This window comes from Delphinapterus leucas, chromosome 9, assembly GCF_059928025.1.
Source record: "Delphinapterus leucas isolate spDelLeu-1000000601 "Yukka" chromosome 9, BTC_Dleu_Yukka2, whole genome shotgun sequence".
In the NCBI taxonomy this organism is placed as follows: domain Eukaryota; kingdom Metazoa; phylum Chordata; class Mammalia; order Artiodactyla; family Monodontidae; genus Delphinapterus; species Delphinapterus leucas.
In genome coordinates, this window is record NC_143137.1 from 53701859 (window position 1) to 53846037 (window position 144179).

A 144179-nucleotide genomic window follows, 5' to 3' on the forward strand; every position below is an offset into this window, starting at 1 on the left:
CCTTGCTGCTTCCTAAAAAGCACACTCCCACATAAGGGCTTTTGTACTGTTGTTTAGTCTGTTTAGAATGCTCTTCCCACACACATCCATGTAATTCATTCCTTCAACTCATCCTTGTTAAAAATGTCACCTTTTCTTATGAAGAACCTAGAGGCAGGACAGGAATAAAGACGCAGATGTAGAGAATGGACTTGAGGACACGGGGAGGGGGAAGGGTAAGATGGGACGAAGTGAGAGAGTGGCATGGACATATATACACTACCAAATATAAAATAGAGAGCTAGTGGGAAGCAACCACATAGCACAGGGAGATCAGCTCGGTGCTTTGTGACCACCTAGAGGCGTGGGATAGGGAGGGTGGGAGGGAGACGCAAGAGGGAGGAGATATGGGGATATAAGTATATGTATAGCTGATTCACTTTGTTACAAAGCAGAAACTAACACACCATTGTAAAGCAATTATACTCCAATAAAGATGTTAAAAAATAAGTTACCTTTTCAACTTGCTGTTTCAAACTGCAACCCACCACCCTTCTAGCAATCTCAATCAATTCTACTCTTCTTTATTTTTTCCACAGAACTTATTGTCACCTAACATACTATACAACTTAGTCGTTATCTTTATTGTTTACTGTCTTTCTCTACTTGCTAGAATATAAGCCTCATTATAGAAGGGCAATATATTTGTTTATTAATGTATTACAGGTACATAATAATTTTTTTAAATAACTACATGTGCCTGGTACACAGGGGGCACTCAATAAATATTTTCTGAAAGAATAAATGAATGAGAAGGCTGGGCTGTATCTAAAAAAAGGAACAATCAGAGTAAGAAAGATTTCTGTAAAAATAAAAATATGATAGCAGAAATGAAAAAAAATCAACAGAAGAAAAATTGGAGGAAAGCAAAAAGACCAAGAGATAAAAAATAGCAGAGGAGGGGCTTCCCTGGTGGCGCAGTGGTTGAGAGTCCGCCTGCCGATGCAGGGGACACAGGTTCATGCCCTGGTCCGGGAAGATCCCACATGCCGCGGAGTGGCTGGGCCCATGAGCCATGGCCACTGAGCCTGCGCGTCTGGAGCCTGCGCTCCACAACGGGAGAGGCCACGACAGTGAGAGGCCCACGTACCGCAAAAAAAAATATATATATATATATAGCAGAGGAAAAAAAAAAGATTATTAAAGGTGTGGTCCAGAAACTTAACATCAAATGAAAGGAGTTCCAGAACGAAAGAATAGAAAAGACAAAAGGAAAGGATTAAAGGAATAATTCAGGAACTGGAAATAATTCTGAGAATGGGAAAAAGAGTAAGTTTCTATTTTGAAAAGGCCCATCAACCTCCCTAGTACAATGGATGAAAATAGACTCACACAAGTTGGGGCATATCACCAGGCAATTTCCTGAACACTATGCATAAAGAGAAGATACTAAAAGTGTCCAGAGGAAAAATAGAACAGCTCTCATACAAAAGATCAAGAGTCAGAATGGCCTTGGATTTTTCAAAGCAACACTGAAATCTGGAAGGCAATGAAGACATGCTCCCAAACTAAGGAAAAATTATTTTTAACCCAGAATACCTTAACAGATAAACAATAATTCAAGCAGAAGAATAAAGACCCTTTAAGATATGGAAAATCTCAAAAACATCCATTGATCCCTTTCTTAGGAATCTAATGGAGGATACATTCTACAAATATCAGGGATATGCTAAGAAAGGGGAAGACACGGGATCCATGAAACTAGGGCTTCAATTCAAGAGAGGCAAAAGGATATCCTAGGAAAATGGTATTATGAGTTGAATTGTGTCCCCCTCAAAACATATGTTGAAGTCCTAATCACCAGAACCTCTAAATATGACCTTATTTGGAAATGGAGCCTTTGCAGATGCAATCAAGTTAAGATGAGGTCATATTGAATTAGGGTGGACCCTAAGTTTTATATGCATCATGTCTTTATAATAAGGGGGAATTACGAACACAAAGAGGTACAGAGACTGCCATATGAAGATGAAGGCAGAGACTGAAGTGATGCATTTACAAACCAAAGAACACCAAGGATTGCCTGCATCCTCCAGAAACTAGGAGAGGGGCATGGAACAAATTCTTCATTTGTGAGTCTCCTGCCAACACACTGATCTTGAACTTCTAGCCTGCAGAACTGTGAAAGAATAAATTTCTGTTTTTAAAGGCATCAAGCTTGTGTTACTTTGTTATAGCATCCCTAGGAAGCTAATACAAGTGGTGAGGAGAGATTTTAGGACAGTTTAGAAAACACTCAGTCCAGATGGAGGTTGATCAGAGAGCTTTGGGAGAAGGGCATGAGGAGATGAAATTGACAGAATATCTGATATGTTTTTAATGTATTGAGAGGAAAAGTAGACAACTATGTAGGGCTTGGGACACAAAGAAAGCAAAGTGAGTGGGGGAAAAGACAGATACCAATTCAGGGAAAACAGAGCGTGTGCATAAAAGTGAAAGAAATTATATTCTGCCTTACGGCTCACCTGTGAAAAGGGTTTTCTCAGTAATTGTAACGTAAATACGGAACTAATCAAAATTATAATGACACAGAGATATGGGTGACAAGAAGTGAGCATGTATGTGGTAGGGGTTGGTGTGGTAATGAAAGAGAGCTAAATCTTCATCTTCAAAGGTATAGATAATGGGAAAACATCAAGAAATAAAACTATAGGCATGTTTTCAAAAATAGGAATATTACCTAAGAAAGCCAGAGCTCAAAAATCTCTGTGCTAGGAAAAGCCACCTTTAACCATGCTTCCTTTTAAAACAATTAACAGATGAGTATTAAGATCAAATTCCATACAAAGTTGATATAAGATGAAACAGAATACAAAGCAGATTAATGTCTCAACCAACAATGAAAAGATACCACAAAGAGATTCCCACAGAACAGATAAAAAGTATAATCTTCTATTTCAGAGTAAACTATAGTATTAAAATTATATGACACAAGAAAACAACAAAAATTTGAACTACAGTAATTCAGAAGTGAACTGACAGAATGTAGAAAAAAACAATAAAGAAAAAAATTAAATTTAGGAAATGAAAACCAAACTAGAAGAAACATAACAGTATAGAATACAATAGATAATGTCTTAAGAGAAACATGAGAGAAAAGTTTTATAAATCAAAAATAAGGGAAAAAATAATTCAATAAAATGTGAGAAATACTGACAACAGGCAAAGAAAATCCTACGTATAGATAATGAGTTCCCAAAGAAGAAAAGCAAAACAAAGAAGTGAAACAAATACTAAAAACTGTAACTCAGAAAGCTTACCCACAATAAATAAAAATTTGAAATTATATGTGAAAATGTTGCCCTCTAATGGCTAACACGAAGACATAGTCCAGTAATATCACTGCACTCTAAAGAAATAGAAAAAATTATTTAGGCACTTGACTTATAAGGGAAATAAGATTAGATTAGACTTTAAGGCAGTCATGCTTTAAGATAGGAGAAGATGGAATAATATTTAAGATACTCAAGGAAAGAAAAAGTGAGCCAAAGATTTTACAAATGAAAAACTGGCTTTGGAGTATAAATACCACAGACAACCTCTTATCAGGATGCAAGAACCATACTGGTCTCATGAACTCCTCCTGAGGAATCTACTAGAGAAAAAGCTTCAGACACCAAAGCATCTAGAGAAGCATCAACATAAAACCTGAGAGTGAGCCTTAAACACATAATAAATTGCAAACCTAAGACTAACTTCGTGCCAAACAGAAGAGAGTACAGTATGAAATGGCTATATGCTCACAGAATGTAGACGTAGTATAATCATTAAAAAATGTGGGGGAAGAATGGGAAGAACATATTAAAAATGATCAGTAATTTTTTTGGAAGTATTATCATTGTTGTTGAGACTGTTGTATGTTTGTTGTGGATTAAAGTAAATTATGGTATATACCATCATCCTTCTTGGTCCTTGAGACTCAAGATTCTCAGCGTAGAAGAAAGTGGATACAAATGTAATACAGAATAGGGTCAATAAATAACTCTGTAGTTCTGATTTTGACTTGGAAATATCAGTAAGAACTCATAAATATTTCATCTTTAAAATATTATATATTAATATATAGCTCTGTCCACTAATGAGGCTTAGAAACAATGACCAGCCTAAGAGCAAAGACATCCCTTTAATCCAGAATCTGTTCTTGAGATACCATTTCCAATTAAAGGAAACCAAAAAATGTAAAAGATGAATGTGTAAGAATTTTATCATATGTATAATAGCAAAAAAGCTATCAGAAACATAGAAGGTCATGTCAATGTAGTCAGAAGTTCACTTTATGAGGTTTCTACTGGCCAAAAATGGGACAATTTCAACTTTTAAAAGACTAATAATTGCAATGGGTTGAAATCTATTAAATATACGTAACTCTATGAATTCATTATGACACCAAAACAGTGAAACTAATTTACCTCTTTGGAGAATGATAGCAAAGCAATTCAATATCTTGAAAACTAGTAAATAAAGGGAAAGAATCAAACATATTTTGCCTTTACTATCTAAATGTAAAACTGGGTAACTAAATAGTATACGAGGATAAATATCATAAAACTATTTCAAAATAAGTAAAAAAGAAATAATAAACATAGAATATCATCATTTTATATTCCCCAATAAATTAATGTGTCTAGGCTCTGAGCACCAACAGCTGTTTATATCTTAAACAGAGACAAAACCAGGCATTATATGCTTCCTGATGAAATAACACAATAACTTGTAGTTGTGCTTAAAGAATAAAACATAGTCTGAACCAGCCTCTGGATCCAGCTGCAAATTTGTGAAAAATTCAGATAGAGAAACACGTTGAGCCCTTACATGAGTATGCAACTTTAAAACTCCAATCCATGGGAAATTCTATAGGTCCAACACCAAGATTCTTCAAATACAGCTAACCTTTGAACAACATGGGTTTGAACTGCGCAGGTCCACTTATACACAGATTTCTTCCACTAACTACTACTAGTACTACATGACCTGTGGTTGGTTTAATCCAAACCACAGATACAGATGGCCAATGGTAGGTAAAGTTACGGTCGCATTTTCAACGGTGCAGAGGGTCAGCACTCCTAACCCCATATTGTTCAAGGGTCAACTGTAAATTGTAAGGAAAATAAAGGATGAAGGGAAAACATGTAATTTAATAGGAAACTTAAAGAAATCTTACATTTTTATAAAAACAGGCAAAACTAAATTATTCTGTCTAGAATCCACAATTGGATGATTAAAACCAAAAAGGAACCTCCCCCAAAATGATTACTATGAAAATCAGGATTGTTATTTTGAGTGGGAGGAAGAAGACTGCAATTAGGCAAGGACATACAGAGAGGCTTCTGGGGGGATTTGGAAATTTTCTATTTCTTGACCCTAATGGCAGTTATAAGGCCTTTCAATAACTCATTAAGCTAAAATTTTTTGTGTGTGGTTTTCTGAATCTTTATTTTATTTCTACAATAAAAATCTTTCAAATGCCCACATTAAAAAAAAGTATAAAGAAAAAAATAGCTAAGAAAATTTCCTAGAACAATAAAGAAGATGGATTTAACCTACCAGCTATTAACAATCATTATATAAAATTGTGATTTTAATACCATAAAGAAATAGAACACTGAACAGAAAGCCAAGAGACATACACACACATGGGCACACACATACACAGAGAAACTTAATATCACAGAGGTAGAATCAGAAAAGAAAAGATTCTGATTCTAAGTACTTAATACTTAGAACTACTTAATACAATATATGGTCTTGGGACAACTGCCTATCCATATAGAAAGTTGAACTCCAAATAGATACGCAAAAGTTCTAAAAACTATAAACAAAATGTATTTCAAATATATAAATACCTAAATGTAAGTTTTTTTAAGTTTATCATGCTTTGAAAAAAAGTATGATAGAGTATTAGGAAAAGATTTCTGCATAATATGGAGACAGTAACTTTTTCCTTAAAAAGCCACTCAGGACTTCCCTGGTGGCCCAGCGGTTAAGAATCCACCTGCCAATGCAGGGGACATGGGTTCGATCCCTGCTCCGGAAAGATCCCACGTGCCATGGAGTAACTAAGCCCCTGCGCCACAACTACTGAGCCTGCACTCCAGAGCCTACAAGTCACAACTACTGAGCCCGCATGTCACAACTACTGAAGTCTGCATGCCTAGAACCCGTGCTCTGCAACAAGAGAAGCCACCACAATGAGAAGCCTGTACACCGAAACGAAGAGGAGCCCCTGCTCGCACAACTAGAGAAAGCCCATGCACAGCAACAAAAACCCATCGCAGCCAAAAATAAATAAACAAATGAATAAATTTATTTAAAAAAAAAAAGCCACTCAAAGAATATAGATGATAAAAGTTGGCCATACCAAAGTTAAATACTTTTCTCAGCAAAATACATCATATAATAAATAAAGTTCATTAACAAGCTAAAGACAGAGAAAAGATTTGCAGTATGTAAAAGCTTAGTACGCATCATATAAAATGAATAACTATAACGCAGTATTTTTTTAAAAACAGAAAAGAGGGCAGAGGCTACAAAGGGACAATTCACAGAATAATCCACAATGGCAAGTAAGCATATGAAAAGATGCTTACCAGCACTACTAATCCGTGAGATTATATCCACGTAATCTTCCATATTCATCAGATTGGGAAAAACAAAATTTTGACAATATATGTCTTGGCAGGGATGTGCTAACATAAGAACTTCCAGAGAGAAAGTAAATTGGGACCACCACTTTGTAAATTAACCAATTATCTAGCAATATCTAACAAAAGCTTAAAATATTCATGCCCTCTAACTCAGTTATTTCCCTTCGAAGGATATTCCCTAAATACAGCTAATACAGGTGCATGTGGAGGGAATCAAAAATTATTCACTAATGTATTTTTTATAAGCATAAAAAAACATTATTGGGACTTCCCTGGTGGTCCATTGGCAAAGAATCTGCCTTACCACACAGGGGATGCAGGTTTGATCCCTGGTCAGGGAACTAAGATCCCACGTGCCACGGGGCAACTAAGCCTGTGCACCAAAACTACTGAGTTCGCGCACCTCAACTAGAGAGCCTGCGAGCCACAAATTACAGAGCCCACGTGCCCTGGAGCCTGCGCACCACAACTAGACAAGAGAAAACCTGCACGCCACAACTCGAGAGAAGCCTGCGCGCTGGAACGAAAGATCCACATGCCTCAGTGAAGATCCCGCATGCCTCAATGAAGATCCCACATGCCTGAATGAAGTCCCGACACAGCCAAAAAGAAATAAAAATAAATACATAAAAATAAATGTTAAAAAATATTAGTCTGTGAATAGAGATTAAATCAATAAAGTAATTGTGTTTGACTCAAACAATATAATGTTACTTACCAGGAAAATGAAGAAACTATATCTATATGTATTTTTGGTAATCTTAAATATATAAGTGATTGCCAAAGGAAAGCTGAAACGCTTACATATAATATGACAGCATTTATGTACATTTTAAGACACACAAAACAATAAGAACACAAAGTAGTAAATGTACTTAAATACGGCAGGAAGAGAACTATGGAATTGGACTGGTATAACAGGATGTTCACCAGTATCTATACTTTCTAGGGGAAACAAAATGCTCTGAAGCAAGTGTTACACAATTGTAAAATAAAATATGTTCATGTACCATTTGTTACTTTCCCTATTTTTATAAAAATTTCATTCCACTTAATAAAAAACAGAAAAACACTCGATAAAGTATTAATTCAGATTCAATATATTAACATTCATAAATGTATATAGCCTTTGATTAATGTTTCATATACAGAAAAATTAAGGTAGTCCTTTCATTTTTTAAGTTCAATTATTCACTCCACATGCCACTTTAGTTCTCAAAAAGACATCTCATGTACTCCATTTAAATTCACTTTCTGAGAGAACGTACAGCTATATTTCCAATAAATATGTAGTCCTTAAGTATATGTCAGAAGTATTCAAAAGAATATGGAAGAGTAAGGATGGATTTGCTATTTCAAACCAACTTTCCCACAGAGAACAACAATCTGAAGGTGTCAAAGATCTAATAAAAAAGCAAAGAGTTCTAGGCCAGAAATCATGGGAGAATGGAGGCTCAAGAAGTTAAACACTGGCATATGCATGGAGTGTCTCTTTCCAAGTTGCATCTGTCAATTCCTGACTGAGCAACTGAAAGGCAAAGAGATTTTAAAAAGCTTGGAGAAAATTGATGGGATAAGAAGAGAAAGCCAGACTTAGCAATTCAGGGGAGCCTTGAAGAAACGCTCTCACTTTAGTTTGGGTTCCCAAGATCTGCACCCCAGAGGTGAGGATAAACCATAAACGAAGATCCTCACAGGGATTTAAGCTCAGCTTCAAATCTCAATCTTGAAATCAGTTTGAAGTGATCTCTGACAGAAATTCTGAAGTAAGACCACTGGGTCTTAAACCTTTCTTAAAAATAATTTTCAAATACAATGTCTTATACATAATTAAAAATCAGTACAGCCAAAAAGACATGAGAAAAGAAAAACAGGCTAAACAGCACATTTTGCAGGAGATGACCCAACGAAGACTCAGTTAACCTAAAGACAGATCAGTAGAGATTATATAATCTGGAAAACAAGGAACAAAAATACTTTTAAACTATAAAGAGAATCTAATGGAGAATCTGTGGGAAAATAACAAAAAGTCTAACATACACGAAATTGGAAACAGAGAAGGAAAAGAGAGGAGAAAGGGAACGGATGTGAAAAAACACTTGAAGAAATAGTGGCTGAACATTTCCCAAACTCAGTGAGAAACATAAATTCACTGATTCAAGATGCACATCAAACCACTTGCAGAAAAATACAAAGAAAACCATACATGGAAACACTAATTCAAATGACTGCTGAATTCTCGTAAGAAATAATGGCCACAGAGGACAGTGGAACAACATGTTTAGAGTGCTTTAAAAAAAAAAAAGTCAACTCAGAGTTCCATATCTAGCACAAATATCCTATAAGAATGAAGGCAAAACAGACATTTTTAGATGAAAAAAACTGAGGAAAATTTTTGCCAGTACATCTACATTATAGGAAATTTTAAATTATATTCTACAGGCTGAATGAAAATAAAACCAAATTGAAACCCAGATTTTCAGAAAAACATCAGAATATTATAAACATGTGCATAAATATAAATTTATTTCTTCTTAATTCCTTTAAATACATATGACAGTTTAAAAAAATTATAACACTGTGGTGCAGATTTTATAAAATACATAGATGACATATATATAACAACAACAATGTAAAGATCAGGCAAGGAAGTAAATGATCCTATATGTTTCCAAGGTTTCTGCATTTTACCTGAAGTGGTGCAATATTACCTGTAAGTAGATTATGAAAAAAAGTTAAGTGTGTACACTGAATTCTCTAGAGTAACTGCTAAAGAAATCCAAAAAATAAATAAAGGATATATTAAAACAATTTTTTAAATTCCTATTTATATTTTTTTAAAAAGACAATAAAGAGGAAAGGAAACCACCAGAAGGGACAAACAGGACATAAATATTAAAAATTTTAAAGTCTATTTAAATCACATCACATCCATAAGTACATTAAATGTTAATGGATATAAAACCATAATAAAAGGAAGAGATGTTAGAATGAATTTTTTAAAACAAGGCCCAACTATAAGCTGTTTACAAAATGCTTTAAATATAAAGATACAGTGAAAACCATAATTCAAAGAGTCATGTACCAGAATGTTCATTGCAGCTCTATTTACAATAGCCAGGACATGGAAGCAACCTAAGTGTCCATCGACAGATAAATGGATAAAGAAGATGTGGCACATGTATACAATGGAATATTACTCAGCCATAATAAGAAACAAAATTGAGTTATTTGTAGACAGGTGGATAGACCTAGAGTCTGTCATACAGAGTGAAGTAAGTCAGAAAGAGGAAAACAAATACCATATGCTAACACATATATATGGAATCTGAAAAGAAAAAATAGATTCTGAAGGACCTAGGGGCAGGTCAGGAATAAAGACACAGACGTAGAGAATGGACTTGAGGACACGGGGAGGGGGAAGGGTAAGCTGGGACAAAGTGAGAGAGTGGCATGGACTTATATATACTACCAAATGTAAAGTAGATAGTGGGAAGCAGCCGCATACAGGGAGGTCAGCTCAGTGCTTTGTGACCACCTAGAGGGGTGGGATAGGGAGGGTGGGAGGGAGACACAAGAGGGAGGAGATATGGGGATATATGTATATGTATAGCTGATTCACTTTGTTATACAGCAGAAACTAACACACCACTGTAAAGCAATTATACTCCAATAAAGATGTTTAAAAAAAAAGAAATATAAATAGATGAAAAAGATATAAAAATTAGAATAAGAAAGTTGGAACCGAATATATTATACCAAAAAAAGTAGAACTTAAGACTAAGAAAGTTACCAAAAATAAAGACAGCATTTCATAAAAATAATAGTTGATTCTTTAGAAAGCCATAACAATAAGAATAATCATCTAATAATGAAACTTTAAAATATATAAAACAACAATTAACAGAAAAAAATAGAGATATTAACATCTCTATATCGGCAAATGGTTAAAATACTAGACAAAAAAATTCACTAAAAACAAAAGATTTAAACAATCTTATCAATTACTTTGACCTAATTGATATTTATGCAGCACTATACACAGCAACTGCAAAATACACATTTTCTTCAAATACATGTGGTATGTTAACCAAGACAGACCATATGCTGCATCACATTTTTAAATTCCAATAAATTAAAGGACTGACTCATGAAGAATATATTCTCTGACCCCCATGAAATTAAATTAGAAAAATAACAGTACTTACTATGTTCAAAGAGATGTAAGATAACTTTGAGCATTTTGGCACTAGCAACAATTTTCCTCTAACAAACCAAATGAAATTTTAGATCTGAAAAATTCAATAATGCATATTACGAACTCAGTGGATAAAACAGAGCTGAAGAGAATATGTGAAATTAAAGAGGTCAGATGAAAATGTCAAGCATGAATTACAAAAGATGAAAGACATAGAAAATAAAAATGACATGAAAGAGCATATAATGAAGAGTGCTACATGGATGCACTAGAAGTTCCAGAAAAGACAAAAGAAATAAAGGGGTAGAAACAATATTTGAAGAGGTCATAGCTGAGGATTTTCCATTACTGATATTTTTTATAAAACAAGTCACAGAGTCAAAAGCACTATAAATCACAGTAGGATAAGAAAATAAAAACACATCTAGGTATTAAAAAATAAACTGATGAATCAAAGACAGAGAAAAATGTTAAAAGCAGCCAGAGAATAAAGAACATATTACCTTCAAAAAAGCAAAAACATTAATGATGGCAGACTTTTCAATAGAAAAAACTAAAAGAAGGGGACAATGAAATTATATTCTATTTAATATTAGATTTACTGTTTTTGAAAAGTGCTAATATTTCTTAATTTTTTAACTTAGAATTTTACACCCACAGATGATATTACTCAAACATAAGATAAAATACAGACATTTTTGAGAAAAACAAAAACTGATTGTTCATTAGAAGACTTGCACAAAAGGAAATAACAACTGAAGTTCTTCAGAAAATAATTCCAGATGAAACTGAGAGAAGCAGGAAGAAATAAAAAGTATATACTATATATATATATATATATATATAGTATATATATAATATATATCTTCATCTTATATATATTCTCATATTATATGTATTCATTTCATACATATAGGTTAATATATACTGTCATAGGCTCTCTATACATATAAATATGAAGGTATAGTAACTGTATAATAACTGTAAAAATAATACATATATGAATAGAAATAAAATATGTGACAACATAATTGGGAATTATACAAGCAGATGTAAAGGAAGGGTTTTCTAGGAAGGGGGGAAAAATGCCAAATAATATCAGACATTGGTAAGTGAATGGTGCCTGTGCAATTTCTCAGGAAAATACTAAAAGAATAGCAAAAGACGGTTTAATTCCCAGCCAGCAGAAGGAAATAAATCAAATAATAAAAACATTTAATCAACCAAAAACATGTAAGAATAGAGAGAAGAATATTAAACAGCATGGTCACATAAAACATTCAGTAAATCAATAGATTTCAATAAAATTGTCAGTAATTACATTAAATGTCAATGGGATGACGGTTCCTATTAAAAAACATAAGACTGGGAAAACGCAGCACCCACAACTGGGGCGCCTCCTGGCTGCTCATGGAAGACTCTGATGTCCAAGGAGATAGGAGGAACCCCAAAGTGAACCAACGGCGTGCAGAATTTTGGTTCCCAAGCCCAGGGGCAGGGCGAAGCTCCTGCAGTGGGAGCTCTAAGTCCGATCCACTGGACTAACTGAGAACCTCAGACCCTGGGGAATATGCATCAGAGTAAGGTCTCACAGAGGTCCTCATCTGAGCACCAAGACCAAGCTCTACCCAACAGCCTATAAACTCCAGTGTTGGAAGCCTCAGGCCAAACAACAAGCAAGAAAGGAACACAACCCCACTCATTAAAAAAAAAAAAAAAAATGAGACAGAAAAAAAATATGTCACAGATGAGGGAGCAAGGTAAAAACCTCCAAGACCAAATAAATGAAGAGGAAATACACAATCTACCTGAAAAAGAATTCAGAGTAATTATAGTAAAGATGATCCAGATTCTCAGAAATAGAATGGAGGCATGAATTGAGAAAATAAAAGAAATGTTCAACAAAGATCTAGAAGAACTAAAGAACAAACAAACAGAGATGAACAACACAATAACTGAAGTGAAAAATACACTAGAAGGAATCAATAACAGAATAACTGAGGCAGAAGAACAAATAAGTGACTTGGAAGACAAAATGGTAGAAGTAACTGCCAAGGAGCAGAATAAAGAAAAAAGAATGAAAAGAATTGAACACAATCCCAGAGACCTCTGGGACAACACTAAACAAATGAACATTTGAATTATTATAGGAGTCCCAGAAGAAGAGAAAAAGAAATGGTCTGAGAAAATATTTGAAGAGATTATAGTCGAAAACTTCCCTAACATGGGAAAGGAAATAGTCACCCAAGTCCAGGAAGCACAGAGACTCCCATACAGGACAAACCCTAGGAAAATCACACTAAGACATATATTAATCAAACTAACAAAAATTAAATTCAAAGAAAATATATTAAAAGCAGCAAGGGAAAAACAAAAAATAACATACAAAGGAATCTCCATAAGGTCATCAGCTAATTTTTGAGTGGAAACTCTACAGGCAAGAAGGGAGTAGCAGGATATACTTAAAGTGATGAAAGAGAAAAACCTACAACCAAGATTACTCTACCCAGCAAGGATCTCATCCACATTTGATGGAGAAGTCAAAACCATTTCAGACAAGCAAAAGTTAAGAGAATTCTGCACCACCAAACCAGCTTTACAACAAATGCTAAAGAAAATCCTCTAGGCAGGAAACACAAAAGAAGAAAAAGACCCACAACAACAAACCCAAAATAATTAAGCAAATGGTAACAGGAACATACATATTGATAATAACCTTGAATGTAAATGGGTTAAATGCCCCAACCAAAAGACATAGGCTTGCTGAATGGATACAAAAACAAGACCCATATATATGCTGTCTACAAGGGACCCACTTCAGATGTAGGGACACATACAGAGTGAAAGTGAAAGGATGGGGAAAGATATTTCATGCACATGGAAATCAAAAGAAAGCTGGAGTACCAATACTTGTATAAGATAATATAGACTTTAAAATAAAGACTGTTACAAGAGATAAGGAGGGACACTACATAATGATCAAAGGATCAATCCAAGAAGAAGATATAACAATTATAAATGTTTATGCACCCAACAGAGGAACACCTAAACACATAAGGCAAATGCCAAAAACCATGAAAGGAGAAATTGACAGTAACACAATAATAGTAGGGTACCCCACTTAACTAATGGACAGATCATCCAAACAGAAAATAAATAAGGAAACACAAGCTTTAATGACACAATAGACCAGATAGATCTAATTGACATTTATAGAACATTCCACCCAAAAGTGGCAGAATACACTTTCTTCCCAAGTGCACATGGAACATTCCCCAGGACAGATCACACCTTGGGTCACAAATCAAGCCTCGGAAAATTTAAGAAAATTGAAATTGTATCAAGCATCTTTTCTGACCACAACGATGTGAGATTGGAAATCAGTTACAGGAAAAAAACTGTAAAAAAACACAAATACATGGAGGCTAAGCAGTGTCCTACTAAATAACCAAGACATCACTAAAGAAATCAAAGAAGAAATTTAAAAAATATATAGAAACAAATGACAATGAAAACACGAAGACCCAAAATCTATGGGATGCAGCAAAAGCATTTCTACATGGGAAGTTTATAGCAATTCAATCTCACCTCAAGAAACAAGAAAAATCTCAATAAACAATCTAACCCTACACTTAAAACAACTAGAGAAAGAAGAACAAAGAAAATCCAAAGCCAGTAGAAGGAAAGAAATCATAAAGATCAGAGTAAAATAAATGAAATACAAACAAAGAAAACAGTGGCAAAGATCAATAAAACTAAAAGCTGGTTCTATGAGAAGATAAACAAAATTGATAAACCATTAGCCAGACATCAAGAAACAAAGGGAGAGGATGCAAATCAATAAAATTAGAAATGAAAAAGGAGAAATCACAACTGACATGACAGAAATGCAAAGGCTTATAAGAGACTACTACAAACAACTATATGCCAATAAAATGGACAACCACAAAGAAAAGGAAATATTCTTGGAAAGATACAAATTTCCAAGACTGAACCAGGAAGAATTAGAAAATATAAACAGACATATCACAAGTAATGAAATTGAAACTGTAATTAAAAATCTTCTAACAAACAAAAATCCAGGACCAGATGGCTTTACAGGCAAATTCTATCAAACATTAAGAGAAGAGCTAACATCTATCCTTCTCAAACTCTTCCAAAAAACTGCAGAGGGAAAAACTCTCCCAAATTCATTCTAAGAAGCCACCATCACCCTGATATCAAAACCAGAAAAAGATATCACAAAAAAAGATTATAGACCAATATCACTGATGAACACAGATGCAAAAATCATGAACAAAATACTAGCAAACAGAATCAAACAGCACATTGAAAGGATCATAAACCATGATCAAGTGGGATTTATCCCAGGGATGCAAGGATTCTTCAATATATGCAAATCAATCAATCACCACATTAAAAAATTAAGGAATAAAAACCATATGATCATCACAATAGATGCAGTAAATCTTTGACAAAATTCAACACCAATTTATGATAAAAACTCTCCAGAAAATGGGAATAGAGGGAACCTACCTCAACATAATAAAGGCCATATATGACAATCCCACAGCAAGCATCATACTCAATGGTGAAAAACTGAAAGCATTTCCACGAAGATCAGGAACAAGACAAGGATGTCCACTCTTGCCACTCTTATTCAACATAGTTTTGGAAGTCCTAGCCACAGCAATCAGAGAAGAAAAAGAAAAGGAATACAAATTGGAAAACAGGAAGTAAAACTGTCACTGTTTGCTGATGACATGATACTACACATAGAAAATCCTAAAGATGCCACAGAAAATACGAGAGCTAATCAATGAATTTGGGAAGGTTGCAGGATACAAAATTAATGCACAGAAATCTCTGGCATTCCTATACACCAACAACGAAAAATCAGAAAGAGAAATTAAGGGAACACTCCCTTTACCCACTGCAATAAAAAGAATAAAATACCTAGGAATAAATCTGCCTACGGAGGCAAAAGACTTGTACTCAGAAAACTATAAAACACTGATGAAAGAAATCAAAGATGACAGAAACAGGTGGAGAAATATACCATGTTTTTGAACTGGAAAAATCAACATTGTGAAAATGACTATATTACCCAAAGCAATCTACAGATTCAATGCAATCCCTATCAAACTACCTATCAATGGTATTTTTCACAGAACTAGATCAAAAAATTTCACAATTTGTATGGAAACACAAAGACCCCGAATAGCCAAAGCAATCTTGAGAAAGAAAAACAGAGCTGGAGGAATCAGACTCCCTGATTTCAGACTATACTATAAATCTACAGTAATCAAGACAGTATGCTACTGGCACAAAAACAGAAATATAGATCAATGGAACAGTATAGAAAGCCCAGAGATAAACCCACACACACATGGTCACCTTATTTTTGATAAAGGAGGCGAGAATATACAATGGAGAAAAGACAGCTTCTTCAATAAGTGGTGCTGGGAAAACTGGACAGCTATATGTAAAAGAATGAAATTAGAGCACTCCCTAACACCATACACAAAAATAAACACAAAATGGATTAAAGACCTAAATGTAAGACCAGACACTATAAAACTCTTAGAGGAAAACATAGGCAGAACACTCTGACATAAATCACAGCAAGATCCTTTTTGACCCACCTCCTAGAGAAAGGGAAATAAAAACAAAAATAAACAAATGGGACCTAATGAAACTTCAAAGCTTTTGCACAGCAAAGGAAACCATAAACAAGATGAAAAGACAACCCTCAGAATGGGAGAAAATATTTGCAAATGAAGCAACTGACAAAGGATTAATCTCCAAAATTTAGAAGCAGCTCATGCAGCTCAATATCAGAAAATCAAACAACCCAATCCAAAAATGGGCAGAAGACCTAACTAGACATTTCTCCAAAGTAGATATACAGATTGCCAACAAACACATGAAAGGATGCTCAACATCACTAATCATTAGAGAAATGCAAATCAAAACTACAATGAGGTATCATGTCATACCGGTCAGAATGGCCATCATCAAAAAATCTACAAACAGTAAGTGCTGGAGAGGGTGTTGGGAAAAGGGAACCCTCTTGCACTGCTGGTGGGAATGTAAATTGATACAGCCACTATGGAGAAGAGTATGGAGGTTCCTTAAAAAATGAAAAACAGAACTACCATACGACCTAGCAATCCCACTACTGGGCATATACCCTGAGAAAACCATAATTCAAAAGGAGTCATGTACCACAATGTTCACTGCAGCTCTATTTACAATAGCCAGGACATGGAAGCCACCTAAGTGTCCATCGACAGATAAATGGATAAAGATGTGGCACGTATATACAATGGAATATTACTCAGCCATAAAAAGAAGTGAAATTGAGTTATTTGTAGTGAAGTGGATGGACCCTGAGTCTCTCATTCAGAGTGAAGGAAGTCAGAAAGAGAAAAACAAATACTGTATGCTAACACATATATATGGAATCAAAAAAAAAAAAAAATGGTTCTGAAGAACCTAGGGGCAGGACAGGAATAAAGACGCAGACGTAGACAATGGACTTGAGGGCACGGGGAGGGGGAAGGGTAAGCTGGGACGAAGTGAGAGAGTGGCATGGACATATATACGCTGCCAAATGCAAAGTAGATAGTTAGTGGAAGCAGCCGCATACAGGGAGATCAGCTCAGTGCTTTGTGACCACCTAGAGGGGTGGGATAGGGAGGGTGGGAGGGAGACGCAAGAGGGAGGAGATATGGGGATATATGTATACGTATAGCTGATTCACTTTGTTATAAAGCAGAAACTAACACACCATTGTAAAGCAATTATACTCCAATAACGATGTTAAAATTATATATATAAAAAATAAATAAAAGGAAGAAAATGACTCGAGGACATGGGCTGGGAGGGCGAATCTGGGGTGAAGTGAGAGTAGCATTGACACATATACACTACCGAATGTAAAATAGTTGGCTGGTGGGAAGCAGCAGCATAGCACAGGGAGATCAGCTCAGGACTTTGCGATAACCTAGAGGGGTGGAATAGGGAGGATGGGAGGGAGGTTCAAGTGGGAAGGACATGTGTATGCATATGGCTGATTCACTTTGTTTTGCAACAGAAACTAAGACAGTATTGTGAAGCAATTACACTCCAGTAAAGTTCTATTAAAAAAATTTTTAATTAAGAATATAAATACATAATAAATAAATAAATAAAACAGACAGAGCGGATTCGATAAAAACAAAATTCAAATTTAAATATTTATCAGCACAACACGGGTTATTCATTTAGGACTGGATTTTCTTATTTATAGTCTATCATATCTTTCACTTTTTATATATGACGACAAACTCTTTTCCAAGAAGTTGTACCAATTTATATTCCCATCAGCAATATATGAGAATGCATATTTTTTCATATCCTTGCAATCTTTTAATTTTGCCCATTCTGATGAGTGTATAGTTGCATATCATTGTGCTTTTAACTTGGATCTCCCTGGTGACTAATAAGTTTATGGGTCAATTCTTGTGAAGTGTTTGTTCAAATCTCTTTACCACTTTCATTTGGTTGACTGTCTTGAAAAACTGACTTTTAAGGGTTCTTTATACATATTCTGGATATGGGTCCTCTATTGGATTTACATGCTGCAAATATTTTCTGCTTATGCCTGCTTTTTTACTCTGATAATGGTATCTTTCGATGGACAGAAGCTTTAAATTTCAATGTAGTCCAATTTATCAGCCTTTTCCTTTATTGCTAATGCTTTTTCTGTCTTTTTAAAGAAGCCCTTCCCTACTCTGAGGTCATGATGATATTCTCTTATGTTACTAGCTAGGAGCTATAGTGTTGCTTTTCACATGAGATATACAACTTACTTAAATTTTCTTTTTTCATTTGTTTGCTTTATGTTTAACACAAGGGTCTAATATCAATTTTTCCATTTGTGTATACAATTGTATAGACATCATTAATTTAAAAGATTGTTCTTTACTCACCTTTACAACAAAGATACAACCTTTGTTGTAACACAGGTATCCACATATGTGTGGGTCTATTTTTGGACTATCTATTCAATTGATCTATTTCATTTATCTATTTGTCTTTCCTTGAGGCAGTGCCACATTGTCTTAATTACTGTTGCTTAATGATGTCTTAAAGTCCAGTAAACAAATCCTCTCATCTTGTCTGATTGCTGCAGATAGCACTTCCAATATTATGTTAAATAGAAGTAGGAAGAGTGGGCATCCTTGTCTTGTTCCTGACCTCTTAATAAATTTCCAAATTACAAACTTCCTATTTGTCTTACTTTATGCAATCTGTTATAATACAGATGGATGAACATAAAGCTGATATATTCTGTATCTGCTTTTCATATCCTTCATTTTAAAAGGTCTCTTGATTTTAGATATTCTTATTTAAAACTTTTTGAAAATTTTCTGCTAACTCAAAGTTAGATGTTAATGATTATGGCAAAAGAATTGCTTAAATTTTTTACCAACTAGTTTCTCTTGACCTAAAGGAAAAGCACGATTTTACTGAATGGTGTGGGCATTTTCTAGTTGCCTAAGTATGTACGGTCTCCATTTCCTCTCTGTTTTCAACTCTTTCTTCTATTCCCTATCGGTGTCATCTTCCTTGAAGAATTTGGACTGACAGGAGCTGAAGGAGGGAACAGAACTTCGCCCTCACTTGAGTTTCACAAACCGTCTCCTGAACACGGTGAGAAGTAACTCTGATGGTCGATGTTCAAGTGGAAGTTCAGTGCAGTTGTAGTGAACAAGGACTCAAAGGAATAAAATCATCATTGCCTCCATCAGTCTTTGATGTTCCCCACTATACTATGTTGATGAATGCCATGTGACTCCCAAATTTGCCCTAACACCCTCACTGCCCTTTCTGTTTCTAATGGTATTGTGACACTCTTTAGGGGATCTTGACTTCATGCTTCTGTCAGACTGACCCTTTTCATAAATCCATGTTCATGCATATGACAGTACAATAGGCACTGTTAAATAGCTCAGATGACATATCAGAGAGATATTTTAAAAGGATTGTTAAAGGTAAGAAATATTATTATACACATAAGAGAGAATTCTACTGATCCACAGGACAGAAGTCCTAAAGGAAGCCAACCAAATCATGAATGCATTCTAACATTTAAAACTCAAAAGCTAATCCCATGAAAAATTTTAAATATGAGAAACTGTGATGGGAAGATTGAGAGGGCCTACTTTCATAGACAATAGTACATGTATGAACCAGACTACACAATATAAGGGGTGAACACACACACAGGCACACACATACCTCGTGCTCCTCGCTTTCTACAAATTAGATTTTGAAAAGCAATTCACCAATAAATCCATTGTTTGTTAGGTACAAAGTAACAACAGTGTGCAAGAGACTTTTGAAAATATTAGCAAGAAGATTTGGCATAAGAATAGTGAAAAGACCCTAACCATGAGCTTCTATTACACCACCACACACCATAGTAATTCAGGCTAGATGATGATTTTCTACTTGTGCCCTTTAGGTGATTCCTGATCTGCCACTTGTCCATCATACTATTCAAATACTGCACATTCCTTCAGGGCTAGGATGGTCCTACCCTCCTGTCAGGCTCCACTGCCAGCAGACTAATACCCTTGGCTCTTGACAAAGCAAAAGACAATCATTTAAAGGTATTTAGTCTCGTGGGGAGTCATGAAATGCAGCCAACACACAACCATATATACAGTCCATTAAAAACAGAACAAATGGGCAACCGCTCAGAGCCTCACCTACGCAAAGCCATGAGTGACAGGTGAAGTCAAATATAATTTTGGAGAATGGATTTCAGGAGAATATATACTTTTAAAGGAATATTCTTCAAGAATTCTAAACATGAAAGAAAATGGGAAAAGAAACACAAGAAAAACATTGAATAATATATAGCAGATTCTAAGGACCCTAAATAATACTGTCATTTGGGTTGTCACATATTCTACAGACATTGCTAATTAAAAGCATTTTTTCATTAGAAGTACCCAGGAAATTACCACACACAATATTTAACATTTCCTTGTTGCAAATTTTGAAACTCTTGGAAAAGAATATGTTTCTTAACATAAAGTTGTAAAATTTTAAATATTTACACCAAGGATATTTGCTTTTTTGTTGTTGTTTCTTTTAGTTTAGTTTAAAACTAAAAATAATATACACATTCACATGATTTTTTTAAAAGCAAATTGTTAAATATTATCAGTGGCATAATTCTGATTTGTAAAAATTTTTAAATAATATACAAATAATATGTTCTGCAAGGCTACAAAAGAAACTGCCAATAGTACTGCTCTCACAGTGGCCATTAAGCAGGATTTAATTACTAAAGAAGACACACAAGACCCAGAATAACAATGCTTAAAATTTTGTGGGGTTTTCGCAAGAAAAGGGTATAATAGAGGCTCCACATCATATGTCATCAGGGAAATGCAACTTAAAACAGTGAGATACCAGTACACGCCTATTAGAATGGCCAAAATCCAGAACACTGACACCACCAAAGGCTGGTGAGGATGTGGAGCAACAGGAACTCTCATTTATTGCTGGTGGGAATGCAAAATGGTACAGCCTCTTGGGCAGACAGTTTGGTGGTTTCTTACAAGACTTTCTTAACAAGACTCTTACCATACTCTTGTGCTCCTCAGTATTTACCTAAAAGAGTTAAAAAACTTATGTGCACACAGAAACCTGCACATGGATATTTATAGCAGCTTTGTTCATAATTGCCGAAACTTGGAAGCAATCAAGATGTCTTCCAGTAGCTGAATGGATAAACCACAGTACATTTAGATAATGGGATATTATCCAGCATTAAAAAGAAGTGAACTATCAAGCCATGAAAAGACATGGAGGAAACTTAAATACATATTACCAAGTGAAAGGAGCCAATCTGAAAAGGCTACATACTGTATGATTCCAATTACATGACGTTCTAGAAAATGCAAAACTATGGAGACAGTAAAAAGATCAGAGGTTGCCATGGGTTGAGAGGGAAAGAAGGATGAATAGGCATAGCACAGAGGACTTTTACGGCAGTGAAAATACTCTGTATGATACTATAATGGTAGATACATGTCATTATACATTTGTCAAACCCATAGAGTGTACAACACCAAGAATGAACCCTAAGGTAAACCACATACTTTTGGTGATCATGGTGTGTCAATGTAGGCTCATCAACTGTAACAAATGTACCACGCTGGTGGGCAATGTTGATAATGGTGAGGCTAAGCATGTGTGGGGCTGGAGAATATGGGACATAACTGTTCCTTCGATTTTTCTGTGAGTCTGAAACTGCTCTTAAAAATGTCTTCGTTTTTAAAAAATTGGGAGTCAAAAGTTAAAAAAAATCAAGTAGAACCAGTCTACATGTCTACAAAATTCTGATATTCTTTGAATAAATGTACAATGCCAGGAATTTTTTTAAGTACAATACAGAAACAAAATTAAGTAAGGATATGCATCTCAGCAAAAGCTGCCTTGCAGCAAGGAATCCAGAGAGGCTAGATGTGGGTTCCTTTGCCCTCCCTCTCTAAGGACGCACCTTCTCGCTTGGATCAGGGACCATCAATATCTGCACAGAACACTTTGGAACCAAAAAGCCTAACACGGAGTCTTACCCAGGTGTTTCGGGTTTTTATGGTTATTCGTTTGTTTGTTTAATTTTGCAGATCATGTAGGCATAAACCTAGTATGTAATCAGCCTTAACAGTGGAGCCCTCCCCGGGTCTCACTGAAACCAGGTACAAATCATCAGTCTCGCTGTTATTCACAAATAATGCTCACAAGCTGATACAAACCACTCCAAAACTCACTGGTCTATGTTCACAAAGCAACACTCTTCATCAGCGTGCTTCATGCCTTGACCGGGAGTCAGTGTAGCGCAGGAACATTTCTTGTTTCAGTAGGATACGTCATGCTAATTGCAGACCTACTGATTTAGCCTTCACAGTACAAGTAGTCTCTTTGCTGATGAACAAATCAAGTGAGTTGACCAGTGGAGTGATTTTGCTTTTCTTTTTATACTTTGTTGTTGCTTAGAGCTTGAGCCCTCTAAGGAAGTATCTCCCTTTACAGAGACTGTCGGCACGTGCATTAGCAGATATCATCCACTCTAAGTGAAACTGAAAATTAATTGTGGTGAATAAAATTTACACACAATTGTTAAGAAAAATCTTGCCAGTAGAAGGCCAGACTCCTCTGTGACTTACTGACCTCAAGAATAATTAAAAACAAGGGAGAACCAAATTCCACTTTATCAACATTTAACTCCAGTCTTCTCTTTAAGAAAAATCATTCTCAGCACATCAGTAGAGCTTAGAAGCACCTTATAGCAGAACTTTTAACCCAGAATGCAATGAGGCTTCTCTAAAAAAGCTAATTATTTGCTCTGAATACTAACTACTGAACATAAGAACAATGAAGGCCCACTCGAAACTCTGACCCTGCCATCTCTCAATTCTTCCTTCATCCATAAACTGAAGCTCAACTTTAAAGTTGTAAATTCTAAACATATACACACTACTAAATATGAAATGGATAACCAACAAGGACTTACTGTATAGCACAGGAAACTATACTCAATATTTTGTAATAACCTAAATGGGAAAGGAATTCAAAAAAGAATATACATGTATATGTATACTGAATCACTTTGCTATACACCTGAAACTAACACGACATTGTAAATGAACTACACTTCAATTTTTTTAAAAGAGTTGTAAATCTTATTATTAATAATAATGCTGCATTAGTGAGGAGAATTACATGTCCCACTCTACCTCAGGGATAGTGGGGAGTTCAGAAGGAAGAGAGGTTAAAGATGAGAAGAGATAATAATTAAAAGGGGTACATAAAGGCCACCCTAATGTTTACCTGCTGAATTCCACATTCTATTTATAGCTGAGAGGTGGTCATGAATTCAGCCAACTATAACAGACTGGATTTTTTTGAATCACTTGGGCAATTTTTGAGCATGTAATAAATGCCCAGCACTATCTTATCGTTGACCCTCAAGGAGCTTACAAACAAGCAGTGTCATCCAGGATCTTCAACATGTCCTATGCTTGTCTTGCACTCCAAACATCATGAGTTTGTGTTACTGTTAAAACACTGATTTCAACCTGGGTCTTGGATCCTGGTTCAGTGTACAGAATATTTTGATCGTCTACTGTAGTTGTTTCAGAAAACTGAGAGCCAATTTCTGATTTATTTTTGTCCCTTAGTTTGTTTACTTTTTAATTACTATGATTTGTAGCTGAGTAAAAACTAATGGCAGTTTAATGAGTTTAAGTTTCAGCTATTATTTTCCAGTTTGGGGTTCACAGTTTGGCTCTAAGTCTTTCTTAATCACTACATTATTTTAAATTATCAAGGTACAATATTCACACACAAACAAAAAAAACTTTTTTGCAATATACACCTAATGACATCACTTGTTTAAAGCAAATTAGTCTTCTTGGAATGTCTATAAATGCCTTAAGAAGAAAATAAAATTCTGAAACTACCTGCTTGGTGAAAAGAAGGAATTTTCTACATCTAATGAGAAGTTGGGGAGAGCATTAAATGGCTTGGCAAAACGATTATGAAAACTTTTCTCCAGTTGTAACAATTATTCCCACGCAGGACATAACGCTCTACTCTTACGGCGATAGCTTTCAATTCACCTCTTTATTTCACACTAAAGAAAGTATACCAGAATACTAGTGAATAAGTGCCATAACTAGGGACATTAATTATATAAGTAAATCTGTTACAAATTTTAACACAACAACAACTAAGAGTAACAATTATTTGCAACACAACTTGCATCGTGTCAAGACACCACGGATGAGAAGTGCAGAAGACACAGTATTATCCAGGGCTGAACATGCCATAGACTTAAGCGGATATAAGAATGCCTCTAGGAGGCATTTGGAGGGAGTGTTAGTGTTATGTTTAAGGTATAGGGTGATGATGGGTATGAACCAGTAGAGTAAAAGGAATCGAGGACAAAAGGGAAAGGAGGGAGAACCACAGAGGCAAAGTTTACACAACATGAAAAGAAATGGGACCCTCCAGGGCACAAGGGCGTGGTGGGCTTGACTTTGGTAGGAGCATGGACACTCTAGGTAACAGCAAAGCAAAAAACAAGGTGCCAATAATGCAGGGGAGTGGACAGAGTTGGTGATGGGATTACAAAAAAGTTCCAGTCTGATCACTCCGCTTCTCTTGTCGAAGTACCAGAGGCAACTGCATCAGCACAGAATGAGAAAGGAAGAGGTAGACAGCAAATATACAAGGGGGATGTGGAAGGATTAGGCAGCACTGAGTACCCATTTGAGACTTGAGTCCCCTACTCTCTGTTCAGAGGGACTTGCCCATAGGTTGATATGTCATTGGATGGTCCCCAATTGATGGAGGCCTGGCAATGAGTCCTTTGAAATCATTTCCCTGCCCATTAGAATGGAGAGCTTTGTTACCTCCTGTTCCTCCACTTCTTCCTTTCTATCCTAGTTCTCCTGTCTCCCCTCCCCAACCTCTAGCCCCAGCATTTTAAACTCTTTGAAAGAAGAAAACAAAAAAGCACCCCCTAGGGCTTCCCTGGTGGCGCAGTGGTTGAGAGTCCACCTGCCGATGCGGGGGACACGGGTTCGTGCCCCGGTCCGGGAAGATCCCACATGCTGCGGAATGGCTGGGCCCGTGAGCCATGGCCGCTGAGCCTGTGCATCCGGAGCCTGTGCTCTGCAACGGGAGAGGCCACAGCAGTGAGAGGCCCGTGTACCGAAAAAAATAAAAAAGCACCCCCAGTATACACATAATAAAAATGTTCTGATTCAGTTTTTCTTCTTCCCCCTATTCTTCTTCCTTTCCTTTCCATTTCATGCTACTCTTTTCCTTTCCTAAAAATTCAATAAGGAAACAATTAGGTGGCACAGAGCAAGAAGGACATCGAAGCGCTAGACATCAACAGGAGAGGAAATCATGGTGGCCTAGAGAAGAGTGGCAAAGCCTAAGCAGGGTGAGAAGGGCATTCACGTGTGGGTCGTGGGTACACATTTTCTGGGAAATTTACATTTCGAATAAATTTAACATTTTCAGATACAGTGGGGTGAACGTGAAAGGAAAGAAGAAGACAAAATCACCACAGAAAACACAAATTCTAATGGAGAGCCTAAATAGCCTAACGATAGAGAGTACCTTTGGGAAAAATGATGCTAAGACTTGCTAACATGTAGCCAGAGATCCACACCTTCTCGAGCACCCCAGCAGGTGTTGGGAAGCCAGGCTCCTCAGGCACCTTGATAGATCCCAAAAGAGCCAGAGGTTGTACATTAGTTTTCCACCCACTTGGAGATGATGCGAGGCAATTTCAGTGGTGCTACAGCCTGCACCTTCCTAACTAAATGTACTTGGAGCAAGAGGCAAATGGTCTAGGTCAAGATACCCCACTAACACAAAAGCGATGTTCTGAGACTATATGCTGAAAAGTTAAAGCATGCTGGACTTCTTGTGCAAAGGGAAGGGGCAGTGTGGGAGGGCAAGAAAGCATCTATCCTCAGACATGTCAACAACAAACGTTTTTTGCTAAAAGAAGTCTCCATTCAAGATGAAACATAACTAAAAAACATCAAACTGCCCTCTGATTCCAGTATAATAGCTTGCCAGGAGCACAGTTTTCTCAAATTGTATCCATTTTTGTGACTAAGTAGGGCAATTGGCAGCAGTTCTAAATGATTCCCAAGACTAAGCATAGTGGCTGTTCCTTCTGTGCAAAAGCATCTTCCTTTAATGAAGCCACCACCATATTCTTATAACTTTATGGCATCCCTCCATCCAACTTTACCCCCCACCAAGAGGCCCTGAAGGCCCCAGGAAAGCTGCTACCTCATTCTGGAAATGTTAGTTCTCTACCTCAATGGCCCAGCAACTGAGTCACATGAGCAGTTACACTGACTGTCTGCTCTCCTCTCAATAAACAATCAGCATCCATTAGCAAGCAGCCTGGCTTTCACTCACTCCAAATGAGTTAAATGATGCTGCAGAACTTAGGAAATAAAACAAGACTCAGTGTTTCACAGTCAAAATAACTTAGGGGATCTCATTAGTTCTCATCTATATAGAATGCATCCAGATCTCAGATGGTGACTCTCAGCTCCAAACCTACCCCTCTACACTCAGCTTTGTGGTGCTGGGGCTAGGACTCTGCAAACCATCTTTCACGTCTGCCAGCTGGGTCTCTGGATGCTGTGAGTAATGGGTACTAGAGAGAGACTAAAGGCTGGAGGAGAGAGAGACTTGCTTCCCTACGTTTGCTCACTGTTCTGTTGAGGTCATCCAGCATGAATGCATCATTCCAACAGCAGCAGTTAGCTTCAGTAAGAGCTGATTCCAGTTTCCATTTTTTCCACACTCCAGGAACCAACCACCTTGTGCCACCTCAGAGGACCAGGACCAGATCCACAGTGTCCTTCCTCTGAGCTTCTCTGTTCCAATAGCCTCAACCTCTGCTCCCTGCTCCCTGAGCTCCAGCAGCAAGAGCTGCTTCCTTCAGTTACTATCTCTGCATTGCCTCAACGTTCCCTTTTTTCTTTGCAGTCCTCTACTACCTGCTTATATTTTATATCCTTCTATTAAATTACTTCTGTGAAAATAACTATTTTAGAATATAGAGTGCCTATTCTCCTCACCAAACCCGCCTGATACAGTATGTGAGCTAATTTTTCTGCCCTGTAATTTGTCTACACACACACACAAAAAAGGAAAGAAAGCAAAATTTGACACCTAGTGGAGCTTCACTAGCAGATGACTGTTTAATTTTTCAACAAACTAGCAAATACACTCTCCCCCTTGTTGACAATGGCAGACACCACATGGCAGATATCATGGCTAGATTTTCAATTGTTCTTTTCCTTGTTGTTGCCTGTTAATGTTTTGGAGTTAAACTATAATGCTGAAAATTTTACTAGTCAAAGTTATTTATTTCACATAAAGGAAAAGTAATTCCATCTTGAGCAAGAAAACAGAGCTGTGGAAACTTCAAATGTTCCTGTATTCATCTCCTGTGGCTGCTGTAACAAATTACAACAAACTTGGGGGCTTAAAACAATAAAAATGTATCCTCTCACGGATCCAGATGCCAGAGGTCTGGAATCAAGGTGTCAGCAGGAATGTGCTACCTCTGAAGGCTCTATGGGAGAACCCGCTCTTTGCCTCTTCCAGTTTCTGCTGGCTATTGTCGTCCTTGGCATTCCTTGCCTTGTGCCTGCATCACTTCAATCTCTCTGCCTCTGGGATCACAGTGGCTCCCCCTCTTTGTGTGTCTTCTCTGTGCGTCTGTCTCAGAACTCCTCTGCCTGTCTCTTATAAGGATACGCACGATTACACTTAGAGCCCACCGAACAATCTATTGTACAGATAGCCCCTTCTTTCAAGTTCCTTAATTAATCAGTTATTTTACTATATAAGGTAATATTCACAGAATCTGGGAATTAGAATATGGACATATCTTTTGAGGGGGTCACCATGTAGCCCACTCTAGTCAACCCTCGGTGACCCCTTTCTTCCTTTTATTGTCTTACTTTTGAAATGGGAATACCTATAGTTATTATACTATGTCTATCCCACCATTGTATTTCGGAAATAGATAACTTGTTTTCTAGTTTCACAGGTCTACATATGGAAAGAAATGTTGCTCCAAGGTGGATCATACCCAGAGTCTCACCTCTACCTTATTTAGATTACGTAGATTATTAGATCTGGAACTTTTCTAGCAATGATGTTTAAGTTAAATTTTTGGACTTGGAGTTGATGCTGAAATGGGTTGAAACTTCTGGGGATTTGGGGATGAGGTGAACACATTTTGCCTATGGGATGAACATGATTTGGTGGCAAACCACAGGACAGAATACAGTCAGCTAAATTGGTCCCCAAAAAGATACATGTCAACGTCCTAATCCCCAAAACCTGTGAATATTGCCTTAAATAGCAGAAGATGTGATTAATGATCTTGAGAGAAGGAGTTTATTCCAGATTATCCAAGTGGATCCTAAATGGAATCACATCTATTCTTATAGGAAAAAGGCTGAGGTTTTGACTCAGACACATAGAGAAGCTACACAAAGAGGAGAAGCAACATGATCATGGAGGCTCAGACTGGACTGATGCAGCTACAAGGCAAGGAACATCAGGGAATGTCAACAGCCACCAAAAGCTGGAAGAGGCAAGGAATGGATTCTCCCCTAGAGTGTTCAGAGACAGAACACCCCTGCCAGCAACTTGATTTCAGACTTCTGGTCTCCAAAACTGTGAAAGAATACATTTTTATCATTTTTAGACAACCAGTTTGTGGTAATTAGTTAGAGCAGCTCCCGGAAATAATACAGTTCCCAAAAGATAACAAAGTAACAAAATGCAAAAAACTCTTCTGATAACATCCTTAAACTAAATCCAGATTTGGAGAAAAAAAATTAACAGCCAAAGGACTTGTAGTTCTGCCTCCGTGGTGGGGGAGGGGAGAAAGTAAGTACAGAATCATTTGTCCTAGTTCAAACAGTTTTTTAAGTACAAAAGTTATTGCTGTTTAGTTGGATTTCTTTTTAATTGTTGAAGTTAAATGAGAGTTTAAAGAATCAAAAAGTGCTTTAAAAATTAGTACATCATTAAATTTATGGAGCTAGTCAATTCCTCTTAATAATGACTCAGATTTTCCCCCCAAAGGACAACGTGTAGCTACAGTGACATTCACTTGGGTGATGTGTTTCTAAATATTATAGAATGCCAGGCTCTAGCAATTCAAATCATCCCAACGGTGTTTTCTGTTCACTACTATAGATTTTCAACCTGAAATCTTTCCAATCAGACAGTGCTTTTGCAAAATAAGTGAAAGAAACTGTAATATGGCTGTCTCCTTCATAAAAGAGAGGGGGAAAATTTTCCAGCATTTATCTTAATGTGTTCAACAGTTTAAAATCCTCTAAAACTGTTTTTCTTTCATTCATCAAGCTCATGAGAAAAGTAATTTTCCAAAAGGCAAGAAAAACTGTAAAAGAAGTAACAATTCACTTTACAGCCTCTTTCAACTTATGATACCTGTGTGTTTCAAAACTTTTTAAAGGATCTAGATATTATCATCCTGGGTTAGATCTAGAGATCATCTAACAACCAACCCAGTTTCCTGCCTTTCATAGGTTTCAAGGAAAGTGCTTGCTAACCACAACTTTAAAGCATTCTAACATGTCAGAAATATCTTTGTTTCCCTAACTCATTAGATCTGTCAACTGGAGAAGTAAATAGCCTAATTTTGCTTCCATTTTTTTTTAATGCTGAGTGCTTCAAATATGGTATCAGGTAGGAAGGAGTTAATTTAATATCGAGAAAAATATTTTCATGAAATGACAAATTATACTCTAAGAGTACCAGAGGTCATCAGCTTCCAAGGTCAATAGTAAGTAGAAGCTCTGAAAGACCTTCTTGTTCTGTTACCACCTACCTCAGGCATATAGCACACTGGTCTTACAGGGAGTAGAAAAGCTTTCAAGGTCCCCTCCCCCACCAACACATAAACAAACAGACAGACAACCAGACTTTAGCTTTAGACAATGGGAAGGGGATAGTTAGGAGCCTAGAGGTCTAAGCAAAACTGCCGAGGGCCATGGATGGAAATACCTGGGGGCAGCTGGCAGAGGTGCGGAGTTGGTACCTGAGCTGCTGGGTGTGTCAGTAAATAGGCACCAGCATGACCACAGCCAGCTTGGACCAGCAGACTAGGAAAGGGCAAAGTCACCCAGAGTAACCACAAGCCCCATGATGTGGCTGCACGTTAATTCTTGAACAGAGTAAGCTGAACCTGAGACTTATTCCAGTATCAAACACTTAACAAGGAGTAGGATATTTGCATGGTCTTAATGTCTCCTCACAGACTGTTTATTGGTTGCAGGGGCTGGGCGGAGTGTAATTATACTGCAGATAAATCAAGTGATCAAAATTATCATCACCTATGAGGGATAAAAGGATATGTGCAACCTCTGTATGTGAGACCCTAAGAAGGATGTATCACCTATCCAGGATCATAGAAAAGAATTAGAAATGTTTCTAAGGCAGTATTTAAAATAGCACCAAAAGCTATAAAATACATTACAAATGACGGGTTATAAAACTTCAGTGAAAACACTGAAGTAGACCTAAATAAATGGATATCTATCTCAGGTTTGCAGAGGTATCATATAAATGTCACTTTCTATATCATAAAAATGTCAAGTTTTTATATCATAAAAATGTCAGTTTTCCCCAAACTGATTTATAAATTTAATCCATCTCCAATCAAAATTCCAATGGGGCTTTTCACAGAATCAGGAAAATTGGTCATAAAATTTCTCTGGAAGGTCAAAAAGCCAAGAATAATACTTTAAAAGAAAAGGAAGGAGATTCGCCCCACCATATATATAGACTCATTATAATGCTATACTAAAAAGGCAATATGGCATTAGCATAAGGAAAGAAAAACTGACCAATGGAAAAGAATAGAAACCAAAAATAAGCCCACACCATATATTGAATTTTGATGGGCAGTAGAGGTAACATGGCCAATCAGTGGAGAAAGAAAAAACTAGGCAACAAAAGAAGCTAAAAAAAAATGGTTATTCATATAAAAAATTTAAAAGAGATCTTTACCTCATCCCAAACATAAAAGTCATATAACATTAATGTTGAAAGCAAAACTTTGAAACTAGAAGATAATAAAAGTTAGTAACTTTCTGCCCTTGAGGTATGGAAGGACAGCTTCAACAAGACAGAAAATTCCCAAGTTGTAAAAGAAAAAAAACTGATAAACTTGATTATATTAATATTAGATCTTCTATTCATAAAAGAAGGCTTAATAAAAGAAAAAGTCAAGCTAAAACCTCGAAAAAAATGTTAACAACACATAAAACTGACAAAGGATTAGTATTAAAATATATAAAGGATCTCTAGAAACCAATAAGGAAAAACACAAAACATATAAATAAGCAAAAGAGGGACTTCCCTGCTGGTACAGTGGTTAAGAATCCACCTGCCAATGCAGGGGACACGGGTTCAATCCCTGTTCCGGGAAGATCCCACATGCCACAGAGCAACTAAGCCTGCGAGCCACAACTACTGAGCTCACGTGCCACAACTACTGAAGTCTGCACGTCTAGAGCCTGTGCTCCACAACAAGAGAAGCCACCGCAATGAGAAGCCCGTGCACCACAACGAATAGTAGACCCTGCTCGCCACAACTAGAGAAAGCCCGTGTGCAGCAATGAAGGCCCAACGCAGCCAAAAAAAAATTAAATTAAAAAAAATATTTTTAAATAAGCAAAAGATATAAACAGATGTTTATAGAAGAAACACCTATTGAGAATAAACATACGCATAATGAAACATCTTTTTAAACACATTTGACTGGAGAAAAAACAAAACAAATCGGACAATATGAAATATTGTAAACAATGGAGATAGGTGTGATTTCTTTATATTTCTGGAGGTACAGCAACTTTGAAAAACAATTTGCATTATCTTATAAAGTCACATATAATGATACTCTGTAACCCAGTAATTTTCACAAGAGAGAGGTGGGCTAATAGGCATAGACGTAGTGTTCATAATGTTAAAATACTGGAAAAACATGTAAAATACCCATTAATAAACAAATAGGTAAATAAACTGTGGTACATATCATAATATAATGTTATACAAAAGTAAGAATGAATAAAATACAACTACAGGCAACAACATGAATGAATGACAAAGTAGAGGGTCAAAATGGCATGTCCCAGAAAGCAATGTAGAATGGTAAAGTTATTACAGCTTCTATTATTACTCTGTTATTAAAGTAAACTGAACAATATATTGCTTAGGCATATAAATATATGGGGTAAATACATTTCATGAAAAGCAAAAGATAACAAAATTTAGGATAGCATGCATGTCTGTGGAAATGCAACTGGAGTAGCACACAGAAATAAATGTAAGTTATTGATAAATTTCTAGTTCTTCATTAGCAGTGATTTTCAGGATAGGGGGCGAGAGAGTGTCATACATAGACTAATGATGATAATGTGTCACCAACCAATCACTGTTATAATTAATAAAATTTTGTTCACCTGAGATTTTTTTTTTAAGTCCTATAAAATTCTCACAACATTCAGGGTACTCTATTCAACTCTTCAAGATGAATTGTTTTAAAAGAGTCATTTGCTTTTTCCCTATTTCTTTTAGAATTCATATTGTTATTTATTGGTAAGGGGAAGAAGAAAGAGAATAGAGAGTGAATGGGCAAATAAAGAGATATCTCCAAGTCTTCCCCGATGCTTCTGTTGCTGAGAGAATATAGTAGTCACTGGAAACTAGGCATTTTCATATATTACACTCATAACTACATCTATTTGAGAACAAGCTAGAGAAGGTTCACATGTTGTCATAACCCATAATTTTGCTCAGATGTAAATGTGAATAATATGTATAGTACTTCTCAAATTGTAGTGTGCATGAGAATCACTCAAAGTGTTTGGAAAAAATGCAGAGACTCTGAATCAGTAGAACTGATGTGGGGTCAGGGAAACTACGCTTTTCACCAGCCTTCAGGTGATTCTGTACATTTTGAGAAACACTATGATAAAGAGCTAGTGAGCCCAGAGGTAAATGCCTCTCAACATAGCTGTGTAGTCTTTTCTTCATCAACGAATTCCACAGCTATATTATTAGTTCGGAATTTGAACTTTTCAAATAGTCCTACAACATCCCGGTGACTGTCAAGAGATGACTGTAAATCTAAATCTAAAAGTCTGCATCTCACTCGTACCCAATTATACCTCAACCAAACATGGGCAACTTAGGAATCATTTTAAGCTGATTACAAAGCATAAAGAAGCAATGCAGAAAAGTGGCAAATCTCACTGAATACAGAGTGAGGAACACTTTCTGTTTCTGCGATTTAATTTCCTTCCCCATTCCTCCAGTGGGGCAGCCTGGAGCCATCTTGGTAACTACTGAGATTTCCCCACCGTTCACAGCAGCAGGGCTGCCTGGACCTTGTACACTCTTATCCCCACCACATGCAGATTTGAAGGTCTTGGCCAAACACAATATACACTGTCAGACTCTGTTAAATTCCATCTGGCAGTGACACCATCCAAGCAGTCCCAGCACTACCCTAGGCCATGGCTCCCAGCTTTGCATTTCAAGGTCAGGTTAGGCACCCATCTCTATACCACCAAAACTCCTAAGAAGCAAGCCTTCCTGGCCATTTCTTGCAAAAACACACCAAGGTATTGTTTTCAGGGAATAAACAAGGTCTGATGCATTGCACTTTTGATAAATGGAAAAGTACTCCATGCTTTCTACATCTTTAACTGTGTGTTTCTAATATCTTACATTCCTCATTGACTACAATTGGTTCTTTTCTTCCTTTAATCAGGCATATTCTAAAAATTAAACTGTCTTGAAGCATTTGGCTCAGAGTATCTATACACTTACTGGTATAATTTTTCATAAATAAAATGTACCAGAATACATGTGGTTGGGGCATCATCGATGACTGTCCTACATTATGGGTTCCAAATTTGTTTATTAGGCTCCCTCAATACGCATGTAGAGGGCTCTCACCCATCACCTTCCCATTGGGTATTTTTTCTTAGGTTTACATGGGCCCTAAGGCTAAGAGGAGATGTACACATGGGATAAATTATATGGAAACTGAGCAAGTCTTAGGCAATGACAGAGGTTGCTCCTGTTGAGGGGGTACCAAAGGAGGTACTGGCTTCCAACAAAGTGAAAGCTTCACCATCTACTATCTAAAAGAACTGTTGTCGTTCATATGTGTAGGCGAAGGTGGGCTGCCTCTGAGGAAATCTGGGAAATCAGTTGACCCAGTTCCCACATAGATCCTGGATGTGCAAACATGCCCCTCCTTGCACGTTATGGACTGAATCTGTTTCCCAAAATTTGTATGTTGAAGTTCTGAGGTACCCCCTAATACCTCAGAATGTGACTATATTTAGAGATAGGGTCTTTAAAGAGGTAATTAAGGTAAAATGAGGTCATATGGGTGGGCCTTAATACAATCTGACTGGTATCCTTACCAAAAGAAAAGCTTTGGACACTGACATGTACATGCACAAGGACCATGTGAGGACACAGTAAGAAGGCAGCCACCTGTAAGCCAAGGAAAGACCACATAAGAAACTAAACCTGTCAACACCTTGATGTTGGACTACCAACCTCCAGAACTTCTGTTATTTAAGCCACCCAGACTGTGCTATTTTGTTATGGCAGCCCCAGGAGACTAATACAATGTCCAGTAAACCCTTGGGCTCTTCTGGGTAGCAGCTACTTTCTCTTTTTGGGGCAACTTCTCCAACATCAGCTCCTTACTCCTACCCCGCTACATGCATCTTGTAATCTCCTTTCATCAACTTCTTCACTCTTTCCTCACTACTTGTATTACTTTCTTAGAGTTGCCATTAATAAAATAATACAAACTGGGTGGCTTAAAACAGGGACATTTATTCTCTCACAGTCCTGGAAGCTAGAAGTTCAAAATCAAGGTGTCATCAGGGTGATGCTCCCTTTGAGACTCTGGGTAAATACTGCCTTGCCTCTTCTGAGCTTTTGGAGGCAGCTGCTGCTAACCTGACATTTCTCCAGCAAAGATGGGTCTGTTTAAGATCAGCAGAGAATGGCAATCTGCAGTCTGCAACCATGGTGAGCCCTGCATGGCAAGGGAAGGGGAACGCTTTTATAGAGGAAAAGGAACTTGGGAGGGCTGTAGTAAACAAAGAGTCCATGGCTTTTCATTGGCTGAGTCCTTCCAAGGAAGAAGAGGAGTCTTCCTGTGGGGCTCTGCTATCATCGCAGGGTGAGAGAGCTCCCCCTGCTGGTCTCCCAACTCTAATTGAGGTTTCTGTAATTTTTTTTTTTTTTTTTGCGGTACGTGGGCCTCTCACTGTTGTGGCCTCTCCCGTTGCAGAGCACAGGCTCCGGACGCACAGGCTCAGCAGCCATGGCTCACAGGCCCAGCCGCCCCGTGGCACGTGGAATCCTTACAGACCAGGTCATGAACCCATGTCCCCTGCATCGGCAGGCGGACTCTCAACCACTGCGCCACCAGGGAAGCCCTATTTCTGTAATTTTTTTACACTGGCAATCCTTGGCACTTCGTGGCTTGCAGCTGCATCGCTCCAATCTTTGCTGCTGTCGTCACGTGGAGTTCCCCTGTGTTTCTCTGTCTTCTTGTGGTATTTTCCTCCTCTTGTCAGAACATCAGTCATATTGGATTTAGGACTCACCCTAATAGCCTCATTTTAATTTGATTACATCTGGAAAGACCCTGTTTCCAAACAAGATCATGTTCACACATACCAGAGTTTAGGACTTCGACATACCTTTTTGGAGGACACAATTCAACCCACACCACCACTCAACTCGGGAAAAATTTAGATTTTCAGTCTCAAAACCCCCATCTCCTTTCATGTTTCTGATCAAAATGCTTTGTGCCATGAATTCCCTTCCTTCCACCTCCTCTGCAATAGCCCCTACGTTTTTCTAATACTTTCAGGACTTCTAAAAAATAGTAACCCCCACCAACTCTACCAGAGCTGGGTTTCTTTGTTTGTTTTCATCTCTTTTGTTCAGTGCTATATCCCCAGCACCCAGATCAGTGCTTGGCACTTAAAAGGGTCCATAAACATCTCTTGAATAAACAAATGGCTACAAACACCTGTCAAACACTTCACTTTCTGACTTGCCTCATACCTGCTCTTGGGCAAAAAGCCCAGTGCCAGCTAATTCCTTAAATATGAGGATGGGAAAGTAGAAAATATTAGAAGAAGAAAATCTTAATAACTAAAAAAATTATCGAGCTACATGCTATGATAGCCAAAGGATAGATTTCCAAAATAAACCAAAATCACGTATCAACAGACAACTCAAATGATTTACTAATGTGTTAAAACAAGTTATAGTCATTTTTCTTAGATGTGAGACAGGAATTTTAAATATGTGCTGTCTCATTTAATATTAAGACTTAGAGGCTTTTCAGAAAGTCATTAGAGAAATCATTAACTAGATACCTCTGAATAGCTAAAGTTGGTCTCCTGAAACATGTCAGCCTACAATAAAGATATACTTGATGCTGGAATAATCTGACTCAGTGGTTGAATTCTGTGCAACATGTATTATAGCTTAAAACTGAGAAAAAGAGTATAATCTTATTTTCAAAAATCACTTTAGCAGGCATAATGTCAAATTAAAGACACAGGGGTAAGTGTTAACAAAAAATACAGAGAAATCTTCAGCTATAAGGAACAAATAAACAAACACAGCCTGCCAGATCTCTTCCTTCAATAGCTGAGCACACTGGCAAGTCAACACCTTCCCCCAACGGGCGAAGCCCTCCTTCCCAAGGTATTCTGCCGCACCCAGGTTCCTCACTGCTACCACCTCCATTAGTTATCAGTACTAGAAATTATCCTATTCTATGTATTACTTTATGCATTCTCTATGTATTCATCTGTCTCATCTGGAGATGAGGTACTGTCTTTTTCACTGCTGAATGTCTAATGCTTTAAATCATACCTAACACATAGTAGTTGCTCAGTAAATCTTTGTCAACAGATTGACTAAAATATTCAGTAGAATGTTTCTTAACATGGAAATCATGGAGGCAAAAGAGATTAATAGAAGAGTTTTAAGAATATCCCATCCAGGAGAAGATGGTGGAAGAGTAAGACACGGAGATCACTTTCCTCCCCACATATACATCAGAAATACATCTACACGTGGAACAACTCCTACAGAACACCTACTGAATGCTGGCAGAAGACCTCAGACTTCCCAAAAGGCAAGTCCCCACGTACCTGGGTAGGGCAAAAGAAAAAAGAAAAAATAGAGACAAAAGAATAGTGACGGACCTGCACCAGTGGGAGGGAGCTGTGAAGGTGGAAAGGTTTCCACACACTAGGAAGCCCCTTCGCCGGCAGAGGCTATGGGTGGCGGAAGGAGGAAGCTTCGGAGCCACGGTGGAGAGCGCAGCAACAGGGGTGCGGAGGGCAAAGCGGAGAGATTCCCGCACAGAGGATCGGCGCTGACCAGCACTCACCAGCCCAAGAGGCTTCTCTGCTCACCCACTGGGGCGGGTAGGGGCTGGGAGCTGAGGCTCGGGCTTTGGAGGTCAGATCCCAGGGAGAGGACTGGGGTTGGCGGCGTGAGCACAGCCTGAAGGGGGCTAGTGCACCACGGCTGGCCGGGAGGGAGTCCGAGAAAAAGTCTGGACCTGGCAAAGGCGCAGGAGACTTTTTCATCCCTCTTTGTTTCCTGGTGCACAAGGAGAGGGGATTAAGAGCACTGCTTAAAGGAACTCCAGAGACGGGTGCGAGCCGCGGCTATCAGCGCGGACCCCAGAGCCGGGCATGAGATGCTAAGGCCGCTGCTGCCGCCACCAAGAAGCCTGTGTGCGAGCACAGGTCACTATCCACACCTCCCTCCCGGGAGCCTGTGCAGCCCGCCACTGCCAGGGTCCCATGATCCAGGGACAACTTCCCCAGGAGAACGCACGGCGCACCTCAGGCTGGTGCAACGTCACGACGGCCTCTGCCGCCGCAGGCTCGCCCTGCACTCCGTGCCCCTCCCTCGCCCCTGGCCTGAGTGAGCCAGAGCAGCCAAATCAGCTGCTCCTTTAACCCTGTCCTGTCTGAGCGAAGAACAGACGCCCTCCGGAGACGTACACGCACAGGCAGGGCCAAATCCAAAGCTGAACCCCCAGAGCTGTGAGAACAAAGAAGAGAAAGGGAAATCTCTCCCAGCAGCCTCAGGAGCAGTGGACTAAATCTCCATAATCAACTTGATGTACCCTGCATCTGTGGAATATCTGAATAGACGACGAATCATGCCAAATTGAGGAGGTGGACTTTGGGAGCAAGATATATTATTTTTTCCCCTTTTCCTCTTTTTCTGAGTGTGTATGTGTATGCTTCTATGTGAGATTTTGTCTGTATAGGTTTGCTTTCACCATTTGTCCTAGGGTTCGGTCCGTCCGTTTTTGTTTTGTTTTGTTTTGTTTTACTTTTTAAAATTTTTTTCATAATAATTATTTTTTATTTTAATAACTTTATTTTATTTTATCTTTATATTACTTTATTTTGTCCTCTTTCTTTCTTTCTTTCTGTTTTTTCTCCCTTTTATTCTCAGCCATGTGGATGAAAGGCTCTTGGTGCTGCAGCCAGGAGTCAATGCTGTGCCTCTGAGGTGAGAGGGCCAACTTCAGTACACTGGTCCACAAGAGACCTCCCAGCTCCACGTAATATCAAATGGCGAAAATCTCCCAGAGATCTACATCTCAACACCAAGACCCAGCTTCACTCAACAACCAGCAAGCTACAGTGCTGGACACCCTATGTCAAACAACTAGCAAAACAGGAACACAGCCCCATCCATTAGCAGAGAGGCTGCCTAAAATCATAATAAGCCCACAGACACCCCAAAAGACACCTGCCCACCAGAAAGACAAGATCCAGCCTCATCCACCAGAACACAGGCACTAGTCCCCTCCACCAGGAAGCCTACACAGCGCACTGAACCAACCTTAGCCATTGGGGACAGGCACCAAAAACAACGGGAACTATGAACCTGCAGCCTGTGAAAAGGAGACCCCAAACACAGTAAGATAAGCAAAATGAGAAGACAGAAGAACACACAGCAGATGAAGGAGCAAGGGAAAAACCCACCAGACCTAACAAATGAAGAGGAAATAGGCAGTCTACCTGAAAAAGAATTCAGAATAATGATAGTAACGATGATCCAAAATCTTGGAAATAGAATACAGAAAATGCAAGAAATATTTAACAAGGACCTAGAAGAACTGAAGAGGAAACAAGCAATGATGAACAACACAATAAATGAAATTAAAAATACTCTAGAAGGGATCAATAGCAGAATAACTGAGGCACAAGAACAGATAAGTGACCTGGAAGATAAAATAGTGGACATAACTACTGCAGCGCAGAATAAAGAAAAAAGAATGAAAAGAACTGAGGACAGCCTCAGAGACCTCTGGGACAACATTCAACGCACCAACATTCGAATTATAGGGGTCCCAGAAGAAAAAAAGAAAGTGACTGAGAAAATATTTGAAGAGATTATAGCTGAAAACTTCACTAATATGGGAAAGGAAATAGTTAATCAAGTCCAGGAAGCACAGAGGGTCCCATACAGGATGAATCCAAGGAGAAACAGCCAAGACACATATTAATCAAACTATCAAAAATTAAATACAAAGAAAACATTGAAAGCAGCAAGGGAAAAACAACAAATAACACACAAGGGAATCCCCATAAGGTTAACAGCTGATCTTTCAGCAGAAACTCTGCAAGCCAGAAAGGAGTGGCATGGCAGGACATAGTTAAAACGATGAAGGAGAAAAACTTACAACCAAGATTGCTCTACCCAGCAAGGATCTCATTCAGATTTGATAGAGAAATTAAAACCTTTACAGACAAGCAAAAGCTGAGAGTTCAGCACCACCAAACCAGCTTTACAACAAATGCTAAAGGAACTTCTCTAGGCAAGAAACACAAGAGAAGGAAAAGACCTACAATAACAAACCCAAAACAATTAAGAAAATGGGAAGAGGAACATACATATCAATAATTACCTGAAATGTAAATGGATTAAATGCTCCCACCGAAAGACACAGACTGGCTGAATGGATACTAAAACAAGATCCATATATATGCTCTCTCCAAGAGACCCACTTCAGAACTAGGGACACATACAGACTGAAAGTGAGGGGATGGAAAAAGATATTCCATGCAAATGGAAATCAAAAGAAAGCTGCAGTAGCAATTCTCATATCAGACAAAATAGACTTTAAAATAAAGACTATTACAAGAGACAAAGAAGGACACTACATAAGGATCAAGAGATCGATCCAAGAAGAAGATATAAAAATTGTAAATACTTATGCACCCAACATAGGAGCACCTCAATACATAAGGCAAACACTAACAGCCATAAAGGGGAAATCGACAGTAACACAATCATAGTAGGGGACTTTAACACACCACTTTCACCAATGGACAGATCATCCCAAACGAATATAAATAAGGAAACACAACATTTAAATGATACATTAAACAAGATGGACCTAATTAATATGTATAGCACATTCCATCCAAAAACAACAGAATACACATTTTCTCAAGTGCTTATGGAACATTCTCCAGGACAGATCATATCTTGGGTCACAAATCAAGCCTTGGGAAATTTAAGAAAACTGAAATCGTATCAAGTATCTTTTCTGACCACAATGCTATGAGACTAGATATCAATTACAGGAAAAGATCTGTAAAAAATACAAACACATGGAGGCGAAACAATACACTACTTAATAACCAAGTGATCACTGAAGAAATCAAAGAGGAAATCAAAAAATACCTAGAAACAAATGAAAATGCAGACAGGACGGCCCAAAACCTATGGGATACAGCAAAAGCAGTTCTAAGAGGGAAATTTATAGCAATAAAATCCTACCTTAAGAAACAGGAAACATCTGAAATATACAACCTAACCTTGAACCTAAAGCAATTAGAGAAAGTAGAACAAAAAAACCCCAAAGTTAACAGAAGGAAAGAAATCATAAAGATCAGATCAGAAATAAATAAATGAAAAAGAAATGAAGGAAACGATAGCAAAGATCAATAAAACTAAAAGCTGGTTCTTTGAGAAGATAAACAAAATGGATAAACCGTTAGCCAGACTCATCAAGAAAAAAAGGGAGAAGACTCAAATCAAAAGAAATAGAAATGAAAAAGAAGTAACACCTGACACTGCAGAAATACAAAGGATTAAAGGGATGACTACAAGCAAATCTATGCCAATAAAATGGACAACAAGGAAGAAATGGAAAAATTCTTAGCAATGCACAACCTGCTGAGACTGAACCAGGAAGAAATAGAAAATATGAACAGACCAATCACAGTCACTGAAATTGAAACTGTGACTAAAAATCTTCCAACAAACAAAAGCCCAGGACCAGATGGCTTCACAGGGGAATTCTATCAAACATTTAGAGAAGAGCTAACACCTATCCTTCTCAAATTCTTCCAAAATATAGCAGAGGATGGAACACTCCCAAACTCATTCTACAAAGCCACGCATCACCCTGATACCAAAACCAGACAAAGATGTCACAAAGAAAGAAAACTACAGGCCAATATCACTGATGAACATACATGCAAAAATCCTCAATAAAATACTAGCAAACAGAATCAAACAGCACATTAAAAGGATCATACACCATGATCAAGTGGGGTTTATCCCAGGGATAAAAGGATTCTTCAATATACGCAAATCAATCAACGTGATAAACCATATTAACAAATTGAAGGAGAAAAACCATATGATCATCTCAATAGATGCAGAGAAAGCTCTCGACAAAATTCAATACCCATTTATGATAAAAACCCTCCAGAAAGTAGGCATAGAGGGAACTTACCTCAACATAATAAAGGCCATATATGACAAACCCACAGCCAACATCATCTTCAATGGTGAAAAACTGAAACCATCTCCACTAAGATCAGGAACAAGACAAGGTTGCCCACTCTCACCACTACTATTCAACATAGTTTTGGAAGTTTTAGCCACAGCAATCAGAGAAGAAAAAGAAATAAAAGGAATCCAAATCGGAAAAGAAGAAGTAAAGGTGTCACTGTTTGCAGATGACATGATACTATACATAGAGAATCCTAAAGATGCCACCAGAAAACTACTAGAGCTAATCAATGAATTTGGTAAAGTAGCAGGATACAAAATTAATGCACAGAAATCTGTGGCATTCCTATACACTAATGATGAACAATCTGAAAGTGAAATTAAGAAAACACTCCCATTTACCACTGCAACAAAAAGAATAAAATATCTAGGAATAAACCTACCTAAGGAGACAAAAGACCTGTATGCAGAAAATTATAAGACACTGATGAAAGGGCTTCCCTGGTGGCGCAGTAGTTGAGAGTCCGCCTGCCGATGCAGGGGACGCGGGTTCGTGCCCCGGTCTGGGAGGATCCCACATGCCGCAGAGCGGCTGGGCCCGTGGGCCATGGCCGCTGAGCGTGCGCGTCCGGAGCCTGTGCTCTGCAGTGGGAGAGGCCACAACAGTGAGAGGCTCGCGTACCGCAAAAAAAAAAAAAAAAAAAAAGACCTCATATTTGCATATAACCTACCCACATCCTCCCTTACAGTTTAAAACAACTCTAGATTACTCATAATACCTAATACAATGTAAACGCTGTATAAAAACAATGTAGATGCTATGTAAATAGTTGCCTGCACACAAATTCAAGTTTTCCTTTTTGAAACTTTCTGGAATTTTTTTTCCAAATATTCCACAGATGCAGAACCTGTGGATATGGAGGGCTACCGTAGTCTGATTCATGAAGCACCAGCTACAGGACAACAAGTCAGGATTCCGAAGCTTCACAACCTAATGACATAAGCCAAATATGAAGGGCTGTCAACTCCCCATATAGTTTACTTTGACCAAGAAGAGACTGGAGATGGCAGGGAACCACTAGACAAATTTGCTTTGCATTTCCCCCTACAGAGGACCATTTGGGGATACAGTGCTTCTAAACATCCTGCCAGGAGACCTCTTGTGTGGCTGGAAGACCACCTGTGTCCCTTTGTGAAACAAAAGATAAACTCAGTAATGCACCACCTTATGTTTGCTTTCTTCCTTCTTTACCTAACTTCCCCTTTTTCTCACTCTCACGGCCCTGGGATTGGATTACCAATGAAGCTTTAACACCTAAGCTTTGCCCCAGGCTCTGTTTTCCCCGAGGACTCTAAAAACAGTCCAATGTACTATTTGAAAGTTGTCGATGCACAAGGTATAAAACTGGGTTTATAATGAGCCTTCTAATTAGGAGAAAAGATAAATACGTGATAAACAGGGATCATGCTGCTTATTCATAAAGCCCAGCACACTTTTTGTGCTCAATACATAAGTCAACTACAAATACCCATCAACATTAGCATTTTAGTAGCATACCATGGGGGGGAAAAGTATGTTTACATGAGGCTATTTTTCCCATCTTTGAAAAAAGAGAACATAATTACAAGTCCAATTTACACCAACAGCATTTTTTCTTATGAGGAAAAGTAATGCAACCAATTATCCAAGGTACCTATCTAAAATTTAATCACCATTTTCAAGTAAAATCTAGAAAAATAATGTTACACATCCCTTAAAATCCAATAGCGCCCGGCAAACCCTGGACTTCATCCAGCTGCCTCCTGTTGTCTAGTCACCAACCTTTAAACTGAGAATAACCAGCTGAATTTCAAAACTGAATTATGCAAGTTTGATTTCCTCCGCTTGGCTCTCAGGAAAGAACATAAGAGTGGAAATGGCCTGGTAGAGATGGTAGGAACAGTCAGGTGAATGCAGCATACTGCCATCAATCTCATTGTTTCAGGAGGCAATGGGCATGGTGGGCACAATCAGGCTTAACAGAGAAGAAAAATGATTTCAGCTGTGGCCACCAAGGAATGAGGCAGCAATTTTGCACAAGGAAGTGAATGTACTTTTTTGGGGGGCCGCGCTGTTCCCTGACCAGGGATCAAACTTGGGCCCCCAGGCATTAGAAGCTCAGAGTCCTAACCACTGGACTGCCAGGGAATTCCCTGAATGTACTTTCTTGATAAAAAATCTCCAAGGAAATCGGAAATTATAAGTAAAGAGATTAAAAGAGATGCTAAGAGAAACTCTTGACTTTTCTCTAACCACCATGAATTTCACCAGGACAAACTCTTCAAGCCATGAGGGTTACAGTGAGGATGGCCAGGTATAGAGCCATTTCAATAAGAGGTTTACTGATGATCTGGAAGATTTTTAAAGACAAGAAAATGAAAACAATTGCTCCTGTGGTACAAACTGTTTGTTGAGCTTTAAAGTCTTCCTCTTTGATGCATTTTGGCCAGTAGCAATTAAAACCAAATGTGGGTTAACAGCACAAGAGAAATAAGTGTATGTCCTGAAAAAATAGAAGACATAGTCAGTACTTATCCCTGGATTTGTCTCGGAAAGCTAAAAGGCAGAATCCTTCCTATTGAGAGAGTCTTAGCATCATTAATACAAGGTAAGACTAATATAAATCAATTCCCTCCCCCCCCAAAAAAGGCAGTTCAGTAACTATGCAATTCCATTTACTTTTGTTGGTATTTGAAAGCTACAGTCTCTTTAATTCTATGTCAGACATCCCATTCTTGATTTGGAAAAAAAAAATTTATTATTTTATTTTATTTATTTTCTTTTTGGCTGTGTTGGGTCTTTGTTGCTGCGCGTGGGCTTTTCTCTAGCTGCCGCGAGCAGGGGCTACTCTTCGTTGTGGTGTGAGGGCTTCTCTCTGAGGTGGCTTCTCTTGTTGTGGAGCACAGGCTCTAGACGCGTGGGCTTCTGTAGTTGTGGCACACGGGCTCAGTAGTTGTAGCTCGTGGGCTCTAGAGTGTAGGCTCAGTAGTTGTGGCGCACGGACTTAGTTGCTCCGCGACATGTGGGATCTTCCTGGAACAGGGCTTGAATCTGTACCCCCTGCACTGGCAGGCAGATTCTTAGCCACTGCGCCACCAGGGAAGCCCCAGAAGATTCTTTATCTTCCTTCAATGTCACATCTACTATGCTCTAGCCACACATCCTATCTGTGGTCATCTCTCCTAGGATAAACTTATTCTTAATAAGCTGCACCTATTCCTACCTTCTTCTCATGGTAACATTAGCAATGGGATGTATGCCAAGATCTGTTAAGGATTTCCAACCATCAAGGAGAGATGATCTTTTAAAGATAGTGCCATTCCCAGACCTTTCTCTTGCTTCATCAGAACTGAAATATTTTGTTTCCTTTTTCTTTGAGGTCTTGCCTCATTTCCAGTTACAGTGGGTTATGATAGATGAGATGAATTTTTGTCTAATTCTAGCTAATATATTATCCTTCCTAGAGAAACTAATAGTCTAACCATTTTAAAGACAAATATTTTCATCACTATGGAATGCAGACAGGAGGACATTTTTGGTCAAGGGCCCTTTCTGTTCATCTCCAAATTATAAAACATGGAACATGATCCAGCTGACCTACTCACAGTGACAGTCCTAGGTTAGAGAAACAACTTAATTAATAGCCTCAGCAAATAAAAAAGCAATTTAAACAGCCATGTAATGGATTTCTAGGGTCAGACTCTGGAACTCAAGTATCCGCCCAGTTATAAAAGCAAATGACTGTACAGTTACAGCATAGCTGCTTTTACTGCCAAGGTTGTTATACATAAACAGAATCCAATACATATTTTGTCCCCCTCGAACTGCCATCACATTGCTAAAGAGCAAGAACATTCAGACCAGAAAACTGAGTTATTTTTTACAAGTAAAGTTAAGTAGACAGCAGCTGCAGGATTAATACATTCCCTTGATTTATTTTTTATTTACAGATGCACATTTTCATTAGCTGGGATTTGAACAGAATGGATTTTTATAACAAAAAGCAGTCCAATTCTGACTTTTATACACAGATGGGTTTCTCGCCGTCTCCTTGGACAGTTTTGAGTGTATCTTCTTCCAGCACAACCCAGATGCATCTATTTGTAATGTTCGGCTTGCAGCCTAGAGGCAGAATACTTAATTTCCCTCCCTAATCTGCAGAGCAAATCTCAGATGCAATGTGTTTTCTGTGTAGATGCAAGGAAGTCCCAGAGAGTTGGGCTGGAAATGCAAACAGAAGTTTTTTTCCCCCTTCCTCCTATGAAAATTAAGGCATTTCATACCTCTGTGATGATTTCTTTAGTTATCTATCTATATTTGCTACAATGATTTCCTAAATGGCTTTAGGCTGTATTACTTCCCCTTGCCTTAGAAAACAATCAAATTTGTGTTGCAAGTATCCCAGGCTGACTGTTCTGTTTGATCACAGTTATTAGACTACCCTCTAATGCTCTGAAATGGTTACTGTTTTAGACTTTCAACTGCAATAGTTATAAATAACCACAGATTCTCAAAATTCCTTATGTGTGGTACACATGCTCACTGACCAGTCTTATTTGTGTTGGTGCCCAAGAAATGTTTGCTTACTGAATAAAGGCACTGTAGATGTGGCAGAGAACTTGACTGTCTCTCATTGCACAGCCCTGCCGTGGCTTTAGGAATGGTGCTGCTAGGACACCTTCAGGGGCTCTGGTTTAGAATGTTACTCAATTTTCTAACTGTGTTAGAGTAGCAATACAGTATCCCATACTGTTAAGAAACATCGGATGTGGTGCTACTGAGCTAGCCAAGGCAGTAAAGAGGCATCAAAACAATGGATGGTGGATATCCGGAGTGCTGGATGGAGACAACAGCACCCAAAGTCTTTGCGACTACAGGACTACAGATCGCAGAGGGCATCAGAACCCTGACCCCAAGATGCGTGCTCCCCCTTTTTCCTCATGCTTATTCCCTACTAGGCTGTCAGAGAGACCAAAGGAAGTGAAAGAACTGGAATGGCAGGTTAAGACTTGCCCACTCCATACTTTTATCCATATCTCTGTGCCTAAAAAATCAGGGAACTTCGTTGAAAAGAAAGACAAGAACTACACTATTAGCCAAGCGACCAGGAGATTACATTTGCAAGCCTCCTAGCCCATTCTCTCAGGCACAGCTTGTCACTTTCCCCTGCCACACGCCTGTCCACATGTATGGATGAGTGGATTATCACTAGGCAAAGACAAATTAGTTTCAAATCTGAAACTATAAAACGTTTGTTTGCTGGATTACATTCCCCTGTTGTTTTACCAGCAGGGTGACTTGGAAAAGTAAACTAGCATCGGCCCTTTCTATGCCAAATGCAGGAAAAGCGTTAAAATGATGCTTACCAACACTGATGGGGGTCCTTACTCCAACAAACCTGAGTGAGCAATACACTGTTTAAACTACAGTGGTGAGAAAGAAAACTCAGTTCCCTATCCAAAGTGTATTGCACTGCTAGAAGTCCCACCACCTCAAGTTTTACACATGCTTCCAGGTAAAGATGGTTGCACCCAATTTCCACCCAGAGTGTACTTGCTAACAGTTCATCTGATTTCTTGAAACCTTAAGTATCATGATATCAGTCTCAGTTTCAAGAACCTGAGAGGCTACGTTACAATGTAAAGGTCCCTTCTTATCAAATCCTGTGGAAATCATCCTCTCTGAACTTTACCTTTATTTTAGATGCAGTATTTGTTGTGTGGAATTTATAGTCAGTGTTCGGTGCCCACGTTTTATTTGTCCAATTTTTTAACTTAGCATGAGTTCTTCTGAGATTCACCTCTGCTTAGCTAAGGCAATCATAGAATAAAAACAAATATATAAACAAAAAGGACTTTTTTTCATAGAAATACTGACACAACCTTAACTGGAACGGAGAGAGTCATGCAGCCATAAGAATAAAAGTAGCAAACGTCAGCAATCTGCTTCATAGCAGGAAATAAAATGTATTTTAGTAAAAACATGAGCACTGCTCCAACTGTAATTTTTCACACAGCTGTGATAAAAGAACAATAAAAAATGATAAAGCATAACAATTCCTGAGTAAACACACATATAAAATAAAGTGGAAGCTCAGATCTAAAGTGTTTTGTTTTACCTGTAGACGCTAAAGATACCATGGCTGATGCTTTAATTTTTTTTTAACACCTATCGATTTTGTTCACTTATACAATGTAATGGATGCTAGAGGCTTCCAATAAATATGTTGCATTAAGAAATATTCTCCCTCAGCCTGTGCATTTGACATCTTGTCACTTTGTAACACTACATACTTTTGAATAGGTATCATATCTATTGCCTCTTAATAAGAAAAAAATAGCAAAAGCAGTACCAATGAATATTTTGTATAGAAAACATTTTTTTTCATTCCCTTAGAACTTATGTAATGCTGTCCCTGCCTCTTAAAAATCTGAGTCTTTCCCAAGGTAAGAGAACACTTCTTTAATCATTAGAACAAATGGATGTTTGCCCAACAATGAGAACAGTTATTTTCTAAAATAGAAACATTCCTTCTAGAATGTTCTTCGGGCAAATAAATGATGTGTAAAACACGTAAACAACAAAATGTACTCAGAACAAGAAAGATGACAATATCTTCCTAAGTATTCATCACAACGTCTATAAAATACTCTATGGCCTTTGGATCAAGGCATGATTAAAGAACAGAGACAAGTCCCAAACTGGTTATTTCTCCCTTTGAATAAATAGCTGCTCTCCCACTGACATTAAGTCTGTGAACTCATACACCCAGTAGCCATAAAACACGTGCAAACCTGTGGCTCTCACCTAATTTCCTTTACCCTAGACCTAGCACACAGTATTTATTCATTCTTTCTTTTTTTTTTTTAACAAACATATATCAAAGCACCTCCAATGGGCAAAGCACTGTAGAGACCTATGACCACCCATATTGTTGTGGCAGAGCTACCTGTTCAACAAAGATCTGGGTTCCTATCCCATAGTGTCTAGGGAAGCATCTTCTAGCCAGACGCTAAATTTCCTGGGCTTTCTTTGCATCTGGCCATGGCCAGGTGACTACAGAGTATAAACAGAAGAGAAGTATAAACTCTTTGGGACCAACCTGGTTAAGAAGCAAACATCCTCTCTCTAGTCTCTCTTGGCCTTACTTGGCATCCTTGGAAGCCACATGTTGAAGAGGGCAGTGCCTGAGATGGAAAGAGCCTGGTTGCTACATCACCACACAGAAGACTGCCTGCCAGAGACCACACTGAAATTTTATAAGAGTAAGAATAAACTTCAGCTGTGTTAAACTATTTTGATTTGGGAATTATCTGTTATGATAATCAACACAATCATATATAAAAATCTTTTTCTCAAGAACTTACCTTTAATAAGAGAGATGACTACTTCTAATCTTTTTGGAGAAAAAAATCAGACACATTTATGTAAGATAATAAGGGTGATAAGGCAAGTAACCCCCAATTATATTTTAGAATATCATCAGCATAGTGAGAAAGAGATCTGGGTTTCAAAAAACAGCAGGATCAGTTAAATCTATAGTTACTGGAAAAGGCCTCATGGAGAAAGGGGCCTTTTAACTTCATTTCAAAGGATGGATAGCAGTGTGACAAGTAAGAAACGAAGTTGAAAGGCATTTCAGGCTGAGGGAACTGTGTGATCAAGCAAGGAGGAAATACAGTGCAACGATTTGGGAATACCAAGTGTCTGCATAAAGGATTATAGCCTGCCCCAAAGCAACCATGAAATGGTTAAACAGAACCTCCCAAGTTGCTATAGTTCAGAACTTACTGATAACTTGAGATGTGAATTATAAAACCATGGCTTTGGCACTGTGGAGGGATCAACACGTATTGGAGGAGGGTCATTTCATCTTAAAAGTTTTTCTCTCCTTTCCAAAAATCCAGGTGCTAGAATGTCTCTATTACCATTGTAGACAATGAGAGAGTGATACAAGGATTTCAAAGATCTGAGAGGTCACAGAACAGAGAGGGACAAAAAGCACATACCCAGTGAGCACCAATGTAAAAATGGAAATAATTGCTCCAGAAATTGACATTTCTCAAGAAGCAAGATGAGACAGAAATCCTCCAATCCCCAAAATGCGGGCATCTGTAGTGCTGTCAGCAATAATTGGACAAATAATGCTATATTGATTAATTACAAAGCTTTCTTCAACTTTATGAATGAGATTAAAAACTCTGATTTTAAAATTCAAAGAACTGATAAATAAGCATTCTTTCCGAGACTGACATAGTTCACAAAGAGTGACTAGAAAACCTAGATGATGAGAGAAGGGAATAATTATGGCTAAGGAGCTCCCCAACCTTATTTTGAAGGGATTGAAAATTAAGATCAGGAAAAGAATTTGGAAGATGGCAGAGGACTAAGACGTGGAGATCACCTTCCTCCCCACAAATACATCAAAAATATATCTACATGTGGAAAAACTCCTACAGAACACCTACTGAATGCTGGCAGAAGACCTCAGACTTCCCAAAAGGCAAGAAAATCCCCACATATCTGGGTAGGGCAAAAGAAAAAAGGAAAAACAGAAATAAAAGAATAGGGACGGGACCCGCACCTCTGGGAGGGAGCTATGAAGGAGGAAAAGTTTCCACACACTAGAAAGCCCCTTCACTGGTGGAGATGGGGGGTGGGCCGGGGGGAAGCTTCAGAGCCACAAAGGAGAGTGCAGCAACAGGGGGTGAGGAGGGCAAAGCGGAGAGATTCCCACACAGAGGATCGGTGCTGAGCACTCACCAGCCCGAGAGGCTTGTCTGCTCACCCACTAGGGCGGGTAGGGGCTGGGAGCTGAGGCTCGGGCTTTGGAGGTCAGATCCCAGGGAGAGGACTGGGGTTGGCTGCATGAACACAGCCTGAAGGGGGCTAGTGTGCCACAGCTAGCCTGGAGGGAGTCCGGGAAAAATTCTGGACCTTACTAAAAGGCAAGAGACCATTGTTTCAGAGTGCACAAGGAGAGGAGAATTCCTTCCCCGCCTGCCAACAGAAGGCAAAGCACTGCCTAAACGAGCTCCAGAGATGGGCACGAGATGCGGCTGTCACCTTGGACACCAGAGACGGGCATGGAACGCTAATGCTACTGCTACAGCCACCAAGAATCCTGTGTGCAAGCACAGGTCACTACCCACTGTGACCTGTGATAGGGGATTTTCACTATCCTGGGAGCCTGCCAGGGTCCCGTGATCCAGGGACAACTTCCCCAGGAGAACACACAGAGCACCTCAGGCTGTTGCAACATCACTCCAGCCTCTGCCACGACAGGATCGCCCTGCACTCCAATTATAACTACCATACCCCTCCCTCACCCCAGCATGAGTGAGCCAGAGCCCCCTAATAAGCCGATGCTTCAACCCCACACTGATGGGTGGGAACAAAAGCTGAGGACAACCTACACGCAGAGGTGGGGCCAAAACCAAAGCTGAACCCCAGAAGCTGTGTGAACAAAGAAGAGAAAGGGAAATTCCTCCATGCAGCCTCAGGAGCAGCAGAATAAATCAACTTGAGGTACCCTGCATCTGTGGAATACCTGAATAGACAATAAATCAACCCAAAATTGGGGCAGTGGACTTTGGGAGCAACTGTATATTTGGAGTTTGCTGTCTGCAACTGACTTGTTTCTGATTTTTATTTTAGTAGTTATTAGCACTTGTTATCACTGGTGGATTTGTTTATCGGTTTGGTTATTCTCTTCTTTTTTATTATTTTGTATTTTTTTATTTTAATAACTTTTTTATTTTTTTATTTTAATTATTTTATTTCATTTTATTTATTATTTTTTTCCTTTCTTTTTTACTCCCTTTTCTTCTGAGCCGTGTGGCTGACAGAGTCTTGGAACTCCGGCCTGGTGTCAGGCCTGAGCCTCTGAGGTGGGAGAGCTGAATTCAGGACATTGGACCACCAGAGACCTCCTGGCCCCATGTAATATCAGTCGGCAAGAGCTCTCCCAGAGATCTCTCTCTCTCAACGCTAAGACCCAGCTCCACTCAATGACCAGAAAGCTCCAGTGCTGGACACCCCATGCCAAACAACTAGCAACACAGGAACACAGCCCTACCCATTAGCAGAGAGGCTGCCTAAAATCATACTAAGTTCACAGACATCACAAAACACACCACTGGATGTGGTCCAGCCCACCACAGAGACAAGATCCACCCTCAGGCACCAGAACACAGGCACCAGTCCCCTGAACCAGGAAGCCTAAACAAGCCACTGTACCAACCTTACCCACTGGGGACAGACACAAAAAACAACAGAAACTACGAACCTGCAGCCAGAGAAAAGGAGACCCCAAACACAGTAAGTTAAGCAAAAGGAGAACACAGAGAAATACGCAGCAGATGAAGGAGCAAGGTAAAAAACCACCAGACCAAACAAATGAAGAGGAAATAGGCAGTCTACCTGAAAAAGAATTCAGAGTAATGTTAGTAAAGACATCCAAAATCTTGGAAATAGAATCTAGAAAATACAAGAAAAGTTTAACAAGGACCTAGAAGAACTAAGGAGCAAACAAACAATGATGAACAACACAATAAATGCAATTAAAAATTCTCTAGAAGGAATCAATAGCAGAATAACTGAGGCTGAAGAATGGATAACTGACCTGGAAGATAAAATAGTGGAAATGACTACCACAGAGCAGAATAAAGAAAAAAGAATGAAAAGAATTGAGGACAGTCTCAAAGACCTCTTGGAAAATATTAAACGCACCAACATTCAAATTATAGGGGTCCCAGAAGAAGAAGAGAAAAAGAAAGGGTCTGAGAAAATATTTGAAGAGATTATAGTTAAAAACTTCCCTAATATGGGAAAGGAAATAGTCAATCAGGACCAGGAAGCGCAGAAAGTCCCATACAGGATAAACCCAAGGAGAAACACTACAAGACACATACTAATCAAACTATCAAAAATTAAATACAAAGAAAAAATTAAAATCAGCAAGGGAAAAGCAAAAAATAACATACAAGAGAATCCCCATAAGGTTAACAGCTGATCTTTCAGCAGAAACTCTGCAAACCAGAAGGGAGAGGCAGGACATATTTAGAGTGATGAAAGGGAAAAACCTACAACCAAGATTACTCTAGCTGGCAAGGATTTCAATCAGATTAAATGGAGAAATTAAAACCTTTACAGACAATCAAAAGTTAAGAGAATTCAGCACCACAAAACCAGCTTTACAACAAATGCTAAAGGAACTTCTCTAGGCAGGAAACACAAGAGAAGAAAAAGACCTACAAAAACAAACCCAAAACAATTAAGAAAACGGTAATAGGAACATACATATCAATAATTACCTTAAATGAAAATGGGTTAAATGCTCCAACCAAAAGACATACACTGGCTGAACGGATACAAAAACAAGCGTATATATGCTCTCTAGAAGAGACCCACTTCAGACCTACGGACACATACAAACTGAAAGTGAGGGGACAGAAAAAGATATTCCATGCAAATGGAAATCAAAAGAAAGCTGGAGTAGCAATTCTCATATCAGACAAAATAGACTTTAAAACAAAGACTATTACAAGAGACAAGGAAGGACACTATATAATGATCAAGAGATCAATCCAAGAAGAAGATATAACAATTGTAAATATTTATGCATCCAACATAGGAGCACCTCAATACAGAAGGCAAGTGCTAACAGCCATAGAAGGGGAAATTGACAGTAACACAATCATAGTAGGGGACTTTAACACCCCACTTTCACCAACTGACAGATCATCCAAAATGAAAATAAATAAGGAAACACAAGCTTTAAATGATACATTAAATAAGATGGGTTTAATTGATATTTATAGGACATTCCATCCAAAAACAACACAATACACCTTCTTCTCAAGTGCTCATGAAACATTCTCCAGGCTAGATCATATCTTGGGTCACAAATCAAGCCTTGGTTATTTAAGATAATTGAAATTGTATCAAGGAATCTTTTCTGGCCACAACACTCTGAAATTAGAAATCAGTTACAGGAAAAAAACTGTAAAAAAAAAAAAAATATGGAGGCTAAACAATATGCTACTAAATAACCAAGAGCTCACTGAAGAAATCAAAGAGAAAGTCAAAAATACCTAGAAACAAATGACAATGAAAACACAATGACCCAAAACCTACAGGATACAGCAAAAGCATTTCTAAGAGGGAAGTTTATAGCAAATCAATCCTACCTCAAGAAACAAGAAAAATCTCAAATAAACAACCTAACCTTTCACCTAAAGCAATTAGAGAAAGAACATAAAAACCCCAAAGTTAGTAGAAGGAAAGATGTCAAAAATATCAGATCAGAAATAAGTGAAAAAGAAATGAAGGAAATGATAGCAAAGATCAATAAAACTAAAAGCTGGTTCTTTGAGAAGATAAACAAAATTGATAAACCACTAGCCAGACTCATCAAGAAAAAAGGGAGAAGACTCAAAACAACAGAATTAGAAATGAAAAAGAAGAAATAACAACTGATACCTCAGAAATACAAAGAATCACGAGGGATTACTACAAGCAACTCTATGCCAATAAAATGGACAAGAAGAAAGAAATAGACAAATTCTTAGAAAAGCACAACCTTCTGAAACTGAACCAGGAAGAAATAGAAAACATAAACAGACCAATCACTAGCAATGAAATTGAAAGTGTGATTAAAAATATTCCAACAAACAAAAGCCCAGGACCAGATGGCTTCACAGGCGAATTCTATCAAACATTTAGGGAAGAGCTACCACCTATCCTTCTCAAAGTTTTCCAAGATATAGCAGAGGGAGGAACACTCCCAAACTCATACTACAAGGCGACTAGTACCCTGATACCAAAACCAGGCAAAGATGTCACAAAAAAAAGAAATCTACAGGGCTTCCCTGGTGGCACAGTGGTTGAGAGTCTGCCTGCCAATGCAGGGGACACAGGTTCATGCCCCGGTCCGGGAAGATCCCACATGCCATGGAGCGGCTGGGCCCATTAGCCATGACTGCTGAGCCTGTGTGTCCGGAGCCTGTGCTCCGCAATGGGAGAGGCCACAACAGTGAGAGGCCCGTGTACCACAAAAAAAAAAAAAAAAAAAAAACCCAGCAAACAGAATCCAACAGCACATTAAAAAGATCACACACCATGATCAAGGGGGATTTATCCCAGGAATGCAAGGATGCCTCATTATATGCAAATCAATCAATGTGATACACCATATTAATGAAACAAGCTTTCGAAAAAATTCAACACCCATTTATGATAAAAACTCTCCAGAAAGTAGGCATAGAGGGAACTTTCCTCAGCATAATAAAGGCCATATATGACAAACCCACAGCCTACGTTGTTCTCAATGGTGAAAAACTGAAACCATTTCCTCTAAAATCAGGAACAAGACAAGGATGCCCACTCTCACCACTATTATTCAACATAGTTTTGGAAGTTTTAGCCACAGCAATCAGAGAAGAAAAAGAAATAAAAGGAATCCAAATCAGAAAAGAAGAAGTAAAGCTGTCACTGTTTGAAGATGACATGATACTATACATAGAGAATCCTAAAGATGTTACCTGAAAACTACTAAAGCTAATCAATGAATTTGGTAAAGTAGCAGGATACAAAATTAATGCACAGAAATCTTTTGCATTCCTATACACTAATGATAAAAAAAATCTGACAGATTGCGACAAAAAGGAATAAAATACCTAGGAATAAACCTACCTAAGAAGACAAAAGACCTGTATGCAGGAATCTATAAGACACTGATGAAAGAAATTAAAGATGATACAAACAGATGGAGAGATATACCATGTTCTTGGATTGGAAGAATCAACATTGTGAAAATGACTATACTACCCAAAGCAATCTACAGATTCAATGAAATCCCTATCAAACTACCAATGGCATTTTTCACAAAAGTAGAAGAAAACATTTCACAATTTGTATTCAAACACAAAAGACCCCAAATAGTCAAAGCAATCTTGAGAAAGAAAAACGGAACTGGAGGAATCAGACTCCCTGACTTCGGACTATACTACAAAGCTATAGTAATCGAGACAGTATGGTACTAGCACAAAAACAGAAATATAGATCAATGAACAGGATAGGAAGCCCAGAAATAAACCCATGCACATATGGTTACCTTATCTTTGATAAAGGAGGCAAGAATATATAATGGAGAAAAGACAACCTCTTCAATAAGTGGTGCTGGGAAAACTGGACAGCTACATGTAAAAGAATGAAATCAGAACACTCCTTAACACCATACACAAAAATAAACTCAAAATGGATTAAAGACCTAAATGTAAGACCAGACACTATAAAACTCTTAGAGGAAGAACACTCTTTGACATAAATCACAGCAAGATCCTTTTTGACCCACCTCCTAGAGAAAGGGAAATAAAAACAAAAATAAAGAAATGGGACCTAATGAAACTTGAAAGCTTCTGCACAGCAAAGGAAACCATAAACAAGATGAAAAGACAACCCTTGAATGGGAGAAAATATTTGCAAATGAAGCAACTGACAAAGGATTAATCTCCAAAATTTACAAGCAGCTCATGCAGCTCAATATCAAAAAGCAAACAACCCAATCCAAAACTGGGCAGAAGATCTATATAGACTTTTCTCCAAAGAAGTTATACACATTGCCAACAAACACATGAAGGAATGCTCAACATCATTAATCACTAATCATTAGAGAAATGCAAATCAAAACTACAGTGAGGTATCACCTCACACCAGTGAGAATAGCCATCATCAAAATATCTACGAACAATAAATGCTGGAGAGGGTGTGGAGAAAAGAGGACCCTCTTGCACTGTTGGTGGGCATGTAAATTGGTACAGCCACTATGGAGAGCAGTATGGAGGTTCCTTAAAAAACTAAAAATAGAACTACCATATGACCCAGCAATCCCACTACTGGGCATATACTGTGAAAAAACCATAATTCAGAAAGAGTCATGTACCACACAATGTTCACTGCAGCTCTATTTACAATAGCCAGGACATGGAAGCAACCTAAGTGTACGTCGACAGATGAATGGATAAAGAAGATGTGGCACATATATACAATGGAATATTACTCAGCCATAAAAAGAAACAAAACTGAGTTATTTGTAGTGTGGTGGATGGACCTAGAGTCTGTCATACAGAGTGAAGTAAGTCAGAAAGAGAAAAACAAATACCATATACTAACACATATATATGGAATCTTAAAAAAAAAAAATGGGGGCTTCCCTGGTGGCGCAGTGGTTGAGTCTGCCTGCCAATGCAGGGGACACGGGTTCGTGCCCCGGTCCGGGAAGATCCCACATGCCGTGGAGCGGCTGGGCCCGTGAGCCATGGCCACTGAGCCTGTGCGTCCAGAGCCACAGAGCTCCGCAATGGGAGAGGCCACAACAGTGAGAGGCCACAACAGTGAGAAGCCCGCGTACCGCAAAAAAAAAAAAAAAAAAAAAAGCTTCTTAGGAGCCTAGGGGCAGGACAGGAATAAAGACGCAGACATAGAGAATGGACTTGAGCACATGGGGAGGCGGAGGGTAAGCTGGGACAAAGTGAGAGAGTGGCATTGACATATATACACTACGAAACGTAAAATAGATAGCTAGTGGGAAGCAGCTGCATAGCACACGGAGATCAGCTCGGTGTTTTGTGACCACATAAGGGGTGGAATAGCAAGGGTGTGAGGGAGACGCAAGAGGGAGGGGATATGGGGATATTATGTATGCATATAGCTGATTCACTTTGTTATACAGTGGAAACTAACACAACATTGTAAAGCAATTATACTCCAATAAAAATTTAAGAAAAAAAAAAAGAATGCTCATAGAAAGAAAAAAATAAAATTAAGATCAGAACCCTACTATACAATAATTATTCTTCAATGTTTCTTTATGCTTGAGCTGATAATTTAGAAAACTATGAATAATTTTCATTCCACAGTATAAACACACTAATTCTTTACAATGGTTCTTTTAGGAATTTTTTGATTGACAAATGAAGGATTATTCAACAAATGATGTTTATCCAGAAAACACATCTGCACTACATTTTAGTTTACATGTAGAATTGCCCAGTTATAGACAAATGTCCATTGGCAAATAACTTTACTTCTCTGCAAAAGCCCAGATATGTTTTGCCTACAAAAAGAGAGAATATTCTTTCTTCAAGGTCCATTTTGTCAAGAGTGCAGAAGAGACCCACTTTTATGGACTGAATGTTTGTGTCCCACCAAGGTTCATATGTTGAAACTCTACCTCTCATATGATAGTGTTAGGAGGTAGGGCCTTTGGAAGGTAATTAGAAACAGATGAGATCATGAGGAGAAAGCCCCCATAAATAGGATTAGTGCCCTTATAAGAGTCAGGAGAGAACTGGCTTCCAACCTGTGCTCTCTGCAATGTGAGGACACTCTGAGAAGTCAGCAGTCTGCAACCTGGGAGAGGGTTCTCACCAGAACTCAACCACGCCGACACCCTGATCTCAGACTTCCAGCCTCCAGAACTGTGAGAAATAAGTTTCTGCTGTTTATAAGCCACCCAGTCTTTGGTGTTTTGTTATAGTGGCCGGAACTAAGACACCTATCCAAATTTAAACCAGTTCCTACTGCCTCCTCTTTAGAAGTTTGAACACAGAGTCTGACTCTATAAAAAGAAAAATGTTTCCTTGCTTTTGTTTGCCTGTTTAAAGACATGCATAGTTTTCAAACTTTTTTACAAACATTAGGTGTCCTAATGTTCTGTGTTGTCTGTTCAGCTTCTCTTGGGCTAGGGAATAGAAGTCAGAGGCTCATTTCCAAGAGAGCACTGTGTGAAAAAAAGAAAACGGTGAAGAAAAGGTGTGGAGTGAGCAAATGAAGCAAGCTAAACAGTTTCCTTCAACAGCTTGCCAGCAGCTCCGTGTGCCCAGGACTGACCATGCCAGTCCCGAGTGCATCCTTCCTTGCTGTCCCCACTTCTTTTCCCATTATCTTGCTTCTTCCCACCCTGTACTACAATAATTTACAAGAAGAGAAGTTTGGATAAATGTATTTATGCTTTAAAAAGAAATTTTCATTTAAATTAATGCGAACGTCAAAGGAAGACAAAAATATCCCTTCTACACAGATGAGTAGCTCTTTTTCCTCTTAAAATATTTTTTCAGAAAGTCTAAAATATGTGAGGCTGGAGATTCTTTTAGATAGCAAAGAAAGGAGATGTACTCTGTGCATGAATAAGGAAATTTTTCTGAAACCTCACTTCTTTCTATAATGGAAAGCAGTTGGAAAACAAATTAGCACAATGCATTTTCTTAAGAACATTTTCCTTGAAAAAAATAATAATAACTTAATTCAAAGACCTAAGCCTGAATCAAATTTTCTCTTTGATAATCTCTAATTTCACATGCTTCCCTGGGCCTTCTCTCCTATCTGAACCACCTTCCCAGGTTCATCCTCCATGGCATCATGAGAGGGGGCTACATAAAAATATAGCCTTTATAGCACCATTCCCTGGTTAAATTAACTCAACGGTACCTAACGCCAGCTTTAGGAAAGCATACAACTCACATCATTATCTCTTTTCTTTTTAATCTGCCAACCTCATTTGCTCTCTCTGACCTCCTTATACTCCAGCAGTAATGACTTACTTTGATCCATATTAACATACCATAGCGTTTCATGCACACCATTTATTTGCTCATTCTCTTTGCTTTGAGTGGAATGAGGCTTTCTTCCTCTGTTTACTTGGTGAGCTCCTATTGATCTTCCAAACCCTTTGTATCAGTCAGAGTTGAATTTGGCAAACAGAATTCACTCCAGGTATGTCAGACAGGAAGGCATTTAATGCAGGGAATGAAATGCCAAGGAAACTGTTGAAAGGATTAGAGGAACACAAGTCAGGGCCACCAATAAGCTTTCAGCTCACAACACTGCAGGTATGATCCAGAAATTGGGAGCTGCTGCTGACAGTCAGAGGTCAGAAAGCTATAAGAACTACTGCCTATGTCACAGCTGCCCCCACAGTCAAGGGTGATGACTTGGCAGTGAAACAAGGAGTCTGATCACTATAAAAAACAATGTTTGCTGGATCTTTGTATGTCAGCTGCCATCACTGCCAAAGGAAAAATGACTCCATTCTCTCCTGCTTTGCAAATTTTTCACTAGAGCATTTCACTGTACTTTTTAGCCTTCCAACCACTATAGGGTATAGGGACATTGAAGAGGAGGAAACAGGTGCTGAGTATCAGTAGATAATAACAGGAATTGTATCCTCTGTCAAGCTCTTCTTTGGACCCTCCACCCCTAAGAGTCTTGGTTAATCATTCCCTCTACCATATTACCTCTATTTTTTATTAAGCATGTTCTTCTATTATCTTAGTAGTCCTACCATCTTACAAAATTTGGGGAAACATATATAGTTCATATATTATAAATACCTGATAATTATTTTATTCATCTTTTTAAAATCCCAAGTGCCTAGCATAGTCTCTGGCACATAATATGTATCCATATTTTATTTCAAATATTATTAAGTAGCACTTTAATTTACAAAAAATATTAACTTTGAAAAGTGAGATTTTCAATTTCAGTCTCCTCTTCAGTAGACTCAAAAAATACAGAGTTGGAAGGTGGTGACACTGAACTCTCTTGATATTTCAGTAAATTCTCCTTTTCATAGAAGAATAATGTCTTAGGATGTTATTCAATTAAAAGGAAAATTTGAGGATGCATTGGTTCTAGTAGATATTCTACTCATTGTACTGTCCAGTGATCAATTTGCTCTTCCCAACAAAGGATAGAAAATCAGGCATTTTATTGCACTTATTTAAATTATATTTCATTTATGCATTGGGTTAAATAACCTCTGGGCATGCTTATAAGCCTCACAAGTAAAAACAGAGCAAGCAATTTGAATTTATGTTCTAATATAGATTAAGTATCAAAAGAATATTCAAATAAGATTTAGAATATATTTTTATATTCCACTCACAATAATTTCTTTATTAGAGTGTGGTGGGTAAGGAAGAATGTCTATGTCTAGCTTCCCACACCTCTGGAGTGGGGCAGATTGACTTTCACAATGCAGCCTATGTAAGTCCTGTGATTCTAAACCACAAGTCATAGATTAAGCAAAAAAACCCTACAGACATACAATATTCCTCTGGACTCCATACAAACACCCAGTTGTCCACTGGAGACTTGATTTAAGGGAAAACTAAGATATAATAAAACTAGCAATGTCTTTTTAAATACTAAGCTAGTAATGTTTTACTTAAAATTATGTCACATACTAAGAGAATATTATATGGCCCAAGATGAATTTACCTTTTAGTTTCACTTAAATTCAGTAATAAGAATCAAAAGTAAAATGAGACTACTCGAGAGAAAAATTAAGAGCAGACACTGCAGTTATCAGTAAAGAAATTAACTACAGAGGATATAACTTTCTCCATTAGTTCTTAGGTAATTTTAAGTGCTTCCCTTGACCTTTACAAATGAAGGCAATGAGGTACCTAGAGCTTGTGTTGAGAATACCAAAGAAGCAGAATTCATCAGTGTTATGGTCTAGATGTTTGTGTCCACCCAAAATTCATATATTGAAACCCTAACCCCCAGTGTGGCTGTATTTGGAGACAGGGCCTCTAAGGAAGTAATTAAGGTTAAATAAGGTCATGGGGGCAGTGGGGTGGGGGAGGGGAGAGGCTGATCTGATTGGATTAGTGTCCTTATAAGAAGAGACACCAGAGAGCTCAATCTTTCTCTTCCTGCATCACAGAGGAACAGCCAGATGAGGACACAGTAAGAAGGCAGCCACCTGCAAGCCAGGAAGAGAGTCCTCTTCAAGAAAACCAACTAAGCAGGCACCATGATCTCAAACTTCCAGCTTCCAGAACTGTCATAAAATACATTTCTGCAGTGGTTGAGAGTCTGCCTGCCAACGTAGGGGACACGGGTTCATGCCCTGGTCTGGGAAGATCCCACATGCCGCGGAGCGGCTGGGCCCGTGAGCCATGGCCGCCGAGCCTGCGCGTCCGGAGCCTGTGCTCAGCAATGGGAGAGGCCACAGCAGTGAGAGGCCCGCGTACCGCAAAAAAAAAAAAATAATAATACATTTCTGTTGTTTAAAACAGCCAGTCTGTGGTATACAGTTATTGCATCTTAAGCAGACTAATACAATCAGCAAGCCAACTAAGATCCTTCTCCACTCCTGCTGTCACCTACACACATATCGCACCTTCACTGAAAAACTGAAGGCCTCGGTAACAGCATAGGAAAAACAGGTGAAAAGTACTAAAGTTCTTACACACTGCTATTAAGGAAAGTACCAAACACACACTTTCTCCCTCTGACATTTCTCACTTAAGGCTACTCCTGATACAGATATTTATATGGATAAAATTAATGTTACACTGATTTCACATGCATAACAATGTTGCAATAAGACCACCACAGTGTGATTTAGCCACCCAGGAAAACCCTGGGCCATACACCTTTGTTTAGAGCACTGGATTACAAAATTAGAAATGGGATTCTAGGTTCACAAGAACACAAATCCCACCACATATCTGTAATTATTTTCTGTATATAATGTGTTTAAAATTGTTCTAAATCTTGGCATTGGAATTGACCATAAGAAGTAACACCTTTCAAGTCATTTAATTATAAGCTAAACCTAAGAGGTAGAAACATTCTCACCATTAAGCAAATTAATACTTGAAGGCATTGGACCCACCATTTCCTGCAAAAAGAATAATTTTGGTGTAACTAGTAAAGGCTATATCCCAATTAAATTGGTTTCCACACCCTGTCTACCTTCTGTCAAATTTTTGGCCACTTATAAGGACTGCTCTCAGACCTAAGCTATGATGGGAAGTTTAAAACTCTAAATTCAGAAATACCTTTAAATGATGATAAATATTGTGCTGGTTGTAAAGCTCTTATCTCTCAGCTCCAAGTCTATAATTCTATACTCTTGTAACCCTGAGGCTAAGACTGTGAAAACTACTTTTGTCCTTTGTCAGCTTGCTCCCTGTTTGGTGCAGCCAGTAGTGGTATTCTCTGGGACAGACTGGAAGGCAGGAGAAGGGGAAAGGGAATCATTCCTTCCTGTTCCTCTCTCTGTTATCTAGTACTGGCTCTTCATCCCAACAGCAGCCATTGGCATTCCTGGAACTGGCTTCATTGCACCCTTCTCAGATGACCTGCAGTACATGGGTCATGACCCCTGTTCAGTAATCTGAGCCCCAATGTACAGAGTCTGTACTCTTCTAGATTCAGAAAATCCTAACCTCTTTTTTTGTATGCTCCAGCCATTTGGATGGTAGCTACTTTCTAGAGTTGTTATGGCTGGACTTTCTCATTTTGCTCTTTCAGCTTTACTTAACCAATCCCCTAGATTAGACTTTCTTTGTTGCAATACCTAGTGTGGTTCCTGTTTTCCTGACTGGACCTTCACCAATACATATATGGAAAATGACATTTAAATTTTAGGAAGGTGCACTCAAGGAAAACTTATTTCACATTCCAACTGCATTATCCAATATCCAAAACTATCTCAAGCACAAATGGATTATGTACATAAAAGACTACCTTCCTTTAGAATCATATTTTGCCTATACAGTTCAAACAAGCATAGGTCTGGGGATTTTCTAGACAGAGGTGGAATTAAACCATATATTTCATTCAGTACATGAAACAGTTAACTCTGGTGGCAATGCCTAAAAAAGAGTAAAAGCAAAGGAGACTTTTACTTTTGACTTTTGACATTGACTAATTTTTTTACTGAGCATTTTTCTTCTGCATTTTACCTTTTTAGAACTTCATGCTCTTGAGGCGGTTTTCTGTTTTCTCACACGGTTATTGATAGGATTACCAGCACAGTCATGTTAATTGCCTAACACAGTCTCTGGCACACAGTAGGTAACCAACAGTAGGCAGACATTAACTGACCAATACTGGCCTCAAGTTTCTCCTCTCTGAGATGGTGAAAATAATGAACTACTATGGTTCAAGCCATGCAGCAGTTTGGTCCAGGTCTTCTTTGTATTGACTGTCCATGCCTTCACGAACGTAACACAAGCTTATGCTTTGACCCACATAGTGCAGCAGAACACTGGGATCATCCTTACAGTACACGGGTCATGCCACCAAAAGTGGTTTCAAACGAAAATAACAAATCTTTTATTTCTATTTATCAAACACAGTGGAAAAGAAAGAGGATCCTATCAACATCTTTTTTATCACCATTTTCCTCTTCCACTTCTGCTCTCATGTAAGGATTATGCTCCAACCCACTCCTGCCCCACAACAACAACAAAAAACTTCTTCCTGAAGTGTCTGTCTAGTTTCCCTTTTCTTCCTGATTCTCCACCACAAAATCTTAAATACTGACTGTCCAACATAACACACTTCGGAAAGCCTAGGTGGGGAAAAAATTGAGCAAGTCAAGCCAGAATATATTTGAAGTGAGTGGGGAGAAGAAATTCAAGGAACTTATACCAGATAACTTACATCCTTCTGTTCTTGTTAACCCTGTGTAGGTTGCATGGTGCTAAAGTTCTGTGCTTCTGTAGATTGAGGGTTTGCATCTGTCCCTTATAACAGTGATATCCTCTCTCCAGAAGCAACATTTTTCTAGCACTAACAAGACAGAATGGGGATTTAGAACTTATTTTTGTGAAGAAAGTTACATCTGTTTAGAGTGGTAGCTTCCATTTGTGTGGCTCCATGGCACCTCCATGTACCACTGTAACATCTTCTGCCATCTTCCCAGGCAGTAAGTCACGAAAGGTATTACTGTTTGTTCACTTCACACTCAGCATTCTGTGAGTCACATTAGCTTAAATACACAGACTTAAGAATCAGGAGACAGAGTTATAATTGATTTTTTGTCAACAAATTCATGATAATTTGTAGGAAACGGTATTTGTGCTCAGTTTCACCGTGAAGACTAAAAATGGAAAAAATTGCCTCTTCCACCTTTCACTAAATCACTTATGTGAAATATCTAAAATATATACAGTATGAAAAACAGAGTGCACATACATTAAGTAGTCATTGGTTTCTTGCTTGAAATATAAGGCAAAAGTATATGGAACGTAAAGTATGGTAGAAAGAGTAAAATTCGTAGCTGTTGAGGTGAAATAAGCAACATCATTCCCAAGAGAAATGAACATGTCAAATAACCAAGAAAGAGGGCAGAGATATTATTACAGCAAGAAAAGGGGAGAAAGCACTGAAACTAAAATGTTGAATGCAAAGACACCTAAGAATAATGAAGAGGAAAAGGTTCTAATGTAGCATTGCCAGAGTAGGAGGTTTAACAGCTTTTTGTCATTTTACTTTTAACCTTTTATTGAATTACCTGTAGAAAGTTCTTATCCCAAAACAGATAAAAAAAAATAATTTGTACACAAATCAAACCCATGGCAGTCTATGTCACCATCTCCAAATTCTGAGAGTCAATCTCTCCTTTTTTTTTTTTTTTTTTTTTTTTGCGGTACGCGGGCCTCTCACTGTTGTGGCCTCTCGCGCTGCGGAGCACAGGCTCCGACGCGCAGGCTCAGCGGCCATGGCTCACGGGCCCAGCCGCTCCGTGGCATGTGGGATCTTCCTGGACTGGGGCACGAACCCGTGTCCCCTGCATCGGCAGGCAGACTCTCAACCACTGCGCCACCGGGGAAGCCCCAATCTCTTCTTTTAAGAAAGAAAAACAAAATGCATCACAGCTCCTTCTGATAATCTCATAAATTGGGTCATTTTTATTTTACTTTATTTTACTCTGTTTTGTTTTCATGTGAAAGTTTCTCACCAAAATTAATCACAGGACATTGTCCAGGTATATTTTAGTTCTCTCTGAAGGGATGAAACAGCCAACCCATAATAAGGCTTGGTCAAGGCCAAGCATAGCTACAAATGCTATGGCATACTTTGGAAAGCCACATCAATCCTTGTCATTGCTCACAGACAGTGATAAAGTACAAAAACACCGCTATCTGAGTGATAGCTAGTTACTGCATCACTCTTTACTGCAGAATGCTGTCCTTCATCAGTGTCGGTCTCAAATCAATTGGTTAGGACACAGCCCCAGTTATAAGCTCCCTTTTGCTTTCTGATTCACTGTATTACAACAATTCTGTTTGTTTGTTTGCTCCTCCACCTTGATTTGCAAGATGGAACTGCAAAAATCAGTGGGAAACTTCAACTTACGCACAACTTGCTGGAAATCATTTCTTTGATGCTGATGTAGTGTCAGTGAAAATGATGGTTTAAAAAAAAAATACTACTTACTTCAGAGAAAAAAGAAATACCCTCAAGAGCTATGTTCAAGTACAATAGAAAGGTTGAATCATTGAAATTCTTTTGTAGATAACCTGAGAGATAGTGGAAGAATATTTATAAATCGGGCCTTAGAAAAGTGCTAATAACCTCAGCACTGTCTCACAGTGTATGATTATGAAACTAACTTTTAAAAGGAAAAATAAAAGTACTGAGAGCTTATTAACGACAGTAAGAAGCAATATTGGTACTTAGAATTTAACAAACCAAAGGCAAATCCAAGCCTTGAAATCCATCCCAGGCAATAACCATCAATTGGTTAAGAAAGGCATCACCAAAGTTCTAGACCCATGTCAGAGGCACAGCACAAAGGGATACCCATTGTCCAACTGCCACTCTCCCTAAATCCCTTCCTCAACTCCTACTGCAGCCTATGCCACAACGTGAGAGTCCTGTTGCTTGGTATCACCATTATCTACCTAGGATTGATTCTGAGTCAACAAAATTTTATTCAGGAGATTCCTGCAGACCGATTTCACTGAAGAACATTACTCCAGTTGGGTTAAAAGTAGAAAAGATGCTTTTATTCATTCTGTATGACGCCAAACAAGAAAGAGAGCGATGCTGAGTCCAGGAAACCACAGCTAGGATAGGGAAACATTGCCATTGAGCAAAAAACTACGGCAGGCAAATTTTGAACATCTGAATTTTTGTTCCTCCCCCTATCTTTTCCCCCTCCCCTTCCCCAACTCAAAGAGAAAGTGGAGCCTGTACTTCTTTACCTCAGGGAAGATATGTGGCACGGACTCTTTGAAAAAAGGAAGACCAACGGAGAAAAGAGAAACTTACAAGAAGTGGTAGAACTGTCTCTGAAACTAACAAGAAAGGTTCTCCAAACTGGGAAAAAGAGAAGTCAGGGGATGCCTCCAGAGATGGAAACCTGTTCACCGCTCACTAAAAATGTGGCAGGACCTCAGAGGGAAAGGCTAGTTGGTACAGGTTGTGGGGTTCAGTCTTGGTACAAAAGAACAAAGAAAGGAGCAGAGGCACTCATCTCCTGTGCCAACTGTGGCAACAACGGTCATCCAACCTTTTTCAAGTTTCCCACCAGAACTCATGGATAGCAGTGAGGGCTTTATGGCGGCAGCACCTCGAGGGGAAACCATGCAGCTCCTGTCAAGATGAGGGCAAAAATGCAGATAACATGTTCTTTCATGACTCCTGTGACCAAGATTTTTCACATGGAGTGTTGTGATCCGCTGCTCACTGGGATGCCAAAAGGCATGTGGCCGTGTCAAATATGTCAACCTAGGGGAAAAGGACAAAAATTTCTACAGAAGGTGGCACAGATAAAACGGCACTATACTAATCCATTAGGACATTAAAAAAAAAAAAAGCAGGTTAAAGAAACAAAACATGGTATCAAAAGTTGCCTTCAGCAAAGTTCAAAGAGGCCCTGGAAGGGGTCAGACACATAATATCACTCTCTCCAGCCAATCAGCATCATCGTCAGAAGAAAGATATCTAGACTGATGAGGCAGCTTGGACGTCCACCGAGATGCCAACGTTCCCTTGAAGTTCAAAAAGAAAAGGAAAGGCCTCATAGATGGCCTGACCAAATTCTGTGCCCCTTCCCCTGATGGTCAGAAACCTGGAGAGGGAGTGGTAGACTACTCTAAGCAACAGAGAATCAGGAAAAGGGGCAACAGAAAATCAAGAACATCAGATTGGCCCACAGACAATCAGGATGACAGGGATGGCAAACAAGAAAGAGAAAAATGTCTTCTGGGGAGCCAAGAAATCATGACTGAGAAAAATATGGTATTGTTTCATGATATCCAGGAGCAAGCACTGCAGGTAAATTTGGATATTCAGATTGGACAATCAAACAATTTGCTCATGGATGAGAAACAGAGGATTAATTATATTGTGGGTAAAGCAGTAGCAGCAATTTATCTATCTAATCTGATCTGTGAATCAGTGTGGGTTGTGCATATACAAAGTTCTGCTGGTTAAGGTGTTCCTTTCAAACCCATGATAACTGCTTTGGTTTTGCAAATAAACTCACTGCCTTGACTACCAGTATTAAATGAGCTTGGTTTCTTTATTTTCTGTCTTACAAGTTCAGTAAATGTGTTTCTCAGTTAAAAAAAAAAAATTATGGCAGGACCTCAGATGGGAAAGCCAACTGGTACAGGTTGTGGGGTAAGGTGCCATACCTGAGAACATCATACACCAAGGTGGGCACTGAAGCAGGAGAGAAGTGGAGGGGAAGGCAGGAAGGGCTCGGTAGATGGAGATAATACTTTCTCTGTTAGCACACAGGTGAAAAACCAATACAGTCACAATTATCCTTCACAAAGCCTTTAATTGCCCAATAGGTCCAGTCTGCAAACATAATCTCTCAGTAAATCCAAATCAGACAGCTTGGGACTTCCCTTGTGGCGCAGTGGTTAAGAATACACCTGCTAATGCAGGGGACATGGGTTCCAGCACTGGTCCGGGAAGATCCCACATGCTGCAGAGCAACTAAGCCCATGTACCACAACTACTGAGCCTGTACTCTAGAGCCTGTGAGCCACAACTACTGAGCCCATGTGCCACAACTACTGAAGTCTGTACACCTAGAGCCCATGCTCCACAAGAGAAGCCACTGCAATGAGAAGCCTGCGCACTGCCACAGAGTAGCCCCCGCTCACCACAACTAGAGAAAAGCCCGTGCACAGCAATGAAGACCCAATGCAGCCAAAAATAAATAAACATATAAATTAAAAACAAACAAACAAATCAGACAGCTTTCTTCCAACACTGGAACAGATCATGATTTCTTCCACGGAGCCCCAGATTAAGGACCTGGACTGCAAGCAAGGGGTGATGTTGTACAAAAAACACCCATCCAATGCACCTTCAGCTCATCTAGGTGCTCACACTTGGGAAACTGAAACTGACTGATAAAGCAGCAGAGATACAACCTCCATTTCACTCTCACTCCCAGTGTCACCTTCTTGAGTTCCAAGAATTGAGGAGAATGGTTTATCTCACCTTTTCTCTGACAACAGAGAGCTGAATTTTACTGAACTACATAAAAGACTCCGAATGGATTAAAAGATAAATCCAGTAAGCAAGAACCTCAGTGGGGAGAAAATTTCCCAAATAACCTATGTTATCGTATGGTTATTATGGGATATGCAGAATCATGGGTCATGTTTTTGTGCAGAAAGTAGAGAAGAAGGTTGAGAATTTGGAAGTGATTACATCTCAGAGACAGAATATGTTAAGAAGGGAATGATCTTTAGAGCTAAACTGACTTAAGGTCAAATGGTAGATCTCAGTTCCCCTGTGTTCCATATGTGATTTAGGTGAGTTACTTAATCTCTTTGCTCCTCACTTACCTTATCTGTGACAATGAAATAATGAGGCAGAGGGGTGTGGGAAGGGGGATGCAGACCAGTAACAAATTTGAAAATACACAAACTAAACAAAATTGATAAACCGTTAGCCAGGCTTATCAAGAAAAAAAGGGAGAAAACTCAAATCAATAGAATTGGAAATGGAAAAGGAGAAGTAACAACTGACACTGCAGAAATACAAAGGATCATGAGAGCTCTATAAGCAACTATATGCCAATAAAATGGACAACCTGGAAGAAATGGACAAATTCTTAGAAAAGCACAACCTTCCAAGACTGAACCAGGAAGAAATAGAAAATATAAACAGACCAATCAATTTCACTGAAATTGAAACTGAGATCAAAAATCTTCCAACAAACAAAAGCCCAGGACCAGATGGCTTCACAGGGGAATTCTATCAAACATTTAGAGAAGAGCTAACACCTATCCTTCTCAAACTCTTCCAAAATTTAGCAGAGGGAGTAACACTCCCAATCTCATTCTATGAGGCCACCATCACCCTGATACCAAAACCAGACACAGATGTCACAAAGAAAGAAAACTATAGGCCACTATCACTGATGAATACAGATGCAAAAATCCTCAATAAAATACTAGCAAACAGCATCCAACAGCACATTAAAAGGATGATACACCATGATCAAGTGGGGTTTATCCCAGGGATGCAAGGATTCTTCAATATATGCAAATCAATCAATGTGATAAACCATATTAACAAACTGAAGGAGAAAAACCATATGATCATCTCAATAGATACAGAAAAAGGTTTCGACAAAATTCAACACCCATTTATGATAAAAACCCTGCAGAAAGTAGGCATAGAGGGAACTTTCCTCAACATAATAAAGGCCATATATGACAAACCCACAGCCAACATCGTCCTCAATGGTGAGAAACTGAAACCATTTCCACTAAAATAAGGAACAAGGCAAGGTTGCCCACTCTCACCACTATTATTCAACATTGTTTTGGAAGATTTAGCCACAGCAATCAGAAAAAAAAGAAATAAAAGGAATCCAAAATGGAAAAGAAGAAGTAAAGATGTCAGTGTTTGCAGATGACATGATACTATACATAGAGAATCCTAAAGATGCTACCAAAAAACTACTAGAGCTAATCAATGAATTTGGTAAAGTAGCAGGATACAAAATTAATGCACAGAAATCTCTTGTATTCCTATGCATTAATGATGAAAAATCTGAAAGAGAATTTAAGGAAACACCCCCTTTACCATTGCAACAAAAAGAATAAAATACATAGGCATAAACCTACCTAAGGAGACAAAAGACCTGTATGCAGGAATCTATAAGACACTGATGAAAGAAATTAAAGATGATACAAACAGATAGAGAGATATACCATGTTCTTGGATTGGAAGAATCAACATTGTGAAAATGACTATATTACCTAAAGCAATCTACAGATTCATTGCAATCCCTGTCAAACAACCAATGGCATTTTTCACAGGACTAGAACAAAAAATTTCACAATTTGTATGGAAACAAAAAAGACCCCAAATAGCCAAAGCAATCTTGAGAAACAAAAATGGAGCTGCAGGAATCCAACTGCCTGACTTCAGACTGTACTACAAAGCTACAGTAATCAAGACAGTATGGTACTGGCACAAAAACATAAATATAGATCAATGGAACAGGATAGAAAGCCCAGAGATAAACCCATGCATATATGGTCACCTTATTTTTGATAAAGGAGGCAAGAATACAAAATGGAGAAAAGACAGCCTCTTCAATAAGTGGTGCTGGGAAAACTGTACAGGTACATGTAAAAGAATGAAATTAGAGCACTCCCTAACACCATACACAAAAATAAACTCAAAATGGATTAAAGACCTAAATGTAAGTCCAGACACTATCAAACTCTTAAGAGGAAAACATAGGCAGAACACTCTATGACATAAATCACAGCAAGATCCTTTTTGATCCACCTCCTAGAGAATTGGAAATAAAAACAAAAATAAACAAATGGGACCTACTGAAACTTAAAACTTTGCTTTTGCACAGCAAAGGAAAACATAAACAAGACGAAAAGACAGCCCTCAGAATGGGAGAAAATATTTGAATTGAAGAAACTGACAAAGGATTAATCTCCAAAATTTACAAGCAGCTCATGCAGCTCAATATCAGAAAAACAAACAACCCAATACAAAAATGGGCAGAAGACCTAAATAGACATTTCTCCAAAGAAGATATACAGATTGCCAACAAACATATGAAAGGATGCTCAACATCACTAATCATTAGAGAAATGCAAATCAAAACTACGAGGTAGGGCTTCCCTGGTGGCGCAGTGGTTGAGAGTCCGCCTGCCGATGCAGGGGACATGGGTTCGTGCCCCGGTCCAGGAAGATTCCACATGCCATGGAGCGGCTGGGCCTGTGAGCCACGGCCGCTGAGCCTGCGTGTCCGGAGCCTGTGCTCCACGATGGGAGAGGCCACAACAGTGAGAGGCCTGCGTACAACAAAAAACAAAACAAAACTACGAGGTAACACCTCACACTGGTCAGAATGGCCATCATGAAAAAAATCTACAAACAATAAGTGCTGGAGAGGGTGTTGGGAAAAGGGGACCCTCTTGCACTGTTGGTGGGAATGTAAATTGATACAGCCACTATGGAGAAAAGTATGGAGGTTCCTTAAAAATCTAAAAATAGAACTACCATATGACCCAGCTATCCCACTACTGGGCATATACCCTGAGAAAACCATAATTCAAAAAGAGTCATGTACCACAATGTTCATTGCAGCACTATTTACAATAGCCAGGACATGGAAGCTTAAGTGTCCATCGACAGATGAATGGATAAAGAAGATGTGGCACATATATACAATAGAATATTACTCAGCCATAAAAAGAAACGAAATTGAGTTATTTGTAGTGAGGTGGATGGACCTAGAGTCTGCCATACAGAGTGAAGTAAGTCAGAAAGAGAAAATTAAATACCGTATGCTAACACATATATATGGAATCTTAAAAAAAAAAAAAAAGGTTCTGAAGAACCCAGGGCAGGACAGGAATAAAGATGCAGAGAATGGACTTGAGGACACGGGGCGGGGGAAGGGTAAACTGGGATGAACTGAGAGAGTGGCATGAAAATATATACACTACCAAATGTAAAAGAGATAGCTAGTGGGAAGCTGCCGCAGAGCACAGGGAGATCAGCTCGGTGCTTTGTGACCACCTAGAGGGGAGGGATAAGGAGGGTGTGAGGGAGATGCAAGAGGGAGGAGATATGGGGATATATGTATATGTATAGCTGATTCACTTTGTTATACAGCAGAAACTAACACACCGTTGTAAAGCAATTATACTCTAATAAAGGTGTTAACAAAAAAAAGAAAATACACGAACTATATACCATAGCTTAATCCCTGGAATGTATCAACTGTTGCTGTTTTTCCACAGTACTCTCCCCTCAGCAACTATTTCACTGATATTCTTTTTATATTGAAATTCAGAGAATGTCATTTTAATTTTCTAATGCTTGCTATAATGCTTGCAATGGCTTAGGCTCCATGAAAAATTTATAAAATCTTGTTATACTTTCAAGTCATTTTATATCAAAATTTTTAATTCATTTTCTTCAAAAACTCCGCAAAACCTCTTAGCTGGTAGCTATAAAGCAAATAAAAGAGGCACGGAACAAAGTAATTCAATAAAAATTGGATTTACTTTCAAAAAAGAAAGGTTTTAATCTTCCTTAATTGGCCCTTAGATGTAGATAATTTCCAAGGACATTTTATAGACTAAAAGATCACAGTAAAGTCTTTCCTTAGAGTAATCAAGATTTGATGATCCTTTAGAAGAACAGGAATCATTAAAAACAGCAAAGAGAAAGGAGTTATTAGATATGGAAGATCAAGGTCTCCAATATATTAAAATAAGCAATGAAGGCCTACAGATTCCAGCAAGTGGAAGATAACATTTTCACTGCACATTTCTTTAAAAGAAGATAAAGATCATTGAATCAATATATCATTGAAGAGATTATTATTTTTTACAAGCTGAAGGTTGGTGCAGGTCATTCCCACTAAGCAAACAGAACTTGTTAATTTAATCCGACAGACTTGGCAGTGAAACCAAACAGGAATTTAATCAGCAGGAGAAGGTGATGAGCTTCTCTGAAAATTGAATGATCGCTGTGCAAACAGTAAATATCATTATGGAAGAGCGAGGAAAGAAAAAGAGCACCCCTCTCATGGTTTTCATTGAGTTCATCAAACATAATAAATGATCCCAAATAAACCATTTCTAGGACTGCAACAGACTTAATGTTACTTTTACTAGAAAGTTAAAATTTATAGTTTTCCAGTCTCTCACCTTAAATACTGTTTTTAAGCTGCAAGGCTAGAAAATGAAGGATTAAGTGTCTTATATTCCAAGACAGCAGCTGACTTTTCAGTTTCTCATCTCAATGTGTCAGCGCTCTGATGCCAACGTGAAGGCTTGTTAGCAGAGACTAATACAGAGACAAGGCTAAGATGTAACATTAGGTATTTTAGTTCAACATTAATTGCTTTAATCATCCTCAAAAGTACGAGCATTTTTAAAGGATGTATATTGTTGCCAAAGGATAAATAAAACTGACTTACTCCCTCCCCAATTCCTTGCACTTAAATGAAATTACCATCAAAGCTTATTCAGAATCTTTCCCACTTCCTGTTATCACAGTTTTCAACTTCGCCTTGTCCTTCTTTCTTTCCTTCTCATTTCAGTCTCTACTCTACTTTATTTACAGGTTCTCCTTATTTCTAGTCTAGTCTCCTTGAAACCCTGTTTTGAAAGCATAACCTTTTGGAAGTCTCATGTTGAATAGGGCATGTAAGTATACAGTATATCCAAAACAAACAAAAAAAACTGTCTCAATGGTGTTTTTTCTCTCTAGCTATGAAAACATAGTGTTTTCATTAAGCCAGTTAATTCATTATCTCATGGAACCTCAATAAACAAATGTCAATTGGTGTTTCCCAAGAGTGACTAACAAAAATAAATCATGTGATAAGTGGCCAAAAAAGACATGGAAGATAATTTTAATGCTCAATTATTAAAAGTAAGTGATAAACTTATTTAGAAACTCTAGAATAAGGTTCTCTAGCTTCATGGAAAACTAGACCAAGAGATAATGAGATAATGAAGAACCATATTATGTTAAGCTATTGAGAAGAAAGAGAATGATTGGAAAAAATCAGGAACTACTATTTCAAAGGTGTGTAGTAAGAGGATAGATTGAAAATCTTTAGGGGAAAAGGAGTGACACTTTTTCATAATTTTCTGTCTAGAAATGGACAGTTAGATACATGCTTATTTGTTTCTAGCACAGTTTTTATACTGTCTTGAATCACTTATCTCCATATTTCATCACCCAAAGGAACAGAATATACTCTTTTTTATGTGTCTACACTTGCACCGTCATCTCTTCACAGTTATCATTTATACAGTGTATGTCGTTTATATAGTGTTTGTCATTTATACAGTGGTAGACTGTATAAATCATAATAAATGTATAATATGATAAATCATAATAGTAATACCATACCATTGCATGATAAAAAATACAATAACTTGAAAGTTAGAAAATGTGCCTAATGAACTTATTGGTCTGGCTGAAGAGATCACTAGTCAGCATGTTGAAAGTCAGAACATCGAGTGTTTCTAATTTCACATGACATGTCAGTGGGGGGGGAAAAAGAAAGAATGTAAGAAGGAACTTATTGTTTGCAAGCAGAATTTAAAGAAAGTTTCTAGGTTGGAAAATAAGCCTATTTCTTATCCCCAGGCCATCCAGTTGGCAAAAGATTCCAAAGTTAAGAAATAGCCTCAAGCAAAGACCAAATCAAAGGTGTGGGTATAAAACCCTTTCTTTGACCTCAGAAAGATGGAACCTGATAGACTCTCTCAGATAGACAAAGAACTTCTAACAATATTAAGGGCACTGTCCCACAACATGCTGACACACAGAAATAAAGATCTGTCTTAAAGAGAATCATGGTGTGACTTGGCGGGGTTGGGGGTGGGGGGTAAACCCTGATAAGATTTATAGGAAATGCACAAAGTTTTTAAGACAGTTGTAGTAGCAAAAGCATCTCCTGCTTGTACTAAAAAGGACTAAGTAATGCAAATGAAAAGGGACTAATGGGCTTCCAGCTTTTTATCGGCAAGAAGCAGGCTGAGAAAACAACTCAGCTACGAACACAGACTATTTTTTGTAAAAAAGAAAAGATCTCACAGGATTGAACCGAGAGTTGAGAACAATGGACTTAGGAATCAATTCACTGGGGTTAACCTAGTCTCTAATCAAGGAACATTCTTGGCTCCTGAAATAGAGAAAATGGGCAACATGTACTGATTTCAGAATTTCCATGGGCAGATGACTGCTGTGTGTTTCCATTCTTCACCTTTTTGAATGCAAATGTCTACTGCAGTTATCCTTGTCCAGTCTTACCACTGTACGTGTGTATAGAGTTAAAAAATACTCATCCTCTTAGTTCACATATTTCTGTGTCAAGAAGAGTCATAACAAAGGAGTTGCACTGAACAAACCTCACCCACATCTGGACTTGATTTAGATGATGAAATGCTGAACTTCAAGGATGATATAAGACTTTTGTGGGAGGAGTGAGTGTATTTTCACGTGGAAGAGATGTGAATTATTGTTGCTGGAGAGCAGATTATGGTAGGTTGTAGCAAAGATGGCTACAAAAATTCCTCAAACCTCTGTATGCATGTCCCTTTATAATGTGACTTTGTTGATCCTCCCAACTAGAGATGGAGTTTATTTTTCCAACCCATGAGTCTGGGCAGGCCTAGTGGGAGCTCCAAATCCTAAGCATCAAGAGATTTTCCAGCTTCTTTTCTTGCCCTCTTGGAATGCTGCCCTGAGATTGCCACAAAGAAACCCAGTATAGTCAATTAGAGGATAAGAGACCACACGGAGCAGAAATGAGTCATCTCAACTAAGACCCCTAGCCAACCAGCTGATAGTCAGTAGCAACTGCCAGACATGTCAGTGAAGTCATCTTATACTATGTAGTCCCACTAGAAACATAGAATGTAGCCATATGAGTGAACCCAAGAGAGATCAGCAGAACCACCCAGCTGAGCCCAGCCCAAAATATTTACCCACAAAGGGAAAAATGACTATTGCTTCAGGTGGTTTCTTACACAGTAATAAATGATGCAGTGAGTACCATTATTTCCTAATTTTCTAATACACTCCAGATTGTAAATATTCTATACTGTTATTACATGATAATGTCAAATAGATGCCTTTTTATTGTTATTGGAAATATGGTCCTATAAGAAAGCAAGTACTAAAATGTGTGTTACAGTGATGGCTGACCTGAATGAACACTGCTCACCTTTTAGAAGGGCAAATGTTATTATAATCTAGTATTAAAATAAAGTCCTTTTAATCCTGAACACAGCTAGCTTTGCTTCCAGGGATGCAAATCAAAAGGAGAGGGAGAGGGCTTCCCTGGTGGCGCAGTGGTTGAGAGTCCGCCTGCCGATGCAGAGGACACGGGTTCGTGCCCCGGTCCGGGAAGATCCCACATGCCGCGGAGCGGCTGGGCCCGTGAGCCATGGCCGCTGAGCCTGCGCGTCCGTAGCCTGTGCTCCACAACGGGAGAGGCCACAACAGTGAGAGGCCCGTGTACCTCAAAAAAAAAAAAAAAGGAGAGGGAGAATATTCAAATTCAAATCCCTTCTATCTACAGAGGTGTTGTAGATACTACTCAGGGACATTTAAGTCCAATAAATTCCCTGAACATTGTCTCATGGCCACTCTTCCTGCTACACGCACCCATGAAAAGGTACAGACACATAAAAGATAAAGTGAGGAGAGGAGTGAGAAAACTGTAGATTAAGGGACAAAGATGAATAACTGTTATAATGACACACTGAACAATCACATTTCTATAATATATTTTTGTTTGAATTGCTTCCCTGCTAGGCCTCTCCTTTGGGAGACGCTGTGTAATTTTTCTGGTTATGTGACAGAAGCAAGATGAAAGATAAGTCACAAGCTCCTGTGGCTTAAAATATAATGGCTGAAAATTGGTGGGTTATTTTTAAAGGTTTTTTTTCCTTCTGTTTGAGAAAGAAAGGCAGAACTATACTCACCAGTCCCACCCCCGTCCTTCTCCAAAATAAAAGGTCAAATTGCCTCTTCTCTGTTTTTAAAGACATTGCTTAAAAACAAAATTCTGATGCAAATGCATAATGACTGTTAATATAATGGCCTAAATAGCACCCTCCTCCACTCCTTCTCTACAATGAAAAGCAAAAGATCTAAAATTTCTTAAAGTATATTCAGATGCTGAAGAAACCAACTTTAAAAATCATCTATAATTGAGCATCTATAATTGCAAAAGCTGTCACTGTAATATCATATACTTCATGGAATAGTCATTTGGATTATGTGATCATTTATTTTAACTCCCACTCTCCTTGGAATAGATAAAATTCAAGAATTTATACGTCCAGAATCTCATCTCTTAGGATCACTAATTCTACCAAAGTTAGAACTTATTTAAATATTGATTATAAATTTAAATTAAATTATTCTAAACCTTCTAGATTAATTTAGCCCTGGTAGCACCTCTGTTCAAATATATAAATTATTTGAGGGGCTTTTTTCTTAGTATACATGCTAGACATATGCAAAGATTTTTTTTTTTAATGAAAAGCTAAAATCATAGACTCACTTCTAAAAAGGGACCATAGTTAAACTTCTTAACTATATATGAGAAAACTAAAGGTCAGAGAGCTAAAATGATATGCCTGAAAATAGCAGGGCTTATTAGTGGTGATGCTTGTTTAAGAATCAGGTTTCCTGGACTCTCAGGCCAGTGATCTCCCCACTTTACCACGTGGACTCACACAGGACTTTGGGTCTGCTGTGGATGGGAGGCCCTGGCTTCTCCCAATACTGAATCCAGGAGCTGCCATGCCTAAGCACAGAACTTCGATAATCTTTGGGCCTCAGCCCTATCCCCCTGACTTCTTTTTTTTTTCTCTCTCTCTCTTTTTCTTTTTTGCGGCACGCGGGCCTCTCACTGTTGTGGCCTCTCCTGTTGCGGAGCACAGGCTCCGGACGCGAAGGCTCAGCGGCCATGGCTCACAGGCCCAGCCGCTCCACAGCATGTGGGATCTTCCCAGACCGTGTCACGAACCCGTGTCACCTGCATCGGCAGGCGGACTCTCAACCACTGCGCCACCAGGGAAGCACCACCCCCCCTCAACTTCTTAATTCAGATTCTCTGGGGATGAGCAGAGCACCAGCAAGCAATGTTTAAAAGTGCCACCAGGAGATTCTAATATGCAGCCAGGGCTGAGAACCACTGAAGTAGTTTCTCACCCTCATTCTTTTAAATGGCTTAGGCTACCAGGCTGGCGGTCCCAGCCTCACTTCCCAGTGTGCCTGGCTCTCTTTGGCCCTTTGATACCCTAGACATCAAGAACCTAATTCTGAGAGCCTAGACTCTTGGAAAGGGATAAATAAAAAAGAGAAGCTAGAGAATATAAAAGTACATGGTCTTAGCAACATGTATTGTCAGCAACACACCTTATAGACACATGAGAACTAACACTAGAAAACCGTACAAAGAAAACTCAATTTAGCTATATAAAAGTAATATTTCCTACAGGCATTAGTTTAAACAGCTAACCACGTTTGCAGTAATATGTATCAGACTGTTGATTGGTTCATTTCATTATATTACTCAATCACTCTCATAAAGTCATGGTCATCTGTTGAGCAGCTCATGAAATTAGAGGCAGCATGGCTTAAATAGATTCTTAGATATTATGGCAATGGAGAGAAACAGAGGTAGAAATTTTCAGTTAAAAAAGGTATAAATTGGGCTTCCCTGGTGGCGCAGTGGTTGAAAGTCCGCCTGCCGATGCAGGGGACACGGGTTCGTGCCCCGGTCCGGGAAGATCCCACATGCCACGGAGCGGCTGGGCCCGTAAGCCATGGCCTCTGAGCCTGCGCATCCAGAGCCTGTGCTCCGAAACAGGAGAGGCCACAGCAGTGAGAGGCCCGCAAAAAAAAAAAAAAAGGTGTAAATCAGTCAGAATCCAGTTTAACCAGACCACAACAACTATTAGCAATCCAAACGTCAATTTAATCAACTGATCCTCAATTCCAACCCAGTCCTCACAAAGCAAAGCTAAATCTGGGTTATTCTGAACCTCAGAGGTGAAAAAGATAAAATTTACTTGTTGGAATAAGATTGTAAGCAAGGATGGCTTCCTTGTCTCTTGCAACTCTTGCAGCTGTGATGGATTAACTGAAAATCCTGTGGACTGAGCTGGCAGGACACTGACACTTCCAGGGGAAGCTTGAACATAGCTCGGCCAGCAGCAGTGCCACATGCTTCAGTCTGCCTCCTTGCACAGGTAGAACTGACTTGGGTCAAATATTAATAAAAATCATATTTAATACTAAATATCAGATATTCTAAATCTGAACCACCTAATCAAGAAAGGCCGTATCTATGAAGTTGCTTGACTCAGAAGAGTCCAATACTCCAGAAACAAGCATGTTCCTTAAGTCTTAAACAGGTCTAAAAAAGAAAAAGTTAAAGTTTGTCTGGTTTTATCTTAATGTTCTAGCTGAAGGGATATTTTATGGAACTGATTGTTTAGCTTTTCTGCCTCTGTCACCAATTCTTCTCCACTACATTAAATCCCACACATGGCAAACACAAGTTAATTAAGCATTATATTACAGAGCTATCAATATAAATGCTTCAGCTGCTCCTCCTAACCTCTATGGCATAATTACTATTGCCCTGAAGGAGAAATGAATTTACATTGTTAACAGAAATACTTAGAAACAAACATATTTAAATGGTTAACCATCAGTACTAAAAGAACAAATTAAAGGAAGCAATAGTTAAATCATAACATTAACATTTAGATGGTCCAGCTGAGGTAATGTGAAAAGAGAATACTATATATACTTCTTGCCATTTCAGTCATACTGAAAGAGCTTTTCAAATAACCTCATTTGCTTTCACTCCAAGAACCAAATATGAGTGTTGTCAACATTACTCTTTACCTTCTTCCAGGCTAATCATGAATATCATCAAGAAAGCATTTCTTCCAGTTCATCAAGCTCCCGCCCTTCAACAGATGAAGACAACTTCACAAGCATCCACAAACAGAGCCAATATAAAATAGTATCAGGGTTGAAATTACAGGGCTGCAAGTGACTTGCAGCTATTATGCGGGGCATTCTCCTCCTCTGATATAGTCATTTAAACCAGTGGTTCTCAACGTTGGCTGCACATTGAAATCATCTGAGAAGCTTTTTAAAATTCTGCTGCCCAGCCCTAAACCCCAGAAATTCTAATCTAATTGGTCAGGAGTACAGCCCGAACGTCAAGTGATTTAAACGCTCTCCAGGTGATTTTAATGTGCAGCCAAGTGTCAAAGCCCATCAAACAAAGACCACCAAGAAAACACCTGTAGTCAATCAAGAAAAGTCAGGTTTACTTAGCTTGCTGCCCTATGGGAGACCCTTATGAGAATCTCGGGAAGTTGGAAGAGCTTCAAACTGGGTGATTTTAAGGAAAGCTGAGGGAAGCAGGAGACCATTCTGGATTGGATGACATCAAGAAATGGGGGAAATTCAGTGATTCGGTATCTCAATCATCTTCATCCAACAGGCAGAAAGATTAGAGCAGGGCCATCATTGCTAAAGAATGGAGATCACTCAGAAGGCAAGGTTGTTAGCAATGAGAACAGGGTGTTAATCATTTTCAGGGTTAAGGTGTTGGCCTAGTCATTGCCCTGTTCTAAACATGGTGTATTTATGGTTTTGGGCAAACACTGTAGTCTGGTTTTTCAGTAAGGCCAATTTTCCCTTTCTCTGTTTATTTAATAGGACCTGTTTTCATATTCTCACAAGGTTGAAAACCACTGATTTAAACAAACTTAAAAGCCCAGCTGAATACGAGTGCTATCTGGTTGTAATATCTGTCATTCTTTTGAGTTCCGGGGTTAAAATTAGCTGATCTAGTTTATTAAACATGCATTTGATTGCTCCCCAATTCTTCCAAGTAAAACCTTTCCAAAGCTGGACCTCCCCAGATAATAAATACTCTCTGTTCCCATTCCCTTGATAAAGTATCCAGTTATGATCACAAGTTTAATTTGCAAGAGAATGCATGCTACATCCTAAAGAAAAATCTTATATGAAATAGCCCATTTTGATAGCGTCACCATTAAAACACTAGTTCTGCTTTATTACTAAGTCATGTTCTATTTATTCTATTTTCAGTGGAAATCAATGTTAATTTTTCACGATTACTAACTCAGCGCTACCTTGGTATGGCAATACACATGAAGGATAGGGATTCTTTACAGAAGTGTTTTTCACACTGTTTTGATGATTCACCTAATGTTCTGTTTATAAGAAATCAGAATAGTGACAACCATTTATGCTTTAAGCCAAGAATGAATATATGTATTCAGTAGAAATTAGGGTTATTTAACTCTTCTTGGGTAATATGGAATATTTATTTTCTCTCTTGGGAAACCCATGTAACCATAAACTAGATTTCATGTCTCTCTGAAAATAAGGCTGTTTCACTCTGTTTTACATGTATCAGTAGAGGAAGTCACATTATAAGAGTCAGAAAATATATTAACCTCTGATGGTATATCCAGAATGTCAGTTACTCATAGGAAACTCCACTCAGGGCCACCTAATATCATCCATATTATCTACTCCCCTAAGCTACACAGAGATGGGATAAAAGTTGTCCTCACCTAGACTGAGTTATTTCTACTGCTGGATCCTATGGCAGCCTGGAAATGGCACCACTGTTTCCCTACTTGAGCCTGAACCAGCTAAGAAAATCAAAAGTTAAGGCAGAAAGATATTTAAAACGTTTATAACCAAATGATGCCATGTCACAGGTTGAATTCTCCAAGTGCAGACACTGAGATAGAATTTGAGTTCAAGGTGTATATAAGGGATTAAAGGAAGGGGAGGAAGCAGGATTGAGCAGAGGAAAAAGTCACACTGTGATGCAGACCCAAAGAAAATGCGGCCAACCTGGCAGGAAGTTGTGGAGTAAACATTGCCCATGAGAGTCATCCCAGAGTGGCTTGAAAGATCTGGGTCTTTAAACGCCCTCCTAGCTCACTCACCAAACGTGGGCTTCCCTGGGAAGAGCATGGCCGTGAGCAAGGCATCTGGCTCCACGCAGCTGAAGCAGACCCCAAAAGAACACGTAGCTGGAGGCACTCTGCCCATTGCCCCCTTCACAGCTGGACAGCAAGTCCTTCCTCGCAGGGGCTCTGGGGATCACATCTTCACGTCTACCCCAGACCAAGTTGGAGAGCGTGGCTAAGACGCTTAGCAACAATAGACTTCCCAATAGGACATCCAGACACAGATAGCACTAACTAATCACAGACCTCGTTTACAGAATGAAAACTGAAAACTCCTAGTACAGAGATACTGACCCAGAATATGCAATTTTCACTAGCAGCTGGCCTTTAAAGAAGAAATAAAGGAAGAGACTGAGCTTTGTATGCCCATCTCTGCTCCCACATTCACCAAAAGAGAGGGAGTTGGGAATGGAGATATAGACAGGCCAGAGATGATGTGCTAATGGTGACCCTCCACACGAAAGGAGGTGAGCGGTCTCCCCCCTGTCCTCCACCAATCGAGTCACAGAATTTGACAGTCAGTTAAAGGCAGTATAGCTAGGCTTATTAAACTTTTTAGGTCTCCGGATTATAATAATAACTCAAAACACTCATGTATATAGTAATCATTCTTCTCCATACTTATATTATTCCATTTGAAAGGTTGGTGACTGGGGAGTTGGTTTGTTTAGTTGTTTGAGGAATTGGAGTTTGAATGTTTATTCTTGTAGTTGCATGTAAAAGAATAGGTTTATTTACCAAGTCCTAAATAACATTAACATTTTTTTAGATTTTCTGTATTCTTTTCTGTCTTAATGCAAAAGTCACAGAGGAAATTTTAATCACTCAGTGACAAAGTGATATATGCTGCAAGTGGCAATTCCCAGCAGCCAGACTGCTTACCCTCATTCCCCTTTCAGGCACGTACCTCTTGACACTAACAGCATGATACCACAGAAGGGAGGTTGCCTTGTTAGCTACTTAGGATAGAAAGCACCTAAGAACTCAGATCCAGGAGTCCCAGTAAGACTCAGAGAGCACAGGAAGCAAATGCAACCATGGAGACCCCACTTCTTCAGTAAAATGTTGAGGGTAACTCCAGCCGTGACCACAAGCTGCAAACCACAGATTTTTATGGCAGGAGCATTGATCTGTCAAAGGCATGTCAGTCTATTCTTAGCCAGCCAGCCAGTTTCTTTTATGTAGTTGGCTAGTCCTTCCTCTATGAGAATATGATAATGAAATGTTGCTAAGGAATTTTATTTTTAAAACAACGGTCACCTGTTTCATCAGGTAGATTTGATGTCACGGAGATTTACTCCTGACAAGATTATATGACAGGCCGCTCATTTCTACTCAAGCAACTGAGACAAGACAGTCTTTGAGAACTCATTCTAGACTGATGATCGAAAGACCACCCTAAGACTATTTCCTAAAACCAGCCATCTGGAATAGCTGCCTGAAATAGGTAGAGCCTAGCCAAGTTAAGGAAAACACAGACCTAGGTTGATCTGCCTGAGTTTTCCTGAACCTACACTTTGAACAGTGTTTTACAATGTGCGGTCCTATGACCACCTACTACGCAAACACTCCAAGAAGTTGCTGAGAATGTGGATGGCTAGAGACCCCACACCTAGTGAAGGAGACTATCTATGGGGTGTGACCCAAGAGGCTGCACGTTCAACAAGTTCACCAGGTGATTCTAATGCACACTAGGGTTTGAGAAACCCTGTTAGAAATTTAACTCTGGAACAGGGTCAGAGACATAGTCCAGAATTCAAGTTCAAAGGAAAAATTCTACAAAATTCATTTGACCTTTATTTGGGAATAGTATTTTTCACAAGAGAAAACTACAACTCTTATTCATTCAGTAAATATCTTATGTTCCTGCCACATCCAGACCCTGCGCTAAATACAGTAGATTCAAAATAAAATGCATAGAATATTATAAGAATGGGTCTAGTAGTGCCACCCATTATAACTCCTTTCACACTGAATTCAGATCTTACAATATGCATATCACTAGGAATTAAAATGAGAATTCAGAAAAGAATTGAACTTCTGCTCAAGTGGAGCTATCCTAAGAAAAGACAAACATTAAAAAGTGTACATAGGGTATGATTACATGAATCTAGTTCTCTTCAGGGAAAAGAGCAGTGTGGAGGGTGGAGAGACAAGCACATGACTATTTTAAAATAAAAAGATCTCTTAAAATAAGAGATCAGAGCTTAGAGATGATTCCCATCCCAACTGGAGTCAGTTCTTTATACTAGAATCAGAGAGTTGATGAACTTTTGATCTGTCCCTTCTTTCTTTGGAAGCGTACATCTAAAAGTTGTTATCAAACGAGACTATGAAGACAGGATAAAAGGATAATATATGAATTATGATTGATTTTCCATAAAGTATCCATGAACTCAGCTGAAACATTAAAACTGCTCCACACATACCACCTGCTATGGTCTGAGTGTTTGTGTCCCCCCCCAAATTCATATGTTGAGATCCTAATGCCCTAATATACCATTGAGGATGGTATTAGCAGACGAGGCCTTTGGGAGGTGATTAGGTCATGAGGGCAGAGCCCCCATAAATGAAATTAATACCCATATAAAAGAGACCCCAGAGAGCTCCCTTGCCTCCTGCCACCATGTGAGGACACAAGAAGGCTCTGAGCCAGGAAGAGGCTCCTCACTCGATCACACTGGAACCTTGATCTCGGACTTTCCAAACTCCAGAACTGTGAGAAATAAATTTCTGTTGTTCATAAGCCTCCCAGCCTATGGTATTTTGTTATATCAGCCCAAAAGGACTAAGACATTACCAGAACAGACTAGAAAATTCTTCCTTGCTTGCTACAACAAGCTAAACTCGCTCAAGATTGAGCACACGAGAGTTTCTATAAAGCTTTATGCAAACATGGTTATGCTGAGAAACAACTTAAATATAGCTCCATTTGACCCTCATAGCTTTTGTTTACAAAAAGATTTTACAAAGTATTTGTATTTATAAACTTTGTCCTATGATCAAATAAAATCTAATTAGACAGTTTTATCAACATCTTGCCAAAGTCAAAATAAAGAAAAGCACGCAATGAAGAAAACTGGAAAGAATATATTATGTTCAAATTAAATGGTGGAACTATGGCTGATTTTCCTGCATTTCCCAGACGTTTAAAAAGGAGAATATATTACTTTATAATGAAAACATTTAAAATTAACTTCTTAGGGAGTTTTTTATGACAATAGAATTTTTTAAGTAAAAATAAGTCTACAAGTTACTGTTGTCAAACCTGAGTTTGTGGGCCTGACGCACAGCGAGGCCAAACCAACCAAAATGTTGGAGTTTGGAGCAGAGAAAGGTTTATTAGTTGAGGAGGTACCAACCCAGAAGATGGGTGACCTAGACTCATCTGAAATCCATCTGGCTGGCTGGCCGGGGTGCAAGGTTTTTAAAAACAAAAAAGGTAAAGGGGAGAGCGTCTTTGTGGTCTCAGTTTCCTGAAAAGACCTCATTTGCAGACAGCCCAGCACCAGCTTGTGCCTCGATGCATCATTGGTGATTGTGATTGAGCTATGTGTTCCCGCAAAGCAAACTAGTAAAACATGGTCTTGTGATCCCTCCCTTCTTTCTAGGAGAGAGCAAAAGCAATGGTTGAGGCATTTTATTATTTACTTAGAGCCTTCGTGATGGTTCAGGAGTTTCAGTTCTTAATTGACCCTCCCAGTGCCATCAATTTTAAGTCCACTTGGGGCCAGCTGGTTGAAGCCACAGGACATAATCTCAACAGTTTGGGGTCATAAACCAAGACATTAGTTTAACCTAACAATCATGAAAAAGATTGTGCTGGGTTTGCTTTTCCTTTGTTTCTGTGTTCCCTCACTTTCCTAGTTAGTAACTATTTGAATCTGCTCTTTGGAACTCGGGGAACATCTAGGAGACTAAAGCCTTTTATACAAACAAGAGGCAGGCAGAGGACATGGCGTGTGGGGTGGGAGGGACCCCCATAGGGTCCTGATCAATTACATTAAGAGTCTTCAGTGGTCAGTGTTTCTTTTTACCTTTATTCCCTTTCTTCTTTTCTAAAAATGTGTTTTAACCTGCAGGCCAGATCACCTCTATTCTTTATTTTCTAACATTTATAAGCCTCAACATTTTTGCTATAAGAAAAAGTTCTGACTTTCCTTTTACTTTTTTATTACAAGCCCATAAATTCTAACCACAGCTGTCCAGCCCACCTCCCATTATTCTCAATAATCTTGACTAACTGACTTTGAAAGCATATTGCTTTAGCACATTAACTTCCGCTGGGGCACCTTTTATCCACACCTGACTCTCCTACCCTGCAATTTTACATCCATTCTAACTAACAGTTTTCCAGGTAATAAATTATACATGACATCTGTCTTGTCCTAGTTTTTAAAATCCCTGTAGCCTCCTAAACATCTTTTTTAATGTCCTTATCCTCAAGTCCAGGCCATCTCTGGTATTTCCTTTATGTGATAATTTTCTGATTATCTTTTCTTTAATCTTTGCCTTTATGCCCTACTCCACTACCTTCATCAGCATTTCTTTCCAGTAGCTTTTTTTTTTTAATCCCTTTTTTGTTTCTTAAATTCTTCTTTGTGGCTCACTCCACCAGCCTTGGGCTAGTAAAATGTGAATTCTTCTAATTCACCATAATTGCAACCCTTCTACTTATTTAAAATTTTAAATTTAAATTCCCTGGTGGCACAGTGGATAAGACTCCGAGCTCCCAATGCAGGGGGCCCAGGTTCGATCCCTGGTCAGGGAACTAGATCCCACATGCATGCCACAACTAAGAGTTCTCATGCCACAACTAAGGAGCCCACATGCTGCAACTAAGGAGCCAGAATCTGCCATGCATCACACCCAGTTCCTGCCAGGAATAAAGGACCACTCCCACCAAGTCCCTCAGAATGCTGCCTTGATTAGAACATGCCATATTGTCATTTCTTGGTTTTTTTAATTTATTTTTCCCTCTAAACCTTGAAATACAAATGGAGGAGAAAGGGTTCCTATTCGTGCCTGTAACATCAGTATTTATCACAGCAACTAGCACATGGCAAATGCTGAATAATTATCTATTAGATAGATATAGGGTCCACTTTTCACATGAATTCAGAAGCAGGTATGGGAACCCAGATGTCTTCGACTAAGCCAAACATAAAGAGATTTGATAAAATGTAAAACACAAAAGCATACAAAAAAACAAGCCCAAATTTTTTACTAATTCAACAGACATAAAATTACTCAATCAAAATGCTATAAAAGTTTCTAACTACTTACTTTCAATTTTTGTACTTATCATGGGCTAATGACAGTTTGCCATCCAGAGATCACACTTTGAGTAGTGCTGCACTGAGGCATAGGACAGCCAGGACCTGCTCAGCAACCATTCATGAAATTCAGGAGTGGAACACCTCATGGGGTGACCTTCAACCACTAGAAGATAAGAGCTGACAGATAAGGTCCTGAGACAAGTCATACATCTTTTCCAATGGTCCCATGGGATGGAGCAACAGCCACCCATAGCCATGGCTCATTTTATAGTGCATCTTCCTTCCTGCTTTGCTGACACTGTACCTGCCAATTCTACTCCCTAGGATAATGTTCCCCAATAAAGCACTCACTTTAGCTTTTACCTGAAAATCTGCTTTCTGGGAAGCCCAGAGAACAAAAGTCAAGATACTCTTTGCAACTCACCTAAAGTCAAGGGGAAACACAGGGCACAGAATGTGCAAAATTCATTATCCTCCCTCTAATGCTGCAAATAGCTGTGCTTCTATTGGTTTCCTCTTTCCCTACCTTTTGGTCGGCCTGCTGCAGCTGCTACAGATTTAATCACCCAACCTGTGAGAAATCCCTCTATTCAACCTCAAGTCCAGGCACTATGTTTTCTTCATCCTAAGATAAACCATTCAGTCACAGGCAAGGCTCATTTGATCCTTACAATTGACGCTTAAAATTGGCTAGTGTGGTGAATAGGACATTTATCATAATCTTTGTGGATGAGGAAACTGAGAAACAGAAAGGGTAAGTGATTTGTCCATGGACAGTCAATAATTTTGTGACAGAGTGATGAATAAAGCTCAATTACACTGTTTCCTTTTCATGTGTTTTTACATCACTTTATATTCTGACAAGAGCAGGAAGATTTTCCTGGCCGAGGTGGCCAAGTGGCTAATACTTCAACAGATAAACGAATATGCTGGTAAAAAAATCATTTATTTGCAGAGAGAGGTCATGAATTCCCCCTTAGAGAATGCATTACTTTGAACACAGTCGGTACCCCATAAATGTATGATAAATGAAAGAATAAATAAATGTATAATCCATCTAAACTTGGTATTTTTACAATCTACAAGGCTTTAAAATTATTCTGCTAGAATAAAATCACACACAGATTTCAAGCATACAGACACCTAGAATCCCCTGGATCAAAGGAGATTGTTTTAGTTTAAAGAAAGTGCAAAGTTTAAAACACACACATACATACACACACACACACACACAAATTTCCTCAGTCAACAATCAACATGAAAGGTAGATTGGACTCATTTCAGAATAATGGTACAAACGTACAAAGTAAATTTCACACTAAATCTCCATCAGTACATGCATTCATTATAAGTAAATGTATCAAAAAGCCTGAAGGCTTGAGAAATGCCATCTGCAAAAATTATCTAACACTGGCCTTTTAAAGTCTTCTGGAAATTCTGAGTATGCAATTGACACCAGAATACATATGCAAACAGTGCAAGCATGTATGCACCCAAATTGGGAGCATAACTAGTCATCTAGTGAGTAGATGAAAATGTCATTCCCAAGTATAAGTACAGTTTCATGAGCAATTGATAGCGTATGCCAGCTCTATGAATGCATTTTCAGATGGTGACTTGAAGGACCCTGAAACTATAAAGGCAAAGAACATAATGCTGCTTGAAACAGAGTGTGATCATTCTGACTTGAAATTACTTGAAAGGAAAAGTGATATTACATACCAAATAAGTAAAAAGAAAAAAAATATATATAGAAGTTAAAATCTTGCTAGGAAAACAATAGGTGAAGTTGTACAGAATTATAGCAAACCCTCCAAACCTGCACCGTCCAATACTGTAGGTACCAGTCTCATGTGGGTACTGAGATAAGGTTGTGCAACTGAGAACTTAATGTTTAATTTTATTTAATTTTAATTAATGTAAAGTTACATTTAATTCTAATTAATTTTAAATTTAATTTAATTAATTTAATTTGAATTTAAAAAACCAATTCTTGATACAGTTATTAGAAAACTTTTATATGTATTTGGAACAACTTCGGTGTGTGAATTTATTTTTTCCACTAGAAATTCCATGAAACCTAAATAAGTATTCAGTGTTTTTCTGGTGAAAATTTAGTGTCCAAATGAAGGTTTGCTGATCCACTCAGTTGTTAGCTACTTGCAGAACACATCAAAGGCAAGTAAATAATTAAGTTTCTCAAGCACAGCATACCCTACTAAGTACTTCCTTAGATTCAGAAATAACTAAAACCATGACAAATACCAACTGCATAAAAATTTCCCCCTCAAAAATAACAGAAGAGTGCAGATAAACAAGAAAATGTCTTGAAAAAAACTAGCTATATCTTTCATTGTCTTGGATTAGATATCAGAATGAGTATCAAAATATCAAGAAATTACCAGGGTTTTCAACATTATTAAGTCACACAATTAAATTGGACATGAGTTCAAAATGCAGCAAGCCAAGTCATAATGATATAGCAGTCAACCACACCATTACCCCAAACCTTAAAACACGTTACCAGGACTGGAGATGGAGGTACTGGTTGAGAATGGGTGAAAAAATAGCCACTTGGTGTTACAGATCAAAAGATATATATTGAAACAAACATTTTTTTTAAGATTCCACTTTAAGTATTTCTCAAAACTAACTATTTGTAGGATAATACACAAAAATCTAGACTTAATTGCTAACTACACTGCAGTAGAGGGCAACTACCACAAAGTTTGAAAGAAAAATTAGGATAAAAGCTTAAAAGTGTTGTCCAGAACATATAACCTAGCTTCATATACACCATCATAAATAAACATGATTTGGAATGTTCTTTGAGTGCAGGTAGTAGGGCATTAAGCATAATTAAATTCACGTATTTTGCGCATCATTATGAAAGTTTAGAAGCAAAACCTTTACACAGAAGAGCCGCATACCCAAGCTGAAATAATGCGTTCAATTCTGTTTGCTGTTGGCACGTCAAGACAGATATAAGAAACCAAAAAGAGATGAGAAGTTCAACCAACATAGCCAAAACTAGAGGGAAAAATCAGAGATTAGGCACCTCCAGGTAAAAAGGTAAGAGATGATTAGAATGTTTCAAAGTCTATTTGTAAAATACTAATAAAAAACAGAAACAGTAAACACCATTTTGTTTAAAAAATACATTTTAAGCCAATTAGATAATTCAGTCATTCAATAAATATTTACCAAGGACCCGCTTCATCTTAGACACTGTAAAAGGCAGGCTCCAGCACAGAGATGAGAAAGGCAAAGCAACTGCCTTCAAAACGGCCACAGTATGGGAAGAACAACATAACAATTACAACAGAATGTAGTAAATATTTTAATATAAAGCATGCCCATATTGTCTGGAAACAGATATTATTTTATATGTATTTGAATATTTTATTGCTGAATGTTTATGTATATTGCCTGTGTTTCCAGACTTTAAGGCCACCCTTGTATATGTACTAGGTGCTATGGGACCACTAGGAAGGATGTTCACAGCTCTTGAGGAGGGAAAAAGGGAAAATGTCAGGGAATATTTTACAAAGGATATAATGCTTGAACGCAAGGATGATAGAGGGATTTGGGAAATAGACAATGGAGGGAACATTTCCTGATTGAAAGGATGATATAATGACAGAGATAAAAGAATGCACCAAGCATCTGGGAACTGGCTAGAAGTTATATTCTGTATAGCCTGAGCAAAGACTGGGTACACTGACACTTCCTGCCTGCTGTCTTTAGTAGAATCACCGTTTCTTTTTCTGTGCAATTTTGTTCCAATTAACTTAAAGGTGTAAAAAATTGAGAAAATAATGAAATAAAGAAAAACATTAATTACCCATATTCTACCACCCAGAAATAATCACTTTTGGTTACTTTTCTATGAATATAAATATTTTTATGGATGGATGGAGATATATATGCCAGGCCCTGTTCCAAGCACTTTACGTGTATTTATTCAATCAACCTTAGGAAATAGGTTTCATTACCCATTTTATAAGGGAGAATAACAGTGAATTTAGGTAACTTTCCCAAGATTCCACAACCAGTATTTGGCAGAGACCCTGTTAGAAGTCTACCAAACTCAGGAGTCTTATTTTATCTCTTGCTTCCCTCAGATCTGTGTGCTTCAGGCACATTTACCTTCTCTTCGTTCCTGGATTATCCCCAGTACATTTCCACCCCAGAATCTTAGAACATGCTGTGTCCTCAGCCTAGAACAGTTTTTTAAACAGATCATAGAAACCAATATCCTGAGCTTTAATATCATACAGACTTAGATTTATATCTCAGTCCAGCTATCTACTAGTTTATATATGATCGTGATGGTCAGTTTTATGTGTCAACTGAGCCAGATTAAATCAAACTAGGGATTGCTGTGAAAGTATACTGTAGATGTGATTAAAGTCTATAATCAGTTTACTTTAATAAAGAAGATTATTCTAGATAATCTCAGTGAGCCAGCTTCAATTAATTGAAAAGCCTTAAGAGCAGAACTGAGGTTTCCCCAAGGAACAAGAAACTCTGCTTATGGACTGCAGCTTCAGCCAATGCCCAAAAGTTCTGGCTTCTCCTTCCTGATCGTCTCCCTACAGAGGTTTAGGCCTTGCCTTGGCAATCCCTGCAACCTATCTATCTATCTAATCTGTGTATGAATACACATGTATATACACACATATAAATCCTGTTGGATCTGTTTCTCTGATGAAATTCTGATCCGAGACAAATTATCTCTCTGGGTCTCAATTTCCTCATGTGGGAAATGGGGATAGAGGTAGTACATAGCTCACATAGTGCCTGTAAGAAATGAATGAAATACTATGTTTAAACACTTAGCACAGTGCCTGACATGTGATAAATTAATTTTTCATCAATGTTGCCATCAAATGTGTACTAATATTTGTAAACAGAGTCCATATCAAATAATAAGCTTTAATTTTCTTTTCATTTGAACTGAGGCAACTCCCTTAAATATTAATAAGACATTTATCATCAAGACTTTGCCATGCAACAGAGCACGATTCAATTCGATTCTCATGGAAAAAAAGAACAAATGTCCATCAGAGTGGAATGGAAAAATTATGAAACTACTCCAGTGGTACAGTTGGAAAATGGAATACAATACAGCAATGAGAACAAATTACTACCTACAACAAGTTGGATGAATTGTGCATACTGAGTGAGAGAGTCACGACAAAGTACATACTGTACAATTTTATTCATATATAAAGTATAAAAGCAGACAAAGCTAGTCTATGATAAAGGAAGTCAGAATAGTGGTTAATTGGGGAGGTCAGGAGAGAAGTCACCGGGAGGAAACAGAAGTGGGTTTCGAAGATGCTGGGAATGTCTTTTTATCTCTTGATCTGGGAGCTTTTTACACAGGTGTCTTGCTTTGAGAACATTAATTAATGAGTACACTTAAGATCTGTGTGCATTACTTTCAGTATGTTATTCTTCAGTAAATAATTTATTAAAATTTTTTACTTTCACTTCCAAAGGAGAAACCACTTCTTCATAATTTGAAAGAGAAACTATCCTTAGAAAAAGGAGCTCAGGTAACCTTTTTTTTCTATGTAAATTAGATCATGTCACCTCGGATTAAACTACATCAATGGTTTTCCACTGCATTCAAAGCAAAATCTAATCTCTTACGCTGTCTTCAAGGTCCTGGCAACCTCTCCACTCTCACATCCTTCCCTCTCTCTCCTTGCCCACTGAGTCTGGTCATTTCCCAGGACACGCTGAGCTCCTTCCCCATCTCAGGGCCTTTGCTCTTTCTGTGTCCCCAACAGAACGTTCTTCCTTGGGTCCCCGTGTTGCTGGCTCCAGCCCATCTTCTTAAATATCACTTTCCCAGAGATGCCTTCCTGACTCTTTCATTTAAAAACACTTTGTCTTTCTCTGCTTCTTTCCTTAACATTATTGACCACAATCTGTATTCATTTTGTTGTACTGTTGTTTTGTTTATATTCTGACCCACAGGGGTTGCTCAAAAAATATACAGTGAATAAAAGACTGCATCCAATCAACCCATAAACACCACTGAGGCAAAGCAGTGGGCATGTGCTTTAATAATTTTATGACTTCTTTCCCATCTCAAATCTTTTCTGGGTATTAATTTTTCCCAGAATTTATCTGAGGAGTGTGGTGAAGAGTACTAGACACAGACAGTATTGTCGTTAATCACAGACATTCCTGGGAGTACCCAGGATTGAAGGTCAGGTCTTCTGTCCTTACTACACTTTGACCTTTAGAAAGGATGGTGGGGTCTAAACAACACCTTGTATGGGTAACTTGGATGCCTACAAGTATCCAGTGTCTTTCCTTTACTATGCAGATACAGTCTGCATGATAAACGTTAACAGGTGATAAACAGATAATTTTGTGGTGTAGTGAGGAGACTGACAGCCATATTTCCTGGGTTGGAATCCTGCTCTACTCCTTATCAGCAGTTCCCTTGAAAAACATAACAACTTTTTTTGATCCCCGGTTTTGTCAGCGATAAAGTGGAGCTAATATAGCAACATGCATTTCTCAGGACTGTTATGGAAAGCAGATGAGCAAATCTATGTGAAAAGCACTTTGCAAACTTTCTATACACTGTACACTGTAAGTTGTCATAATTATTTCAATGTAAGCTTTTCCCCTTGCCTAAGCATAATTTGTATCCTTCATTTCTGCTTGGAATGCAATTATGGCAAGCGAGATAAATGGAAAGGTTTAATCATCACATAATGGGGCACATTAATGTGATAAGGATGGTTATGCTGGCACAATTACTGTACCTTTTGTTGGTTTCGTCCTGGTGCCAATCAGGCCTTTTACATTCATGACTTTGTGAGTGTATACGTATGTGTTTCATAAATTTCTCTTTTATACCATTAAATACTATTTGCCAAAATGAAACAGGCTCTGATAAATTTATTTATCTATGGGATATCTAATTATTCATACTTTGCCTGTAAGAGTAAACTACCTGTTTTTCAGTTTCTAAATATTTTCATATATTTAATAAATGACAAAGATCAGGTCATCACCTACACTGTCTACTCATATCTCAGCAGAAAACAGCACCTGAATTAAGTTCTGCACTCCCTCTTCCAGCTATGGCTTTGACTTTAGCAGGAATTTTGTCAGGAAGATTCTCTGCTCATCTTTTTCTTTTGATTATAATATAATAAGCACTAGGATTGGAGACTAATGCTTGATTAGTCTGGAACCATGTAAGTTGTAAAGACATCCTTATTTATGGAATTTATTATATAATTAAATGTTAATTATAAGCCATAGTCAAATTCTGAAGTCTATTATTTTACCTCTATTACATAATTTACATACCTGTAGAATTTAGTCCATTTCTAACTGAAATTTTATTTACTTGAGGGAATTTTGCATCAATATAAGTTTTTGCCTTTACAAGCAGAAAGAAGGAAGGAAGGGAGGGAGGGAGGGAGAGAGGGAGGGAGGAAGTGTAAAGCACCAGAAAAGCTAAATATTGTACAAAAAAGCCATGGTTTATGCAGCCACTGAAATCAGTGGCTTCAAGGAAAAGAAAATAATCGATTCTAAAAAGTATAGAGGGCTTCCCTGGTGGTGCAGTGGTTGAGAGTCCGCCTGCCGATGCAGGGGACACGGGTTCGTGTCCCGATCCGGGAAGATCCCACATGCCACGGAGCGGCTGGGCCCGTGAGCCATGGCCGCTAAGCCTGCGTGTCCGGAGCCTGTGCTCTGCAACGGGAGAGGCCACAACAGTGAGAGGCCCACGTACCGCAAAAAAATAAAATAAAAAGTACAGAGAATAAGAAAGAAGGTAGAAGATGTTAGCAATATGGTAAAGAGACACATTCTTTTTCATCCATCAGGGGAAAAAAAACAGAATCACTTTCTCTAGGAATAATAGTAAAAATGATACAAGCAACATAGTTCAGACACGAAGCTAATTCAAATGTGCCACGATTTCGAGCAGCCAATAGAACATATGACAGGAGAATGTAAAGGTTATCAAGCTTGACTATGAAAAACTAAAAGTACAACTTCCAGAAACTAGGAAATGGAGGCAGAAGCTTCCGGCTAGACACAGAGACATCTTTATCTTACAACTTGGGAGGCAGAAGGAACTGTTTACAGCGCACGAAAGCAGAAGACTTAAGCAACTTGTTTAAACTTATAAGTGTACCAAACAGAATCTTTTTAAGATACACCTATTGTGAGGAGGTGGAAAGAAAGATGGAAATTTTTCCACCTTACAGACTAAATGGACTAAAGGCTCGTGTAGCACAGCAGTAGATAATTCAGAAGTTGACAAAAAGACAGAGCAATACAGCATCATATCTGAAGATACAGACAATGGCAGTTGCCACTAAAGGAGTTAAACACAGTTTAAAATGTTCATCTCTAGTGACATGGACTGAGGGTGGCGTAGATCAAGAGAATATCACCTTTTCCTATAGGCCCTTCTACATTATTTAGTTTGAAATGTGTGTGTAACCTCTGTTTAGCAGCTACCCAGAAGATATGGTCACTTGGATGTCCTATAGCTTTGCTCACACTTAAAATCTCCATGTTGAATTCATCATGATCATTCCGCATCAAGCATGTGCCTCCTATTACATTCTTTTTAATCATTCAATAACTCATTCATTTATTCATTCATTCAAAAATTGAGTGCCTACTTTGAAGCACTGGAGGTACAATGATGGCAAGATAGACATGGAGGGAAACAGACACACACACACACACATACACACTGACTGACTGACAATTAAAATTATTTCAAGTTATCATAAGTGTTTTTAAAAAGCAAGGGTCTGGAGATAGAATAACAGGGATGGTCTATCTTTAGGATGTGGAAGGAGGTCTCTCAGAGGTGACATGTAAGCTGAGACCCAAAGAAGAGACAAGCCACGTATAATGGAAATTTGTCATATTTGGTGCTACTTAATACCTTTTGAATACCCTTCCTATGTTTGAGGAATTTCCTATCTCATGAGTAAAGAAATGAACACTCAGTCCTACCGAAGAACAATATCATTGTGCAAGAATCTATTGCAATTAAGCAAAAGGAGCCAGTAACAAAAGACCACATACTATATGATTCCATTTACACAAAATGCCCATAATAAGTAAATCTATAAAGAAATAAAGTACACTAGTGGTTGCCTAGTACACAAGGAGAAGGGTGGGGCTGGGGAAAGAGAACAGGGAATGACTGCTAATGGGTACAGGAATTCTCTGTGATGATGAAAGTGTTCTAAACTTAAATTGAGGTGATGGCTGCACAGCTCTTTGAACATACTAAATCTGTGACATGGGTAGACACATACCCCACAAACCTTCATAGGGTTTTGTGTGTGTGCGTGTGTGTGTGTGTGTGTGTGTGTGTGTATGTGGTCATCACTGGCTTAACGAATATCGGATAAGATTTGTGGAGAAGTATTTCCCCGGGAGAGGAACAAAGTTAACCATGTGATTAGACATTTAGCGTTAAGGATTATGCTGTGCCTGTGTTGAGCACCAGAGGAACTAATAAAGGAAACTTTGTGCACATTATTCAGTTGATTGTGATATGTACAGCCCTCCAAAGGGCAGGGGTGCAGGCAAAGAGCCTCACTTACCTAAACTAAGGTGATGGCAGTAGACATGAAGAGAAGTGGAAAGACTCTAGAAATATTTTGAACTATTTAGACTTGACAGGACTCAATGACAGGTCAGACAGGGGAAGATGAGGCAAAAGCTATTAATGCCTATCCAGTTATGAATCTCCCCCACATCCTGGAAGAAGAAAAAGAAGAGAAGGAGGAAGATAAGAAGAAAGAGGAGAAGGAGGAAAAAGAGGAGAAGGGACATAGAAGAGAAGTTAAAAGAATTATTTTGTTGACTCTTGCGGCAGCCATGAGCTTCCTGGCCCCCTCCCCAACCCCAGTGGCTGAATGATGACTTGCCTAAGTTAATCAGCTTTCAAATTCCCCTAAATGAGAACTGATTTAGATATTGGCATACAATATAAAATTTTCATTGACAAAAATATATATAAGGGAATATCTTCTGGGAGATCTTCCGCTATAATTTTCCTTATTCATAAAGAAAAGAGAAAACAGTACTTTGCTGGGAAAACTATCCTTAACTTATCTAGATAAGATTGATTACTTCTTCTTTGTGTCCTTAGGTTCTATTTTTTATGTCTACTACAGCTCATTTAGCACTTACCTATTTACATGTTTGGCTCTTTCTTTCAAACTGTAAACCTCTCAAATGCATAGATGATATATCATTCGTCTTCATTACCCTCAGCTTCTAGAACACATATGTGCTTCTGGCACACGGTAGCTCTTATTAAATATTTGTTGGATAGTGTTTATATAAGGTTTAAAATTAAGATTAAATATTATGTACTGCCTTGATATCTGGTGAAAGCTGGAGGGACTCGAAGGCCTAACCACAAGTTCCCCTTCCCACTCTGCTCCTGTGCATAAGGTCCTTGAGCTAAACAACCCTCTTTAACAAGTGAACCAGGCACAGTTCCTGCTTATCCCTTAGCAGCAAGTTTCAGCTCTCTGCCAGTCTGTGGAATTCTTCAAACAAGCCAAGGACACCTTCCCACTGCAATCAGGAGGCACCTCACCCTCTTGGTACTACAAAGCCTGCCCCCCATAGTCCCTGGTTTTTCACTCTGTTCCTGAGTACAATCCCTATAAGGCCCTGTGTGACAAGGCCCTGTCCTTTTCTATCAGGTTGTGGATACGTGTATATCTTCCTATCTAGCAGTTGGTGCTGGCTTTCATATGGGCCTCACCCTCCCTGTGTTTTTCTATCCTTGGGAAGGCTAGTCCAGGCTTCCTCATAACACATCACTAATTCCAAGAGCTGTCAATATCATCTGTCCAGTGTTGGGTTTTGGGTGTTCAGCCATCCCTATAAGCCTAGGGCATGAATCCCTCCCTCACCAACAGGGTGAAAAGGAGGTGATTCTGTTTTCTACTTATCTCAAATTTTAGTCAGATTATGTGGTGAAAGAACACTGGTAGACAACACATGCGTTTTACCAACTGACAATCTTCAGTGAAGTTCACTACAGAAATAAAGCCTTTTTCAAACGGCACTTGGTTAATGGGACTGCTAACCACTGCAATCCTTTTGAGCTCAATTCAACTTTGTTTTGGAAGGAATCACTACACCTATCTCTATCAAGTCAGTTTAATTCTAACTTGATTTCTCATCAGAAATGAAAACATTACACAGAAGGTCTTCCTCTGTGCTGAAAACTAGAGATATCCAATAACTCTTTTTGACTGGGAGCAGAGCTTGCCCACAACACCTTAGATATCTTGAGTTTGGAGATCAGCCAACGGCTCTCACAAAGACTACTTGCCAGAGAACAAGACAACAAGACTAAGTGGTTTGTACTTCTGATTAAAATACACATTACAGAAGGGTTTCCCTTTGTTGTAAAAAAAAAGGTAACTTTGTTAAAAATTTGAATATTTTTTCTTCTCTTCACCTCTGGGTTTAACAGTGCCTCCCACAGATTAAGGAGTCTTAAAGACTTAAAAATAAAGGCAGAAAAGTGAAGCTCACTGTATCCTGTCAGCATAGTTCTCTCATCAGAGAGAAAAGGGTTAAGCACCAAGGTTGACCTCGCCAAAGTTAAAAGCAGTCATAGGTTTTAATGAAATTATCTTACTTTAGAAAATGGGTAAGTCTTTACAAAGGTACCCATTCAGCTGTAAATTATTACAATTTTTCACCCTGTGATTCTGATCTTATTGTATTTTCACATTTTGTAGTTTGCAACATTATTGGCTTCTGCCTTTCTCTATGATTTGATACTCTGAACTTGCTTTCGCGTATTTAGTGTAGATGAACACACATTATTGGCCAATAAGGCAGGTGAATAAGCTACTACAGGTGTTGTGAGGTAAGCTTTTCAGGAAAGGTGATCACAGTATAGTACGAAGTCAGAGTTTAACTTCTATAGCACGTGGGCTATGTCTTCTATCCTATTAACAAACTCAGATAATAATCACAGCAACTAGCATCACTGAACATGAACTATGTGCCAGGCACTGTGGTAAGCAACTTTTTATGTCTAGGTTCATTTAATACTCTCAGCAGCTCCATGAGGGGCCCATCATCCAGCCACAGAGCTTTGGGGAAAGGGAAATTTTCCCGTTTAAATGCTATTTCTGAATTTTTATACCAGTGTGATTGACAATAAACGCAGTAGCCACATTTGAGTCTTCACCCTCCCACCAGAAAGTAACTTAATTATGAAAATATGAGCACAATGAAAAGCAGATAAATTACAAACTTTTCGCTTTACAAAAAATTTAAGATCAGAATTTTTTATAAAATTAAACATATATTCACGAGATGACCCAGGAATTCTATTCCTAAGTACATATCTCCCCAAAACTAAAACAAGCACGTGTACACAAATGTTCATGGAAGCTTTAGTTATAATAGAGGCAAAAACTGGAAACATCCCAAAATCTATCAACAGGTGAATGAATAGGCAAACTGGTATGTTCAAACAGTGGAATACTAATAGCAATTAAAAGGAACAAACTACTGGTAAACATAAAACCATGGATGAGCCTCAAAAGTATACCGAGCCAAAAAAAAAAAATCAGACATAAAAGAGTACATATTATACACATTTTACACAAAATTCTAAGGTAAGTAAAACTAATCTATCATGACAGAAAGCAGTTCAGTGGTTTCCTGGGACAGGATGTAAGGAGGAATGATTACAACGGGACACAAGGAAAATTTTTGGACTACTAGAAAGATTCTATATCTTAATTTAGATACAACTGATTACTCATGTGTATCCAATTATTAAGACACTAAACAATTAAAATAAATGCCTTTCCTTATATATTAAACTAAATCTTAATAAATTGATTAAAAGATTGCCAGAAAAGTTCATTTAAATAGTAATTTCCTTTCCCTCAGTCCTTATATATTTTTAACTACTCAGTGAGGGGTAAGGCAAAAAAACAAAGTATTAACAGCTACAGACAATTAAAATCATTCTGATCTGAAATGAAGATAATTTCTGAATTATGTACAATTCCACATAATTCAAAAATGATTTATTCAACATTATACAAATATATGTATTGTGTATCCCATTTCCATCTCAGTGGAATTAGTTTAAACCTTGTTCACAACTGTAGACTCATTGGAAAGAATGAGTCTTCCTCCTTTCCCAAGAAAGTAAGGCCTCTGTTCTTGAGATCTGGACTTTCTATCTTGGGGGAAGGGGGATGTAGGAAAATGGGAAGAGGCAGGGAGATAGTGTTAACAGAAGTTTTTATGTTTCTCAGAGAGATGTTATCTAGATAGTTAGATATTTGTTCATTTGTTCCTAAACTGGCTTTTTTTTTTCTAAGCTATAGGCCAAGAGTCACAAATTCAAATACTTACAAAGAGTTAGGCAGGAAATGTAAAGGAGTGAAACAGACTTATGCAAGATGATATGGAATGATGGAGATGGTGATGAACTGGACAGCACATGCTACATTTCATTCATTCATTCAACAAATATTTAATGAGGACCTACTATTTGCCAGGCACTACTCTAGGCACTGAAACCTAAGCAGGAACAGAACAGACAATTCTTAATAAAAAATGTAGCTTAAACTCTAATGGAGGAAAAACTGACAATAAATAAATGAAGAACTAAACAAAAACACATCATATGTTAAAGCTACAGGTGAAAGGGATAAGGAATGAAAGCAGAAGTTTAAATAGGGTCATCAGAGAAGTTCTCTCCGACAGAGTGACCTTTGAACAGAGACCTGAGGAAGAAAAGAGCAAGCCATGTGGATACGGGGGTGAGAGGGAGATCATTCCAAGAGAGGAAACAAGAGACCCCAGAGCAGAAGCGCAATCAGCTCACTGAAGAAACGGCAGGGCTATCGGAGGAGCTGGAGTGGAGGGAGGAAGGGACCCGGGGCAGGGAGAGGAGGGCCTGTTATTGTAGAATGTTTCAAAGCCTCCATAGCAACGACGCTCTGGCCTTGAAACCTTTGTTTTTACTGTGAGATGAAGAGCCCCTGGAGAATTAAAGCAGGAAAGTGGCGTGATCTGACCACTGCAGCTGTGTGAACAATAGACCGTAGAGGAGTCTGCGGGGAGAGGGGGGGTGACCACAAACCAGGAGAGAGGATGATGGCCTAGAAAAGAATGGCTTCTGTAGAACTGGCGGGAAGTAGTCAGAATCTGAATATATTTTTCAAGATTGAGCCAACCGGAACTGTTGATGGCTTGGAGATGAGGTGAGACAGAAGAAGATTGAGGAAGCTCACTCACCCTAAAGGCCCCTGCATAAAGATTCAGCATGAGAGATGCCTCACACAAATGACAATCAGTTGAGACAAACTGATGAAAATGGTACCTCCTCATTTAGCAGCAGCTTCTGTGACCTCAAAGACTATGAGGACACAGTTCATGGTAGATGTTAACTGTAGGCTTCCCATCAAGGAATAATTTATCTCAAGACTCAATCAGGCTGTCATCACTGGAAGTCATCCCTGCTAATGCTTGTTCTTCTCAGTTTGGAGGTAAATTCACTCAAGATTGTATTAAGCATCTCATAGGGGGAAGACTTTTATCTCAAAAACAAATGGACCATGGTGAAGTATCCAGTGTCTCTTTTAACACTGCTCATAACATAACTGCTCAAAACGTGCCTCTTCAGCCAACTAATAACCAGAATCAGGGCAACTTCCTTTCCTACTTTCCTAAGCAAGTATAGGCAAGGATCAGAGGTGAGGTCAAGGGGGACCACCCAAGACAGCATTTACCAGGGCTTTGGGGTGCACAGTCTACAAAAGTCTAGCCCCAACAAGAACCCTGACAGTATGCTAGACATGGTGCCCCAAGATAGAACACCCATCTAGTACCAATTCTCTTGGATATATGGGCACCTTGTATGCTGAGAATTAGCTCTAGTTACAAAGTTCCTTCTGTGGTGCCTGGTAATATGCTGTAAGAGCATATGAGAAAACTCAAATTTTAAAATTGGGTAATGTGGCATACATTTACATGATTGAAGCCTTACCTGACTAAAAAAGTTATGATGGTAGGGTTCCCATAATTAGTGTTAGAATATAGGAGGGGCTTCCCTGGTGGTGCAGTGGTTAAGAATCCACCTGCCAATGCAGGGGACACGGGTTAGAGCCCTGGTCCAGGAAGATCCCACATGCCACAGAGCAACTAAGCCCGTGCACCACAACTACTGAGCCTGTGCTCTAGAGCCTGCGAGCCACAACTACAGAGCCCGTGTGCCACAACTACTGAAGCCTGCACACATAGAGCCCCTGCTCAGCAACAAGAGAAGCCACCACAATGAGAAGCCCGCGCACCACAAGTAGCCCCCGCTCACCACAACTAGAGAAAGCCCGCACGCAGCAACGAAGACCCAACACAGCCAAAAATAAATAATTTTAAAAAAAAGAATATAGGAGTGCCCCTGGGTTCTGAGCCAAATGTGGAAGTATTTTCAGGTTGAGGAATAAAGCAAGCATTCATGATGCCCAAACATAGGAAGAGAAGCATGAGTTCTACAAGAAGGAAAATGTGACAATCCTGGCAGGCCCTACCTTTCCACCTGACCTAGGAAACAAGCTTATTCTCCTATCTTTCTCTTGACCTCAAATTGTCAATAAGTGCCTTCCTCCCACTTTTCCATCCGTTCTGTGCTGCCAGCGGCTCTAGCTATAATCTTTTTCTTTCTCAGGCCCCTATCAGGGAGACAATAGCATCTTGGCACCAGTAGGACCCAGGTTCCCCCTCACTCCTAACCCACAGTATAGGATTTCCCATCCCCTTGCATAACCAACAGGCTGGACAAGACAATTATCTGCTTCCAATCTAAAGGTGTTCATCCCTGGTTATGAGGTATCTTCCTCACTGTAATCAAGGTTAATAACAGCTCACATAGTCATCCAAAGCCTCTCATAAGCTGTCTAAGCAATTCTGGAGAAAAACACATTTTAAACTTTGAAGGTAACTAAATTGTATCTGAATTAGCATTTGAATGAACTGGGCCCACATCTAGGGCAGCTACATCTAACCCCTCATGTCCCCACCGTGTCAGTCACTGTTAGGAGATCAGTCTCTTGCTGTTCTATGTTGCTATGTGCACTGTATTCCCCTGCCTACGCCCTCTTCCTAGAGGCAATCTCTGGGTTTGTTTGACTCCCATGATTGTTTCAGCTAGGAATAGAATCCTGCTTTTGTAAGGATGGCATGTGAATTCCTAGTTGATCTATTAACATTGCATTTACATGACACCTATTTTCAGAATGTAATAAGGTAGATGGAAAACCCAGGCCACGTTATGTATTTTTTCCAAGTCCTGGATGTCTCTGGCCATGACATGAGTCCCCGCAGTCACTGATTATGATGCTGGAACACACATTTGTGATTGGTTAGAGACATAACAGTGGTGCCTGCTGCCGCTCCAAATCATAAGTTGGTGTCCATTGTGATCAAGACATATTATTTACTCAGGCTTATAGATAAGGATCCAATAGAGTCCATTTGTCAATTGTATGCTGCATTATCTTCCCCACATTGGTATCATAAAAGATGGTGGCCTTGTAGGCATATAGGGCTGTGGCTACCATGATTTCACTTTTGATCAATCTTATTTTAAAATTAATATTTTAACTTCACCAGCTAAATTGAGAAAGTAAAATAGTAAAATTTGCATTATTTATTTTACAACCTAATTTAAGGATGGCAAAACAAACTTTGCCACTGGACTTTTTTTTCCAGAAAAGATTCACCTTTTCTGAATATGGCAGTAATAGTCAACTAAATGACAATGATAGTTTTACTCGAAGTCTGATCCCTCATACGTTGAATTCGGTTTTGTACTGGCGTCTTTATGTTTTGTATGTAAATGCAGCTTCAGTTTTGATGGCTTCATTGCTTCCTTAACCTCTGTATCACAGCAAAATAACACACCACGATTTCAGCACTTCTCCCCCCTTGTCAGTGGTTTCAAGCTCACATCAACATAAACTTCCAGCATCACTTCAGATTGTGACATAATACCACCTGGATGTAACGTCTATGTTAAATTTTTTTCTCTTCTTATGTTTTAAGTCTGTCCGGTAACCACTATAAGCATGCCAATATAGCACTGATGGATATTGCTGAGTTCTTTCAAAAAACACAACTGTGTTTTTTTAACTCAAAATAGAGTAATTGAAAGAACACTCTAGTATGGCAGACTTCATAAACCTGAAGTCTTTAGTATTCATAAATTCCAAAAAGACTACCCCCTGATTTCTGGGCAATGATTTTAAGGGAATCTCACTCATATTCAGATATATAATATATGTGATGCTACCCAACCATTCAGCAGAGTCTAAAACAAACAGAAGTACAGTGCCTATTGCCTTGCATAGCGGGTACCTGAGCAAGAGCCACTGCACACCTGCCCAGCGGGTCACTCCGTGGCTTTCTGGCCCCAACTTCACTCTGACTGATTTCCAGCCCCAGAATAGCTGACATGCAGGCGTCCTGCCAGTGACAGGAATTAGAAGAAATTCCATCCTTTACTCTAGCCAGAACATCTTTCCTTTTCCCATCATCCGTTGGCTGCCAAAAGTTTTGGTTTGTAGCTAGCGTCTGACAGTATTTTCAAGTTCTGAAGATATGTAGAGCATAGTATCACCTCATGAAAAGTGATTTAAAGAACAGAAACAGGTACTGAATAATTCAATCTGTCTCTTTGTCCTTCAGAGAACTCTTCCCAACATCCTCCACCATGACCCTTCCAATCTTTTTCCCAAGAGAAAAGAATGTCTCATTGCAATACTTATTTCACCTTTCTTTAACTGCTTACATAAACTTAGCTTTCCTATGAACTGTTGACACAGTACTCAAAACGCAATCAATGTGATTTTTAGTAGACAGTACAGATGTCTTCATGACTAAGATAAAAAAGCTAAAGAAAATGAAGCATATTTTCAAGACTAAAATAATGTGATGCAGTGTCACAAAGAGTGGAACAGTAAGATGTTTACAAAACTTTTAATAAATTTATTCTTTATACAAAAAAAGCAGTTTAAGTAGGTCATGTGGAATTAACAACTCCTCAAAGCTTCCAGAGTGCATATCTTGGAAATATTTACAGGTAACTTCTGAAACTAACCATTGGTTAAATGGAATCAAAATAAATAAAAAATAGTACAATGCAATTGTTTTTGTAATTGAAAATTGTCTCTGCAAATGTTCACTGAGGACCCCAGAAGATATCCATCCAGCTTATACAGCTTACAATTTAGACTGTGATTATCCAAGAATGTCACAAATAAGTAGTTTTGCTGAGGCATTTCTGCATACTACTGCATTAGGAAATGCTATTTATTTTGACAATTTCCTCAGAGTTCTGTCCGAAATCTTTATTTGAACTCCCTTTTTTTAATATGTATCTTACTGCCACCTTGTGGTCAAAATGTTTTTCTTTCCTTTTTCTTTACACGTGTGTGTCTATGTGTGTATGTGTGTGGATGTCATTTCAATTAAAATGTAAATTTCTGCTCCAGAGTAACTTTTAGTGATACTACCCATATGGCCACCAATGGTAGCCACTTTAGATCAAATAACCCTCTTCCTTTTTTATCTCTAAATTAAACTACAAGTCTTTAAGTGAACCATATTTCCAAACACACTTGCTTATCTATGTTTTTAAAAGGTTTTCCTCTAAATCCTGATATCATTCCACAAAATAATCACAGAATGAGACAGAACATGACTCTGGATCTATATATACAAAGACTAAAAAAAGACTGAGGCCATCATTCACATAGCTTAGAGGAGAAAATGGTAACTTTAAGACCAGTAAGAGTCTTCAGCCTTATTTAAATACTGCAGGGTATGGGGTCCCACTATTAGCATATAAGATCTTTGAAAAAATACCAAGAAGGCCAGAGGCAAATCAGAGAATAAAATAAGAGTCAGATAGTCAAATTCTCCAGGAGTTAGCTTCTTTCTACTCAATGTGAACCCCAAACCTGGAGCTTCAGCAGCATCTGAGAGCTTGTTAGAAACTCAGGGTTTCAGGGCCAGCTGCAGACCTATGAATCATAACATTTGCATTTTAACAGGATTCCCAGGTGATTCGTATGCACAGTACAGTTTAGAAGTACTGCTCTATCCCTTGTGCTCAAGACAAGATGTTGCTTAGACTGACTGAATCTGTTACCTCTAAAGATCTAGCAGATATGGTCAATAAGCTTCATGTGCCTAAAGGCTTCAGAATGTGATCAGTTTTTTCAAATTTCCTACCCACTTGTGCCGAGAACTGCCCATATATAAGTACAAAGAGTTCCTATAAAAGATTCATCAGAGACTACGATCTCTGTTTTGATAAGTAAATTAACACCGAACACAAGAGAAAGGCATACGATGATGCTGGCTTTCAGTTTTTCTTTAGTTTTTCTTTTTTTAATGGGAGGAGAGAGCTTTTTTAATTTACAAAGAGCAATGGAACAATGAAGATTTGCAACTACTATTAAGCCCTGTCTATTCGGTGCAAGTAAAGTCAGAATGTTTTCTGAAACTATTAGGTATTCATTCATCATTTCAAAAACATTTATTGCCCACCTCTTTTCCATTAGTTGCCATGCCAGGCATTTTCAAAGGCATGATGTGATGAATGGCAGTAGACTCACAATTAGTCCTATCTCTGCCCTGACTAGCTGTATTAGTCAGTGTTCTACAGAGAAACAGAACCAATAGGATATACATAAATATATAAAGATATTTGTTATAAGGAATCAGCTTACACAATTATAGAGGCTTAGAAGTCCCATGATCTGCCAGTTGCAAGATGGAGACCCAGGAAAGCCTTTGGTAGAGTCCCAGTCTAAGTTCAAAGGCCTGAGAACCAGGAATGCCGATGATGTAAGCCCCAGTCCAAGGGCAGAAGACCAATGTCTGAGCTCAAGAGTCAGGAAGAAAGAGCAAATTCTTCCCTTCCTCTGCCTTTTTGTTTCATTCAGCCATCGACAGATTGGATGATGCCCACTCACATTGCGGAAGGCCATCTCCTTTACTCCTCATCTGGGAACACCCTCACAGACACACCCAAAATGATGTTTAGCCAAATATCTGTGCACCCCACGATCTAGTCAAGTGGACACATAAAATCAACAATCATACTAGCTTCTTCTGAACAACTTACTTTATGTCTCTCTGGAACTACTAAGCTTTGTACAATTAAGAGTGTGGGGCATAAATGCTATTGGATAGACATAAAAAACAATTTAAAGCTCTGTGTTTCTCTGGCCATTAGCTCCATTCCTGCCCAACATTAAACCAAGCCAACAGGGCTTCCCTGGTGGCGCAGTGGTTGGGAGTCCGCCTGCCGATGCAGGGGACGCAGGTTCGTGCCCCAGTCCGGGGGAGTCCCACATGCCACAGAGCAGCTGGACCCATGGGCCATGGCCGCTGGGCCTGCGCGTCCGGAGCCTGTGCTCCGCAACAGGAGAGGCCACAACAGTGAGAGGCCAGTGTACCACAAAAAAAAAAAAAAAGAAAAAAAAGAAAAAAACCAAGCCAACAGAGCATATACCTATGCTTGAGAATCAAACTCAGAAAATAAGCAATATAGGCAACATAAAAAGCAAATGTAGAGAACAGAAATATTATGAAGAATCAGCCACCAAAACATGTGTCTGCTTAGCAGTCTCCACACTTTAAATAGAGAGCAGGACCTAAACATGGAGAAAGTGAAGAAAGTTCTCTGTCTACTTACTGGCACTTCATAAGTATAGATCAAAGACAACTCACTTGCATTATACAGTATCACACATTACAAATTTTGATCCACAATGGTTCTGTACATCCAAAGTGCAACCAAAAAGGAAGACTTTTTTTCTGTCAATGTCAATATAAAAGCTTTTCCATTTCAAGAGCAGCACTTTAGACTCCCATAGTCCCCAAACCCAGACAATGTCCTATCCTTCTCTAGAAGTCAGGAGTTCTGAGGACTAAATGGCATTGCACTGGATTTAAAATTATCGAATTCCTGGTCAAGCTACTTACTCTGAGGAAGGAAGAATTGCATTATTGGTCTAGCTAGCAGAGGAAGCATGAAACTATTCTAACTAGAAAGTTGTATCTGAATACCTAAACTAAACCAATAAAAGTGGGATATTTTTATATTAAAAATGGAATCATTCTGCTATTTTGATCCATTTAGGCTATATTTATACATACAAGCAAGTTTACTTGAATTCATATTCTTTAAGCTGAGCTCAGCAAAAGCAAGAATTTTTCATGTCTCCATAATATCAATAATTTGTTCAACTGAATTTTCACCCTTTTTAACCAGTCATTTTGTCTCTATATAGACACAGCCAAGCAGAACTTCAATTTTCACTTGACGTTTTGCTTGTTGTATGTGATTACAGCATCACATAAATGTTGGACTTGCCATCAAATGACATTCCTGCTCCCTTGTTGTTAGGTCATTTTTTGTCTATCATAAGACACCAGAAGTGGCCTCTATTAAAGGTCTTCAAAGACACTTTACAAAGAAAATTTCCTTTCCAATTCCATGGTTTAATATTTTATGAACTGAAGTATGATCTTATGACCTAAAGCATAAAGCTCTTAAATCACTTGCTTTAGTATATAAATGTATTGGTTACAAAAATTCTCCCAACCTCATTTTGAATCCAGCTGTTATAACTGACTTGATGACCTCCTGTGGTAATAAACTCCACAGACTGAATAAAGGCAATCTGAGAAGCACTTCTGTCTACTGTATTACTTTTACTTACTGAGGCTGGTGTGAACAAGAGAGAGAAGAACAAGGCTCAAGTTTTTTAGAAGAGAAAATTGAACTAATTACTTTCCAGTGACTATAGCTAATAACTGTAGAACACCATACTAAGTATCATTCTTCTCTGTTTTTATTAATTGAGAAAAATTCATTATATAAAAAAGGACAGTTATCAGCTCCTACTGTATGTTAATTACTTCCTTTCAAAAACACATACTAAAATATATCAAGTGCATTTTTAGTATGCATTTTTTTTTTTTTTTTTTTGCAGTATGCAGGCCTCTCACTATTGTGGCCTCTCCCGTTGCAGAGCACAGGCTCCAGATGCGCAGGCTCAGCGGCCATGGCTCACGGGTCCAGCCGCTCCGCGGCATGTAGGATCTTCCCGGACCGGGGCACGAACCTGTGTCCCCTGCATCGGCAGGCGGACTCTCAACCACTGCGCCACCAGGGAAGCCCTAGTATGCATTTTTCACTTGGAATATAATTTAGGTTGGGCGTTGATTTAAGATATACACATCTTTCAACTTGTCCGTCTACTTTGGCTTTTACCTTGGCAACACAAGCATCAGATGTGTAGCTCACAAAATTTTCTATTTTGTTCTTTATTATTAAAAGTACTTTTTCCCATATTGTTTGTCCAAAATATAATTTTTAAGATATTCAATCTTATACCTAAAAAGGGATCAAGGATTTGCTCTTGATTCTTCTACCAAAAAAAGTAAAACTGGGGGGAAAGAAAGCGAGTATAAGAATAATTTAGATCCAAAATCCTTTTACTGAAAAATGAAATAATACAACAGAACAGCCTGGGTTAATTTAATTTCTTGTCTACCTTGATCAAATCCATAGCAAAAAGTGTTGATTTCTGTTCTAATTGGCCCATGTAGACACAATTAAAAGTAGACTTCTTGTAAATCTCCATCTCCTTACTCTACTCTTTGATCCCCAGTGGGAAAAATTAAAATACCCTATAATTCTGCTGAGTTCCTCTTCCATGTAACTTCAGACATTCCACAATATCACCTCGTTAATCTTGACCATATTACTTCAGGTAAATAATGGGAAAATATCACTATGTGCATTCATGAACATGTGTTAAAACACAGAAAAAAGTAATTAACTTGCCAGAAGTCATACAACCAGTCAGCCTGAACCACATCCATTGTCTCCTGTCTCCTAAGGACTCATGTTCCACATTCTCTGCTTGGCCTCACTGCTCCCTGACTCCACATGGGGCAAGTGAGCCTCTCCTACACTTAGGAAACCTAAGCAATTTTATGATTCAGCTTCAGTTTTCATTTTATCATTGTGCTTTTTCTTTTAAGAAAAAGCTAAGTGTATAGCTAAGTGTTTGGGTTGGAGGGTTTGTTTTTTTTTAACTTTAAGGTGTGAGTTTTTTTTGTTTTTTTTTTTGCGGTACGCGGGCCTCTCCCGTTGCGGAGCACAGGCTCCGGGCGCGCAGGCTCAGCGGCCATGGCTCACGGGCCCAGCCGCTCCAGGGCATGTGGGATCTTCCCGGACCGGGGCACGAACCCGTGTCCCCTGCATCAGCAGGCGGGCTCTCAACCACTGCGCCACCAGGGAAGCCCTAAGGTGTGAGTTTTTTAACCTCTAAAAAAACTTTTGCAACAGTGCTCTCTCAATTCATCAATGAGTCAAAAAAAGTGTTTTGTTTTCTTCTGTGTTTATTTTATATCAATGCAAAACATTGAAATCCAGCCATCAGTTTGGAATGCTACTCATAAGTCTGAGATACTGTGGCTTTTTTTTTTTTTTTTTCCCGGTACGCGGGCCTCTCACTGCTGGGGCCCCTCCTGTTGCAGAGCACAGGCTCCAGACGCACAGGCCCAGCATCCATGGCTCACGGGCCCAGCCGCTCTGCGGCACGCGGAATCCTCCCGGACCAGGGCACGAACCCGCGTCCCCTGCATCAGCAGGCGGACTCCCAACCACTGCGCCACCAGGGAAGCCCTGTGGCTATTTCTTAAATAGATTCTACTTGCCTAGAATTATAGTAGGCACTGAATTGTGGAATATAATGAAGGAAGAAAATATTTGTTACTCTTACTATATTAGGTGAGGGAGTCAGAAAAGGCTATCTGGGGAGTACCAGGAAAGAGGTTTGAATAAATGGGGGGATCAGGATAGAGTATGAATGATCTTAGTAATGAGTCTGAGGGGTTCCAACTTGATTGGTAACTTTGGACAAAAAGTTAACAAAATTCTTTCCCTTCTGCATGAGATGCTAACCCTCACTTAACATGCTATCACTATTCCTCTGATAACCTAATAAACGTAGAATGTTCACTATATTATTGCATAACAGTGCTTACAGCAAAAATGAGCCTGGACTAGGAGGAAATATAAATGAACTATAAAGAGCTGGTGTAGATGCCATATTTTGGATTTCCCTGAATGTGGTGACTATTTTAACTGATATGTCCTTGCAAGGACCCTGGAAGCTATGACTGTGGGGTTATTGGAAGAGCAATTTGCACCTGTAGGGCATAAGACTTCTCAACCACACAGCTCATCTTGCCCCTGAGCTTTTGGATTGCTACAACTGTCTTTGAAGAGGAAGACCACCTGCTGCCCTATGGCAATCTGTATCTTGCTCCTTTCGAGTAGGCTGGTGTTAACGTAGCCTCCGATGGTCAAAGTGAATCTGAATGTTTAGCTGGGCCTAAGAAGACCACTGTAGGGCATGTTGTAATAACCAATGCAGATTGACCGTAGTTTCTTGTGTGGGAGGATGACATAAAAGCACTGGATGAGTAGGGTGTTAGAGGCAAAAGTGGTGGTAAGATCCATTGTAAATTAGGGAGAAGAGGGTTGGGATGCATGGTTGATTAAAGCAAAGAAATACTAGAGGCATGGAATAGAATTAGATGGCCCTTAAGGTGTTCAGGGCCTAGATCAGGGTGGTGGTCAGAGAGAAAAAAATACAACAAAAAGGACAAATCTAAGAGATAGCTTGAAGAAAAAATAACTTGATAACAGATAAAATAAAAATATAAAAACAGAAATTATGAAAAAGGATTCCAACGTTTCTAACCTGAAAAATTAGCATAATGGAGAGGTCACTGACAGAGAAAGACAAATAAAGAGGGAGCATTACTGTACTTAAGAAGAATTTACTGACGTCAGTTCCTGTCTTTATGATAATGGCAGAGGCTCAACTGTAGCCACTGTATGGACAGGACTATGGTAGATCTTGGCTACAGACATACCCATCTTTGTAAATAGTGGTGAAACCATGAAAGTGGAAGAGGACTTCAAGATACTAACTGCATAGACAGAAGAACCAGGGCTTAAGCTTTTATTTAATATTGGAGGAATTCCCAGAATTAAGGTGTAGAAAAAAGAACTAGCAAAAACATAAAACACAGAAGTAGGAAATGAGCAGTAATGCACATGGAAAATAAAGGAGGGAAAGATTTGTCATAGTTATCAGAGAGGTCAAAAAAGATACAGAGAAAGAGATCAATAGGGACCTTTGAAAAAGAAAAGCCAATACTATAGAATAGAAGTAACATGTGAAGGAGTTAAGAGGTCATGAGATGAAGAAAATTAAAACCACCTATGGAGATCACTCACTCCCCAAGTTATTTGGCAGGAAAAGAGAGAGAGAAATAGGATGGTAGCTAAGAGAAACAACACGATAGTGCAAAGTTCAGTTGAGTATATGATAGAATCATAGTTGAAAGCTAATTCATAGAAATAAGTAAACTATTAGTGAGAGATTGGGCAATCATCAATCATCTGAGCAATGAGAAAAAAACACTTATTGAGGACTACTGTAAATCAAGCAATGTACTAGATGCTGGAGGTTCACAAATATGACATCATTACATCCCCAAGTAACTCACAGCTGGATAGGAAGATTGGCAATATAATATATATATAAATAATGTGGCAAGTACTGCCTATGAAAAGAGGCAACCTAGCCTGGAGGGCTGGGGCAAGGCTTTGCATAGGACATGACATTAAAAGTGAGTTCAGAGAGATAGGTAGGAGTTGAACAAGGGAGTGAAAGTGGACCATGTTGGCAGGGAACACAGTGTGTGCAAAAGAACAAGGGCATGGAAAAGCTGGCAAACAGCTTTGGAAAACAGCAATACTTTTGTATGCGTGGCACATACGATGGAAATTAGGGAATCAAAATAGATGAGACCCTTCATTAATGGTTAAAGACAAATGACAAAAGGCCTCATAGTCAGACTAGAGAGCCTGATGTTCTTCTGAAAGCAATGGAGGTTAACTGAAGGATGCAGAGCAGAGGATTAATAAGGCCTTTAAAAGAGGCTTTCAAAGAACGCTGTAGTAGCTTCCTACTGCTGCTATAACAAATGACCCCAAACTTAGTAGTTTAAAACAACACAAATCCATTATCTTACAGTTATGGAGGTCAGAAATCCAGAACACCAGACACTGGGGCTATAGGTGCCGCTGCAGTGGGCTGGCTAGGGATCGGCCTCCCTCCGCTGTCTCCGCCGAGGCCGGGTTGCTGCTGGTGGCGGCGGTGCTGGTGGGCGGCTGGAGTGCCGCCCAGACTGGGGCTGAAAGTGACGGCCTCGGGTCGAAGGCGCAAGCCCACGGTACCCAGGGTCCGGGCGGAAAGCCCGAGGCCTTTTCTCTTCCCCCGCCTGCACCGGAGGCGGGCGGCCGGTTCCCGCGTGCGGCCTGCCGCTGGGCGCCGGGTCCGTGGTGTAAATTAAGCAAAGCCGCTCGCAAGCAGGCTGTGGCCGGTCCCACCCGGGAGGCAGGCGCCGCTAGCGGGCTCGGAGGGCCAGGGCGTTGCCAAACCCCGCTCTGCACCTGGGAGGAAAATCAAATGTCCGCCTGAAAAGGCATTGTTTGCCTTCGTTGTCCGCCTTCGCTGTCGGCCTTCTTTAAGGCCGCAGCCCTCCAGAGACTGGTACTGGAAAGAATCTAAATCAAGTTGGGATGTAGGGCAGTGGTCTCATACTTTAAAGTGCATACCATCATCTGCGGTTCCGGTTAAAATGCACATTTTGACGCCCTGGGGGGGGGGGCGGGGCGGGAGGGCGGGGGGGAGGGGCACTTAAGATTCTGCATTTCTAACCAGTTCCCAAGGGCTAGCGATGCTGCTTGCCTACAGCCCATACTTCAAAGTAGCTTACTCAAGTAGCAAGGCTTTAGATAACTAGTTTCTGACTACGAGAATTCTAATTTGTACCCTAGACCCCGATTCATCACACTAACCCCCTTTAAACAACCACACACACACACACACACACACACACACACACATACACACACGTGCAGCCCGGACACACACACACCCTGGGGGCACGGTCCATTCTTAAGTTATTTGGGAAGTGTAGCAGATATTATGAACAACTGTCTGACCACGTGCTTCAAGCAGCCTTTTAAAATTGCATATTGGGGGTGGGGGTATTGCATGCATGGAATAAAATCATATAAATTCTCAAATGTTTAATAAAAATTCCAATTATGACTAGTAAAACTTTCATGTTATGAATACTGTTTTAAATAGAATACTGTGGTTTAGTATTGTGTGTTTTAGGTTTAATAGTACAATGAAATAATACTTACCCTGCTTTGTTGCATTTAAACTTGCAGAGTGAGATTGTACAGTGGAATCCTTAGAACAATGCAGGGGACACGGGTTCGAGCCCTGGTCCGGGAAGATCCCACATGCTGCGGAGCAACTAAGCCCGTGCGCCACAATTACTGGAGCCCGCGCGCCTAGCGCCCATGCTCCGCAACGAGAGAAACCACCTCAATGAGAAGCCTGCACACCGTAACCAAGAGTAGCCCCCACTCGCCACAACTAGAGAAAGCCCACGTGCAGCAAAGAAGACCTAACACAGACAAAAATAAATAAAATAAAATTTAAAAATAAATAAATAAAATAAAATAGGGGTAATAATAGTAAAGATCTCCTGAGATTACAGAGAGGATTACTTTAATTCATCTACAGAGAACCTTGCTACTCAACCTGAGATTCCAGGACCAGCAGCACTTGCATCATCTGGGAGCTTGTCAGAAATGTAGAATCTCAGGCCTCATTCCTAACCCACAGAATCTGAATCTGCCTCCTCGTAAGATGCCCAGGTGCCTCCTCTACACATACTTGGCACAGTGCTTAGCATGTCATGAGCAGTATAGGCCACTGCTTGTTTAAATAGTGCTTTGGTTGTTTGGAAAATGTCTCGTTGAGTCCTTCTCACATCTCATCACTCTGACGCTTAAAACTTCTACCTGCCATTTCCATATTTAAGGACCCTTGTGACTACATTGGGTCCACCCCAGATAATCCAAAATAATCTCCCCATCTCAGAATCCTCAATCACATCTTCAAAGTCCCTTTTGCCTCATAAAGTAACATATTCACAGGTCCCCAGGATTAGGATATGGACATCTTTGAGAGACCATTTTTCTGGTCCATCACAAGTGGCATTATTTTATATTTTGTTTATTCCCTTTAACATCTGACTTAACCAAAGGCAACTAGATTTTCTGCATTCAATCTACTGCAACATCATACATCAGGTAGCCTCTGGAAAACTCTACGTACACTTGTGAGAGAATGGAAGTGAAGAAGGGAAATAATATTTAAGTATTATAATAAAAATAATTTTGATCTCATTAACTGCCTGAAAGGGTCTCAAAAACTCAGGCATCCCAAGCCACACTTTGAAATCGAGCTGAATTAGCACTTTACAGGCCACAAGAATCTGAGCTTTACATAACTTAGCTGAGTAATTTACACAATTGTTGCAGCAGGATGGAAGACATTATTATTATCTCTTCTGAGAATGAGTTTTTTTCACCTTGAATATAAAGTTAAAATTATATTTAACTGCCCACCATTGCTGGCTATTTATACTGAAAAATACATACTGTATATATATTCTCACCAAATCTATTACATTTGTACCAATCAGGAAATATCTCCCTCCTAAATCCTATATGTATTTTTTCAATTCTTTTCAAAGCACTCTGTGTAGAAAGGCTTTTGAGAAATCTACAGTTTAAAAACTAGGTAAAATGAGTGCACCACTGTATAAGAAAATAACTGAAATCACAGGTATTTTTAATGGTTTCCTTGAAATACTCAACCCTAAAAATATGAGTGAAACTCAGAAGGCAAAGCTCTGGATGAGAGAGAGAATGTACAAGAAGGCAGGGCATCTTGGTGGAATATGCATTTGCCAGTGATAATGGGAAAAACAAAGGCCATTATCATTTTTCCCAAATCTAATTCAAAGGACTAGCAAAAGAGAAAACATCAATTCAGAATCTCTCACAATCCCAAAGACCTCTCGGCCTTAATGTATGAAATGATATAAGCGTAAGATTCCCAGAAGATTATATGTTAGTCAAAAGATCACATTTAGGGCTTCCCTGGTGGCGCAGTGGTTGAGAGTCTGCCTGCCGATGCAGGCGACACGGGCTCGTGTCCTGGTCCGGGAAGATCCCACATGCTGCGGAGCGGCTGGACCCGTGAGCCATGGCCGCTGAGCCTGTGCGTCTGGAGCCTGTGCTCCGCAATGGGAGAGGCCACAACAGTGAGAGGCCCACGTACCGCAAAAAAAAAAAAAAAAAAAAGATCACATTTAGAAAATAAAGCATTATTTGCAAAAATAACTACTGGAGATACTAATTAAAAATGTCACTTGACTTTCATTCCCTGATGTAATCTATTACCCTTTCTATCTATTAGAAATACCAAAAAAAAAAAAGATGAAAAAAACAAAAGTAAGACTGATAGTCAACCTACTGCCAGAAACCAGAACTCTTCCGTAACTATACCTTACCAATATCACTGATCAAACTTATTGAGAAATACAATTTATGACACATGAATTGTGGACATTGTATTTTGAAGCAACCAGAGTTCTGGATCTTAACTCTGCCTTCAGTTTATCTTTCTGCAGACACAGACCAGATCTCAATTCCAACTGCAACAAACAGCAGCTCAAAAACAGAGAAGGGAGCCCTATGTTGTCACATGCCTCTGCGGTAATGTAAACCCACTAGTAAAGTACTTCAGGTAGAAATAAATAAAAAGCCCAGGCAGCTATCCAGGTCCTGCATTGCTTCCTAGTGTTAAATTTTTTAAGCAGAAATGGTAAGAGAATAACCCGAACTTCATTCAACCAGCAAAGATAGATGACTGCTGAACACTGGGAATTAGAACTACACAGCCACCCTGTTTCTGGGGGTAATTTATGTGAACTTCAACTAACATCACATTAGCAGATTGTAATCCAAACACTCTGACTGTTTATAAACATCCTATATAGGAAGAACTCTCTTCATTTCAGAGATGGTAGAGAAAGCACAGTCTTTCAAACCACATGGAATGCGTTTTAATCCTAGCTTCTGCACTCTAAGCCTCAGCTTCTTCATCCATTAAATGGAAATAATGATCAATGACATATAAAAATATCCAGCACAGTGTCTAAGCTGGAGTGGGCACATCAGCTATTATGATAAGAAACAATAAAGGGAGGACAATTAGAAAATAGCTTAAACAAAAATAATGAAGACCAAGTAAAAAAGTATCGACACAACATACAAAAAGGTAAAGCATACCTCTAAATATTATTAACTACAGGAATTGGAGGAAAATGTTTAAATACGATTCCACTTTCTCAAACAAATTAAAAGGCACAAGAGCTAAGAAAAAGAAACAGAAATCCAAGGGGACAACAAAATGGAGTTAAAAATAAAGATAGCCAAAAGGGATCTGAAGGATAAAATTTAAGTGTTAGTAGTAAAGGACTATTAAGACAAAAATAGAAATAAAACAGTATTTTAGTTATGATAAAAATTGCAGAATTGAAACTGAGGAAAATAGAATAAGTGATGAGTACAAATTTGAAATGATCTCACAAAAAGCAGAGGGAGAAAGTTAAGAAATAAAAGGATGACAGTGAAAGGAAGGAAAATGGAGATTAAAACTAAAATTGATTTTTTCTGAAAAAGAAATAAGAATTATTAGATCAGATGCAATTTATCAAAGGTGAGATTGAAGAAAACTTCGCTAAGCTAAGCCAAACCAACATATAAAGAACACATAGCACCTGGATACCCTTTTTGAGGAAATTACTCAAGAAAGTATTCCAACCATATGGAAATAAGATCAGAATGAGGATTTCAAGAGAGAAAAGATGAAAATTAGTGTTGAATGAAGACCTTACTGGAGACCTAAGCTACTATAAATTATACATAATACAAAAAAATGTACCTGCGGACCAGAGAGTAAACAAAAGTAGACAGATCCTGGTAGGGAGCATGTTAAAGGAGGGAGAAAAGGGGAGCTGTAGGAAGTAAATTCCCTGATTTTGTGACGTTTACACTCAAACTAAGTGCAGTTGACATACACATTGGAATCAGCAGGTAAGGGCAAAAGAGGAAAAATGCAGTCCTTCTTATATAAACATACATGTTTAGAAAGTGAAAACTTTTTCTGGCTAGGTCTCAATGACCAGGATGATGTTATCTCTTATCCAGAACACATTCCAAACTAAAATATATTAGTGTAACATTTAATACATAGGCAATATGATTTTAACTCTCTCAAAGGGAATGTAATTACAATAATAATTTGTGGGATATTCCTACCCAAAAAAGACACTGCTTTTTCTTTCTTTATCTTGAGATAAAATAAGCAGAAATTTAAGGAATCACCTATACAGTTATAATTTTACATTTTTAGTTATTATTTTTAACCAGAAACAGCGTATTTATTTTTCAATTTAGTTTATAGTCAACAGTATTACAACTAAATGTTCAGTGACCATCCATACTCAGGGATTCAGAGATTATGGTTACAAAAAAATCACCAAGAAAATGTCAAGCAACCTCCAGAGAAGTTTCTTCCGAGATTATATTTACCATAATGTTCCAGCATTACAGGCATTTTTTTAGTTACATTTCCTTACAGCTCAAGCAAATAAAGGAAATGTTTAACATATGAGGCAGAATTAGATTTCCTAAGCTGTTCTTATCAGAGGTAAGGTAAGTATGTAAAAATCAAATTGCTTTTTTTAAAGCATTATAGTAAAATCACAATATATATGTTTTATAAGCAACATTTAAAGAAGTAAACCACTTTATAATATGATAGATGTAATAAAAAAAATCCTTAAGACTATATAAAACCATTTATTTTCCACTTACAATATCCCATTTCCTTGCATCATCAGATATAAGCATTTATCACTAAAAGCAGTTTTAAGTCATTTTATGAACAATTTATCTGAAGTATAAAGTGATATAATTATCTTTTCAGTACATTTTGCAGTAAAGTGAACCACTTTTATGGTTTCCTGGAGATCAAAAGAAAACATTCACGTTAGAACATTTTACCTGATTTATTATAATGGAAGATTATATAAACCAAAAAGCTAATCTAATAAATCAAGTCCAATTATGAAATTCTATAGAAATATGATGTTAAAGAGGAAAATCATTCATGCTATTTCATGTGTTTTGAAGAACTACATTTCATTACTTTGGGGAAAAATTACTTTTGAGTTGTTAAATATTTTCCCCCAAATTGCAGTTGTTCGTTTGTCTGTTCTTACCTATAACCTGGGTTTCTCTCTTTGGCAGCTGAAATGATGTCACAGCAAAGAGGACAGCTGTGGCAGAAAATTATAAGGAAAATTTCAACAGCACTGTGGTCCACCAGTGGCACAGACCTTCCAACACACTTATACACAGAGATTTATATGCAGATCTAAAGAATCATTCCGTGCCAAGAATGCATCCCCATAGTATTCCCCACTGTTAATACTGGTACAGTAGTGGAGAATTGCTCTAAAGGAGCAATTAAAAGGGAGAAAAACATTCTAAAATCTGTTAATAATATACAACATTGCTTAATATACATTATAGCACGGTAGAGCTATCTGAGATGCTCTTAAAAAAATACAGATTCCTAAACCCCACCCCAGACTTACCAAATGAAAATTTCTGATGTGGTTCCCGTATATTTGTTGGGTTTTTTTCACTTTTTTCACTTGTTCTGATTTGCATCCACTGGGAACCCTCCAATATACAAGATTACTCCAATACAAATCCAATGCTCAAGAAACCATCAAAGTGTCAAGTGACATTTACTTACAGTTTTTATTTTTTGTCATTTCATGGTTACTATATATTTTAACTTGTGTAAGAACATTCTTATCTCCTTGACAGAGGCTGAAAAGTTAAAACCAAAATGTTTAGCTTCATTCTAATTCCTTGGGTAAGCATTACTTCACAGACAAAAATCCCAAACAACAAAACTGAATTCAAAATGGAATATTTTATATCTTCTTTGTATATTTTGAATCTGAAATATGGCTTTTTTTTTTTTTTTTTTAGCTGCATTGGGTCTCATCATCCACTTTGAATATGGTGGCATAGTGTCAAATTTTTCCTTTCCCCTCTCTTGGAAATCCCAAAAAGTAACAAGGAAAACAAGAGTAGAAATGGAAATTCTTTGTTTAGCTACATCAAAAAGACAGCTAAAAAGAACCCATATAAATGTAAATAAATTTCCTTTAAAGCAGACCAAACAAATGAAACATTGCTATTGTTAAAAGATACAATGCAAGAAAAAAATACAACAGTTCTGAATCCATACATCAAAGGGCAGACCACGCTCCAGGAGAAAAAAAATAGACCCAAACAATCAACATCAGTTCATAGATCTGTAAAGCTGTAAAAATTCAAAGATAAAGAAGGAATATATTGGAAATACAAGGGGGAAAAAAAATCAAGTCATCCACTGGGAAAAAACAAAATCACTCTCAATTTTTTTTGAGATGGGCTCAAACATCTCTGTAGTAACATTCAACATTTAACAAGGCTAGGGACTTCCCTGGTGGTGCAGTGATTAAGAATCCGCCTGCCAGTGCAAGGGACACGGGTTTGATCTCTGGTCTGGGAAGATCCCACAGGCCACGGAGCAACTAAGCCCACGCGCCACAACTACTGAGCCTGCGCTCTAGGGCCCATGTGGGATCTTCCGGGACCGGGGCACGAACCTGTGTCCCCTGCATCGGCAGGCGGACTCTCAACCACTGTGCCACCAGGGAAGCCCCTGTGGCCATTTTTATAATCTATCACAACACCTAAATCTGATGTACCTGAAGCCTTCTCCATCTCAATGGACAGCAACTCTATCCTTCCATGTATTCAGCCCAAAACCTTGTAGCCATCTTTGACTACTTTGTATCTCTCACATGCAAATGCAAACTACCTGCTAAGCCTATAGGCTCTAACTTTAAAATATATCCAGAATCTACCATTTCTCATTACCTTTACTACTAGCACCCTACGCTAAGCCAGTATCATCTCTCACCCAGATTACCCCAATAACTTCCCAACAGGACTCTCTGCTTCTACTTTCACCTTCCTACCATCTATTATTCTCAACACAACTGCCATAGTGATACTTTTAAAAAGTAAGTCAGATCACATCAGTCTTCTGCTTAAAACCCTGAAAGATCCCGTTTTACTCAGAATAAAAGCTTACATTCTTGAAATATTTCATGAGGCCTCACACAATCTGGCTTCCCTTTTCCTCTCTAACCTTATCAGCTCCTGTTTTAGTCACTTAGGCTACCATAACAAAAATACCATAGGCTGATTGGCTTATAAACAACAGAAATGTATTTCTCACAGTTCTGGATGCTGGAAAGTCCAAGATCAAGTTTCCAGCAGATTAAGTATCTAGGCAGGGCTCAATTCCTGGTTCATAGATGGCCATCTTCTTGCACTAACCTCACATGGTGAAAGGGGAGGTATCCCTCTGAGGTCTCTACTCCTATTCGTGAGTGCTTCACCTTCAGGACCTAATCACCTCCCAAAGACCTCACCTCATAATACCATCACATTGGTTGTTAAGATTTAACATATGAATTGTGGGGCAAAATAAATATTCAGCCTACAGCATTCTACCCCCCAGCCCCCCAAAATTCAGTCCCTTCTCACATGCAAAATATATTCATTTCATCCCAACAGCCCCCAAAAGTCTTAACTCATTCCAGGATCAACTCAAAAGTCTAATCTAGATATCATCTAAATTAGATATTATAAGCAGATAGGGTAGGGAGTCCCCGGAGAAAAAGAACGCAGGCATGGCTTTCTTGACATGAAAGAAGCCATTTTTGGCCTAAGCCATTTTTTGTGATCTAAGCCTGGCCACAATGCTGCCCTTGAACAGGTCACAGTGATTAATCATCTTAAGGGAATGCAACAACAAAGGAAAAGTGGTCAAGAAACAATAGTTAGGTAATAAAACAGAGTCCTAATTCCTCCTCAAGGGATATACATAACAGTCTGATACATATCTTTGAGTTCTACAGGAACTAAGGCCCTCACCCAGGTGGAGGATGGTAACTACACGCTGAGATCTCAGACTGCTTGGAAACTAAGAGTGAAGATGCTGACATTTTCTGACCCTCATGACTTCAATCAACTAAAGCCTGGATTCTGGCCACCTTTGCCCCCATTCTATGCTGGATTTTCTTCTGCTCAAGCCCCTTCATGAATATGCATATACCACCCAAACCCCTTCATGAATATGCGTGTACCCTTAGCTTAAAACTTCCCAATTTTGCTGTTTGGGAAGACACTGCTCTGGGAAAGATCCTCAGTGTTCTCCTTACTTGCAGCAAGTAATAAATCCTTCTTTCTCCCACTCTTTGGCTTGGTTGTGTCTTTTGGCTTCACACCCACCAAGAGGTGAACCCAGTTTTCCAGTAACAATATGGGTGAGACTAAAATTATGACTCATCCTGAAGCAAATTGCTCTCCAGTAATCACACAAGTTATGTACTTCTAAAATACAGTGGTTGGACAGGCATAGGACAGACATTCCCGTTCCAAAAGGGAGGAATCAGAAAGAAGAAAGGAGTGACAGGTCCCGAGCAAGTCCAAAATGCAACAGGGCAAATTCCATTAGAACTTAAGGCTCAAGAATAATCCTCTTTGGCTCAATGATCTGCCTCCCAGATACACTGGGGTGGAGGTCTTGCCTTCTGAACACATTGGAGCAGAAAATCCCACATTCTAGATTGATTGGGGCCTGATCTTACACCTTTGGGTGACCCTGCCCCCTATGGTGTTTCTCTCCCTGGGCCCTTCCCTCCACATTTCTGAGGCTAGGGTCCCAAACTGGTAACTCTGCTGGTAACTCCTGTCCTTTGAAATCTAGGTAGAGGCAGCCATGGCCCCATGGCTTTGCTGGGCACAGCCCAGGCCACTCCAGGGTTCACCAGAGTGGCACCTGGGGCAACTGAGGAACCACAGCACCAAGATGTGAGGTGGTGCCAGGCCACATGAACCAAAATCCCAAAGGTGCCAGCGGCCACTCCTTTGAAACCACTCTGCCTCCCAGGCCTTTGAAGGTCCTTCCCCCACAGACACTCCCCTCAACTGTGATGAGCACGAGAGCTCTGATGATCTCTGAATTGCCTTCAGAATCACTCTTCCATTTTCTTGGACAGCAGTTCCTAGCTTCTGTTGAGATGGTTGATTCATACCAATATTATCAAATGGTCATTTGGCTACACCCTTAGTATTCTCTTCCAACCATGCTTTCTCATTTTTTGCAATATGAATAGGCCGAGAATTTCCAAATCTTTAAGTCCTGCTTCTCTTTTGATTAACAACTCTGTCTTTAAACCATTTCTCTCTTCTCACATTTTATTGTAAGCCGTCAAGAGGAGCCATGCTGCTCCTTCAACGCTATCAATACTGAAACTGTTAGAAATAACTCCAGCTAAATATCCAGTTTCATCATTTCCAAGTTCTACCCTCCAGAAAGCACTAGAACGTGAACACAATTCAGCCAAGTTCTTTGTCACTTTAGAACAGGGATGGCCTCTTCTCTCTTGTCCAATAACATGTTCCTCATTTCTATCAGAGACCACATCACAATGGCCTTTACATGCATATCTCTATCAACATTCTGTTCAGGATGACTTAGGTATTCTCTAAGAAGATTTAGGCTTTCACTACATCTCTCCTTTTTCTTTGTGAGTTCTCATCAGAATCGGCCTTCACGATCCATTCACAGCAATGTAGGCTTTTTCTAGCATGCACTTTAAAACTTCTCCAGCCTCTACCCAAAGCCATTTTCACATTTGTAGGTATCTAGTACAGCAGCACCTACCACTCAGTATGAGTATTCTGTCCTTGTCTGTTCAGGCTGCCATAACAAAAATACTATAGACTGGGTGGCTTATAAACAACAGAAATGTACTTCTTACATTTCTGGAGATTGGAAGTCCAAGATCAAGGTGCTTGCAGATACAGTGTCTGATGAGGGTCATTTTCCTGGTTCTTGGATGGCTGTCTTCTCACTGTGTCCTCACATGACAGAAGAGGTCTCTCCTTTCCTCAACACCTCACCTTGTAGTAACATCACATTGGGCATTAGGATTGAACATATGAATTTGGGGAAGACACAACGTTAATTCTACAGCACCTCTTCTCCCCCTCATGCACTCCATTCCAGCCACAATAGCCTCCTCATTGTCCTTTGTACAAGCCACATATTAAGGACTCTGTTTTAATTACTCTCTCCACCTAGAACACTCCTGCCCCATATCTGTTTACTAACTCCCTCATCTCCCTCAAGTCTTTGTTCAAACCAAGGACCTTACCTGGACCACTCTATTTAATACTCTAACCTGTTCTCCCCTACCCAGAACTCCAATCCCGCTTACCCTGCTCTCCTTTTTCTCTTTCCATAGCACTTAAAGCCTCCTAAACATTTATTAATTTGTTAGTTTCATTGGGTATTGTCTATTTCACCAACTAAAGTACAAGTTCCATGAAGGCATAAATCTCTGTCAGTTTTGATCACTAATGTTTCCCAATGTCAGGATAAATTGTCAAAGTATTGGAAAAGAGCAAGAGCTTTAACTTTCACTGGAATGCTGGACATGGTCTAGTAAACACTCTGGGGATTTCAGATTCCATAGAGATGTGAACCTTTGGTTGCCTTTGATTGATTCTGTAGGGATAGAAGTTAACTTATTAAAAAACTAATAGTGGGACTTCCCTGGTAGTCCAGTGGTAAAGAATCCACCTTACAATGCAGGGGACACAGGTTAGATCCCTGGTCGGGGAACTAAGATCCCACATGCTGTGGGGCAACTAAGCCCACACACCACAACTACTGAGCTCACACACCTCAACTAGAGAGCCTGCATGCCGCAAACTACAGAGCCCACGCGCTCTGGAACCCACGAACCATAACTACAGAGCCCACATGTCCTGGAGCCTGTGTGCCACAATGAGAGAAAACTTGCACACCACAACTAGGGAGAGAAAACCTTCACACCACAACTAGAGAGAGAAAACCTGCACACCACAACTAGAGAGAAGCCTGCATGCCACCACAAAGAGCCATGTCCCGCAACGAAAGATTCCACATGCCTCAATGAAGATCCCGCATGCCGAAATTAAGACCTGACACAGCCAAAAATAAACTAAATAAATAAATTAATTAAATAAATCTTAAAAAAAAAACTAATAGTAACTCAAGTGTCTCCTTCTACAAAAATGCAAATGGTTGCTGTTCACAGCAATGCAAATGTATTTTGTACTTCTTATTGGTTTCAACGTTAATGAGTTAAATAAAATATTTGAACATGTTTATATTTTATTTCTATTAAATATCATATTTTCACCCTTTTGGAAATTATCCTTTAGTACTTTTGCAAATCACCCACTGAGATGCCCAGCTGGACTGACCTGATGGAGCCAGGGAAACTGTGCTACCAGAGAAGTGAACTTCATGGCCTGTTTAAACCCAGGCATATCTTTTCTTGGCTTCTATAATGAATCCTCAGGGACAATAGAAGCTTAACTTCGCTGATGGTTTCTCTAAGATTTTTGTTTCCTCTCTACTGAATTATGTTTTGTTTTTGCTTCTGGTTTGTACACAGTCAAGTTATTTCTCATTGACAGCAGCCATGACTGGGAATTTGGTTTATAGTCTAACTACTTGGTGAATTCTCTCCGTGGATGATGGTGGTATGTTTTCTGTTAAGTGAGAGGTAAAAGAGAATCTGATTTGTTAGTCTTTTTTGTTTACTTGTCTCTGTCTATTTGTGAATACAAACCAATTCAGAATTCATACCCACTGAGAAGAAGAAAGCTCTTTGAGATCTGGACCAGAGAGTTTTTGTTTTTCTCTGTTTATTTGTGAACATTGGCTGAAGTTGTACAAGTTAGGTTATGAGCTATCCATATCTGGGTATATCTATATGTCTATAATTGAGAAAAGTCTTGACCTCTTATTATTTGGGTACAAGATGTTTTCCTACCTCCACATATATTAATAATTTAGATCCTAGGACTTCCCTCCTGGTGCAATGGTTAATAATCTGCCTGTCATTGCAGGGGACATGGGTTCAAGCCCTGGTCTGGGAAGATCCCACATGTTGTGGAGCAACTAAGCCCGCGAGCCGCAACTGCTGAAGCCCGCATGCCTAGAGCCCATGCTCTGCAACAAGAGAAGCCACTGCAATGAGAAGCCCTGAGAAGCCCATGCACCGCAACAAAGAGTAGCCCCCACTCACCGCAACTAAAGAAAGCCTGAGCGTAGCAATGAAAACACAACCCGGACAAATAAATAAATAAATAAACTTATGAAAAAAATAATAATTTGGATCCTAATGTCTCTTAATTTAAAGGAGTTTCATTCTAATTAGTTTATACAGTTAGCTGTCAAGATCATCTAAGCAACCATCATTTCTAATAGTCCCATAATTCACAAAACAATAAGGATGTTGAACATCTAGCAATTTTAATATGCTGGACATTTAAGGAAAAAAATTCCTGTTATGGACACTGCTAGCTCAGAAATAGTTTAAAAATCCAAGATCACATAAGATCACATAACTAAGGTTTAATTATATGGGCTTAATAATATGTTTGCTTGTTTGTTTTTTTGACGACGCTATGTCTGCTCTCTAATTTATCAGAGTTAAGTATAAAACAAGTGCACGTTTTATATTTCTTCTATGTTTATTTTAAATCAACTGCCTATTTTTTCTTTTTACCTTTTGACCCCGTTCATGCATTTCCCTCACCCCTGACTCCCCAACCTCTGGCAACCACCAATCTGTTCTCCATATTTAGGAGCTTCTTTTGTTTGTCAGTTTTTAAGGTTCCACATGTAAGAGAAATCATACGGTACTTGTCTTTGACTTATTTCACTTAGCATAACACCTTCGAGGTCCATTAATTTGTCACAAATGGCAAATTTCATTCTTTTTTATGGCTGAATAATATTCCACTGTGTATATATACCACAATTTCTTTATCCATTCATCCATTCAGCAACATGTTCTTTTTTATAAGACTTAGGTTTTTCCTCATGAAAAAACTATTTAATATAAACTTCCTAACATCACTCCTACATTATGTTTAAAATTATGAAAAATATATCAAACTAATTTGAAACATTCTGAAAAACATTTTATATCAAGAGGAATTATGATTTGTAATGGGTCCTCTTAAAGATAATTTCTAAGATCTTTAGTTAACTTAAAACCTTGAGACAATATTAATTTAATTAAGAGATAATTCTCAGATACCTACCTAATTTCTAAGTAAGATAATATACTGAAACCTTGGTTACTAACCATAATTTGAAGTTTATATACTATTAATTTTTATTTTATAAGCTATAGAGTGATTGTATCTTTATGTCATACTAATGGACATGTTCATTCTGGGTACTTTAACGTGTAAAGGTATTGTGTGTGGCTAAGAAAGTTGTGTGATGTATATTGCTAGTCATATTCTGCTGAAATGCTTGTATTAACAGTTTTCAGTTACCTACCTCTCAGCTTTCTCTGTGCAATGGGAATTAATTATTTTGATTAAAGCTTATAATGTCACAGGTGGTTGAGACTATACTATACAAGAGTGATAGAGAACTACAGCTGAGCAAGGGTTTCTATTGTTCAAGAGAAGAAAAAGAGTTGTTTTGTCCTAAAATAGAATGTCAGTTTGTCCCAGACTATGAAAAAACATAGTAAAAGACAAAAGTTGAAGCAAGTGAATTTTATTTGCTTGGTTTATATCACCTGAGCTTGGAGGGAAAAAAATATAAAATGTACTAAACTTTTAGCAAATTTTGCTCAGTTTTGATGGGCTTGTTTCCAGGCACTTTCATCTACAATTTGAAAGATGATTCTTTAGCTTTCATAAATCTGCCTAAATGGCAGAAATTCTGTTTCTTACCAGAATAATTTTCTGTTTTTTATGTTGGCATGTACACTTGGTTAATTTAAAAAACAAAAACAAAACACTGGGAACAAAAGTCTTCTCACTTGTGAAAGAGCTAAGTTTCCCTAAACTCCAGTTATTTTCTTTTATGTTTATTTTAATATACTTTATTTTCGCTTTGATTAAATGGAAAATCAAGTGTTGTTTCTCAGGAACCCATAATCCTATGTTTAAAGCTTGACAAAATCTCCTCTGACAACTCTTCATTGTGCCTTCCCATGATCATATGATCACAAATACCATATGATTATTTTACATTTAGAAAAAATAAATTAAATAAAACTTTCAGGATATCTTTTTTTTTTTATCCCAGACTTTATTACAAGGTTATGGACTTGGGCTTACATATTAAAATCTGACTGAGCTGTGAGGCCCTCTTGTTAGTACTATAAGGCAGGTACTATGTGTCTGTTTATTTCTGGTCAGGAAGGGAATTAACTGGGCTCTCATCCCGGCTCTGTCTCCAGCCAGTACTTTTCTTGCTTATTAACTGAGGAGGGGAGGGTGCTGAACAAGATGTTTGCTGTGGTTCTTTTCAGCACTAACCACCTATAACGCAGTGATATTTTTTTATGTGCTCAACAAGTTTTTGTTACTCAACTTTCATCAGCATTTCACCCAACAACTGATTTGTCTGCTTACCATCTAATCCAACAAGTCACTGTGTCTACAACAGACCTCCTTCCTCACAGCCACTCCAGGACAAAGGAAAAGCTCCCATCTGGACGGCCTTAACTTGGGGTCAGTTAAGTCCTATTTCAGTCACCTGGGGCCACAGCGGCAGGAGGAAGCATGTGGCTGAAGCTGAGGAAGGGGCTCTCTCTGTACAGCTCTGGAGAATTGCTCTCGCTCCCCAGAGACACCTTGCCAGTCGATGCCAAATGGCCCTAGTGCTCCTGGGACGCTTTAGAGGTAAATACAGTTCAAGTAGGGAAATAATTTACCATAAATAATAACAATAAGCTGACAATAGTACTTGAGCATTAACCTGAACCTATTATCTATTAGGCATTATGCAAAGTGCTTTACATGTACTATCAGATGTAATTCTCCCAATAACCCTTGGAAACAGAAAAGACTACCACTCCTGCTTTATTGAATAAGGAACTGAGGCTTAGAGGGAGGTCAAGTCCATAACGGCAGTGTGATGCCCAACAAGTCACTTCAGAACTTCTGGCTGAAGTGTCTTCTTCACGCCTAAAAGCAGGAGGTTGGCCTGGGGCAGTATTTTACAAGGCGTGGTGTACAGACTACTCTCTCCAATCACCTGGCTGCTTGTTAAAATGCAGACTCCTGGCTCCACCCCAGATCTACGAAATCAGGATCCATAGGGGTAAGGCCCAGGAACCTGTGTGTTTAACAAAACCCCAGGTGCTTCTTAAACACCAAGTATATGACTGCTAAATCTCACAGAGCTCTAATATGATGACCTGTGGTTTCCTTTTGTGAGAGACGCTTTAAGAAAGCAGGCTTTTCTCTTTAATTGTACCCCAAGATAACCCCAAACGTTTGACTTTATATATGATCTAACGTCTATAAAGTCCTCCCAGGAAAACTGGCCTCAGAGGGGGAAAGGAAGGTCACTTCCTGGCAAGCTAGGAACCTTAGCAAATTTTGGAGACCTAAAGAAGAAATTCACTCAAATTTATAGGTACTGAAAGGGAGCAGAATCTGTCACCCCAAAATATGCCTCTTTGGCATAAGAATTATTGATTATTTTAGGTTGATTATTTTTAAGAAACCACAGAACAGGAGAAGCTCTGAAAACCAAGTAGAAGTTAACCTTTTGTGAGAGAAATTTACATTTATAATGGAAATCTCCATTTGTAAGGGTGTCGCCTATCAATGGAAAAGGCAGCAACTTAAATCTGCATAACAACCCCATACGCTTGTTTACTTTGCCTGACAACCTCCTATACCTGGCTCCCCTTTCCTTCTGCCCCCCAACATCTTCTTTTTTCTTTAGCTGAAAATGGTATTTAAGGTGATGGCTTGGGCCATTTGGGGGAGTTACTCAGTTTTCCTGGGACTGTCCCACCTACGTAGGAGGTACATGTTATTAAACTTCTGTTTTTCTCCAATTAATCTGCCTTTTATTGCAGGAAGGTCTCACCAAGAACCTCGGAAGGGTTTTTTGTTTGTTTGTTTCCCTCCCTTACAGTCCTCTGGGTGAAATCTGATAGTTTCTTGGACTTTGTTTCCTCATCCTGGGTTAGAATAAAAAATAACAGATCCTTTCAAAAGTCCAATCTAAGATCTATCACAAAAACTTCAAAATCAAAGTGACTTCTGTGGCCTCTGTAGTTTCATAATATTTACAGGATCTAAATGTACAAAGCAGACTCAACAAGGCCCATATGGATAAGTAATAGTCTTCCAGCACCCTATGTCAATAATCAGGCAAAACCTAATGAGAACACATTTTATGTGATCAAAATAATTTAAGATCACAAGTGGGGAAGGGTGAGACTATCAGACAAATTGCCCAGACTTGGAAAAACAGTAAAAGAGATTACTGGGTATCCTTCCAATGGAATGTTGGTCATTTGTCTGGTAGATTCTCCAGGGGCAGAATCTGTCTGATCCCATGCGGATGTAAACCTTTGATTGTCTTTGATTGACTAGACTATTTTTAAAACTTTTCAGAGATAAAAGTTAGCTTGTAGAAAACTGAAAAGTAATATAAATGTTTCCAGCCTGTAGTAATTCAAATTATTCTTTTTCCTAGACATGCAAATAAATTTTGACTAATAGAATATAAATTTCTGCAAATCAAATTCTCTTTGAATCAGTTTTAACTGATTCCCTCTGTGAAAGGAAAATCAAAATGGAGTCAGTATTGCTAGGAGAGCCCTCTAAAACAGAGCAGGAGGCCATGGAGGAAATGGGACTATGTACTTCTCAGCCAGGATGGAATCTGAACTTTTGACCACTTATTGTCTTAACAGAGGCACCCAGAACCTCTCCACAATGTTCCAGAAACTCAAGATACTCATCAGACCCTTGCCCTAAGTCACTCATGACAGCCTATCTCTCAAGGACAAATATTTCTTTTTTGCATCAGAGCCAGTCAAAATTCTTACTAGACAACATTAACAACCTTGTAGCTTTTGCCTTTATAAGCCCCTGACTCTTTCTCTTCCCCAGAACACTCTTTCAGTTTTACCTGAATCTGTCTCCCAAACTGCGATTCCTAAGACCCCAAATAAAACTCTTTGTTCTTTGCAGCCTCTATACTGATTATTATTTGTTGCCTCATTAAAGAGTTAATTTAAATCTTTGGCAGGTGTTCATTTTATAGTTCTATGAGCATCATAATTTTAGGTTTTTGAAAATTATACTTTATCGCCATGAATCTAGAAGTTATGTAAGTTAAAGGACAGTAAGAGAGAAATACATTTTCACAGAATTGAATCATGGCTAGCAATCATAATAGCTACTATTTATTAAAAGCCTAATGTGTACCAAACACTATACTGATGCCAGTGCTTTAATTATCATTCCAACGACCCTGCATTATTACTATCCCCACATTTTAGATGAGGAAACATGTTCAAAACCATCAAGTGAGTTGCCCGAGATCACAGAACTGGTCATTAAAATCCAGGTTGCAAACCCAGGTCTGGGTGATTTCTGTTTCCAATAGCAGTGCTACCAGCCAATCTGTTAATCTCTCTGGATGTGAGTCTTTCACCTTTTATCAAATGGCAGCCCTTTAAGGTCCTGCATGTTTTTAATCACAGTAAATTTCCCAGCTACAAGCCTTAATTCCTCTCAAGTGATTTCCTTCTCGGCGTACATATTCAATATATCAAAAGGTGAACTTTTAATTTGAGGAGTCGAGATAAAAATAATACAGCACAGCACTAATTAAAGTAATTGAAGAAAATCAGCAAAAGTAATTAATAAAGCATCCAGTTAAAACACTTAGGCACCCCATTGTGAATGGGGCACGCTTCAAACAGGAAATAAATGAGAGGGGAGCCACAATAAAAGAAATTAATGAGCCTTTTCAACATTATAAGTGATAAGTTGAAGCTCAAGTAAAATGGGAATGCAAATTAAACGTAAAGAGTGTTACGAGCTAGAAATTATGTGGTCCAAAAACAAGGTAGGCAAGAATGAAAGGTTGGACGAGTCTAAAGCCAGAGAAGACTAGCCTCAGTGGCGACGAGAGATGGCTTCCAGACAAGGGTCCCTAGACTGAGTCTCCACAAAGTGATGCAGAGGACAGAGGCAATCTACCCAAAAAAACTTGGGTCCTCAAACCCACTATAGTATAACTGAAACCATGCACCTAAGATTGGGACTTGAACCCACGTGGCTGGGACTCGAACCCAGCCAAAACCCACAGTCTTCCAACTGAGCTCACACACCTGGTTTCAGGACTTAACGAACCTCAGGTTCTTGATGTCTCATCACAGAAAGAATTCATTGAGAGACAAAGTGATAGGTAAGAAGTGGATTTTTTTTTAAATAAATTTATTATTTATTTTTGGCTGTGTTGGATCTTCGTTGCTGCACACAGGCTTTCTCTAGTTGTGGCAAGTGGGGGCTACTCTTCATTGCAGTGTGCTGGCTTCTCATTGCAGTGGCTTCTCGTTGCGGAGCACAGGCTCTAGGCACATGGGCTTCAGTAGTTGTGACTCGCGGGCTCAGTAGCTGTGGCATATGGGCTTAGCTGCTCCGCGGCATGTGGGATCTTCCCGGCCCAGGGCTCGAACCCGTGTCCCCTGAATTGGCAGGCAGATTTTTAACCACTGCGCCACCAGGGAAGCCCAAAAAGTGGATTTATTTAGAGAGAAACACGCTCCACAGTGTGTGGGCCATCTCAGAAGGTGAGAAAGGCACCATGGTATGGGGTTGTCAGTTTTTATAGGGTTGGGTAATTTCATAATCTAATGAGTGGGAGGAGTATTCCAGCTATTTCAGGAAGAAGCAGGGGTTTCCAGGAATCGGGCCACCACCCACTTTTTGATCCTTATGGTCGGTCTTGGAACTGTTGTGGCACCTGTGGATGTGTCATTTAGCTTGCTGATGTGTTACAGAGAGCATATACTGAGGCTCAAGGTCTAGTGGAAGTCGACTTGTCCTCCATCTTGAACCCATTTGGTTCTGATCAGTTTATGTCATGTTCTCGGGCTATGTCATTCTTTCAAAAGTTGTGCCCTGCCTCCTTCCCTCCTGTTTCATAACTGCCCAACTCATCACTTCACTGTGCCTGCATAAGACAGCCAGAAGGTATGCCACACTACAGGCGTCAGCGGCAGCTGAACATCAGAAAGGAAACACATACACAACACACACAAAGAGGCCTGGTAATCACATATTTAAAACTTCTACCTAGATAACCCCCTGCAAACCTAAAGTATCTAAATTGGGGAAGCCAATAAAGCAATACTTTCCTTTGTTGTCTTTTCATTGGGAACTTAGATATAACCTCAATCTGGCTTAACTTTTTCTGAAGCTGATCCAATTTCAGATGATGTAAAGAAAGGGCCTCTCCATTTGCTTCATCCCTGAGACCATGTGATAGAGCTTGGAACTTCAAGTCAGAGATACTGGCTTTCCCTCTGGTTTCGCTTACCAGCCCTGTGACCTTGGGCAAATTACTTATGTATTCTAAGTCTTGGTTAGGTGAAGTAAAAGAGTGAAATAATACCTATCCCCTTAGGTTGTGGTGAGAAATAAATGTAATAACATGTTAAGTACCTGGCACGTGCCTGCCACAAAGAACTTGCTCAGCAAATATCCTGATTTCTTTCTCCCCTTCCTTGTAAAGTGTTTGGGAAATGATTCCAGGATTCCTTACCTCATTTTAAATATTCTATTCTAAAGACAAGTTATGCCTACTGAGGTTTTTTCCCAATAGAATTAAGTTACTGGAAACAACGCTCTGTAGATTTGAGTACACCCCCAACTTTTTCATGTCATGGCACATTTAGAAAGTAATAATATTTCTACGGCACAATGGGATACACAGACAAAACTCATCTCAGCCAGAGGCAACAGGCCTGTAGCTCTGTCCCTTCTACAAGCCACTTGCTACCACGAAGATGAGGTAGTCTGTATTTCAGCTCACTTGAAACCCACTTAAAGCACGTAAGTGAGTCACAGTGTAGGCAGACAGGGTAGGGAGTCCCCGGAGGAAGAGAACCAGACATGGCTTTCTTGACATAAGAGAAGCCATTATAGGCCTAAGCCTGGCCACAATGCTTGCCCAGAAGAATAATAGGCCCCTTCATGAATATGCATACACACTTGTCCCTTTAACCTAAGGGTGGATGTGAGCATTCATCCACCCTTAGGTTAAAACTTCCCCGATTTTGTTATTCAAAGAGACACTGCTTTGGGAAATATCCCTGGGTCTCTCCTTACTTGCTGCAAGTAATAAATCCTTCCTTCTCCTGCTCTTTGGCTTGGTTGTATCTTGTGGCTCAACACCCACCAAGAGGCAAACCCAGTTTTTGGGTAACGACAGTTCACTTATTAGGACTCTCCAAGTGTGGTACCCAGGCCAGCAGCAGGAGCCACCTGGGAATCTGTTAGAAATGCAGTCTCTTCCCCAGCCCACTCTCAACGAATCAGAAATTCTGGGATTGGAGTTCAGAGACCTGTTTTAACAAACCATTCCTGTGATTCTGATGCGCACTTTGAAAGTTTGAGAACTACTGCTTTATATGGATCTCTGAAGTTCTTAAATAACAAAGAACGTTTTCCATTTTATTGCACATACTATTTTTTTTAATGTTACCATTTTAGTGATACATGTGACCCTGAGGAAGGATCTACTCTCTGATGACCTTGAAGGAGAGCAGAATTTGTCACCACAAAATGTGCATAAGGATTATTTTAGGCTGATTATTTAAAAAAAAAAAAAAAGCAGAAAAGAGATCAGCTCTGAAAACCAAGTAAAAGTTACCCTTTGGTAAGAGAAATTTACATTTATAAGGGGAATCTCCATTTGTAAGGGTGTTTCCTTCTCAGTACCAGGAAGAGGAGGATGACTAAATCTACAGATACTCTTTTTTTTTTTTTTTTTTTTTTTTGCGGTAAGCGGGCCTCTCACTGTTGTGGCCTCTCCCGCTGCGGAGCATAGGCTCCGGACGCGCAGGCTCAGCGGCCATGGTTCACGGGCCTAGCCGTTCCGCGGCATGTGGGATCTTCCCACACCGGGGCACGAACCGGTGTCCCCTGCATCGGCAGGTGGACACTCAACCACTGCGCCACCAGGGAAGCCCTACAGATACTCTTATCACTGGAGAAGGCAACTTAAATCTGCATAGTAAGCATACCCTTGTTTACTGTGCTTTGTCTGAAAACCTGGCTCTCCCTCACCCAACATCTTTTGCTTTCAGCTGCAAATGGCATTTAAGGTGATGGCTTGGGCCATTTTGGGGGGGTTCCTCAGTTTTCCTGGGTATGTCCTTTGTATACAAGAGGAATACATGTTATTAAATGTCTGGTTTTTTTTTCCTGTTAATCTGTCTTTTATTACACGGGGCAGAGGAGGGTCTCAGCCAAGGACCTAGAAGGGTAGCGGGAAAATTCTTTTTTCTCCCCCACCATGTCTCCCCACATATGCATGGTACACTTCAAGACCACATGGTAGGATTCTGTCACCCCTACAGCCCAGCAGCAAAGTGTCACCTCAGGGTCTGGAGGGCCAGTATTTTCCAGGGAGAGGGATAAACGAAATAAAAGAGTCAGAGTGGAAAATATTTATTTCTTGGAAAACCTTTCCAGAGGGCCTTAGGTCCTATGCTGCCCCCTAGAACCTATTTCCTTGAGCAACTATGTAACCTGATGTTTTGTTAAAGACATTCTTGCCTAAAAGATGAATGAAAATTTTTACTTGGGTTTTAGGAGGGGAGGCCTTGACTTTTCCTACTCCATTTCATTATGAAAATTAAAGTTAAATAGCCTAATGGAGAAGAGGGAGATTTATTTCATATTTAATAAAGTCATCAAGGTGATCAATTGAAATTGTGTAGTGCATTAGGTAGCAAATGTGAAAAAGAATTGTTCTTCAGATTAAAGTGCCATTTTTATTATAAAGTAAGCATTTTGAAAAAGGACATTTACAGTTCAAATAGCTTCTCTCTTATCCCCTTATGGCCACAAAAATGAGAGATTTGTCCTTTTGTTGTGAATAATTTCCAAATGAAAGAGTCACAGTAGGGGTGAGAATAGCAGAGCTCCAAAAGAGAAGATTGCTTCATCTTTTGACATTTTGGTTTCTTGTGTATTTATTAAAAATTATACCATTGTAGTGGAATAGGTTTTAACAAATGTCAACCTCAAGCATTTCCACATTTATAAAAAAACAATTTCACACGTCAGCTGATTCTCTACACCTCTGGTCCTGCTACAGCCTGGGTGCACTCAGGAGCCTCCACTGAACTTTCATCAAAGAGGATTCTATGCCTCCCATTGTTCCAGTTAAAGATTTTTCTTCTATGTTACACTACTTTATATCCCGTGCATTCTTTTTCTCTCACAAATGAATGTTACTCGTTTCTAATTTTGCTATTTTATACTTAATTAGAACTTTACAATATTCATTTCTGAAAAAAATCTTCTAAATTTCATAATGTTCTCTACCAATAGTCTTTAAATTAGCCACAGTCAATAAGCAATTTACTCCCCTAAATTTTTTGCAGGGTGTAGTAATCTGAAAAGGGTTTTTGTTTGTTTGTTTTGAATTTAAATGTGAAATTGAAAGTGTTGGGGAGGAAGAAATTTTCCTCTACCCTTTCTAGGTTCTTCTGGCTGGTCTAAATTAAATTGACATGAGACAGATTAACAGGAGAAAATCAAACGAGAGTTTAATAACATGTATACATGGGAGAGACCCAGGAAAAACTCAACTCACCAAAATAGCTGAAACCTCCTTAAATACCATCTTTAGCCAAAGACAAAAGAGGATGTTGGAGGTAGTGGTTTGGTACTTGGAAGGGGAGCAAGGCCACTGACATGGAGAGGGAGAAGCAGATGTTCAGTAAACAGATGTTTGCTGGGCCACACAGACACAATGGGACACAGAGAGGAGGTGTTTTTGTTTTTAATTTATTTTATTAATTTATTTATTTTTGGCTGCATTGGTTCTTTGTTGCTGTGTGCGGGCTTTCTCTAGTTGCGGCGAGCGGGGGCTACTCTTCATTGCGGTGTGCGGGCTTCTCTTGTTGCGGAGCACAGGCTCTAGGTGTGCAGGCTTCAGTAGTTGTGGCACGTGGGCTTCAGTAGTTGTGGCTCACAAGTTCTAGAGCACAGGCTCAGTAGTTGTGGCACACAGGCTTAGTTGCTCCGCGGCATGTGGGATCTTCCCGGACCAGGGGATCGAGCACGTATCCCCTGCATTGGCAGGTAGATTCTTAACCACTGTGCTACCAGGGAAACCCCAGAGAGGAGTTTTAACAAACAGATTTAGCTAAGTTCCTCCCTGTCTACACACCTAGTTCATACTACAGTTATCTGTGGTGATGGCTCCCTTCCTGGGACAGGGCCTCTATCTTCATTCTTTACGCAGTTAGGGGCAAGGTTGAAGTTTCTTCCTGAGTCTTTTGGGGCTTGATAGTTTTCAGCTTGAAATAATCCACATGCCAAAGAGACATTTTGAGGTGGCAAATTCTGCCCCCAACAAAAGTTTATGGTGTTATATCTCTGTCCTTCATACACAAAATGATGTCATTATTGTTGGATCTCAAAAGATATGATTTATTTATTTATAATATTTTTCATTTCTTTGTTTTGTTTCTATGCTTTCTGTTTGCTTGTTTGTTTGTTTGTTATCTGATGGCTTGTTTGTTTGCCATCACTACCAAAGAAATGACTTTAAAATGCTGGATGGGAGTCTGCCACATAGTTCTTGGACTGTGCAGTTTATCAGAAAAAACCTAAAGAATAGTAGCCTTCCTTTGGTGATTTTACTGAGAAGTTCTAATTTGCATAGCAGCAGGCAACAAAACGTAGTGGTTTTGAAATCTAAAATTCCTGGGTTCTAATTCTAGCTCTACCTCTTACATGAGTTGAGTGACAATGAAGAAAAATACTTAATTTTCAGTGCATGGCATATAGCAAGGCTGATAGCACCTAAAAAAATTATTTTTAGTGTGTTTGGCTGAGACATATCACCCATTGACCTACAGAGTGATGCAGCTGATCTGCCTGGCAGACAATTATCCCATTTTTTTCCTCATCACTCAGAAACTGCATTCTAGGTTAAAACTGAAAAAAAAAATTATAAAGCTATCCTTCCCCAATTAGAAAGAACTATTATTAAATCAAGAATATAAGGGAAGCCATGTTCCACTGCCAGAAGGATGGCAGAGTTAAAACAGGGGAGAATACTTACTTTCATCTGTATTTTTAGAATTTCTTAAAGAGGTGCACAAAAGATTTTGTTTTTAAATTAACACAGCACTGTGGTCACAGATGTTTTTCAAATTATAATTTAATACAAATTTCTTGAAAGAGAAAAAATTAAAAAGAAGAAAAATTAAATAAAGAGAAAGGGAATAAGGAAGGGGGGAGAGAAAGAGAAAAAAGAAAGAAGGAAGGAAGAAACAAAGCGTTTGATGTCATTGGTTAAAAGGAACTTAGATTATAGTCAGAATTTAAAGCGAACTAAACCCATGTTTCCAAAACACCTAAAATGCCAAGCCAAGAACTCACATTGGTAGTTTAACTCTGTATACTAGCATAGTAAAGGCTCTGAAAAGTTCTGCAATAAAGAATATTGTCCAGATTGTTTTGGCCTAGGATTTCCAAAACTTCTTTAATCATGGAACCCTTTTTTCCTTGGAATATCTCTAAACACTTTGCTGAACTAGCTTTCTAAGTAAGATAATTTGGAGACTGCTGATCTAAGCTAATCTTTGGGTATATCTGAAAACCTAGGGCCAAGCCTTTAAATATGTGAGTTCCCAGAGATCTATCATACTTGGAGCCGCATTATCCATCTTCATATGTTGTAGCCCAAACAGACTCTATGCCATTGACTAATTATGTTAGATGCTTGCACAGTTTTGTATACATGGTCCCTGTTCTATTAATCAAAACCCTGGCTATCCTTAAGACTCAACTATCTTTCCTAATACTCCTGAATAAAATTAATTTCATTCTCTAGGATCAATCCCACGATACTATGGAGTTTGATTCTATTACAGACTTTGACTCCTGAAATTTTCTTTACAGAATTAGATCATAAACATACATATTAAATAAAATAATATCGCTCTTATACTGCCTTGTATAATTACATATAATTTGCCTCCAAAACTAGGCTTAAAATCCTCTTGAATCTTTAAATCTTCCATTAAATTGTACAGAATGCTTTACACAGAATAGACACTCAAATGTATTTCCCATTTGAATTAAATGATGACCCAGAATCACCACAGATTATTTGAAGCTAGTTTAGGAAAGAGGAAATTGAGTTTGTTTCCAATATTCCTGTCATCCTCCATCTAGACCCACACTTACTAAGATTAAACTTCTTAAGACAAGAAGATAAAACAACATAGTTTATCCTCTGATATTAAAATATCATGGAGAAAACTCCATCTGTAGTTTAATGATTCCTGTGAACTAGGTCATACGCACTGTATTAGCACATAATTTGGGCATTTCAATACAGCCAGCGAAGATTGTAGTGCAGCTAACAAATGCATTCAAATAAATGTAAAAAGTCAGTGTGCATAATTCAAATCCAAAATACATTAAGAGTGGGTTTTATTGGCCTGTATCATCAGGAGAATTTCCTTTCCACTTAGTCTACTTGCACTGACACATATTTAGGGAAATAAATCTACAGATAATGCTTTACTTGACATGGAGCCATGGAGGGAATTCTAAATTTCTCATAAATTTCCTTCACTGTTTTAAATTCCATTTCATAAAAAATATTTCCCTATAAACTAGAGTTAAAACTTTGGTGAGACGGGATCTAACCAAAGAGCTCTTAAACTCTATCGCCTTCCAACAGACATAAATTACAGGAACTGGAGAGCTCTCCTAACTTCTTGAAGAGCTTTTTTTTTAAAATGACATTTATTGTTTTCTTTCTAATTTTACAAGCATTCTTGTACAAGAATGCAAAGTGTACAGGCACACCTCACTTTATTGCACTTCACTTTATTGATCTTTGCAAATATTGCATTTTTTACAAATTAAAGGTTTGTGGCAACCCTGAATCGAGCAAGTCCATCAGTGGCATTTTTTCCAACAGCATTTGCTTACTTCATGTCTCTGTGTCACATTTCGGTAATTCTCACAATATTTCAAACTTTTTCATTTCTATTATTACTGATCTGTGATGAACGATCTTTGATGTTACTATTACAAAAAGATAATGACTTGTTGAAGGCTCAGATGGTAGTTAGCATTTTTCAACAATAAAGGATTTTTTAATCAATGTATGTCCATTGGTTTCTTTGACAATGCTATTGCACACTTAATGGGCTACAGTATGATGTAAACATAACTTTTATATGCACTGGGAAACCAAAAAATTTGTGGAACTTGCTTTATCATGATATTCATTTTATTGTGGTGGTCTAGAACTGAACCTGCAATATCTCTGGGGTATGCGTATATATCCACATTGGTATCTTTTTTTTCACAGGCTTGGTGAAAATAATTTGAACAACACAGTTATTGCTAATGACAGTTCATTATATGAATTCTAAGTTCATTACATGAATTCTAAGTTCTCTAGGATTAAATTAGTTCATTTAATCCTCACAACAATCTCATCAGGCAGGTACTATTATTATCCCCATTTTATAGATGAGAAAACTGAGGTACATAAGCTGCGTTAACTTGCCCCAGATCAAATAGTTAGTGAGGGACAGATGTGGTATTGGAACCCAAGTAGTCTGGCTCCAGAATAAATGTTTTCAATTATTACACTATACAACCTCTTTTGAAAGCATGAGCAAGAAAGTCAATCATCTTAAATCCCAGTGTGGAGAGATGATATAATTAACATCTTATTAAGTACTCTTTCAAGTATGTCTTTGGATATATTTGCACTTCCAGGATGGCTTCTTCACTCACATGTCTGGCACCTTGACCTCTCTTTCCACATGGCACCTCCTCCTTTAGGGCATCAGGTTGTCAGACTTCTTACATGGTGGCTTAGGATTCCAAGAGGAAGTGTTCCAAAAGAAGAAAGCAGAAGCTGCCACTGTCTTTCACCCTAACCCTGGAAACTGCTGGAACTTTAATTCTACTATGTTCTGTTGGTCAAAGCAATCATGGAGCCTGTCCGGATCCAAAGAGAGGGTTCATAGATGTCCACATCCTGATGGGAGGGGTGTCAAGAAATTCTTGGTCTCTTATCTGCCACACCACAATTAATATATTCTAAGGATTCTTTCAAGCGCATCTTTAGACATATAGCTGCATATACTATAAATTTTAAATAAATGGAATAATGTGACATGCTATTTTTGTGCATTCCTTTCTTTAAATGGTCTTCTCCTCCCAAATACATGCTTCATTTCCCCAGCCAGGTAACCAACATTTACAAACTTTCTTCAGCCAGGTAAGCAATGTTAAAATCCTTTTCTGTGTCATATAATCACACACACACACACACACACACACACACACACACACCTTCATTTAATAATATAAAAGTTGACAAAGACTCTTTGGTTAGGCTCCTCTAAGCCCTCTTCTCAAAGAGACTTTTACCTTGAGCTTCAGGGTCTGTCCTATTGGACCTGCGTCACCCAGTTTTAGCAAGAATTCTGCTCGGTCAGCTTAGAGCAAATACACACACTTGATTTCTGATCACTGTAACATCTGATCACATTCCGCAACCCCCATCTCCAATATCTGACCACCCTGGCCTACCTTCAGCAAGAATCCTATCAAGTTGGTTCAGCCAGAACCCCCCCTTACCCGTAATGTTTCCCCTTAGTAATTTTTCATCCATTAACCCCCACCCTGCTCCTTGGCTATAAATCCCCATTTGTTCATGCTATGTTTGGAATTGGAATTTCCTTACTGAGGTCTCTTTTCCCCTATTGCAATCGTTCCTGAATAAAATCTGTTTTTACTGCTTTAACTACTGACCAGCTCTGGTTTTTCTCTAACATAATACATCAGAAATCACTCCAAGTTGCATGGAAATAAATTAACATACTTTTATTGGATGTATATCTATGCTATTAACCTATCAAAATGTATTCAACCATTCCCTCTAAAGGTAGAAAGTGATATCCAAGAAAATTATCAAGGAAAAAGTGCCAATGGGAAAAAACAAAATGGTGGGTGAAACACATATATTTACTCCTGCTCTTTCCTAAAGGCTTACTAAAATGAATTCACAGGAAATTTATTATGAATCACAAACCCACAATGACAGGGAGAATGGAAGAGTACATAATAGCAACAAAATTTTGGAAGCTGGAAAGCAGATGGATGTTTTGTAAATCATGTATCATGATTTACAAAAAGAAAAAGAATTCAGAGTA